The 106,367-nt window shown below is 41.3% G+C and overlaps 7 protein-coding genes across 10 annotated transcripts; 3 read left to right on the top strand and 4 right to left on the bottom strand.

Annotated features, from left to right (window-relative positions):
• Window positions 1-7,289: 7,289 nt before the first annotated feature.
• Window positions 7,290-15,166, bottom strand: ubac2 (UBA domain containing 2). The gene is made up of 10 exons (XM_079560459.1): window positions 15,029-15,166; window positions 12,615-12,739; window positions 12,398-12,517; window positions 12,216-12,322; window positions 11,148-11,271; window positions 11,029-11,076; window positions 10,850-10,958; window positions 9,008-9,150; window positions 8,744-8,896; window positions 7,290-8,403 (listed from the first exon to the last, which is right to left on the bottom strand). The coding sequence occupies exons 1-10, from the start codon at window positions 15,057-15,059 to the stop codon at window positions 8,296-8,298; spliced, it is 1,068 nt and encodes a 355-aa protein (XP_079416585.1). The 5' UTR covers window positions 15,060-15,166; the 3' UTR covers window positions 7,290-8,295.
• A 3,068-nt stretch (window positions 15,167-18,234) lies between these two features.
• dachc (dachshund c) lies at window positions 18,235-43,608 on the bottom strand. 4 transcript variants are annotated; one of them, XM_079559553.1, is made up of 11 exons: window positions 42,803-43,602; window positions 32,926-33,092; window positions 30,756-30,866; window positions 26,376-26,554; window positions 25,641-25,761; window positions 25,437-25,565; window positions 22,489-22,685; window positions 21,546-21,696; window positions 20,111-20,239; window positions 19,824-19,928; window positions 18,238-18,661 (listed from the first exon to the last, which is right to left on the bottom strand). In XM_079559553.1, the coding sequence occupies exons 1-11, from the start codon at window positions 43,384-43,386 to the stop codon at window positions 18,624-18,626; spliced, it is 1,911 nt and encodes a 636-aa protein (XP_079415679.1). In that variant the 5' UTR covers window positions 43,387-43,602; the 3' UTR covers window positions 18,238-18,623. The 4 variants fall into 4 exon arrangements, with proteins under 4 accessions (XP_079415682.1, XP_079415679.1, XP_079415680.1 ...); XM_079559554.1 differs by having other exon boundaries at window positions 21,546-21,693; XM_079559555.1 differs by having other exon boundaries at window positions 18,241-18,661; window positions 32,983-33,092; window positions 42,803-43,601.
• Window positions 43,609-50,888: 7,280 nt separating this feature from the next.
• On the bottom strand, window positions 50,889-53,000 carry mzt1 (mitotic spindle organizing protein 1). Its single transcript, XM_079559489.1, has 3 exons — window positions 52,743-53,000; window positions 52,487-52,632; window positions 50,889-51,138 (listed from the first exon to the last, which is right to left on the bottom strand). The coding sequence occupies exons 1-3, from the start codon at window positions 52,792-52,794 to the stop codon at window positions 51,115-51,117; spliced, it is 222 nt and encodes a 73-aa protein (XP_079415615.1). The 5' UTR covers window positions 52,795-53,000; the 3' UTR covers window positions 50,889-51,114.
• bora (bora aurora kinase A activator) lies at window positions 52,585-56,035 on the top strand. Its single transcript, XM_079559488.1, has 12 exons — window positions 52,585-52,710; window positions 53,364-53,518; window positions 53,589-53,695; window positions 53,786-53,831; window positions 53,925-54,009; window positions 54,089-54,133; window positions 54,210-54,266; window positions 54,339-54,598; window positions 54,683-54,845; window positions 54,923-55,458; window positions 55,587-55,727; window positions 55,792-56,035. Exons 2-12 carry the CDS (start codon window positions 53,369-53,371, stop codon window positions 55,816-55,818), a joined length of 1,617 nt encoding a protein of 538 aa, XP_079415614.1. The 5' UTR covers window positions 52,585-52,710; window positions 53,364-53,368; the 3' UTR covers window positions 55,819-56,035.
• Window positions 56,036-56,493: 458 nt separating this feature from the next.
• Window positions 56,494-61,413, bottom strand: dis3 (DIS3 exosome endoribonuclease and 3'-5' exoribonuclease). Its single transcript, XM_079560202.1, has 21 exons — window positions 61,105-61,413; window positions 60,726-60,883; window positions 60,437-60,624; window positions 60,287-60,360; window positions 60,031-60,195; window positions 59,774-59,938; window positions 59,594-59,707; window positions 59,329-59,466; window positions 59,095-59,241; window positions 58,896-59,012; window positions 58,650-58,751; window positions 58,494-58,558; window positions 58,347-58,431; window positions 58,119-58,246; window positions 57,938-58,024; window positions 57,693-57,849; window positions 57,406-57,620; window positions 57,160-57,328; window positions 56,933-57,091; window positions 56,741-56,863; window positions 56,494-56,663 (listed from the first exon to the last, which is right to left on the bottom strand). Exons 1-21 carry the CDS (start codon window positions 61,321-61,323, stop codon window positions 56,595-56,597), a joined length of 2,844 nt encoding a protein of 947 aa, XP_079416328.1. The 5' UTR covers window positions 61,324-61,413; the 3' UTR covers window positions 56,494-56,594.
• Window positions 61,414-61,954: 541 nt separating this feature from the next.
• pibf1 (progesterone immunomodulatory binding factor 1) lies at window positions 61,955-79,497 on the top strand. Its single transcript, XM_079559551.1, has 18 exons — window positions 61,955-62,493; window positions 62,581-62,681; window positions 63,814-64,012; window positions 64,094-64,213; window positions 64,313-64,446; window positions 64,521-64,629; window positions 64,697-64,816; window positions 64,898-64,959; window positions 66,153-66,278; window positions 66,358-66,456; window positions 71,224-71,389; window positions 72,107-72,257; window positions 73,120-73,210; window positions 73,600-73,702; window positions 76,575-76,705; window positions 78,181-78,265; window positions 78,976-79,131; window positions 79,382-79,497. The coding sequence occupies exons 1-18, from the start codon at window positions 62,227-62,229 to the stop codon at window positions 79,433-79,435; spliced, it is 2,274 nt and encodes a 757-aa protein (XP_079415677.1). The 5' UTR covers window positions 61,955-62,226; the 3' UTR covers window positions 79,436-79,497.
• A 1,024-nt stretch (window positions 79,498-80,521) lies between these two features.
• klf5a (Kruppel like factor 5a) lies at window positions 80,522-88,040 on the top strand. Its single transcript, XM_079559560.1, has 4 exons — window positions 80,522-81,000; window positions 81,925-82,945; window positions 84,119-84,178; window positions 86,029-88,040. The coding sequence occupies exons 1-4, from the start codon at window positions 80,836-80,838 to the stop codon at window positions 86,205-86,207; spliced, it is 1,425 nt and encodes a 474-aa protein (XP_079415686.1). The 5' UTR covers window positions 80,522-80,835; the 3' UTR covers window positions 86,208-88,040.
• The last annotated feature ends 18,327 nt before the right edge of the window (window positions 88,041-106,367 follow it).

Below are 106,367 nucleotides of genomic sequence, written 5' to 3'. Positions count from 1 at the left end.
ACTGACAGATCCTGAAGTTACCACCATCAGGCTCAAAGATATCTTGGATGGTAAGCTGGACAACCACGTTTGCACTCTTTGTTGAGACATTCTAATGTCAGTGTCGCCTGCTGTAAATCCCCTCACACATGCCCTATCACATGCAGACAGGAGCACATGGCTGGTTCTGGACTGCTGTTCTGCCAGCAACATCATCACTCTCCTTCCAGCCTTGTCTCCATGGAGACAGGCTTCCAGAGCCGCGGCTTCAAACCGTTGTGAATCAGCACAGACTGAGGAGGGGAGGGGCGCTCTTTGTGTTTAAACATGACTAAAGGAACAAGATGAGCCCAGTGCTCCAACACAGAGGTGATCACAGCATATATGCAGAAGGCAACATACAGTGTCTAATGCTGTTCTTAACATTAAAATTATGTGATATCCTCCAAAGAAAGCAGTAACACATCAATCACCACAAGCCACTTAATACAGCTGCTCTATTGGCATTGGGCCTGTCTGCTTATGCTTAATTATCATGTAATAATACCCTATATGGTAAACATATTTCACTTAAACACCACTTAAATAGAGAAAGAGGGAGTTTCTTCATAATATGGGCTGTGTCTGTGTGCACAATCAATAATTTATTAATTCATTTAATAATTAATACTCTTATTTTAGTCCTGGTATGACAAGATAACTGATGTGACTTGATGTACTAAAATAGCATCTAAAGTTTCTTCACCTTTAAAAACTGTGTAATTTAGATTAGATTGGAATATAATCGAATAAACTCTTTGTAATAATGAAATAATAATAATGCCAGCCTGTTACGCATGTTTGCCTCTGAAGGTGCGTCTCACAACAATGAAGAGATAACAAAAAGACGGAGAGAAGAGAGACTGCAATAACTTGAGCCGAGGAGTGAAATTCATTTGACGGTCTCCAATTAGTGCCATTCAGAAAGAGCAGTGGACCAAAACCCAGCTTACTAAAGGAGGGCAGAAGTAGGTACTGGGTCGGATAAAGGCAAGAGTGGAACAGGAGCCAACAGAAGCCAAGTGCTGATGCAATGATTGCTTTGCTGAAGAAGGCTGCTTTCGTGTTTGTTGAGTCAAATCAACTTCTCAGTGCTGTGTGTCAGTGCTGCAGAAAGACAGAAGCAGTATCAGCTCTAATCCTCCATGATAAATGCTCTAACAGCTGGACACTTCTCCACTCAGGACAATGTCAGAAGTGTTTAGTGGAGACTGTTTTCGAGCCTAGGCAATGGATCTGCTAGAGCCTCTGTGTGTTTAGTAGAGGCTTTAAGAAGCAGCGGAAGGGAAGGCTTTCATGGGTTTAGCACCTTCACCTTAACTAGGAGCAACACAGTCTTCATCACATTTATAGACACCCACATACACCCCGGCATAAAAATAAACGAGGGTGTCCACGGAGCTCACATTCACACCATACCGTTTGTGTGTACGATTACAGAGGAAGTGGCCTTTCAGAAAGGTCAAAGTTTTTGAAAGAAAATCATAAGTCAGTCATATTTTAAGTACCATAAATAAAACAAGCTAAAACGTTGGCTGCCATAGCACTAACTGGGAAGTTTACCACCCAAGTGTAGGGTACCTTGCACAGAGCAATGCTGGGGACAACGGATTACAAAAGTAACAAGTTACAAAAAAATGTATTTCTTTTTTCAGTAACTAAGGAATATAACATATTACTTACACAGATTACCAGTATATATTAGTCATTACAATTCAAGTAAGTCGAGTTACAAGTGCATTTAAATGTATGAACAAAACTTCCCCCAAATAACGGGCACTGGTGTATAAGATGTGCAGTTGCGTGTAGCTAATGTTGTCAAAACAAAGCAGAGAGAATGGGGGAAAGAGAAGGAAAAGGAAATCTTTGCACTTTTACTCAGTGGAATTATTACTATTTTCAGTTTATATTTTGCCAAAAGTAACTCAGAAGTAATTCAAAGTACATTACTATATATTACACAGCTACATATTTGAAACAGTAATATGTAATACGAACATAATACATTTTTATAGCTGTAACTACTAATACAGAATATATTACAGTTTTAAAGTAACTTGCCCATCATTGACACAGAGTACCATTAATTAAGTACATGCTTTCAAACATTTTAATCATTTGATTTTGACATATAGCCCAGTATAGAATCTGCAGTCAATATATTGCCTTTTTTGTGAAAAGTATGCAAAGCCTGGTATAGGTGCCACTGATGGCACTCAATTTAATTATGATGATCGGCAATAGGAGCTGATCATCATTATTATATCATCATTGTTTTTCAATATCTAATTTTGCTTTATTTTTTAAAGAATAAACTAAAAGTGTCATGGGTTTTGACAGACTGATAAGACAGCAAGAAAATAGGCTATATTATGTCTGTAATGTACTAGAAAACAGGAATTTACAGATAATTAGTTAAAACTTTGTCGCAAAAATGTTGTACTATTAAGTGAAGCGACACCTTTACAAACCTTATGCACTGTAAAATAATATAGAAAAACTTCACTGTGCTGCAAACAAACTAACAAAAAACTAAATATAATTTTGAGTTTTGTGCCGGTGTATAGGCGGGATGATCTTTCCGATGTAGTGTCTATGTGGTACAAAAGCTGTCATAGCAGCTGAAATATATATATTTTAAAGAATGCCAAAAGCAACTCTGCTAGTGTTTATAGGTGTGTGGCTTCTATTCCTGGCTTGCAAATAGCTGTGTATGGGCAAGTCAAGGCATAGCTTTTTTTTTTTTTCACTTTTGGAAATCAATTAACAGGAACATGAACAGAGTGCAAGAAAAACAACACGTCAATCTGCAAACTGCCATGGCTGTGTGAAGGATGAAAAACAGGTTGAGTGAATCCTAAAGTGAACCTTGCCAAGCCCTAATGATTATAGAAGATTGCTGGGCCTTTGACGTAAACGAAGCAAGCACAGACTAAACAGACCGCAAGTGCCATACAAGAGCTGACGAATAAAGGCAGCCAAATGCCAAAACTCTCAATGGCCCCAAGGAACATTGTTGTGTGTCATTAAAGCTGCTGTTTAAACATCAGCTAAAACATCAATGGTGTTCACCGCCTGTTGTGAGCCTGGTGCACACAAAGATTTTCCATGTGGTTCTTGTAGCCCATAGACAGATTAACACATTGCGCTTGGAGGACTGATAATGAGAAATTGGCACTTACAGATTGTTTGTAAGAAATGAACGGCATTATGTACTAGCGTGAATATAATTATCATATTGGAGGGGAGTGTGGCATCTTTGACTTCCATAGCAATGAGGGTCACACTAATTACAGAAAAAGAGGCAACATAGTGTGCATTTTTTCCATAGTAAACATAGTTAAGCTTCTGCCCTAACAGGATCAAGTTAGCCAGGTGTTTCTCCAGAAGCTAGTTCTTTCTTGCACATTTTTTCGCTATTTTTGGTATTAGCTCACAAAAGCTTAGCCAAGGCACACAAATGATCAGGCAGAAAACATGATGAGAGCAGGAGGAAGGCAGTATCACAGGGTTGCCTTGGTAACAACACTAAACCGGCACGCACTCTCCATGGTAACCGAGAGCCGATGAGGGAATACAGTGCAGACAGTATCGAGGCCAGGGGGATACTGTACATATGTTGCTTTGTGTGTAGATTACTTACCACACACATGCATGTTTCTGTTATTGTGTCATCTGAAATATCCAAATACGCTGGTGATGTTCTACTAGGCCAAATGCCATGTCTGAAAACTAACCTCAAAGGATGTTGGCTATATTGGTAAAGTTTGTCACCAAGAGGGACAAACGAGGAGGTATCCGGGAAAGTCTCAAAGGCAAGCCACACATGCCTTCTGTCCCCACTATTGTTACGGCTAATGGAAGTTCACTGGAGAATAAAAAAAAAGACTAAATGCTAAGTTCTGCCCAGAAGATGGTGAGAGACTGTTGTGGAGTGGAAGGAGCCGAGGAAGCTGCACAGGAAGAGGAAGGAGCTGATCAGTGCAGGACACCACGCTCTGAAACAGGGACAAACCCAGGAGGTGCTGCACCGTTTCAGAGGATCAGAGGAGACTGAAGGCAGCCAGCCAGGTTTCCTGAACACCTGAACACAATTTCGTTGTATGGTTGTTCAATGATAAATGACTTACTTACTTACTTAAAAAAGGAAAGGAAAAAGCACATACATCGCACCCCTTCTTTCCACAAGAAACCAAAACAGAAACAAGGCTAAAACAAAAACAGACATAAAATAAACAAAATAATTTCCAGTTTACAGGGTAGGATTTTGATGACATTTCAAATAGGATTGTGTGCCATGTGTGACATGAGCAAGGATGGAAATCAGCAGAAAACTAGACTCATTTTAGATACAGTGTAAGTCCTACAGCATTATCCTTAGTCCAATTAGGCTCTTAAAGTCTTCTGAAAGTAAAGATAAGCTTTTTTGGTGATTGATTTTGGTGCAGTCTTTCTACTTGGGGCAGTGGGATGGCCGCTCCAACTGTATCCCTCTGTCCAATACCCACTAGCCACTAAATGACAAGTAGAACAAGAACAGCTAAAGTCGTCTACTTCAGACCACAGGAAGACGGAGCATTGTATCATAGCATAGAGAGCAACAGGTACCGGCGTGGGATTAGAGAAGCCATCCATACGGAAACACCCTCGTGCGTACCAACTTTTTCACACTTGGAATAGTTCTGAAGTAGAAGTCGGACTGCAGATGGAGCTGTTGTCCTACTGCTTCAAGTAGAAACATGTACATAAAGGTATTAACAAAATCACACAGGTCTGGCTACACAAAATTGATCATCAGAGCATTTAGTCAAGATTCCTTTAGTCAACAAGTAGCTCAGAAGCTACAGTAGTTCTTCAGTCTTTTCCAAGTAGCTCAACATTTATGCATAAGCTTGAAACAGCTTAAACCTGATTTTTCTTGTGTGAAAAAAAAAGAAGTGAAATTTTGGTTTGGGACCAAACTCGTTTCTAGCTCTCACAATCTCTCCTGCACATGCCAATTGTTCAAGCAAATTAATTATATTCACGTTTCACGCCCATGTACAGCTTTGAGCGGTGATAAAGTGAAGCAACAGGGACCACCCCCAAAATAAATTGCACTAATTTACATTCTACGTCTATGTTCTCAGCTTTAAGATCACTGTCCTGGATATTCATTCATTTCTTTTATTCCTTTCATGAAAATGTCATTGTCACATTCTATGATCAGAAATCAAAATCAGAAAACAAAATATATTGATGGATTTTCATGGTGCACCAAATGATCGAGTTATGAACATGTTATAAACACAACATTAGCCTTAAAAACTAAAAACTTAAACTTAAAAAGTGTAGCAGGGTCCTATCTGAAAACATTTGCATTTCTTTTATTTAATCTTTATTTAACCAGGAAAGTCCCAACTGTTTTTAGGGGGGTCCTGGCCCCACACAGGACCCTATTGCACTTTTTAGTGGAAACCTGCTGAACCAAACTCCACAGTTTGGCCACGCCTATTGTGGGAATGAAACCCAGGACCATCGCTAGACTTGCTGCTGCTTCTGTCCGTCTTGGATCTGCCGTCCTCATGTTTAACTGGCACCCAGAGGTGCACGGCCTAAAATTTTAAATTTGGCTAAAGAAAGTAAAACAGAAGAGGAACAAGTGAATCTTACCAAGGATAAAATGGATTTGGTTTGGACTGGGCCATGCAACTGAGAATAACGCTAGCATAACGCTTAATGTGGAAACATTATATAAACAATATCCTTCCATACAAATGCTGATGTCTCCGTTTGCTTACTACTGCTCAATGCTCATACTTACAACATCTAGCAAGGTTTAGATACACAGAGAAAATATAAAAGGGTTGATAGTTTGCTACATTGTTACTTTCTCTTGGCTGTGATTCAGTGTTTCACACTGAGTGCTATCTGTAGGTTAGGTTTAACAAAAGTGAACTTTGAAAGATAAATATGCTTAAAGGGAAAGGCAACTTGCATGCTCCTGTTATCTATTGTACAATGTGTGAGAATGGGCCTTGCTTCATTGTGCAGATTGTTTCAAAAATGACATATCACCAGACAACAACTGCTGATGCTACAAGGCCACGGACAACTGTGTGTACACTGTCTCCTATATCAGACAAGGAAATACCACAACACTCAGTCTCTCATCCTGCCTCTGGGTCTCACCACAAACAGACCCATTTGTTGTGCGCTTGCTTTTCCCTCCCTATTGCTAATTGCTTTTTTCCTTTTCCTTCAAACTTACAACTGATTCTTGCCGAGCCTCTGGGTAAATCTTTGATGATCAGCCGCTTTATTGAAAGTAGATGAGCTTGGCTGGTTCTGGAGAGGATGCCACTGTAACTGTGAAATCAGAAGACCGAGGAGTTTTTTGGATTCCCGAGTGTTGGAGCCAGGGGCGGACGGGGACTGAAAAACAGCCCTGGACTCTGACCAGCCTGGCCCCAATTAGTGTAAATGCGACACTTCCACAGACAGGTGTAACGCCTCATTTGAAAGCTAAGACCTACAAAAGTGATGGTAACTTTTTGTCACCGCATTTGTGTCATGTTTCTTGCAGCTTTTTTGTCACTTCTTTTGTTGCGTTTTTGTTGTGTTTGGCGTAGTGTTTTTTTCATTGCTTTGTCGTCAAGTTATCACATTTTTTGTCACTTTTTTGTTGCGTTATTGTTGCTTTTCCGGTACATTTTTGTTCCGCTTTCATCCTTGTTTTTGTCGCTATTTTGACGGTTTTCTTTTAAGCTTTTAGATTTGGGTAAAGCTCGGTTAAGGCGGGGGGTAAGAGGTTTAGGAGAAAACTGAGAGGTCAGACCGGTGGCCCCTCTGTGCTCTTCCAGAATGGACATTGGCCAGTCCGCCCCTGGTTGGAGCTTGTGCAACATGTCAGATAGTTCTGGCATACCTAAAAGAACAACATACCGTGATTCATAGAACTGTCACTGAAGCGCGAGCCTCTGAAATCATCTGACTAAAGAAGATCATATGAATAATTTGTCGAAGCTCAAACGCCGCCCTGGAGCGACAGTGTCTGCCGCTGTCTGCTCCGAGCGCCTCTGAGCAATAAAGGGAGCAGGTGGGTGTGGCAGAGGGCCGAGAAGCGACAACACGCTCACGGGCCTGGCCCACGGGCGCCATCTACTGACGAGAATATGACATCACTATAGGTTGTGGGGAGGGGGGTTACTAAGTAGGTTACAAAGTGTTTGCAAAGTGAGCAAGCATCTGCTGTTTTATTCCACAGATCAAAGATTCTTATCCATCCACATTTTGCTCATGCCGTTTTTTCTTCAGAACCAAGAAGGCAGATAACCACTCATGAAAATATACACACACTATTAACAATCTCAATGTACGTCATAAATTATATTAATACTATGCACACAATAGAAAACTAGCATCTGTCTTTGACTTACTTGCACATTTGAACAGTCTTATTAACACAAAGATCCACTTGTCAGTTTTTGCATAATAAATATTCACAAAAGTCTTTACTGCTTCAGAAATTCTGAACAGCCAACAAGTGGAGACAGAGAAAAATGGTAGAGGCCTGGTGTGTAAAAGACTTTTGACCTTGTCAGCACAACACCCACAAACATGATTTATGTAGGTATAAATGAAACGTCTGGGGAAACCCTGAGATTAATGCATGAGAACCAATGCTGGTCTAATGGTAGCCAGCTTTACAAAACTTGTGAAATATCATATTTCTTGAATTCATGTATGTTTATTGTTAGTTGAAGTGTTGACTGCAGTCTGTGCACAAATAATTCTTCATCCAACACTTTCCAGCAAGTGTCTCTGTAGTTTCAACAGTAACTATTATGAAAAGGAAGAACTAACAAATTATCTTTTTGTTGGTTAATCCTTCTGATATCCTTCTCTACATTTTCATGTGCTTTTGCATCCAGTTCTGAAGACACTCTTTTTATTGTCATGATTTTCAGATCAAAGCGTAACTTTTCTGAAAATTGGCAAACTCTGCACTCCGCTCTTTTCTCCCCCCCATCAGTCTTACTTTGATCCATGGATACACACAAAAAGGTTCTTGGGCTGGTACACACAAGCCTGGGGAGATCAGTCTTTTGGTTTGTGCTTCCATAAGTCAACATGACACAAGACTCTGTCCAGATGAGGTCAGCGTAACACTGCGTTACAAAGCAGCATTATCTGTGCATCCGTGACGACCTTCATCATCGCCTTCGCTTCCTGCTTCCTCCTCTGGATCTCCATCTGTCCTAATCCAGCCATATCTCTTCAGTGCTCGCTGATCCCTCAGTGTTGCAGGAGGAAATTGGTTGCTATGTTGATATCATTGTTTGAGGCTCTGAGGGCTTCAAGGGCATCGATCCTGGAAAAGCCCATTTCCACTAGTCTGGCAACCTGTAAAGTGGCAAAAAGTACATTTTACAAAGAGCTCAAAATGCTATTCTATTCGTTTCATTTTTCAGAAGAGGATGCGTTAGGCCTGTTGCTATTTTGGGCACCGCCACAAAACAGCTAATTAGCCATGGCTTTAGAAGTCTACTATTACACAACACAAGGACATAAATGAGAAATTATATTTGAAAAGTGTAGCAGCATCAGACCACATAATGTTTCTTAAAACTACTGTACGTTTTACTTAAAAATGTCTGTCGTTGGCTATAAAACAAAGGCTCGCACAAAAATATTCACTACTAAACCCAATACTAAAGGCCTCAGTAGATCACAGCACCATCACCTGTTCTTCTGAAGCAGGGGAGTTGTCCAACAATGGTGGCTGTGTAGAAGCATGCGCTTGACCCTGGGGCTGGGGCTGTGGCTGTGCAGTGGGATGATTTTGTCCTCTGCGTCTCAATGATGGAAACAACCTCGTCCACTGTAATAAACCAGCCTGCATATTGAACAAGATGAGAAATTGTGTAGTGTCAGAGAAAACAGTAGTAGATAAACCATCCAAGGATTTACAATGCAAAGCTGTGGGAATGTTGACGGTTTTAATTACCTGAGGCTGAAGTCTCGCATTTCTCCGGGCCTCGTTGTACTGGGCAAACAGCAACTGTTGGTCAAGCATGTCCATCCTCTGTTGCCTCTGGATGTCCAGTGTAGCACCCATTCCAATAGGTGTTTCACTGACAGGCTGTGAACCTTAAACAAAACAAAAAAAAAAGTAGTAGGGTGATAAAAATAATAATCTCAATCAATGTTTTGACCCAAAGATAGGGATGGGTATCAAAACCTGGTATCATAACGACCCCGGGGCCACATGTGCTGGTACTCCTGGACTGATAAGCTCCAGCCTTATCTGTCTTTTTAAAGGGGTCGCTTAAATAGGCACTAAAACGTCTCTCTCCGCTCTCATGGATGCATTCCTTGCATTGGATCTGTTCATCCCCGCTACCCCGCACGAGAGCACACAGTATCAGACCATCCCCGCGTTGTGCCTCCCTCTGCAGCTGTGCGCACAGCGAGACAGGTACATGTGGCAAAGACATGCGATGTTAAACTTTCAAATCTTGCTTATTCTACTCAGAAACCCCCCGAGCTGCTTCCACTAACCAGCAGTAAAACGCAAAACACAACAACTTCATACTGAACAGACAGACGAGCTACACACACTTTACCCAAACACGGGGCCTTTCTGTGTGGAGTTTGCATGTTCTCCACGTGTCTGCGTAGGTTTCTTCCGGGTACTCCGGTTTCCCCTACTGCTAAAAACATGTACAATAAGCCAGGATGAATGCAAGTGTGTTTGAGGGTGTGAGTGGGGCGGGGACGGATCAGCCCAAGGCTACAATCCGGTGTGGCGTGTTTACGTACATGCATGTTGCCACACTTTCCGGACCAATAAAACCGATCAATAAATACAAATAAATAGAGTTTTGGGTCGAGTGTGCTCCCGTATGCACATCAGCACGAGCCGATGTTGACCTACTGGACACAAGCTCAGAGTGGCAGAAAAGTGGGTTGGCCTCGAGTCTTCAGTAGTTCGTTATTAAAGTTTTCATTTGGACTTAGTCCCCAAAGCTACATTCAAATCTAATCAACTGTTTTGTAATCCTTGATTTTATAGATAATAAAAAAAACACACATTGGTCTATATTTGGATTTTACTTCCCATATATTAAGGGGATTTTTCAGGATTTTTGACATAGGGCCTCATTTCCTAGTTATCCAGAGTGTTGCTAATTTCTGGAGATATTTTTTTGTACTTTTTGCAGGTCTTCTGTTTGGAGAGTTACGTGGTGCTAGGCTAGTGCAAGACTAGTGCAAGGCTAGCGCATTTCGCCGATATCAGCTAGCCTGCATTAAAAACAGTCTGACACTCTCCAAAGTGCACCTGAAAAATAAAATGATTCTATCGACACAGACATTTATATGGTTAGTCTGTCGTTATAAGTGATTTGCCTCAGGTGCACTGTGGAGTGCGTAAGACTGTTACGCTCGCTGACACTGTAGAAATGCGCTAGACTTGCACTAGCCTAGCACCACGGAACTCTTCAAATATAAGAACTGCATGAATCACACAAAAAAATACCTCCAGAAATCAGCAACACTGTGGATAACTAGGAAATGAGGCCTGATGTCAAAAATCCTGAAATATCCCTTTCAGTGTATGCGCAAATTGGAACATTTGAACCAAATTGGTCCAAAAAATAAATAAATATAGGCCTAGGATTATTGCCTATACAGTAGCCTCTATCTAACTTTTTTTTTAACTTTTAAAGTACTAATAAGACTACAGTTAAAGCACCGGATCGATAAGGAGTATCAATATGAGCAGTAGTATCAATATATCCATAATGATACCCATCCTTACCCAAAGATGAATTTGTGTGACACTTACTTGAAAAGATGGGCTCTAGGGTGCAGCGGCCCAACCGAGAGACCCATATAGGCACAAAGACAAGTTTTTGGATCTTAAGAAAGTTGCAGTGGTACAAAGCTCCTGATATCTGAAAGAAGAATACATGGCCATTACTATCTTGTAACACTTGACCATGCATGAGAAGATGTCGTTCTTACCAACCCACTGAGAGCCAGAAGCCACATGAAAGGACTTGATGTCAGCAACTGGACAGGACAAAACACGTAAAAAACACCATTGTGGACAAGCAAACAATTCATCAAAGCAATTCACTCACTTGCAAGCCAACAATGTAAACCAGGGACTTATTAGTGATGTGGATTTGACCAAAGATTTGAGTCACTGGCATTCTGGGGATTGCATTGTAGAAAGGCACAAAAAGAGAGAAAACTGGAGCAAGCCTGTCAACAGAAGATGTCATATAAAGTTTTTAAAATATTTCTGACTATGTTAATCTTTATTGTTACTTTCTGTATAATAACAACAAACAGATGGAATAAAAACAATGCATTGTTAGCACACAGCAAGCGTTCCAGTGTTAATTTGACTGTGAATGGACTCTCTTCTGAGTTCCACTTCAGGTCAAACAGACACCAGGAGTGACAGTAACATGACACTAAATACAGTGTGCTCTTTATTTTCAATGAAAAGCCTGAAAGGAGCCAGCTGAGGTGGCTAGGGCATCTGTTCCGGATGCCTCCTGGTCGCCTCCCGCGGGAGGCATGTCCTAGTGGGACAAGACTTCGTGGAAGACCCAGGACACGCTGGTGGGACTATGTCTCCGAGCTGGCCTGGTGTCGCCTCGGGGTCCCCCCAGAACAGCTGGAGGAGGCGTGTGTGGATCGGGAAGTTTGGGCATCTCTGCTGAGACTGCTGCCCCCGCGACCCGGCCCCGGATAAAGCGGAAGAAAATGGATGGATGGATGGATGGATGGAAGCCTGAGGCCACATTGCACTTTAGTCTGTCAGAAGCCAACAAGGAAAAAAAATACATTGAAATTCTGCATTCGAATTTCCTACTTCTTGCTGAATGGAAGAACTAAAGGCTGAAACGAAAGAGTTAATTAATAACAAGTATATGAGTAAAAAGATAAAACTATAATTGCACTTATTGCACAGACTGAAGTGCAATGTGGCCTCAGAGTTCTTTACTGAAAATAAAGAGCACATTGTGTGGTGTCTGAAGAGAGGACACAAGACACAAATTTACTGTCTGAAGAGAGTAAATTCACAGTTGTTTGAAGAACAGAGACAGCGTTGCAACCGGAACATTTGTTGTGCAGAGATGTAGCACTCAAGTCATGTAAAATCCTTTAAAAAAACAAGAAATAACCAAAGTACTCACATTCCAGCAGGCAGTTCTTCCACTGCGTAGTCAAAGAGAAATTCAAAGGCTTGTGCTAGTAGGAAGTCCATTACCGCAGAGAGGAACCATGTGCACAACAGGAAAGACTGTATAATAAATTATGTATAGTCAAACACTAGTTTATCGAATAGTTTTATAAAACTCAAAATGGTTTTACTTACAGCAAACTTGCGAGTGCCGAACCTCCTTTCAAAGATGCGGAAGTTGTAAATAAGTAGACTACTACAAAAAGAGTCTTTGATGTCGAGGCACACGATTCTCCCACACAGCAATCTCCACAACTATCAAAACATGACGACACATAAATAAATCTGAGTAAACAACTTCTACACAAGGACAAAAAAATTATCAGACTTGGCCAAAGCAGTGGTAACAAACCTGATGATGTTGAGAAATAGCCTGTAGATTGTACTCAAACATGTGCTGGTACTGTGGCAGTAGGGTGAGCATCACTGTCAGCCCATTGAGCACCAGCAGCAGGCCTTTGCACAGGGGAGCTTTGTCTGGAGCATACAGAGACAACAATGATTAAGCAACTTGACCTTTACATGTTAGCATTTCATCTTAAAATGCCTCGTCATTGCTTTGACTACACAGGCTGCACCTTTCCGATACATGGACAAAGGACAGACCTATAGCATTATGAATGTTCCTGAACAGCACTATAGCTACCTGAGAGCAATTGAAGGGGTCTGCATTGCTTATGCAGGGCTGCCAACTCTCACCCTTTCACCGTGAGACACACGCATTTGAGTGCCTTCACACGCTCTCACGCCACACTCCTCATATCACACGCAAAAACCAAAAAATATCCCTGACTTTTTGCAGTGAGCGGCTGCAGATGCTTTATTTTGTCTGTGTGCCTGTCCACACAGACAAAAATGAGCCAGAACGGCTCATTTTTTGTATTATTATTTTATTCCTCTTCGGAGGAGGGGCGTCACTTTAGTTGTGGCTGCATATTTTGCAAAACAAAAGTCACTGGAGTTGGGCGGACGGAGGGATTGCAGAGGGAACGACCCGCGGGACGTGAGCGCGGCCTGCGGAGAAAGGGTTTTAGAGCGCGGCTCCGGGGAAACGCGCCCAAACGCTCCCAGCGCCAGCTCTCCCGGGCCATGGGAGAGAAAAAGGCGCGTGGGTTCCGTATGTGACGAGGCGGCTACAGGAGCCCCGACACTCACATCTTCCACCTGTTCACTCACTCCACTCTTGGCCGCCTCCGAAGCGACATCACCGCGCACTGCCTCCTCCTCCGCCGCTGCTGCTGCTCCACGAGGAGCTCAAAGTGAGCACGCAAACGAGTTTGAGAAATAAAAGTCCTAATGAAATAATAAACAATGGTTACAGAGGAGATCGAGTTGAAGCACGACCTCTTTTACTTCAGTTTTTTCCCCTTTTGCGCGAGTGAGAGTTAGGCAGAGAAAAAGCAGTTATTACTATGAATAATCATATTCAAAGTTTAATCGTCAAACATGCTTTAACATACTGCAAAATACAGGGATCAAATGTTCATATTTTCTAGAGCTTGTGCTACTTGCTTTTTGTTGGTAATAATTGGAATGAGTGACATTGTGTCATTGTACCTTTTGGCAGGGCTGTAGTGATGAACGGGCCTCTGGGCATTTGCTGAGAGGCCCCAATTTGAAAGGGGCCCAGAAATATAATTCTTTAACACCAGTAAAGCGACCCGCTACCATTATTATTTATGATCTAAAATGCACCAGATTGCAGGAAATCATGTCTGAATTATAAAAAAAATTTGTGGGGGAGAACCCCCAAACCCCCCCTTAAGAGTGGCCTCCCGCACTTTCAATAGGTTCCGATGGTCATGTGGGGTGGAGCCAAACCCCCTCTGATCCATTATGCAGCTCCTGATGTGCTCAGTCATGTAAAACGTAGACTTGTTTTTGGCTTAGAATTTAATACAATTACGAGACACTATCGCCATGAAAAGGCCACCCAGCTCAGGACCGACCAATGTCTCACTCCTAAGTTTGGTGAAAAGTTGGCAGCCCTGCTTAAGTAAGTATAATATAAGTACAGAGTGTAATGTATTATAGTACAATTACATGCTTTAGTGTGATATGAAAATAATACAATAAAGAACATTAAAGCTGAGGTACCCGATTTTTCCTGCACAACCTGATTTTTTTTTTTCATTTGGCCCAAAGTCGTTTCTAGCTCTCACAATCACTCCTGCATGTTCGAAATGTTGTGCAAAGTCATTAAATGCACATTACAAGCTGGTGCACAGCTTTGAGCGGCGGTAAAGTGAAGCGGATTTGATTCTATTTTCCATCTTCTATTGCTCAATTTAAAAAAATAGGTGACCATGCAAAAAGGTCTGTTTTTTTTTTTTTTTTTGCTGTGTTTACTACATACATATGGTAAAAACAACTTTACTTTGCAATAACAAAAAGTCAGGTACCCCGGCTTTAAAAAGACGTCCAAAAACTTTCTCACCCACTAAATGTCATGTACGACAAAACTCTATTTACCTATGCTGCACATCACTGTTCCTAGAGTTAGCCTGGCTCAACGCACGAAAATAGCCCACTGTGATCATCTGAAGAGGAAAACCAGTCCATTTCTCACAAGAATCGAGATAAAACGTATGATTTTAATACGGAGACAGGGTTTCCGTGATCTGGATGAGGTCAAGTAAATGAATGACAGCGCACTGCTAACGGGGAAGCTAGCACAGCTGCTGCCACTGGACAGGATGGCAGTAGATGCAACAGTAGGCTGCGAACGCAATAACGTTGTATCAAAAAGGTCAAATGAGGACTTACAGAGGCCCCTGGACCCAGTAGTGGTAAACATGGCGAGTAGAAATGCCAAAGAACCAACCGGCGAGAAATATATTTAACAGGGGATAAAAACTGAATACTAAAACATCAACTGGGGAGCCATGCTGACCAGGAAGTGGCAGAGGAACACCCGCTATGGAAGCCCGTAAAGGCCAAAATAAAAGCATTGAAGAAGTACTGTTTTTAAACTCTTGAGGGCGCTATTACACTATTAACCAGAGCTTTTAATATTGTAGGGTGTTTGAATGTATGCCTTTATGTAGTGGTTTTGAAAGGCTTTGCTGTCATTCAAGTTTTTTTTTAAAATAAGGATAATAATGGCTGGATATATTTTGCACTCAACAACTTTGACAAAAAGTAGTGGGTTAAGTCATTCAATTTTCTGACATGGATTCTTCACCAATGGTCACTCCATTCCACCCATCATAAATGGTAAATTGTCTCAACTTATATAGGCTTGAGCTTTTACACCTATATAAGGTATCCAAGGGGGTCATTTACCATTAAGCATTTGCTCATGTGCAAAGAGAGTAGCACGTGCAAATGTGGATCAGCAGCAGAGCCATTTATACATTTACTCACCCATCATTGTCTCAGTTACATACCAGATTTGGGCCCCAATTCTGTGATACAGGCAACCTTAAATGGTAAATCAAGCGCAAAATGCCAACAAAATAGCCTGTTTTATTTTTTCAACTTGCAACCGCCTTGATAAAATGATCCTCTTAAAGCGCTTTACAGCAAGGAACCACTCACCCATTCCTTCACACACACATTCATATGCCAATGTATGCAGACACTGGAGGCAAGGTGGGTGAAGCGACTTGCCCAAGGACACAATGACAGTGTGTACCTGCGGGATAGGATTCAAACCCCAGACTTTCGGATCATGAGCTCTACCCGCTCTACCATCTGCGCCACTGTCACAAATCGATTACACACACATGAGCAGACCACTTCTTGGACTAAGACAATCTCTTCACCACTTAACACCTGAGCTACTGCAGATCTTGAACTACTGATACAGACAGTGCGTTGCGAACAGTGTCAAACCTGTTCATTTATTTTGTAGCAGTCTGATACTAAACATTCTACACTAATACACAATAATACAATAAAAAGAGAAAATGAATGTGTTGAAGCATTATGAAAATATAGGCTATAGCTCAGGTCTGTGGTCAATTCTATTCATGTCCATAATACAGAAAGGCGCAACCCCGTTATAAGTGTGAGTGTAAATATTTAAGAATTGTAATAATAATTTGAAAATAATAACTATAACTAATATAGAGGGGTTGGTATGCTTCCCGAATTCCCTTATATAACAAGCAAAAGCGATAAATACATAGTTTTTTGACGCCAGTTAGTGAGAAGCTCGACCAAACCCCCCAAAGTTTAGATATGGTTCAGTGACTAATGGGATAGGCCTGTATACCAATAATACCAGATTAGAATGGGTATTTCTTTATGCAGTGTTTTGACAGTTTGCCAACGATGTTGATGAATTTGATTCTTTAAGCATTAGTAAACTTTGATGAAACACAATTTGATACGTATGAGGATTATTTTTCCTGTATACATGGATGCTTGATCATTTCACATGAGACCTTGAGCCAGAAAAGACTGCACAAACGCCAGATGAAGGGTTTTTCATGGTTCTTTGATATTATGCATACAGTGTCATATCTCATCTATGTCCAGGCAGACTTCCTTTTTTCAGAGGCCTTGCTTTGTCCTACACTGCAAGATGCCAGCTTTAGTCACATCAAACCATGTGTATACCTTCCCCTCAGTGCGTTATTACTCTAGAGGCAATTGATTCAATGCTTATGTTACGACAAAGTACATGAAAAGATATGGTGAACAGCTGCCTAATAGTTTTGCTTTCCCCCATCATGTACAGATGCAGTGGTGTGTTAGTTCCCATTGGTTAGTTCCCAGCCATTAGGTCTATTTGGCTGCCTGTGGTCAGATGTGACTGCAAAGCAGAACTCAGGAACAGCTTGCTAATTGTGTTTCAGACCTTCTCTGTCACTGATGTAGGAGTAAGGTCTAAAAAGGTTGCTTTGCCCCTGTTCTCAATCAAAGATAATCAGATTAAACAACACAAAGATGTGTGTATGTGAGTGTGCGTCTGTGCTTACCAATAAAGGGACTCCAGATTTGGAGACAGCCTTGACTCCTGCTGTTTGCTTTGTTCATTAAGAGGAGATGAGCAGATGGTTTGCTGGTCTGTTGTGCAGTGCACACATGCGGGTTCACACAAATGCACATACACACATGCATGCTCTGTCCTGTCACCTTAGCTTTATCCTCCATTTATCTTTTCCATTACACATCGCTCGGCAGGACAATGCAACTCTGAATTGAGAGGGAAATGTGTGTGCGTGTCACAAGACAAAAAGAGATACGAGCGAGTGTGAAAGAGTAGCACAGTGCTGAATGAAGTCACAAACCTTTTTAGTCGGGACAGCTCTGAGGTGGTCATCTAAAAAGCTGATGACTCATTCTCACATTCATTTATGTGAATCATTGCTATTCAGGTGTCAGCCGTTCTCAATTCTAGAAGAATTGCTTGCAACAAAGGTATTGTTTTATTCTCGCATCACATCTTATCAGCTTGAGTCCAGGAAATGGCACATTGAATTTTAGACAAGCACGCATTACAATCTGTGTATTCAACTCAAAAGGGACTGAGAGTCAATACTATTTTGGGGATATCATCATAATTTGCTGCACTAATGACATTATGCACTGACATTAACATTTCATGCATGTTGTGTTTAAACTGACCATTAGCATATGGCTGTTTGTGAATCTCTCCTGAGGGCCACACACAGCAGAAGAGGGCCATCAGACGGAGAGATAGTGCATTGTCAACATGTTTTACTAAAGGACATCTAGCATGTGACCCTTGTGGCCTCCTCCCTGTCTGTGTGTCAATACTTACGTGTATGCTTTGGAGATGCAGCTACAATCAATGACACATCTCCCACTACACTCACACATCTGTAGAGCGTGTGCACGAACACTCCCTCTTTGTCTCCTAACATTTTAAATGAAATTGACCTGAAGATGTAATTATGCTCTAAATCTGTTAAAGCTCGAGTGGATAGAAATAAAGCACAGACACGTATTCATAAAAAGGATTTGTATTTTTGTATTGTCAAACTGCACTACTGCATAACATTCACAATACATGTCATTTACTGACTGTACAACATGCTGTTATATTTTTTTGATAATAACGAAAAAAGTGGTGACTATATATGTACACGAGTTGTTACAGATTATTCATCGACTGAGTCCAGATAAACAGCACTGACAGAAAACAACTATGTTCATCTTATCTACCGTAGCATCAGAAAACTTGATTGAAAAGGAACACGTTTCAAACACAGTAGAGTACTGTTCTCACTACGGCGGAGATCCAGTGATAAATGTAATAAATTAAATAAGAAAACAATGCCACCCTTGACGTGTAGAGGATGAATGTTGTCACTAAATGCCTGTCAAAGGAGTGTGTCCAGTTAAAGACAGTCTGCTGGGCTTCGGTTCTCTCAGTTCATAGATCTTTTCAGTACATCCCAGCACTTTGGAGAAAGACTCTACCTTCTGAAACACACAGAAAGCAATGGATTAAAATGTGCATGTAAAAGAGGTGCATATAAAAATGTAAATCTTATGAGCAGGTTAAGTAGTTGAACCATAGATCATTAATATACAATCATGATCAGGGAAGAACTGGGAATTGTGTTTTGGGCTGAGATCCATGTTTTTTTCCGATAAAACTTCCTGGCACAAAGGAATTGCTTCCTGCCCTGCTGTCTGACAGACAATCCCCCTTTAAATGATTTATTACTGGGTGTTAATTATGCAAATGATGTCCAAACAAACTCGTCATGAGGACAATTAAGACAGCCGTTAATTAGTGGCCAGTTCTTTTCTTGCTTCACTGACATTCAATTAAAAATTGCCTTTGAACAAGCGAGCTCTCTGGTACGGTGGGTCCTGTTGTGGCGCGGAGCAGGAGGGGCTGGACTATGCACTCGTTTAATGGAAGCGGGCTAGAGATCATGTGCGTTTCTATTTTGGTCTGTTTAAAACATGTTACTTTTGGGATTTTCTCATTAATCTCTGTGAAGACGACGGTGCTGGCAAAAATAAATATATTAAACGCCCGTCTCCATTAAAGCAGCAGCCTGAGTGAACTCCCTCATGCTTCATTTAATTTTGGTCAATTTCTGAGACGCGGCCTCCCTGAGAAATCTTTGAAAACCCTTCCAGTCCACTGGTCAGTTAAGCATCAGATGCAGAGAGCAGGTGAAATAATGAAATGTGTTGTTAGAGTCCAGTTGATTGGAGCCAAATAAAGGAGCAGTGAAAGATAAAAATCACACTTTATTCTCTGAATCTGGAGGAAACTGAACAACCAAAGCTGGTCCTGGACTCACCAAAGCGGAGTTAATAAGTGAATTATTCCCAAGTTCAGAGGGGAGGGAAAGCTGAAATGCAGTTGCTTCAAGAAATCTGCCAGAACTACAATTTCAGCTAATGCTTAATCTTTTACATACAGTATATTGTGTCCAAGGGCACATTCATAAAAATGTGAAATTGTCTCTTTAACTTTGATTTGTCTTTTGTTTTGCTCTGAGCCAAATTGAAAGTGAAAGTGCTTTTGCTGCAGTAGCTATTCCAGATAACAAATAACACGCTCCATTCACAGTAAGTGTGGTTGCCAGACTGTATGCTTTGTTAGTTGGCCAGACAGCTGTACCTTGTGCTGTTGCCTTAGTGTCCAGCCTGTTGTCATCATGTTTGCTCCCTTCCACGTCCTGGGTCACAGACTCTGAGTGGGGAGGGGCCGCTGATGATTGATGGCCTGTAGTTTGGTCATTAATTCATAAAGACACTTAATTAGAGGCTAATGGACAGTCGAGCCTGTGTTGTACTCAAGGCATGGTGACATTTAATATGAAAATGAGAATAGCGCTAGTGCTCGGTGAGTTACGGCTCGAACAAATAAGTGTTGATGTGTTTACACAGAGCTCCTGATGTGTGTACCTGAGTGTGTGGGGGCGCTGTGGAGCAGGCTGTGCTCCGCCTGGTCCCGCAGTTTCACCTCCTCTTCCAGGGCTTCCTGAAGCCGCCTCTTACTCCGCTTCTCCTTCTTTAGGCGCTTTTGAATCAAGACTAGGAAGATGAAAGAAAGTTTCTTAAATATGCTCTCTTTATAGTGGCAAGGCAAGTTTGTTTGTAGAGCACAATTCAAACACAAGGCAACTTAAAGTGCTTCACAGTTGCATAAAATTACAAGAAAACAGATCAAATCAATAAAACATCAACATAAAAAGGATTAATTACAGTAAAAGGCAAGAGTGCAGATAATACTTTCAGTTGTCATATGCATGTGACTTTTCTTTGAATAATCCTCATATCATTTAATTATCATGTAGTTGGTTGTGCTACATTTTCATTTGATTATATTAAATAACCTGTAATCCAAGGCAAGGCATGAGTTTATAAATGATTTGTACCTCATAGCATAGTTGCTCAAGTCACTTTTGTTTCATTCTACTCTCCAAACACGTCTGCATTCTTTGTGATCATTGGCTCTGTCCTAAACTAATTAGGAAGCTTATCTATGAAGGTTGGAAGTACCTTTTTGAATTCCCCAAAAACATAAATTGTGGCTGTTTGGACTGAGGAGTTCTCGAACAGTATATCTCTTAATTTATAGTCTTATATTTATATCATTAGTATTTTTAAACTCACGTTAATTACTTACATTAATAATTTATGAACTAATTTAGGATGAATTTCGTAAAATACGTTGTTGCGTCGTCTGCGACACACATTGTTTTGCTCAAATGTATGCCTCTAATAAATAAGTCATAGCAGATGAGAGGCTTAAAACATCAGCGCCTCTTTCTAACGCAGAATGCCCTTCACCAAGACCTTGGAGAGTTTCCAAGTATTGATGCAGCTAACTGTGTAAAATCAGCATATTTCTTGAAAAGTAAAACTTGCCACATGCATAGATAACATCTGCATTTTATGCACTCTTTGTATTTAGGGCGGTATCTAACCACCTAATATCACTGTGTAGGAATACACAGCAATGGCTGCAATGCTCATTCTGTACATTATATGACACTTTTTTTTTACAACACAAACTTGATTTACTTGGAAGTACACAGCCAACTTCAGTCTAATTCTCGTCTAAAGCCTTTCAGGGATAATATACAGTAGGTGTCTTCACTTCCTTATCAGATTTTCTTGCTTTTAGAAGTCCTTGCAGCTTGGCGGAGGATTAGGTGAAGCTATACGGCAGAAGTGTCCGAGTTTTTATGTGGAAATCAATACAATGTCAGTGTCTATAGGAGTCCACACCCATGAGGAGAAATTTAACGCCGTGGGTAGCGTCGAGTACAAGAGGGAAAAAAAACAAAAGTAACAAAGCCATAAGGAGTTGAAATGAGTAGTGGTTTACTGGTACCTCTGTTTTTCTGCTCCACGCTCAGCTGCCTCTCCAGCGTCTCCCTGAGCTCGCGCTCCCGGACCAGCTCCATCTTCAGCTCCGTCCGCTCCAACTGGTCCTGCTTCTCCTGCGCCCGGGCGTTCTCTATGGCAACCCTCAACAGACCCTGCTTGGAGACACACAGGCGGGCACACGACAACAGGTCAGACGGCCAACCCGACCAAAGCTGAGATCTGCAGGAGCGGGCCACTGGAGGGAGACTTGTTGGGAGTGAGAATTTAAAGTAAAAGACAGCAGGTACAGACCAATGACATTATAATTGAGAAAATGAATTACATAAATGATGAGTTTATTAGCTGAAACAGATAAGTACCAGTGGGGAGGAAAAAGTCCCACAGGGAAAATATCAGATCATTTCTTCTTGATCAAATCAAAACCCATAAAATATTACTGATCTTATTTAATGAGGAACTTAACAGTATTTGGGAAAACTGCTTAATGTCAAAGTATACTTTCAGACAAAGTACTTAATATCAGTACATTAAATCAAAGTTAATTGTACAAGTACACATAGAATATCAGGTCCTTTTTTTTATTTACTGTGTGTGTGATCTGATATTGTGAACTTATTCTGTGGATAATTGCAGCACAGAGCTTTATAGCAGGATATTGAATTCTCGACTGACCCAAAAAGCTACAAAACAAATAAAATGCTGATAAATTATAGCAGCTCAGACATACAACTCCCTCGATTGATAATAAAGCAACGAACTGGCTCCATTGTAACTCCAAAAAAACAAAGCGCAGATATCACATTTGAGAAGCAGGTCAGCACACACCCAGCCCCATACAGCATATCCAAAACCCTGCCCGGATGAATGTTTACCATTTAGGAAATCCCATAGTGTGGTTTTCTATTCACATGGAGCAATATCCAAATAAAGCCCCGGTAGAGGCTCACCTGGATGTTGGTGAGCAGGGTCTCTATGGAGGACAGGCCTTCGGGGAAGATGAAGGGAGCGTGGTGGAATCCTGCTGAGAGCTTCTGTCCCGCAGTGTAAGACAGGCGCTCACAGATCTCCCTGCCTGATGGGGGTTTCTGGTACGCTTGTCTGTCACAGGCCTCCCTGGTCGTCTGAGCAGCCAAGGAGCTGTTATCTGCAGGGCATAGAAGACGACACGTGGAGTGAAGCCAGTCAATATTCCCAGGGCTAAATCGGTTTTAAAGGTCTACTTCCTCGTGTGTCCTGTCTGTTTTAATAAGCACAGGGACGAGCAAAGATATGGAGCAGCACTAGACACATTTTACCTCATCTTCATACCTCATAGTGCAAAGTGGTTTTGTGGCCAGTGTTGTACAGTGGGTTTATGTGGTAAGTAATAGTACAAGAACAATAAACCCATTTTTGGAATGGAATAGAAAACAAATGACCAACTGCAGTGTAAATATGTTTTTGCTCCATTTATTGAATGGTAGGGTTGACGCAAACCTGTAAATTATTCTGCTAAAAATGCTTAATGAAGCAACACCAAAAGCAATTTTTATTTCTTGATAGTGTACACATTTTTTGCATTGAGGCATTTTTTGTCATACACACCATTGAGCACAAAGCAAATAGATGTTAACACAAATTGTCCTACGTGCCTGTGGGTGTACAAACACCTGACTTCTGGTTTGGGCTTTTGTAAATGTGCTTAGCCTTTATTAGATGGCACTTTGCCGATTGATAATGCATCACAGCTTGACATCTCCCTAAAAAAAAAAAACAGCTAAGAAGCTGCATTATGGATGACCATCTGTTTGTAAACCTGAGAACTGCGAGCTCTTGCTCCGTGCCGGTGAGGCAGATGAAGATTAGCCGTTTTGTGCCTTTTTTTACTTCACCAAGCAGTTGCTCACTTTATGCGCTCACTGTCATCTGAGCCACTGAGGACGAAGATGTCCTGGGAGTCCGGCGGTTATTGGAGCAGAGACAAGCGTGAACGTGCGATGTGATATCTGGCACTTTTCTCTGTCTGTGACAAATGACAGTGTTTTCTCCACTTAGCTGACCACAGCATCTTCTGCTCCAAATCCACCACCTCCTTCCTCTGCCTCGGCCTCATGTCTTGGCAACTGTCACATTCAAGGTGTTTCACAGATGAGAAGCAATGCCCCCCTCTCCTCCACTTTCTCCCTCTTTCTTGCTAAAAGCATTGCTCTGTAGAGAAAGGTAATTAGCAGGTGCTGGCGAGCTCAGCGGAGGGCATCCAACTACACTCCTGTGGCTCACATACAGACACACACACATCCAGAGCCGCTAAAGTGCACAGTCAGCAGCGTGGGCTCCCCAGGCTCCTTGGATGTGACTGATCCTTTATTGAGTTACTGTTTTACGCCTACTTTACCTCACATTCACACACACATTTTGGCATGAGCACACACACACACACGCACACATGGCTGCCAGCTCGTTTGATCATTTACCCATCTCCCTAACCAAGGTCACTGTCTGTTTTTCTCTTTCCTCCCAACTTCATCTCTCTGTTCCCCTTTTCTTCCTCTAGCCCACGTCCCCAGGGCTAATGAACTTCACCATGTGAAGACTGCCAGTCAGCGGAAGAGTGCAGGAGGGAGGGAGAGAAATGGAGAGAGACAGAGAGAGAATAAAATTCTGCTGATGTTTGGTTAATGGGAGTGAGGTGTCAGGGATGGCCTCTGATCTCTGCTGCATGGATACGTTGTTCAAAGACCAGTGAAACAGCACACACAGCCAAAACGGCCCAACACACATCCACAAGCACGCACAGATTATCATACAACAGATTGACAGAATGACAGCGCTCAGTACTCTTTGAAACTCAGGGATGAACCTGAGCGGCCGTGTTCTAGGTCAAACACAAAAGCAAGCAATCCAGCAAATGTACGCATTTCATTTGCATGCAGGGAAATCAATTGAAAATCAATTGCATAAATGCAGTGTGTGATGCATGGCATTCACGTCGTTGATGCCATCACTGCTTTGTCAATATGTTCACAGATACCTGACAGCATCTGGAACTTTACCTGTGCTGCTTTGTGATTTTAGATTCGATTACTGAATAATGCTATTCAGAGCTAGAATACATTTACACACGCGCGTGCATATACATACAAACTCTCTCTTACTCGTTGCCCCTCTCGCACAGTAGATTTCTGCTGACTGTTTGTCCTTGAGCAGTCCTCATTAAGCTAATGCAAACCTCCCTGACAGAGAGAACCAAACAACTGACGTTGCAGCGCCGTGGCAACGCAGGCCCTAACGACAGGGAGGTGGTCGTTATGCAGATGAGGTCCAGCTGAGAGCGCGGGAGGCCGCCTGGCTCGTTAGGCCGCGGCCCGGCAAATGGCTCACTAATGTAACACTGCTTCCTGGTCTAATGGAGCCCCTGTTTTCCAGAATTATTTGTCTTTGCTCGCAGCGGGGAGTCGCGGAGACACCTACCGCGAAGAGGAGTGAAAGAGGAGAGCAGCCCGAGAAGTCGGAATCCTTATCGACCTGTTACTGAATTATTTCTCTCTTGTCAACCTATTAAGAGCCCTTTCTGAACTACTACACTGTTAGACTATTGCTGACCCGAGGACGGCACTTCTCAGAGTGTCTGTAAGGAGGTCCCTTTTGGGTAATAAATATATTGAACATAGGATCACAGACTGGATATGCTGTGTCCTTTTCACAGGAAATTCTTTGTGCAGTATACAGCATCTTAAGTGGGTAAGAACCTCTAGGCAGAACTCTCCAAAGACTGTACAGTGTCCACTGAGACAGATGTAGCTTGGTAAGACAAAATAAATTAAATATATATATCAACATACTTGCATATAATGAGGTATGTGCCGAATTATTAATTAGTTACTGAATCCAAAGTGTGAAGTGCTGGGCGTCTCACCTCTGTCAATGTGGCCCCTCTTGCTCTCTTTGCTGTAATCCAGTGAAGAGTCTGTGTCTCTAGTGCTTTGAACCAGACTGGGCGAATGTCCTCGCACGCCGTGACTTGATAGACCTTCATGAAGAGAGTCTATAAATTGGATAAAAATAGAAATAATGTTAAAAATCTAACTTCACAACAGGAAACTATTTAACAAAAACCTACGTGAGATGTCGAGATTGCGTTCTGTGTGACACGGTGAACTTGATACACTGCTGCTGTGATTCGATGACATTTGACCTTCCTCCAATGAGGGGGACGGGGAGGGGCTGTCCCGCATTCGCTCCTGTGAACCACAAAAACAATAGCGGGAATTCAAAGACTGCGTTACAGCAGGACAGAGTATAAAGTCACTGTTCCAATGTTCCTGGGAAATAAATGTGAATATGTTTTTGTCTGCAGTTAGGTTCCACGCCACGCTTCTGAAAAACAATGGCCTGCCTCGTTAATATTAAAACCAGCGATATCCGGAGAGAACTTCCTTCTATTGGCCAGGCTTTCAAGTGGAAAGAAATCTTTGCTCAATAAATTATTCACAAAATGAGTCAATAAGATAATATTAAGAGTATAATAATAGAACGATCCATTGTTGGTTGTCTTTAATATGGAGTCAACATCATATAAATGTAATGTATAAATAGAAAAGTTAACTTTATTGTCCCTTTGACCCATCCTTCATTACCACTGGTGCATGACACTCTAGACATGGTGGCAATAATTTGAATCGTTACTGACATAAACTGTACAAAGAAAGTTTTAAGACCATCCTTTCAGTACTGAACTAATCATTCTTATCAGTATAGCTGCTGGCCATTTCTGGCTCATTTAAAATGCCAGACTTCCCGCCAGGCCCTGTGGCCAGTGGTCAGCTCCCGTGGGCTGATGGGAGTCGGAGTTCACCTTAATGACGGAGGTGAGAGGCCTGACGGGGGGCTTGGCGTGGAGCTGTGCCACGTTGGCGATGCTAGCCAGAGTGCTCAGTCGGTTCATCTGGCCCATCGCCATGGAAACGGAGGCCGGCGCCAGGCTGGCAGGGATCAGAGGATGTGACATCATCATGAACGGGAGCTGGTCAAGAACTGGAGAGAAACGGCATAAAAGTACAGGTTAGAGTCAACAGCCCTCAGGAGGCAGAGGCCAGAGCAGCCGCAGCACTTTGATGCAGGACAGGGTATTTATCACAGTATCACGGCCCGCGCTCAAATCAAAGGCAATTCTATTTCTCACAAAACAAAACTGATATTGTGCTCTAGCATGGTTTTTCTGTGATGATGCTCATTATCCAAAGCACACGGGAAAACGGCAATGAACATGTGAGTGTGTGTGGAAACAAAACAGAGGCGGGAGACAGAAGAAGAATGGGAGAGTTTGAGGAAGGTGGTGCGAATGAAGACTTTGAAAAGTTGCATCGCAGAAGTGTTACTTTAAAAATGGAGATTCTTTTACCTGGCACACACACCTGAATTACTTTTCAGTGCCCTGGAGTTCTTGACAATAATCCAACACTTTTTCAGTGGAGCTAAACTCTTATTATCTTGGACAATCTGTTGTTCTCGCCCCTGTCTTTAAGACATGCAACCACTATCTTTAAAGAAAATTCTTCCTCTCAACAGCACCCCAGTGGGTTGTTTCGGTCCCTCTATTCATGAAACAAACAATCCTGTCGAGGGGGGAGAAAATGACATAAATATTTATCATTTAATAAAAGGAAAAACAAAAACAAAAGAAACACAGGGAGGAAGTGGAACAAAAGAAGCTGATGGCAGACCTGGTGCTGGGCCAGCAATGCAGACCGGGTAATTATAAACACAAAGGCAAAAATCTTGGACTCTATTCCGCACAATTGTCACAAATAATAGCACGAGTGGATGAAAACAAAAAAGACTATCGAAAGAAGGGAGATTATGAAATATAACAAATAAAAGAGGAGAGAAAAGAAAGAAAGAGACATTAGACAGGAAGAAAAGTGTGAAATAAAGGGGGAGCCGTCGACTTTATGAGTTGGGTTCGCTGGACATATGTGCGGTGCTTTGTGCATTTGGCAGATTAGTCCCTCACTTGCCCAGAGCAGAAACCAATCCAAACAAAAGATCTGTGTGAATAGAGCTAAATAACCAGATGCTCCAACAATCCACTTGGAGCCAACTCCAAATATTAAGCCTTGGTCGGGACCCAGCGCTCCATTTGTCACCGCCCCCACCTACTTTCTCCATAATTTCATTTTCTTCACAATGTTCCTTAACCCCCCCCTCACCCCCACTTCTCACTTTCTCTGCCCTCCCATCACTCTCTCTGATGTTTCATTAAAAACATCAAAAGTCAAAGTGCCTCTCTTATGTTTATCCAAACAAACCATTACTGTAAACAAACAGTTACTGTAAATTTCCCAGAAGATCTTGTTAAATGCAGAAATGGCTGCTGCCCGCTCTTCCCCGGCCCATAAGGTGTCACACTCAGCAGTTGTGAGTGTGTACGTGTGTGTAATCTGAGATTGTCTTTGTAGTGGTTAAAGCGCTGGTAGGCCCTATCCTTCCCATAAGGCTGTGGGTGGCGGTATGGAAAAAACACATTGTGCTCATGTGTGTGTGTACGCAGCTGAGGGATGCTGTGTGTGTGTGTGTATCTGTGTGTTTCCACTTGACTCTATCATTAACAGTGATTAAGCTTTACAGGTTTATAATAGCTGTGGTAACCATGCCACCTAACTGCACACAGATGCAGACAGTTGTAACGGAGTGCACAGGCTGGTAAACAATGCTTTGAGCCATACTTTGGATGTTTTGAAGTGGGATTGTAGCCGGATTAAGCAATAGTCTGCGCCGTAAACACAGTGTCAAGATCCTCTACTTGAGAATAAATGCATGAATATTAAAAATAAATGCATGAATATTTACCAATCCAACAAATTCCTGAGACAACTTTCAACCATGTTTTAATGAACTTATATTGGACTTTATTGTAGTATATTTTTCATTGATTCTTTTAAAAATGGTGGCATGATTTATTAAGATTTTATTTATGCTCGCGAGTAAACCGACACATTACATAGTGACTCACCGGCTCGCCACATAAACCAGAGCGCCCACTGCTTGAGCCTCTTGTCCCTTTGCAACTTTGCTCCTTCCACTTCAAAAAAAAAAAAGAAAAAAAGAAAAGAAAAAAAATTGGCAAGGCAGAGGAGGAGGCCTACACTAAGGACAGTTTCTTCTCATTTCAACCTTGCGGTCCATGTAATGACTGTGTCCCAGGTTGATAGTGTATTCCGCCCAGACCTCCATAAGCCCTGTCATCTGTCTAAACACAGTGATGTCGCTTTAACCTGTCGATAACAGTGGGGGTGGCGGCTCCCGGTTTGTTTGTGTGGGTGTATTGGTGTGTGTGTGTGTGTGTGTGAGTGCGCGCGTGCGTGTGCGTGCATGTGTCCGTTCCGCCATCGATTGTCCAGCGTTTGTCGTTTGCATTCAGGATAGTGAATTAGAGAGAAGACTATTGATTTGGCTTCAGCCTCTCATCTTATTCATCTCTCTATCATCCCTGTACCCTTGCTTTTTTGCCCACCGGTGCGCCACTTTTTTGCTGGCGAGGATCCTTGCAGTAAAAAGGCATCGTTTTTCGTTCCATATTGCAACAAAACATTTCACCAAAAGCCAAAAGTGGATTCGGTTTCCAAATTAGGCGATTCTTTGCTTTCCAGGGACAGCTTTTGGAAAAGTGATAATTGAAAGTTTGACAGCAAGGCATCTTCTCACTCCACTGGCCATTAGTGGCTTTTTACTGACATTGAGAGCACATTAAACTCGACAAAGCCCGGGTTCTCTTCCTGTAAATTCAGATCTCAAGTTACCCAGTATCACTACTTTATGATTTGTTAAGGCTGCGCAATATATCAAAAATATTTGATAACCATCTTCAACACTACACTTACATTATTACTGCTTTTTTTTTTTTTATCATTTCACCACAGAATGTTCCATGAAATTCAAGCAAAAAGGAAAAAGAAAATGTTTGGGGTTTTTTCATAATGTGACCAAAATTAAGTTAAAATGGAAATTAACTTTTGCACATTTTTAAAGGCACACTGTGTAACATTTTGGACTATACTGAACTACCCCATCAGTACAAAACATGCTCTTAATGACCAGCTCGACACAGAAAATGCTATTTTTGCAGCGGGTAATCAAAGAATGGATCCGAAATTAACCTGTTTAAATCTCTTTTATCATCATCTCCATGGAGACGAGCTGGAGACGTAACCACTCCCAGAAAAGCTACAGTCATGTCTTAGCAGAGGTGAACCGCTCACAGCAAAATAATTGTTTGTAAATTTATGAGGTATTTTTCAATGATGAAAGCATCTGTCATAAAATAAATTATTGTGTTTCAATTTTAGTTTTTGGGTAAAATTTTACACAGTGGAGCTTTAAGATAAGATGAGATAAGAATAAACTTTCTTGTCCCCTGAGGGAATTCATCTTGGACTCGGCTGTTTCCACCACACATCATCCTGACAACAGTTCACGTTCTACAAAATTACATAAAAAGATACATTACAAATACAATAGAGGACTGTAGAATGTATAAATAAGAAGGTGCTCGGAGTGTTTTAAGTTACAGTGTGTGTTTTTTTGTTTGGGTTGTGTGGCTTCATGCGATATGAATATTGCATAATTCGATAACTGCAATAATGTGTGCAGCACCACAATGTAGAGCAATCACAAAGAAAAAAAAGAAAAATAATTTCCAAGCACTGTTTGTCAGGCTTGAAAGATCATGATAATATTCTCCTCTGATAAACATTGCATTAGAACCACTAATACTGTACAAGAACAAGATGTGCTTACTTATTACTTGCTTACATGGTCTGTAATTTTGGTGAAATTGCAAATTTATGGCCAAAACAAGAACGGTCCGGTTGTTTTTGAAGTTGGCTGTTAAAGATTTACATGTTCAGTGGGGATCAAAGTGCTTAGGGCTGAGTATTTGTGGCCTTATGACAAAAAGTCATGGGAGTTATTAAAAAGGACAGCTAAAATCACAGTGCACTTTCAGTCAGGCCGGAAGAATGGAGCAGGAGTGACGCCACATCCTGGTTTGAATTGATGTGGTAAAGCCAGGTGCTGGTATTGACTTGGCTCTGAGTAACACTTAAATGTGAGAAAGTACCGTCACGTGAATTGTTTTTTTGGCCTTACAAATGCACGCGCGCACACACACACACACACACACACACACACACACACACATACACACACACACACACACACACTCACACACACTCACCCAGTCCAGGGTTGTGATCCCCGTTCTCCCCGTTTGGCCCGCCGTGCTGCTGGTTACTGTGGAAACTGGCCATCGCTTCCAGCTTGATCTTTTTGGCCAGGGCAGACAGATCTGAGAAGGACGGACACAGGAGTGAGATGGACATAAAAAGAGAAGAGAAAGGAGAGGAAAGGAAAGGAAAAGGAGAAAAAAAGGAGGGATCAATAAGCGGCAGATCAATGGCCCCGGTGGAGGATTAGAGCAGTGGGTAGGCAGGAGGTTGTCATGGGAAGACAGAGGCCGGCCATTCATTCTGACTGCACCGCTGCACCGGCCATTTAGTCTGCCAGCGAATCAGCAGTGATAGGAACAAGCCAAGACATTCATCTCTCCCACACAGGGACATCGGAGCCCACAGCTCAGCATGGCACGCACAGGCCGGCTCCACCTCGCAGTCCGAAACCACTTCTGTATCTCTGCAAATTACAAGCCAAATAGGCTCTAATAGAGGTTCTGCACTTTGGGATAAAATGAAATGGAGAGTGACAAAATGTGGCACGTGGCCGAGACGCTTTTTAATCTGTGCCTTGAACTTCAGAAGGACGTTTGACCTGAGTGCACCCTTAAAGCTCCGCTTTGCCACAGAAAATTAAACTAATACAGACAAACACAGTGAATTATTAAAGTTTGACAAACTGAGCTCTTGAGCAAACGCAGCGCAGGAAAGGCAAACAAACTCTCTTAATTTCCTGACGGTGGATACATCATAAACATTTGTTCTTTCAGAGTTTTCCTTTTTTTCACAAGCTGCCACAATGGCTTTAGGAGCAGAGCGTCATGTCTGTCCAGAGCGTGGACAACCACAACAAATTGTTTCTTTTCTTTCTCATCTTCTCACCTCCTCGCCGCTGCTCAACGCCCATCCCCTCTCCTTACTTTACCTTTTCAAATGTCAGCATCACAGCAGGACATAAGTCACCGCGTTGTGTGTGTGTGCGTGAGCGTGTGTGAGTGAAAAAGCGACTAAGGAGGATCACATCAAAGATTTTCCCTGCCTTTTACGCCCAAATGTCCTCCCTCTGCCTGTCTCTTCCTCTCCTCTCATGTGGCCAGTTCTAATCAGTGGCGCTGACATTGCCGCCGTGCCCTCTCCTTTGGTGGAAAAAGACGCTTTTCCCACTGAGAAAGATGCTCTTGAACGCACAACACACATGCATACGCACGCACTCAAGCACCTTTGAACAGTGAGAGGAAGCGGAGGCTAATAGAAAATGGCTTCTTTTGAGGCGGGGAATGAAAAGATCAGGTTGCAGTGAAGAGCACAAAGCCAAGGGCAACTTTGAGAGCAGTAAGGTGCCAACAATTACTTTTCTCTCTTTCTTTTTTTTGGGGGGGTAACACACCCAAACTCAACGCACACAAAACATGACAGGCACTCTGCTTACACCCAGGTACACTGATGTTTGTGACGAGGAAGAGCAGCCAGGGGGGGAGCGAATGTTACTACAAAGTCAAATTATAAATCTCAAATTACCAAAACAACAGGCAACTTTTTCATGTAACTTCATCTTTAGACTTTATACATCACCCTTAAGGTTTCAAAGGTCTCTCGATTCTGTTATTGATGCAACCAGACCACTTTGCATGACTTCTTCGAGATAAAAAACCCCCTAGGCTTGCAAGTTATGAGTAGTTTTGCGTGTGTCAGCACTATGTATGCTAATTTTATTAATCAGCACGCAGGTTACCTCCCAGAACTACGCCTCCCTGTGCCTCCTTGTATCGATGATGAGTAAAAAGATGCAGTTTCATGGAAATCAGGGTAAAAATGCCCAATCATGTACCCACCGTATTCAGGACAGGTGATCCATTCATTTTCAAAGAAGAATAGCTTGTTTGTGATTAAACTGCTTGGCCGGCGATAAAGTTTTTTGGGCGTCATTCAAATTAAAGACTTATTGGCTTAGAATTATAACTAGTGGGTGAACTTTTTTTTTTTAAATCCACATTTTGTCATTTCATTCACAATCATAAAGCATGTGCACTGCTGTGTTTTCATATCCTTTCTGGCCGTAACACAACTTCCACTGAGCTGTGTAAACTCTTGCAAACTCAAGAGCAAAGAAAAAAGGGCCTTGTTGTGAGTTTTACAAGCGGACACGTATCTTTGTAGCTAAGTGGCTTGGCTTACATTCTTGCATGTTTCGGATACTGTTCGTCTGTGTAGAGTTGAGGAGTGGGTGGTCACCTGCAGGGGGCATGATCCCGGCGTGCATCAGCCCACTGTGGGACAGCATGTGGTGGGTCCCGCCCTCTGTCACACTCTGCAGCCTCTTGGGCGGTCGTCCGGGCCTCGAGCTGCAGAGACAAACACAAACTTTTACAGTCATTAGGACGTTTTTTTTGTTGTTGTTTTTTGTACACCTTGCTCTCACGCTGGGACTCCAATGGGGGGAGCCCTGTATAGTACGAGTAGACCCCACTGTCCTTCACTTTGTAAAAACCTCTGATCTTGCGCTGGCAGAGCAGTGAAACCTGAGCGTCTCCGGGAAGGCTGCTGTAGTGCAAATCTGACCTCCCTGTGGATACGAGCAAGCAGAAAAGGAGTTTCCCTGTGGCATCAATAAAGCACCTCATTACTGTTCAGCTTACTCATTCATTTGTTTGCTTATTAAATGTGTTTGCCTCCCTCCCTTACCGCTCCAACTTCATCTGTTCACTCAATCCCCCCCAATTTCCCGCTGTGTCACAAAATAGGTCGAGGATTTTATGTCGTAAAGCAGGTGGAGGGCAGTGGCCGATGTGATCCTATGGGCGATTCACAGAAAAATCCATAAAAATTAGACCTCATTGTTTTTTGTTCGGGTTGAGATCACACATTTTCTGCTCTTGTTTTTGAATGTCCTTTCAACTAAGAAAAATCCTGCCTATAATGCCATCACTTTTATTTTTTTAATGAAGACAGCAGAGGGTGTAATTTTTATAAAATTTTAAATATGCTATTTTGTTGCCATGTTACACCTAATTTACCGTTTGAATTGCTCAAAATCTGATATGTAAATCACAGAATGCTGCCCGAGTAAAAAATGCACAAATGACTCAACTTTTTACATGTTACTCGTTTTTGTACATTAGCAAGCCCTAATTAATGTCGTTTTAATATAAATCTGAAATTAAAACGATACTGAGCGATAAAACCTCTTTACTCAGCAAACAACATGTTTTGGAGTCTGTGTGGATTCTAAACCACCCATGGTTTTCAGGTCAAGTCATTTCAAACTTTGTTCATTTTAACCAAAGATCATTTCATTTATGCTTTAGTGACGCTTTAAGTTTGTTTTTTATGGTTCAAACATGGTTTACACACAGTTTTGACTCAAAGTTACTATTATTTGGGCTAGTTTTCAGTTGACCCGGTGGTGGCCTGGAGGTCAAATACTCAAATACTAGTTGATAAGTTGTGATCAATACGATTAGTTCTGTCAGTTCTATAAAGAGGGCCTAGCAAAAATCAATTAAAAGGTCCGCAAAATGTTCTTTCGTAACTTTCGACATTATGTCCAGGGTCCGGACATGTGCAGTCATTGCTCTTGAAAATGTTAAAACATGAGCACAGGTTGTCTATTTTACAAACCAGAGTTGATCAATGAATCCATCATTTTGCCATTTTATATCAATGTTATTTAAACTGTTTCGATCATTTTTAATTCAGCCTTAGAAATTAAGTATATTGAGAGGATGAAAAGGCATTGGGGTCCGGACTAAAGCCTCTGGAGGTCCGGATCCTGACCCAGGTCCGCCAGTTGGAGACCCCTGGCCTAGAGTGTCCATGTGAACATACTTCCCTTTTACAGTTAAAGGCAACTACAATTGGGGCCTGTCCTCTGCCTCAATATTAAATAGGCTTTATAGAATGTTATGATGCCACATGAACATAACCTATCCCCCCCCCCCGCCGATAAAGCGTGGGGCGACGACCAGCCAGACTCACATGGTTGATTGAGGCGGGCACGCTCAATCAATCGTGTAGGAAGTATGTGAAAAGCTGTCAGACATCACATGGGCTCTGACTAAACGGTGTGAATGTCCTGACAGGGGGAATGACACGGGCCGCATCAGGCTTAATGACAAGCAGCACAGCTCATCTCTAACTCCTACCACTCTGACATGGGCGATACAAGAGTCGTCCGGGAAGTGCGCGCCGCTCAAGTGTGCCAGATTGGAAAAGAAGTGAAGGAGTGAAGGAGAGAAGTTAAGAGGAGGCAGAAGATAGAGGGGGGGGGGGGAAAGTGTAAAAAAAAAAAAAAAAAGGGGGAGATAGACTAGCAATAGCAGAAGCAGCTTCCTAGCGTGGGGTGTCTTTGAGCAGATTTTAATTAGAATCTAATCCAGCCGTCATTAAGGCCCCATAAACGAAGCTGTCAGTCAGGAGATTAATGGCGCCTCATTTGCATATTGCATATAATTCATCAATTACCCAGCAGAAAGGACCAATCCCCTGTTGACACACCCACCGGCTGAGAGAGGGGGAAGATGGGAAGAGACAAAAAGAGGGAGAGAGAGATTGTGTAGTGACTAACTGCGTGAGAAAAAACAGGTAGCGGCGCGAGTGTGTGTGCGTGTGTAAGCAAACGGTGTGTGTGTGTGTGTGTGTATGAAGTGTTCAAAGGTTAATTTGATGAGCCGATGAGCTCCACAGTTCCTGCCCTCGGTTTTAATGAGTTGTTATTATTGTCTCTTATTATGGGCCCAGACCGACTGGGATGTGACAGCTGACATCAGATATCACGCACACACCGGCACGCGCGCGCAGGTAGGCTCACTCACCGGCGGTGGGGACGTGAGGAGGGATGTGGTAAGGAGATTATGTATGTGATGGAGAACATACTAAACATTTTTGTGGCCCACACACCGAGACAGGTTTGTTTTTCTAAGTACCAGGTGAGAGACGTTACATCACAACTAACTTTAAAAAAAAATATATATATATTTTCGATAGTCTTCTTTTAGAGTGTGATCAGACCTGGGTGACCTGTTGGTTTTTGTTTTGTCCTATTATTTGAGCCTATCTCGGCATCTTTGAGCCTGAGGCGGGGTGTACACTGGCCAGAACAACGGCCCGCTGAAGGGTCAACACAAGATTCACATAACTTTATATTGAATGTGTAAAAAGTCTGTGAAGGGACTACAGACCACATGACTTAACTACAGCCCAGTTAAGTCATGTGGCAGTAAATAAATGATTAAAAAAAAAAAAAAAAAAACCTAAATACTAGTTTTATTGTTTCTTTCAACGCTACGGAAAAGTAACAGTTCCTGGAAGGACCTGGCCATGTATACTTTTTAAATTACTTAATCAATACCTTTTTGGCCAAGATGAATAGATAGTCGACTTAAAACATTAAATAAATAATAATGTAGCCTATTAATTCCACTTCATAAAATAAAAATATGAAGGTAATACAGATCCAACATGAGTGATGGTATTGACAGTATCGTATGGCTAATATCAATACTTTAATCAAAATATAAATATATATATTGATTTTAATCAAATTTACTGAATTAGCCTTTTTGTATTATTATTTTAAATGTTAGATTATTGTTTTGTAAATCAGAATTACTTTTACATCATATCACTTAGGGCTGGGCAATTTATCGAAATTTAATCAAAATCGCAATCTATACTTTGGACAATCTCAATAATCGTCATGGGGCTTTAGAAATCGACAGGTTTACAGCCATGTCTTTTGGACGGGACAATGAAAGACTTTTGTGCGATAAAATGAAACTTGATGTAGCATTTGTTTTTGTCTGAGATGAGGTTTCAATAAATGAAGTATCTAATTTCATTAATTAGCAAGATGTATTTAATTTATTATGAATCGAAAATCAATATGGGGAAAATAATCGTGATAATTTTTCCCCAAAATCGCCCAGCCCTAATATCAATCTGTTTTAAGCCGGTGAGCAACACGTGAGATTATGGCTACTTTTAAAGTAGTTTTAAAGAGTATCCGTATCGGATTGGAGCAAAGTAATACTTGGCAATGGACTTAATCCAAAATCACTGCATTGCTGCAAACACTAATGGGACAAAAACACCGACATTAAAAGAAACGGACAAAAGAAACAAACAAATAAACATGAAACCTTATATCTCCTGTTTCCTGTCTTTGGGCCCTGACCTTATGTTTGGAGAACATTGCCTTATACTGAAGCATACTGCGCTTAACAAAAGCAGGAAATGTATTTTTAGGCCTTGAACTTTGAAGATGAATTCCATTGCAGCTGATTTTGAAAGACATTAACACAAATGGAGGAGCAAATAGCAGCGGGGGAAATAAAACACACAGAGACCAAAGAGCTTGGTCCCATTTTTTTTTTTTTTTTCAAACTACAGGCGCTTCCCTCTTCCTCGCTGCTGTTTATTTGCGCACACTAATTAATGGCCTGTGTGCGCTCGTGTGCCTTAAACGGGTGGTGCGCCTTTGTGTATGTGTTGCATTTTAGGGGGCATAGAGATCTGGAACCTCATTTTGTGTTTAGTCTGCAAGTGCGTTGATACATCAAAGTGACCCGCGGAGGGAGGTCCATGCCTGTGTTTGTGCATGCAAGCGCACTTTTGGTGTATGTGTCTGTGTACGTGTGTGTGTGTGTGAGGTTGGAGAGCACCGGTTCCCTGAGGTAGGATTAATGAAAAAGCCTTTCATGGAAAAGTCATCAAGCTGAGGGGATGGAATGAGAGAGAGGAGGGGGGAGAGAGAAAACAGTGCATTGTGTGTCTGTGTGTAAGGTGTGTAGGAGAGGGGGGTGTATGGCTTATGACCTCTTTGTCTCAAACTTTAATTAAAATCTCACCCAGACGTCCTCCCTCATGCCAACGCTTAGGCCACACAAACACTCACACACACACACACACACACTCAACATTTTTCTTAAGGAGAGGTGCTCCGTACATCGCGTTCTGCCCCTACCACTTTTTTTTTCTCCCCCCCCCCCCTTTTACCACTTTACCTGAAACACGAAACGCTAAACATGGCAGCTGCAGCTTAGCACAGGTGGAGGAGAAACAAAACAGAGCAAAGATGACAGATCTCTCTCTTAGCCGCTAACACGCGCGCAATGGGGGGAACAGAAAAGTCATGAAAGAAGAGGAAGTGTTACAGTCAAAACAGTGGAACAGCTACTGGCTTGGAGGGACTGAGGTGCTGATAGGTAGCAGCTGTGTGTTTGTGTGCATGGAGAAGAGAGGGGGGGGGGGGGGGGGGGGAGAAAAAAAAATGAGAAGGGGGTGTTTGGGAGACTGGCTCAAACAAGATTTTGTTTGGAATATATTAGCAGCGGTTTACAGCTCCCTTGCTCCCATCCTTTCAATCTGTGTTTATCAGGCGGGTTTGTATTCGCCGTCACGGTCCGGTTTGATAAATCATATCGCTGTTGCTTTTGCGCTGGGAAGACTTATACTGCCGGTTACAGAAGTCAGGCAGAGATTGATGTTGTGATCTTCTCCTTAAATTGAGGGCTGAAAAAAAAAAAAAAAAAAAAAAAAGCCTTTATGCGGCGGTTGTTATTAGAAAAAGCTTGCGTGATGATGTCATGACACAGGCAGGCGGGAGAGAGAGAGACCGTTTTTTTTTTACACACTCGCACACACACGCTCAAAGCCCAGACTCTCAGACGGGACGTTTGATCATGGTAAGAATCTGATCTCTTCAACTGATACGGCCGTGCATTCCTCTCCTGCATTCCAGGGTCAAGACGGTGTCAAGAGCGTCTATACGTGCGATAGGTGTGTGTGTGTGTGTGTGTGTGTGTGTGTGTGTGTGCTCCATTAGGGCCTGTCATAAACGAGGAACGAGGAAGCCCCGCTACATCTCATCGTTTTCTCTATAAAACATCAAAAGAGAGCAAAGGTTAAAGTTGAGTTAATGACCCCACCCTTACGAAACACTCCCTCCCTCCTCCCGCCCCTTAATGCTTGACTTTGACAGTGAGTTATGGTGCTAGCTGTGCTGGGACATAGCTTTAGGGGAGTCTACCTTCCCACACAAACAACGCCGAGGGCCCACCGCTGCCCAGCCTCCAAAAAAAAGCCGAAGGTTTGCCACAGAGACAGACAAAGGGCGCGCTTTTGTTGCACTCGGTCTCATTTATCACTGACCAGTTGGAATGGTCAAACTTTTTTAATGTTTATTTTACACCTGCTGGCTTTGAAGTTTCTGAGTAACAAAAAAAACCCGCCTCATGAGATCTGAAGACACGGAAAAAAAGCGTCATGTCTTGATATCATTAACTCGGGCTCCACGAATCATCGCGATACACTTGAAATTGCAAATAACAGTTATACATGATTATAGGTGATACTGTGGAATGTTCTCTGGAAACAACCATCCGCCTCCATTCGGGATTGACTTAGTTTAAAGCCTGCCAACCCTTCAGTTTAGACTTCTACAACCACCTTACTCAAAGTGGAGTCCGCTCGGCCGTGTGTAGGGAGTCCCTGAACAAATCTGAAAACCATTGACGATTTTACACTTTGTTACAGTTTATTCTTAAGCATTTATAAACGACAATGGAAGCAACTATTTCGATACGATGGTTTTAAACATGTCATATTGTTATAACGCCACATGGACTTTGGGGATTTTAGCTGCTCGGTGAGGGGATCCTAAAAACTTTGCGAATCCCCAATGTTTGAAACCGCGATTGTTTCTTTTGTTAGTTCGGCAGTTCATAATTCAATCTTCTCACAAATTAAGGCTTTTAAACTTGTATAAAATGAGCGCATAAAAACTTAATCTTGACTTCAGACTCTAATCGCAACGCTTATCAGGAAAAAACAAAAGAAGGTAGTTTCTTCCCCCAAATAAATTGTCCTACTTATTATTTACACCGCTCATAATGTTTCTAAGACAATGCGCATCCATACAAACTTTGTCGATTTCAATGGTTCATTCAAAGTAATTTGGGTCACCGTTCTGAGAGAGAAACTTTGCACCTGAAATTCACACGGAAAGAAATCTACTCCTTTATAGCAGGGTTTGGACCATTGCAATTGATAATGTACAAGCACAATAAGGGTTTGTCCATTAAAACAAGCGGTGTGCTACTTTTCAGTGCGGTCAATGCAGACCGCTATTCACAAACGCAGACCGCGCTTTTGTTGGGAGGTAATGAGAGATGTTGCCGCTATGCTACATTACACAGGTTTTGAGTAACACCTGGGTTGGCATTTCTTGAACTTGACACAAATAAATAAACAGAGCGGCTCATAATGGGTGGTGTATGCGCGTGCACGTACGCCGTTTGACCCGGGCTGTTTGATGTGCGTCGCCAACATAAAATAAGACTGTTCCTTTTGTGAGGGAGAGAGAAAAGGACAGTGGATCGGGTTGCCTCCTACACGTCATGTTTCTCTTCGTGGAACTAATGTCATTTTGAAGCAAAGGCAGCAAACACACAGGCGTGACCGGGGAGTGTTTCGTCCCTGTTGTCTGTAAGTGTTGAGTGTGAGTCTAAGTGTGAGTGTGTACAGTGGGTTCAGGAAGTGTCCCATAACCCTCTACTTATTGAGATTATGTTATGTCTGAAATCTACACTCATACAGGCTGATCTTGAGGCTGTACCTTAATGTGTCAGGGACAGTGAATGGAATTTAGCACCTGAGCGTTTGTGAAGGCGCAAAAACAGCACAACTAGGATTGGAGCAATACTGTAATGTTGTGATTGTACCTTTTATGTGTTTTTCCACATTTTCTTAAATTACTAATCAGTATAAATGTTTTACCATTAGAAAGAGATTAAGAAAAATATCTTTGTAACTGACTGCTACATAGTAAAATGGAAATCTTTCTGAATCCACTGTATTGGGCCGTCTATGCATTCAACGCTTCTTCGTGGTTTAATGAGCCAGTGATCTGGCAAAAGAGCAACACAAAAGATGACAATATTTTAAACAAAGACCATTTAAAGCTGCTTTTCTAACAAAAGTTGATGCACAATAGAAAATAATGAACAACTTCTGAAGTGTCTTGTTGGTCATGTTAAAATAGTTGACAAGGCTGTTATTTCTCCTCTATCCTGACTGACTGCTCTGGACTGGAAAATAATAAGTGATGGGTGTCTTAATCAGTAACAAAACCCTGAGTGAGCCTGGATGCTGTCAGAGAGTTGTAACATCATATTCTGGACATGTTCTTAAAACTTTTATAGCTTTTGTTGGCAACGGTTCCAAATTTAACCATTGGCTTCTTGCAGTCCCGTGTTTTCCCGCAAGTGCAAGTGTATCAGTGGGCTTTTGAAGCCACAGACTAATAAAAATTGAAGCGGACAGTTGACTACAAAGATCTGGAAATGTTCAGACTAAAAGTGCCAGAGCCACCAGTAAAGTGATGTTTTTGGGTCTCATTAACTAAAGCTGTTTGTGTGTGGTATGGATAATTAGAGACGACAGAGGCTGTGTATTTTCTCTGGTTGTATTACAACATTCCCATTAACACCTGATCACAAGAAATCCCCCACGCTGCCAGAAGATGCATCTGGATTTTCTCTTGGTTAGAGGCTCTCAAGTGCTTGAGTGCAGGTGTTAATCCGTTCAACAACAACTTGATTCTAACAATAGAAATAGTATGCTCTATGCAGCAAAGCAGTGACTTAATGTGACAGCTTTAGAGCCATTACAACAGCTGTCAGGTTTTAAAGTATCTTGGCAAAGCCAAATGTACAGATTTTAGCTTACATAAATTAGGCATGAAGTTATCTGGAGGAAGTTTCTATTGGTTTTTGTCTTAAGTTTTCCGGGTAGACATCTTGACACATCCTATGCGTTAAATGACAGGTGTAAATTGGATTATTCATGCTCTAAGGAGCAGGGATTAACTATCAAACAATAAAAATTCCCCAAACTGGGGCTAATCCACACTTCTTGTGTATTAAAACTCATGCTGTTCCGAGCATGTGGCTTACACATCAGTCGTCTGAAGCAGCAGGAAACCACACATCTCCGCCAATTTAGCTCCTTTATCCAAACATCACTGCTCGCATTGGATTGATGACCCATGTAGTTGGTCACCATCAGAGTTCTGCAAAACTGCTCATTTACATAATCGCATCATAAATACCGAGAATTCATTTAATCATCCTCTCTGTTCTGATGCTCAGGGCTAAAGAGTGTTGATATGATAAGACAGCCAGTTATTAAGGAAGGAGAGAGAGAAGTGAGTGCAAGGATCAGTGAGTGAGTGAGTGAGCTTGTCCTGATTTAAGCTGCCGCTTGGGGCCAAATGAAAATTAATTAATTTCTGTGAAGAATCAATTTCTCAGAATGACAGTGTCAGATTCAATGTGTGCACAAGTGTGTGTGTGTGTGTGTGTGTGACAGAGAGAAAGAGTGTGTGAAGAGATTAGAGCCTATGATAACATGACAAACTTTTAAAAGAGCTTTCTTTTGGGATTACTAAAATTCATTATCATCAACATCATCAGTGCAGTCCCATAATCATCATCAGATGAAATGGTAATTAGTGTCAGGCCAAGAAACAAAAAGGCTAGAGGAAAGTTTCAATCCGTATTCATTCATCACTAATAATCAAACTGTAAAAGTCATATATATTCAGAAAGGGCTGTTGTTTCCGAGTTTGGATTCACAATTAGATGCAATTTCATAGGTTGTCTTTGTATTGCATTCGGAAATAGAGTCACTAACTAAGCCTTCAAAATGAAATCTGGTGCATGAAGGAAAGCAGTAAATCACAAAGCACCTATAGTGTGGCTGACTATTAACCTCATATGGCACTTTAAGATGCACGTAGGCTACAAAAATGACAGTTGTCGTAAAGTAAATTGAAAAAACCAATAAGAAAAGAAGTGGACATTTCAGTTGTCAACAACTTCAGAATCAGGAGAAAGTTAAGTAAATGTACTTTTTGTTTTATCTTAAGGGGCCCGCCTATGCACCGTGTGCTGCAGGTGCGACCAACTTGTAACCGTGCACTTGATGAGCACCAGATCAACTTTTCATCCCTGTCTCGCCACCTTCCCTCTCGCCTGTCCCGCGCCACACTCACCTGGCATTGGTGCAGTCGTTGTAGAGCGTCTCGAAGTCCTGCCTGGAGATGAGCTTGCAGCGGTTCACCCCGGGCTGGATCGCCCCGAGACCCCGCAGCACGCGGACCTGCTCCACGTTGCACACCACGGGCGTAATGTCCAGTCTTTTCAGCTTGGTGTACACGGTGTGAAGCCCGCCAACCAGGTGTTTCAGAAACACATCAAAAGCTTGCGGCAAACAGATGAGCTCCGTGTCTTTCACCGTAAAAGAGGCGATTTTGACCCCCTTCACCTCGACCAGTTTGCACTCGTTGTTCTGAGGCGTGCTCTCCACGGGCGAGGGGGTCGCGTACACCGGTTTGCCGCCGCTGGACAGAGGTAACCCTGCCGTCTTCAGCGGAGACCCATTCGGCAGCAAGAGGTCTGCCCTGAAGGAGTGAAGCAGCGCCGGGTGAGGGACCGGAGGAGCGGGGGATGAGGCGGCTGAAGTGGCGGCAGGTGGCGGAGAGTTGGTGGCCGGAGACACGGAGCTCGGTGTCGGGTGATGACCGAGAGGTGCAGCCGGGAGAAGAGCCGGGCCAGAGGGAGATGCCATGGTAGTCATGATGAGGGGAAAAAGCTTCACAAAAAAAGTAAACTTTAGAGTCAACAGTGTCCAAAGTAAGTTTTTCTAACAAGTGTTGCTGTTGGGAAGGAACGATCCGCGCATCGAGAGTGACGGAGAGGAGAGGGAAGTGGACAGACAAGGAAAAGACAAGATCCGTGAATGTGTGTGTGAAAAACAGATCACATAGTTGAATGTGAATGAGAGAGGCTTGTCTCCGCGCTGGAGATGCTACTGTCACATTATCATAAGGAGGAGGAGCCTGGCTTCTTGGAGAGGGAGAGAGTGTACAGATTAGCCTATATAAAGTTTGGATAAGCTATTTATACGCCCAACAAATGCACAATATTAATGTTTCTTAAGTTATTAGTGTGGGGGCAATCAAGCTGCTTTCTCCTTTTCCTTTTCTTAATAAGAAGGCCACGGTAATCTTTAGCTTGTAACTTTTGCTGCTTTCTAATGAAATCATTATTACAGCTCAAATAACAGTGGTCATTACTTATGAATTATTGGTTATTAATTCATGCATTTTATTTATTTATTTTACTCTATACGCAGCACAATCCCAAATTCCCATTTTGAGTAAAATTTTGGATGAAACTGTCCAATTATGAGGCTATATAGTCTAGATTGTTTTAAACTAGTGGTGTCCAAATGTTTTCATCGGGCGGCATTTTGAAGGTGGTTTGCACTTTGACAAATTCAACTGGATTCATTTAGTGGGAGTTTATTTAGGCTTGGAACCAACGCCAGCACAGTATTACGCGAAAATGTTAGTTATTGCATTTAAATATTACATTTTGGTCAAATGTAGCAAGAAGCCTGAGGGCCAATTAAAGTTGGTCTGATGGCCACATTTGGCCCCGGGACCGCACTTTGGGCACCCCTCCTTTGGAATTGAAAGAACTTGAACATCTGTGGGAGCAAGCAAGCAGGCTACTTTGTCCATTTTGGCTTGAGAGAGTGAATTTCCCTCTTAGATTAAAATGATAAGACTGTTATAACGATCATGGTGGCAGTGAGAAATAATATTGAATTACTATTAATTATTTACAGGCTCCAAAGCCTCGTGACAACAAAGTCACAGTGATGCCATCCTTCATAGTGGTGCGTGGACTATAAAAGGCACTGGGGGCAATAACCTTGGTTTGACAAATTGACCCCTTTACCTGCTCTGTGTAGCGCTCCCGTGGTCCACACAGACACTGCCACTGTCATTTACATATGGCGCTCGCAGTCCTTTCAAAGTGGCTTTCACGGAACATTGTGCTGATAATGATCTCGGTCGTGAGGGAGAGAGACACACAGATCTCCAGAGACCATCTCGCCATAAGACAAGGGGGAAGAGGATAAAACTCCGACTGTACTTCAACTCAAAGGACTTTAACCCTCCTTGTCACCCCACCCCCTCTCCCCAATAAGCCCTCTTGTGTTTTTTAATTGGCAGAAATTAATCTTTAGGATGTAGATGGTAGATTTACATTCATTAAAAGTCAAGAGAGGAAGCCAGGCTTGATGCTAATCAAATCTGCTTAATTATGCTTAACATGAGTATCTCCAGGGGAAGAGAGAGAGAGAGGGGGGGGGAGAGATAGCTAACTCGAACTTTTTACTTTTTGCCTTTGATAACTCCTGCTGAGTATGGCCTTTTCCTTGCCAAAAAGAAATGTCACGACTCTCTTTGTACATCTGTGGAAAACACACCGATAAAGCCATCAATGTTGAGTAAAAGCTATTGTTGTCAGGACAGCGTTAAGTGTTTAGTGAAATGTAGAATATTTGGTGTTTGATCTAATAGATGGGGCTAAGTATAAAAGTGCAGAGGAGCCAGGTTAGAAGTGTAGCAGGATACCCTGGTGGGAAGTGACTTTGTCTCACAACAGGAAGGTCAGTGGTTTAATTCATACTGCCGCCATTGTACCTTTACTCCACTACAGAATGAAACAATGAGCTCCCCTCTGCCATTAAGTGTAAAAACACATTCATGCAGGAGAGAGGAAACAAATCCAACCGTATCATTTCACAACATAATCAGTATTTAAAGTTCTATCACTGAGGCTTATGGTCGTCGCTGCTGGGAATCTCCCTTCGCTCTGCTAATGAGTATTTTATATCTCTTTGATTTCTCTAATTGCCCCAGTACACGGTAATTCTTTTAACCTCAACACGTTTGCTTTGAATCCCGCTATTGTCTCAGGTGGTCCGCATCAGTATGTGCCAGAAGGGATTTTTTGTAAAGATGTGGTGGACTGTGTTTGTCTGAGATGCACAGAGTATGCTTTTTTTTTTTGTAGTTGTTGTTGCAAAAGTCAAACTGGTGCATTTTCAGTAGCAACATTTCTGGTGCAATCTTCCAATTTTAAAAGCTTGTCCTCAATATTAGCTGTTATGAGTCAATGAGACAAAGCTAATATTCATGTTGTGTTGTTGTTTGAACGCCAAGATCTTGGTCCTTTCCACATGTCTCTTTTGGCCGCAGAGCAGCACAAGCATGAGGGGAATGTGTAGGTGGCTAGATCAGCCGATGAAGTGTAAATACCACTCAATCTGTTCTCATTAGAGGAGTAAAAACGCACAAATCACTTCGCCTCTATTAAAAATGCCCCAGGGCCTTAGTGGATTGTCCTTGTGTGTATTTGCATGTGTACAAGTCTGCGTGTGACAGAAAGAGGGGGTGACAGAATGATGTTGTGGCATTTGTGCCTGTGGATGGGATCTGAAATGCCACCACCATCATTGCTGCTTAATTCTCTGATACACACAGTTAATCTGAACAGACGATCCATTCCGACAGCCACTGTTATGATTCAGATCAACTCAGAGTGAAGTGTGTGCTGCACTGAGTGAGGGAAGATGTCATTGTATTTTGGTTTGTGATTAGGTGTCTATGAATGTATGACCAAGATATCACACATCCACTGCACATTCCCCTATGATAATGTGGATTGATTATGGATATGATAATGAGAGGCCGGCGCGGCGTCGCGACCTTCACAAGGTCTAATTGAAACAAGCGTTGGTCCTCCGAAGCACTTATCAAGTCACACAGCACATCATTAATCACTGAGAATACAAGCTGTCAGTGCACACACACACACACACACGCACGGTATTTTCTGTTTTTACAGCATATACACATGTGCTCTTTTTCCTGTCTCTCTCTTTCTCTTACATACACACACACACAATACAAGCTGTCACCGCAATATGCCTGCTATTGTCTTCTTTTAAGGAGAGTGGACAGCTAGTCCACCCTCTATCTCTATTTTCTTCCAGAAAAGTTGAGGAACAAACAGGCAGTTTAAAAGGAAAACAAGAAAGGGTATGTTAAAAGAATTCAACAAACATGAACAGATGTTCACTTCGCACAAACCCATTTGTGATTGAATTAGTGCAAGTTGTTTTACTACCTGCTTTTATTAGAAGACAATTTAACAACCAAATTCGATTTCAGTGTCTGATTAAGGCAACATATGGTCTGTACCTGTTAAACACAACATGTTCAACACTAACTTAACGCCTCAGTGGGCCACTCAAATAAACTAATAAGCTCAATATCATATTAGTCATTACATAGTCCAACACACAAAATTCCAATCTGATATAAGGTGGTTTCATTATCATCCTGGAGAAAACACAAGGGAGTAGGCACACGCTCGGTCGATGCCATCAACAACTTTGTTAATTGTTATTCAATTAACTGCTTTTGTTAATGAAACCAATTAATACTTCAAACAAGCATCCATATATATCATTATTATGCATCTATGCAGAAGACGGCTAATTACAACTGTAAATCAATCAATTCTACATTAATCAGTTTGGAAAATGTCCAAAACCAACAAAGTCACTAAGACTTTGAAAGTTTTTTTTTTGATTGCCACACCATTATCCTGTCTAATGATTGTTAACGATCCTTTAAAGAGTTTACGATCCAATTTCCTTGCTATGAATTTAATTGGTACCTAAATAGTATAATCTTACAGTGTAGAAGTGTGGTCTGTATTTAATCAAGGGTGTGATATTGCAGTAAACTCCAACAAGGTCATATAACTCCTCTCAGGGCGAATAGAGCCAGTGAAGCCCTACATTAGTGGAGCTGATGAGGCCCAGATAACATCAGTATTGGGAATATTAATACAAAAGTATACTTCTTCAAACAGAACCACGGTACATGGTAATACACTGCTGTGCCCATAATTGGGTTACCATCTTGAAGAATACACTGGTGTCCACTAATCAGTCTAATTATTTGAGTAAAGTACATTCCTCACACCTGCAAAACAAGATCCTTTCACTTTTAAATTAGAATGCCCTCATTTATCAGAAAAATAATCCAGCGGCCGAATAATTATCAGACGTACAAACATAAACACCTTTAGAAGTTTGATGTGAGGATGTACTCCTTAACTTGATATGGTCATGTGACCTGACCAGTGCCCTAGTTGAACACTCTTAGATGTTTATGCATATGTGGACGCTAATCTCTCAGTCAGGACTATGGGATTTGGGAATATTTTGTTTAACAGAGATCAAAGTACTGGGCTAAGATCAGGAGAAACCCTTCAAACACATCAAACAGAGAGCAATGCATCCCACGCCCACAGTAGCCAATCAAGCTATGCATAACTCTGTTTTCTTTGTAAAAGAAAAAGACTCTCCATGAGGGTCTCTCTCTCTCTCCATCATCGTGTCAACTCACCCCCCACATAGGTCTCAGAATTGTTTCGGCTTATCGGCTATCAAGAAGAGCTTCTGCTTCGTATCTGTATGCCTCTCATAGTTGGTGAACATGATGCTGGTATCGAGGAACAGAAAGATACCGTGTTAAGAGATCAAAGGAGCAGTGCAGAGATTTAGACTGCGAGTCTGTCAGTCAAGATGTTGAGACAAAGCAAAGGAAGACAGAAGTGCTTACACACACACATACCCTCCTGCTCACTTTGGGCTTTCTCTGTGCCTCTCAGGGGTGAGGCATTGTTAAAGGGCTTAGGGCCTCCTCATTTGTAGACATCTCCACTGCTTTAAACCTACATGCAGTGAGAAACAGGCAGGCACAAAACACTGACAGTCCGCTGTGATACAAGATGAGAGGTCGTTCCAGGCCTGGGCAGAGCCTGTGGAGGAATGTTCTGTGCTCTCAGCATTTTGCCTCGTCTACAAGATGAATAGAGCCATTTTACAGACAGTGGAGAAACAAAACAATGTTCTGTGTGGTTGGATTTGTGATGAACGGTCTCCATTTCTGGTTGATCAAAGGCATACATTTTTGGCAAGTTTGCAATATATTATAAAAAAAATAGCCAATGGTGTTGTAAAAGAAAGTCTACGCAAGTACATCCTGTTGTGTAAATTAAAAATATTCACCCACTTAGTTATCATAGTTATTACATGATAAACCAGACTCATTGTAAGGGGTGAACGATATGCCAAAGAATTCCTATCGCTATTTTTGATTTAATCATAATTCATGTGCACTTAAAGTCATTACATATTGCTTTTAAGAAAGCAGTCGCCAACCAGTAGCTTAAGGAACGACGGCAAGATCTCCCAAGCCTTTCCAAACAGCTCCAAAAGGCTTTCTTCTATCTACATAAGCTCAATTAGTTAAATCTGATGATTGAGTTATGAACACATTGAACACAATCTGCAAGTAAATATATTGAAACAAACAAACAAACAAACCCTAAAATAGATGAGATAGATAGATTTTCCTTCTTTGTGAATGAATAACATCTTGGCAACTGACTGTACTGTTTACATCCCATAGTTAGTCATGTCAGTAAAGCTTTGTATTTGTTGCAGTTCACCTTTAACTTGGAACTGATAACGTAATCTTGACGGGGTGTGCAATGGGTGTGCAATAACAGCCATTTATGTAATAATAGGCCCATAATATAATGATTATTAAGTTATTAGCAGGTTATTACATTATTGGCTCGACAAGATGAAAATCGTTCACAAATGTAATACATTCAGCCGATAATGACTTTATTCTCAAAAACTAACACATTAAACTTTGTTTTTGTGATGAGCTATTATTTTGTGTGCAGAATCAGAATGAATAAATAATGCAATGTAAAACATATTTGAGTGTCCAGAATGAAATACCTCCTGCCAATAATGTAATAGCAACATTAATCTGGTAATATTTGATGTATTAATATTATGTGGTTACATTTTGATATCTTCTTTCAAATTTGTGCAAAATGTGAATTCGAACAAATCATGGTAGAACTGCAAAAAAAAGGTGTTCTACTACTGTGGCCACAGCTGCCCTGGATCAAGCCGACAGAAGTGAAGCTGCCAAAGTGTGCCATTGACCCCTCCGACCATCAACAACCACTCACTAATGAACCATATTCAGTAATTGGTGAGGTGGGTGAAATGCCTTGCCTAAGGACACAGCAATGGCATGCACTTGTGTGAGCAGAGATTCGAACTGGCAACCTTTCAGTCATAAGATGAGGGCCATACTGCCTTTGCTCTTCCTGATCCTGGCATCTCTCAGCTAAGCAGGGAAGGGTCTGGCCGGTACTTAGATGGGAGCCCGCCGGGAACACCAGGAAGCCTGGGTGAAATGTAGTGAGTGAGTGGTTGGTAGTGGTTGGAGGGGCTGATGGTGCATATTGGCAACCTTGCTTCCGTCGGTCTACCCCAGGGCAGCTGTGGCTACAATGGCAGATTACTGCCACGTATTATGGTGTGAATTATGGATCTCTGAGCATCTGGAAAAGCTCTATATTAATCTAATGCATTTGTTGGACGTGCTTTACCATCTGAGCTGCTTTCATAGCAAAATGCACGAGCTGCAACAATTTACCTCAAGTGAAAAAAAAGCCCAATGATTAATATGTGTAAAATGAAGTCAGATTGATGTGACCTATTATTACATTATTGAATAAATGTATTAATTTAGTGCCGTTGTGTTTTCAGAAGGCTTCTTTTTAATGGTCTAAAATGTGCATTAAGCTATACACGGAAAGACCCCACCCAGTGCATCCGGAAATCAAACCCAGAACTTTCTTGAGGAGAGGCAAGTAGCACTCTGACTTTTTTTTTTTATGTAAAAGTAACTCATGCAGAAAAAGATAAAGTTTGAGGACTCTGCTTTAGAAGTGACTAAACGATTTCTGACCATGACAAGGAAGACCAATGGGGCTGTGAGAGGAGAAATGTTGACAGCATATATTTGAGCATAAAGCTGCATTAAACATAAAAGTCCTGAATCACAATATGAATCTCTCCAAATGATCATTTTGTCCCATGGATCAATTTATGATAAGATTTTTACTGTGATGTGGCACTACTAGCACTACTCCACTTGTCTGTGATATCAGATCTACTAACTGTGTGATAGAAAAATATAAAAATGATTCAAGTGTGGAAGAATTAACACAAACAGGTTTTATATCTGCCTAAAGTCCCATCCCAATAGACGTTACAGCGCAGACAAAGACATGAGATAGCACCACCTTGTGGGCATTAACTGCTGTAATGTTTATTCTGTGTGAATAAGTCTTTACAGTTCGTAAAATTAAACATTTTAACTTAAAAGTATAAAAGTGAAACTCAAGAAACAAGGAAAAAACGTGATGAAATACAAACACATTTTTTAATGAAAAATAAACTGTCCTCAAGTCTTAGACTAGACCAAGGATTTGACTTTTGTGGGGCTGAAAACAGTAAAAATGACTGGGTGATTTGGACCCCAAATTCATCTCGTCTTCAACCCGTGCAGTTTTCCGAAGTCTAGAAAATAGAAATAGATTTACAGTGATTAATATAGCATTTCAAGTTTATTTGTAATAGAACATTTTTTTAATAATTATTTCTATTCTGATTAATTTGTTAATTGTTTATTTGGTTTATTTGGGCTGCAAGGTTGTTATTACTAACAACAATGTTCTTAAAGGGAGTTGGCAGAAGATAGCTTATAAATGCCTATTGCCTACCCCCTCAAACATTAACAACTATAGCTGTTGACATTCATTTCATTTCATTGATACAATTCCTTAGTTGATAATGACTACAATAATGTCCATATGCATACGATCACATTGCTAAGATGCAATCAAACAACAATTTATTACTTTACAGCTAATATTACATTAAAACGCACATTTCCCTTAAAGGAATAGGCCACCGTTTTTACATACTAAGATATGTTCTTACCTCACTTTAGACGTGTTAATATATCCCCGTCTGGTCTTTGTCCGTGCGCTCTGCCAGGCAAACGGAGCACATACGCAGCCTCTCCCACATGTCCTATAGCTCCAAAGAAGCTCACAATAGAAGCTACCAAGCTCTTCCACGAGTTCCCTATTTAAATAAAGTTACGTGAAGTGTTTTCATGCGAAGTATATTTACCCAGAAATGTAGCATGTCGATTTTATAAGCAAATAAAAAGGGGGACTATATTGTGAGGCGTAATGATACGAGGAGTAAAACGTCCGCGCAGTAACTCCTAAAGGTTATTGACGGAAGTGAGCGGGGGAAGTCTTTAGGAGTTACTACGCGGACGCTGTGCTCCTCGTATCATTACGCCTCACAATATAGTCCCCCTTTTTATTTGCTTATAAAATCGACATGCTACATTTCTGGGTAAATATACTTCGCATGAAAACACTTCACGTAACTTTATTTAAATAGGGAACACGTGGAAGAGCTTGGTAGCTTCTATCGTGAGCTTTTTCGGAGCTATGTGACATGTGGGAGAGGTTGCGTATGTGCTCCGTTTGCGTGACAGAGCGCGCGGACCAAGACCAGACGGGGATATATTAACTCGACTAAAGTGAGCTAAGAACATATCTTAGTATGTAAAAACGATGGCCTATTCCTTTAAAAATATATAATCTTCAATGCACTTGTTTTGTAAACAAGCTTTGGGGGCCCTCCTGCAGTGCCTCTGAGGCCCCCGAATTGGTCTCCTGTCATCCTTAAAGTGTGTGGTACTACATTTTGTTCTTTGCAATACTTTTTGTTTTTGATTAATCAATTGTTTTGAGGTATGAATACATATTACTATTGTTTAAGTTAATAGATTGTACAAGCAATACATCTTTGGGTGACAGGGTGACAGTGGATATTGTTCATTCACCTTAAGTGACTCTGAGGCTTTTCGTAGTTCTTTGATCACCGAGGACAGTGCTTCTGGGTTAATGCCCTGCTCACACAGTCGAACACAGATGGATAGAGACTCCATGTCCAAACCAGTGTTTAGCAACCTGGATATCTCCAGCAGTACTGTGGCGAATAAGAGTCAATTAAATAAACTGGGAATTTAGAAGCATGGCATTTCCAACAATATTACCACAAATGATTGTAAATATTGTACAAACAGATGAGATGCTTACCATCCATGGTTTCTCGTACTGCATTGAGGTTGGCGTTAGCTGCACTTGCCATTGCAATATTGTTAGCTTAGTCAGTTATGATCGAATAGCAATCATTCATTTAGCTAGCCACGTTCAGAGTTAAGTGTGACATTCGCGTGTGCTTGGCATGTAAAATATACTGTACTAAATAATATTGTTCAGAAAAATCATCAGCTGTGAACGCAAAACTTGTTAGCTGCTACTAACTAGCCATGTATCGATCGGATGTGACGCAAGAGAATCTGTGCGTCTGTTCTGATTGGCTGGCACCGTCTCTTTCGTTCATTTGATTGGCCAATGCTGGCAGTGGGTGAAATTGAAATGAACATTTGCTTTGCTGTAGTCGCTCTTGCTTTTTCGGTTTAGCTCGATGTAAGTATGTATAAACGACAATAATCCTGATTTCTTCTTAAGTTGTTAATGGTAAAGTGAGCAATGTGTGTGATCGCTTAGTTGGGTTGCTGCTTCAACGTAAATTTGTAACCGTAGCCTTTCTGTTGTCGTCAAGCTCGTCTCCAAAACAAGGAAGAAACTACTCTCGTGTATTGATAGCATATTCCTTTTCTACATTATTACTAACTTGAAGTCTGTCGTTGTCAGCTGAGATGGGGGACTTTGTTGAGGTGCATATCACACCTGAGACCCCGGGAAGACCTTCAATAAGAAATCCTTTCGAAAGCCCTAATGATTATCACCACCTACGAGAACCTCTTGTTCCGAGCCCATCTGTATTTAAATCCAAGACATGTAAAGCAGTAAGTGTGAACCCACACGAAAGATTGTCCAAAAACTAAATAATGTTAATGTATTTGCTTTTTTCCCCAGACACCTCCTAAGTTTAACTGGTCTATTGAAGAAATGGCAAGTCTTCTTCCTGTTCATATAGACCAGGAGGAAATTCAGCGACAGTCTTTCTACCTCAGCCAGACAAGGTGAGAAGAAAAATACCGGTTGTCAATTTTACAGATGTATTTTAGAATTTATGTCATTTGTTAAAATGATCTCTTGGCAATTTCTTAAAGGATGGATACAGACATTGAGCAAAAGCGTCAAAATGCCATTGATCATGTATGTTTATCGTCGACTCTTTCTTCATAAGTTAAACATATTTTTTTTTATTTCTTGCATGTATTTCATAGTATTTCTCATGTTTTTCTCAAGTTTTTTACCAAAGGAAACATTGTACCATCCCCATGGGCTGCATCAGAGACACGCAAAGTTAAAGTTGGTCCCTTTAGTAAGAAAAGTAAGTGTATATAGTGTCCGTAATATTACACTGATTCCAATTACTTAATGGGTATTGACATTGTCGTTCGTACTTGAAGGTACTGTATCTCCTTTGATCGCTGTAAGAGAAGAGAAGATAACAGGTTGGTATTCATCAGTTTGCAATTTCAGTGCCCATATTTTTGTACAGGCTTCACTTAATTTTGGTTTGTTTTCCAGTTGGTTGTCAGACAACTCTTTCATTGCCACTGGCCTTTGATTTGGAAAAGGTTCTTGGTGAGTTTTGTGGGGTGGGGGGGGCTGTTTTAGATTTCACTTGGTTAAACTTGCTTTTTGTATATACCATAGGGGAGTACTACCGATATGAAGAACCATGCGATACTGTACCTGAGAGTCTTAGTTCCTCATCTTTGAGACGAAAACTGTTTTTGGACGGCCAAGGAAGTGGCTCAGATAGCTCGACACCTCCTAGCCCTGTAAGAAGCCTTTCAGAGCAACAGCGGCAACATGCTGAGGGCACAGATGGAGCTGGAGAGGGTTTTCACATTCCATCTTCCATTTTCTCTTCTCCTTCGTCTGGTGGCATTTCAGCTGCAACCCCCTCCACGGTAAAAAGCTTAAGTCATATTTGAACATCCTGGTATGTGCATATTCTGTTTTAAAATGGTCTTATTTGCTTTTCTCTCTTTTAGGGACAGTTTTCATCTAGCCCAATTCAGAATGGTAATTTCCGGGACTGCAGTCTTGGTAGCATCAATAGTCCTGTTTTACGAGACAGATCCTCTCCTGCTCGCCACACCTCACCCATATTTTCTCCTATTTTTGCACATGCTTCTTGCACACCCATTGATTCAAGTAATTTATATTTTTATCAATTACTTTTTAAAATTACAGTAAAAAACAACAGTATGTTAACATTTCTTTTCTTGCAGAGAGTAAGCCGCCAACTAGTTTGACACCATTAAATGTCCCTCTGGATGTTGATGTCACTCCGTGCAGTGAGAGCCCATTTGTAGAAGGATGTTCTCCTATTCAAAGCTGCTCTCCACACCAGCCCCACTGCCAGGAGCGCAGAAAATATTCAAGATCCCAACTTAGAAACAGAGTTGGGTTCTGGGCCTCGCCTCCTCCTATATCTCCCATCTTAAACCCAAGGCTCCTGGACAGTCAAGAGCTTGAGGATCAACTCCAACCACTACCCTCAATGGAATTGGATCCATTGTCTCCCCAGACTACAGACTTTAAAGACACTGAAGCTATTAAGAATGATTTCAAACCTTTGGGGATGGAAGAGGCTGCAGGAAAAGACGCTGAAGAGAGATCAAATGCTGAGGAACATGACCTTGAAGGGCCAGGAGCACGGCTGACCAGCTCTCGTATGGGAAACGTGTCAGCAGGAGAGAACTCTCATATGTTTGTTTCCCTTCTGACCGAGGGAAGCAGCATACGCTATGAGTCGAGTATGCAGGTTAGTCATTCTCCCTTGCTTTGTCGCTGTAATATAAATTTTGTGTTTATTAAATGAGAATAATTATGCCAGCCATCCACAAGGCTTGAATGGAGGGCCAGATTTCAGTTGTTCTATACGTTTTGTAGGTGGACAGTGGGTACAACACTACTTCAGCTGGCACTGGCAGTCTTATAGACGGACTCGCTTCAGAGTGTTACAGCAAAGAGTCTTTCACAACAAATATTCCAGAAGAGGTCTTCCAACTTTCAAGGCACTCTAAACCAAAGGTACAGTTCTGTTGGTTTAGATTGTCTAGTTTTTCTTTATTAACATTGTTAAATTTTCTTCCAGATGCTTTACTCTCAACCGTTTTATTAATGTAATTATCAAAGACCCGACTCCTGTGGAAGCACAAGATGACTTTTCTTTTAATCAAAGCGCAATATTACACTTTTTTGTAAACTTGATAAGAACATCAAGTAGTGGCATTTGTCATTTTTGCTGGTTAGTTGTAAAATTATATGAAAAAGTATTTCAAAATGTTTACCCATGTTCAACTCTTATATGTAAAACAGACTTGAATGTGGTGGTTTGCTGTGGCATTCATTTCGAACTGATAATCACACTATTTATATTTTTAGAAATTTTATCATGATTTAATGCGATAAACTTCCTAAATGTTGAAACTGTTGAATATTTTTTCTGAAATGTTTTATTTATTCCAGTGTAACAACTGAATGATGCCACTTAATGCAGATTGAGCCATTGTTATACATTTATACTTGAACTGTGTGGCTGATTGTCAAAATTAAAGTGTCGAAATTGTTAAGAGCTTGAGTCTTGTTACTATTAAAAATAAATACATTAGTTGATGTAACACCTGAAGGGTGTAAGAATGGGCCAATTTGGCGATAAGGTGATCTTTACTGTTTGAATGCAGCTCAATGTTGAAAACTCAACTAAAGCTACTGGGACTACCGGTATATTTTTTGTAATAACGCCCACTCCACATCTGATTCCAGTATAGTAAGACAAAATGTCAGGAGACAGAGTAGCATTATAGTAAATCTTTAAAAAGAAAAAACGTGTAATATAAAACGTCAGCAAATGCATTATGACTTAAAAATCCTTTTTTGGTGGAGTTTCTTCATCATCTAGCGGTCAACTTTAGTTTTCTTGGATGGTGGCTCAAGATCTTCAGCTGGAACACTCACACCAGGAATCTAGCAAAAATGGACAATAACAATAAACAAATACTTCAAGCACTAAAACATGATCCATGCAGGACATTTCAACTTACCACTGGGTCGAGCAGTGCCATTCGAATCTTCTGGTGTTGGATGTTAGAAGCATCCAGACTGATTGTGACCTTGACCTTATCAAAAATGTGAAACGTATGCTGCAGCACGGTGAGAGTGGGGCCCTGAACAGAGGTTTAACATTAATTCAGCAAGATTATGTTGTGTTTAACAGATGCATTAAATGTCCATACCTCTTCATCAAAAACAAGGTTTGGACCCGTCTTGTCTTTATTGTCAAAGAAAACTGTTCCCTCCAATCCAAACTTTGGGATGAGTACAATGATGGCATTCTTTCTCACAAAAAGAACAAAGCCCTCCTCATTTAACACACCTCGTGTTTTGAAGAACAACTGTGAAGGACATTGATGAGTTATCAAGGAAACCGAAAAATAGCCTGATCACTGTTTACTGCTGTTACCTGTGTGTGGAAAGCCACTGAAGCCCGCTGTGCATACTGAGCCATTTTGTGCCTGTAGTTGAGGTTGTTGCACAGAGCTGACTGCTTGTGCTTATCCATCAAATCTGGATATGTGCTGTCAGCTCCAATAGCCACTGCAAGAAGGCGGTGTACTATGATATCAGAGTACCTATGTGGATGATATGACAGATATATTAACCAGCACTGCATTCATATCATACATAGACTTATTTGTGCCTTTGTTACCTTCTAATAGGAGATGTGAAGTGTGTGTAGATTGGAGAAGCAAGGCCATAGTGGTGGAAATCACTGTCCATGCCTGAACAGAAATACACAGCCTGCATCATGCAGCGGGTAGCCAGGATTCGCAACAGTGTGTTGAAATATGGAAAGTTGTCCACTCGGGCTACATCAAGGGAGTCAGCCAAAGCTTTTGCTGAATCTGTGTGGATCTCTACATTCTGGGGAAAGACACAGAAAACATAAAGATATAAATCTGCTCATGTGCTACAGTGGAAACACTGCTAGCTTACCTTTGACTTTGCAGCCTTTAAGAGAACATCATAGTTTGAAGGAGGGGGGGCAGGATGTTTCCTCAGCAAGGCACATTCTGAAAATTCATCATAGATCTTCTGGGCAACAGAAATATTGGCCAGCAACATAAATTCCTCTACCATTGAGTTGGTTTCCCTAATAGGAATATAGAAGGTTTACCCTGTGATGCATAGGTTTAATAAATACTAATTATTCAAAATTATAGTTTGGCAAAGATACAAACATTAGTTCTTTAGTCTGGAGATCAATAGGGTCATGGGTTTCACTGTCTATGTGGAAACGGACCTCCAGTGATGACAGAGTAAGCGCCCTTTTAAAAATAAGGCAAATTTGAAAATAAAGTAAAAACAGTGTTGTGTTTTTTTTTTATGGTGCTATAATGTACTTTTCTTTCTTTCTTTTACCCTTTTTCTATTCTTCTTCTCTTCAGAATTTTAGCAAGTTTGTTGAGACCTCGAAGACTCTTTGTTATGTCGTCATTCATAGTTGTATCATCAATCCTCATCTGGGCCTCTGCGTATGTCAAAGAGGCCTAATTGAGATGAAAACAACAACAAAGACACAATGGTTAGCTCAAGCACATGTATTCACCTGACTGTTGAACAATATTTTTGCTCTGAGCGTGTACATACCTTGGAGTTAATGATACTTTTAGTGAAGCGGGTCTTCAATATTTCAGAATTGTGGTTCATTTCCCATATGCAAGAAAACGCCAACCTTGACAAAATATTAGTTTTTAGATAGGTGCACACTACAGAAAAGGCTGTTCAATGTCCTACCTCTCAACATTGGAGCGCAATGAACAAAGATTTGAACTGAGTAACTCAGGAACCATATCTATTCTCTGTGGGACACAAAAACAAATACAATCACTTTTTACAGTTTTATCATGTTGTAACTGTATTATCATGAAGTTGCACAATGGAAGCCCTTACCTTTCCACACAAGTAAACTGTAGTCCCTCTGTTAGCCGCTTCTTGATCAAGTGCATTGCCAGGTCTGATAAAGTGGCTGACGTCAGCAATATGGACACCAACCTAATTGAACACACAACAGGCAACGTTTTACAATATTAGTGCCTTTATAATAATGCATGTCTACTTTTTGTAAATGCAGTGTCTCTTTAAATAAATAAATACAAATAAAAGACATCAGTACAAATCAAAACTAAGATCTGTGACCTCTAAGTTCCCATTGTCCAGTTCTCTGCAGTGAAGAGCATCATCAATGTCAGTGCATCCAGGCGGATCCACACTGCACACTGTCAGATTTCTCAGGTCATCTCTCTTTGCTACATCCTGAAATGTAAATGTTTATACAAAGTATTAACAATGTTCAGATTTTAGTGACCACTATTGTGCTATGATCTTTTGTGCTTACCTCGGGTGTGATGGACCACGGCATCTTGGGAAGAAAACTGAGCACAGCTTGAGAAAAGGCCTGGTGTGGTACATCGTGCTCTAGGAGCAGCACCTCTTGTTCAGTTTCTTTATCACCAGCCCCTCCCAGGCTACGCACAAAGTGACCCTACCAGCAAAACGTTTATGTGAATAAAATGTAACAATAGTTGCCATACTCTAACAGTATTTTAGAGAAACAGAAAATAAAGCTTACATTTGGATATCTGGAGTCTTTGGGCCAGCCATCAATGGCTACCATAATTCTCTGGCCAGCCAGAGTGGACGACTGACGCGTTTCTATTCGAATACGTGGAACTCGTCTATCTGCTGGGGTGAAAAGGTGTCTCGTTGACTAAGATAAAAATAAAAAAAATGTTACACAAAGAATGCTGTATAAATATTGCTCACAGCAGGTTGTAAAGATGTGTGCGAGTTTTAAAAAGGATTATCTGTTTTTGTTTGTTTGTTTGGTTTTTTACCTCTTTTATCTGAGAAACATTAAGCATGCCACAGAAAGGTCTCCAGTTTCTTTTGATGATCCCCACCACTTTCCCAGTCGGCTTTTTGGCTGCGTCAGCTGCTGAGGTTTTCAACTATTTCACAAAACAAACTTTCAGAGTTAAATCACGGCCTGTCCTAGAATCTATCAGAAAACATACCGCTTTATCTTCATCTTCCTCTTCAGCAGCATCATCCTTAGCTTTGCCTTCATCCTGGAGCACAATCGAAGAAGGAGCCACCCATTTATCCCGTGACAATAGCTGCACGGCAACCACATCTTGGTGCACTGCTCTGTTGAGGTTTGACAGACCCTGAAGGAGAACCTGTAAGAAAGCGAATATTAGATGAACAGGTAGATATTTAAACAATAATATATACACGTGTTAACTGATAGTCATAGAAGTCATATTCTTACTTCTGTACTTTCTTCCCCCTCTCCATGGACAAAGACTGTACCCTCCAGATAGTTGTCTCTGCTGGCACGATAAGTTCCTTGGAGGAAGGTACCAGCCTTGATACCTGCTTGGATTTTGGACAGGGGAAGATGTTCTGGGAATAATACTTTTTTTGAGACCTCATTCTCATTCTGTGAAGAGAAAGAAATATAAATAACTTTACGTTTCCCAAGAAAAAGATCTTCTTGTGAACTTTGACTCAGTAACTGTGTTTACCTTTTCATCGTTAGTCAATGCCAATCGATCTACAAGCTCAGGGTTTGCAATAAGACTTTTAACGTACTCCTCAACTACAAAATAAAACAGTAATACTATTTACATACATCCAGTTTTAAAATAGGAATTGTTTTTGAAATAAGTGCTTACATTTAAACACAAGCAGTCCACTTTCTTCTGCTTTTTGCTTATTCCCTTGATCATTTGTGAGGAGGACCACTTTCAGCCCTTCTGAAGTATTCTTCAGGTGCTCGCAGTACCATTTTGCAGCCACGCGGATCGCCCTGTCATTACGATCATTTGCACTCTCTCCTGGCTCACGCTCAATAAATGTCTCTCTGGAGAAACAGCAAATGTGGAATTAAATGAAAACGTGCAGTTCATGTTTGATTGATTGGAGACCATGTGATAAGAGAAAGAGGTTGACTGTGTGTTGTACCTGTGATGTTCATTAGTAAAAGTGTAGAAAAGCTTCTCCTTCTCATGTATCATGTCCTTAAGCCTTTTGTAGATGGGTGCACTGCGATGACGGACCTCTTGCAGAACAGTCTGTAGTATGATGACATTACGGATAATGGGATCCTCTAAAACATCAATCTGCAAGTAAAGAGATCATGGGTAAGTAAGAGGATACAGAGTCATCCAAGTTTTGAGTTTAAGTCACTGTGAAGACAAACATAAAGCAATACATGTACAGGCTACTGTTTGCATGCCATTATGGCCACAAATATCATAACACATCACTGTACTTTGAATACCAAAGTGCAATTAAATAGCTCATAATTATGATTTGCAGTACTGTCAACACAATCACTTACTTGATGTAGTACCACATTAGTGTCAGGAATCAAATAGTGCGGGTAAGTGCACAGATTGCTCTCAATGCAGGCATCTTTCTGAAGAACTGGAGTCTCCTGTTTGCAGTCAGTACAAATCTCACTCCCACACCATATATCATCTCTCAGATAATGCTCACGCACGATTTTCACAACCCCACCCGACCGCGTTTTCTTTACAAACGTTTTAGACTTCAGCATGTTTACACAAAGTCTTTAAAAAAACGGTATTGTTGAACAATACTGTACATGTGCGAGCAGAACACACACCGAAGCCGTCCATGCGCGAGAACCACAAGGGTCAGGTGGGCCGACAAAAACCTTTCCGGAGTTAAAATAGTCACTATGGATCAAATCTATTTAACGCCCGGAACTAATCTACGCTGGGTAATTTAAATTGAGAAAACATTCATATTATAAAATACATCGATTAAGTGAAGGATTAATTTAATACACAAGAAAAACCGTTAAACAACAACTGTTCGGCCACGGTATAGTTTATGGTTGGCCACCTCATTTTTGCCAGACAACAACATCGAAGAGGAAGCGCCTGCTAATGTTTCACTGCCACGTGTCGACAGGGAGTGTAAACTACACCACTGTCATTCTTTTTTTTAATTATTATTATTGCAAGGAACAGATACAGACAAACAAGGTACGTTATGTGTGCATTATACAAATCTGTAGCAGAAATAAAAACAAAAATAATGACAACAATAATAATAGTTAGGGGCAGTATAAAAAGCATCGTAAAAAAAAAAAATCATTTGTCACTAAATGCAGTACCTCACCATTCCAGCAGGGGCGTCCTAAGTAAAATTGTCATAAAATGCTACTCACTCCACCGCCCACTGGACGCTACAGCGGCGGGCTAGGGACACTTGAAGCGGGACCCTTAAAACCCTCTCACCGGTCTGTTTTTGTCAGCGTAGATGTGTTTAGATGCAGCGATCAGCCTTCTGTACAGCTACCACCAGCCAGCGACTATGTAAACCACCACAATGTAAGCCTTAAGTCATTTTGTTGCTGTGGATTCTTCTCAAAAAGCACAAATAAATAGATCAAGTTTTATCAAGTTGATGCCTCCGGGTTAGACGATTCAGGATGTCGCCCAAGAAGCATCACATGAAGCTCAAGGGGGCGAACGCGTCCAGCTCCCTGGACCTGGAGTCGGAGGACATCAGCCTGGAGACCACCGTGCCCACCGCCGAAGAGGCATCCTCCTCTGACGAGCTCCGAGACGGGTCCCAGAGGGTGACCCGCCAGCTGCTGGAGAGGAAGGAGCTGCTCCACAATCTCCAGCTGCACAAAATAGAGCTGTCCCAGAAGAACCTGCTCATTGACAACATGAAGGCTGACCACATGACCAAGGCACACCGTTAACTTAAAACAGCTTTACAAGTTTGTTCGAGTGTCTTCATTACTTCCTCGCTCATTCTGAATGTGTTTGAATGGCAGGTTGAAGAACTGGAGGAGAGGCTAAATGATGCTCTACATCAGAAACAAGTCTTGGCCCTGAGGCTAGACAGCCAGCTAAAACTTACTCAGGAGGAAAACCGGTAATATTTAGTTTAACCTCTTACCCACCGCCTTAACTGAGTGCATTTTCTCCAGTTCAGCTTTACCCAAATCTAAAGAGAAGAAGAGCCTATAGAGCCTATAGAGCGTAACGCCTCATTTGAAAGCCAAGACCTACAAAAGTGATCGTCACATTTTTGTCACATTTCTGTTGCTTATTTTTTTGTCTTTTTCATCACTTTTTGTTGACGTTATTGACATTGTCGTTTTTTTTTGTTCTATTTTGTTCGTCGGCACGTTCTTGTCCAATTTGAGTTGTTTTCGTTGCTTTTTGGTCATGTTTTTCTTGCGTTTTTGTTTACAGCCTGTAGGCCGGTGCGATGCCTCATTTGAAAGCTAAGACCTACAAAACGAATCTAAATGGATCTTTTTCCTTACGTTGTTGCCATGATGACATCGGATTTAGCCACTTTTTCAATGCTTTTTTTTGTCACTCTTTTGTTGTTGTTTTTTTGTAACTTTTTAATACTCATTTTCCTATAGTTTCTGTTGCAGTTTTAAGACTTTTTTTCAAGAAGCTTTTTGATTTGGGTAATGCCAAATTGGAGAAAATGCGCTTGTACGTATCTAAAGTTGGACGAGTTAAATTACGTATCTAAAGTTGGACGAGTTAAATTTGAATGTTTCAAAAAAAAATTTACGTTATTTTTGAAAGTTAGAGTTTAGTCCAGGGTTACACTAAGTAGGTGAATTCATTAATGTTTTTTTTCTTCTTTTTTTTTGCCATCATTAAAAATATTTGGCATATTTTATGTGTTATTTGTAAGTACGTTGCGACTGTTTTGTCAGTATGTATTGACACTGCCAGTCAGATACTTTTTGCATTAGTTTTGTTGCCAGATCACTTTCATTTTTCCATGAACAAACAGTGCTGTATTGTCTGCGTACATGATAACATTGGCAGTGCAGACAGAGGGGATGTGATGTAAATACTAAAAAGCAAAGGTCCCAAGATGGAACCTTGCGGCACTCCTAGGGCGTAAACAAAAAAACAACTCGATAATAATCAAATCTTGTGCTCATGTCTAGGTTTTTCTGAAGTGATGCATTTAAGTATGTTTTATGGAGTATTAGCTATGTGAAATAAGCACTATGTTTGGCATTGTTATTCAGGAAGCATCAAGTTCTGCGTAAACAGGAGATGGAGACGATAATGCAGAGGCAGAAGCAGCTGGAGGAGACCAGCAGGCAGCTCTGTGACCGGGCTGGAGAGCTACGCCGCTCTCTACGAGATCTGGACATCTCCCAGGACAGATACCAGGAGCTAAAGGATCTCCCGGAGGACAAAATGACCATACAGGAATATGTTTCTGTGAGATCAAGATCTAGCCTCGCAACACAACTCGCAAAAAAATAATAAACGTCCCGACACTTTAACCACACTCTGTTTTAGGTGCGCTTTTATGAAGTGGTGACTCCTTTGCGGACTCAGGTTAAAGAGCTCACTTTAAGAAATGGATGTTTAAATGAAGAGCTTGATATACACCGAACTCAGCTGAAGTCTCTCATGGAGGTAACCAACTTCATTTAATCACTCTGTAAGTTGTTTTCTTAAAACCCGTGCATTGCAGTCGTCCTTATATTGTTTTTGTGTGTGTGGGTGCACTGCTAGAGCTATGAGGAGGAACGACGTCTCCGCGCGGAGCTTGAGCTGAGGTGCCAAAAACTGACACTCGATTTGGCTGACACAAAACAACTCATTCAGGAGGGCGACTACCGCAGGGAAAACTACCCCACCATCAGACGGTATGAAAGTTAACTTCACAATTGCCTTCAGTATATTTTTTTCCTGTTTTCATATTTTTTATGTTTCTATTTAGTGAGCGTGACCACTTGGATACAGAGCTGAAAGAGTTAAAGAGGAGACATGAGACCCTTGACTTAACTCATACTACTTTGAACAGAGAGCGGGACAAACTCGGCAAAGAGGTAACACTTTGCTCTTGTAGTTGGTTCATTTCTTGTGCATGACGTTATTTCCTGATTCCTCCTGCAGGTGGCGACGTTGCAACAGTCTGTGACCCTGCTGCAGAAGGACAAGGAGTACCTCCACCGACAGAACACGGAGTTGAGCGTCCGGTGCGCGCACGGAGAGGACCGCATTGAGAGGCTGCAGGTTCATAACGTCCACTCACACAGCTGACAAAATAATGCTGATGAAGTTTCTCAAATTGTGACACATCATTGTGAACTGCAGGTACAATTAGAAGACTCCAAAAAGGCCAGAGAGGAGTCCTATGAGAAATATGTGGCATCCAGGTTTGACTTCAGGCTCTATTACGATCTCTCAAACAAAAATCAATGCAATGTCTCAGTATTGTTAAGTTATGTGCTTAAGCAGCAAACAGCGTTACTGCCTGTGCAACATTTCTGAGATGTGCAACTGGCAGTCTTTAAATTAACCTCTTACCCCACACATGAACCGAGCACATTTTCTCCGGTTTGGCATTACCCAGATCTAAAAGCAAAAGAGCGAGAAAAAAAAACACATGACTAAAGAGTGATGAAAAAAAGGGACAAAAGTGAGATGGAAAAAACAACAACAACAGAAAACACGACAAAAAAAAAGATGAGGACACAACAAAAACACTTCCAAAATGTGACATGGCAAAAGAGCGATGGAAAAAGCAGCAAAAATCAACAAGAAAGCCACAAAAGAGTGACAAAAAGGTGACAAAAATTATGACAGGGACCAAAACACAGACATAAAAACAGCGACAAGTTACGATTTAGTTTTGTAGGTCGTGGCTTTCAAATGACTGATTGGCCTATAGACTGTAAACTCTCCAGTCGAGAAACTTTTAGAATTGGGTAAAGCTGAACTGGAGAAAATGCACTCGGTTAACCCCTTAACCCCTGCCATTTTCTCCAGTTTTACCCAAATCTAAAACCTTCTTAACTGGAGAGTTCACAGCCTATAGGCCAGTGTGACAGCTGGTTTGAAAGCTACGACCTACAAAACTCATCTAAGCTTCCTTGTTTTTGTTCATGTTTTAGTATTTTTTTTTTCACATTTTCAGTACTTTTGTGAAGCATTTTGGCACCATTTAGTTTTATTTTTGCAGTGTAATGTAACTGTGATCAAGCCTCAAAAATGTAACCAAAACATGTCAAAAAAGCAAGAAAAACGTGATGAAAACAAAACCAAAAAGGACAAAAACATGAAAGAAGCTTAATTAGTTTTGTAGGTCTTAGCTTTCAAATGAGGCGTTACACTGGTTTATAGGCTGTGAGCTCCAGTCGAGAAACTTTTAGGTTTGGGTAAAACTGAACTGGAGAAAATGGACTTGGTTTCTTAAGAGGTTAAGGATGAGAAATGATTTGACATGTTGCTGTTAAGACACAATTACAAAATATTTGTTTCCTTGCGTGCTATTTTCTCAGTATTTTTACATTTACTGTAGTATACTATATACAAAAAAAATCGAGCAGTTGTTTATTCTTCACTATAGAGACCACTACAAGTCTGAATACGAGACCAGGCTGCGAGAGGAGCTGGAGAACATCAGGCTGAAAACTGGACAGGAAATCGAGAACCTGCAGCGAGCCTCCAGAGAGATGTATGAGCGGGAAAACAGGTAAAACATGTACTAAATATTTTCTGTCTTGTACATTTTTTTTTTACAAGTTATTCAATATGTTTTCTGTTTTATGCAGGAACTTGCGTGAAGCCAGGGACATAGCGGTGCTGGAGAAAGACAGAGCGATGGCAGCTGAGAGGGACACCCATTCCAGATATGACCAGCTGCTGGAACAGTAAGTGTTGTTTATTAGGAAAAATAGCACATAAATCTCTCCTATTTAGGTGACATACCACAATGACTGACATGGAAACCTTCAGGGTGTAGTTATGGATACATTTCAAAATTAGTACCTGGCATGACAGAGGCTAAATTGGAAGGTTACATGAATATAAAGTATTTTTGATGAACATTTATTAAAAGGAGAAACGAGAGATTGGCATGTTATGTGGTACATTACATAACAGACCGCTCTTAACTGCTGCTGCGTGCCTAATTTATTAAAAACCCGTTTTATTTTTGTGTGTCTGACAATCATGCCCGCAAGATTTCAGCATCTGTACGACAGCAGATCACACTCGAAGCTTCCAAAGTGTCGACTGAAGCAAATATCTGCCATATTCCACATAACAGTCATGACCGAATAAATATAGAATCTAACACTTGTCAACGCACTGCATAACTCCAGCAGGACTTCCCGATGCCTTTTCTGATGATCAAAAATGAACCATGTTTGCCGTTGAATATTATTCCATGTAAGTTGGTAATCATTATCGATCTCGTGGCAATGAGCCCGGGAGCAACATTACTTAACGGCTTCGCAATTTGATGATTTCCTGCTCATCCTGAACTCACTGTGTAGCTCGCTTTGATGTGTGAAGAAGGACCCACATTCTTGAAATTGACACCTTGTCACATGACGTGCTGCTGATCAATTGCAGCCGTTCAAAAGTCTACTCTTTATTATGACACTTAGATCTTTTATCTATTCAAACTAGTTATTAGCAGTAAACGATTCTACCGTACGAACCACTTTCTGGTAGAGATAGTCATCAGAGAAAGTAATATAAGCCTCTCCTGTCATCTACCCTCTGGCTTTTCCTGTTGTGCTTCTTTTTTTTCCCCCTTTCATTCTAGTCTAGGGCTGCACAAATACAAGACTAAAACTATTACAAGAATTACCTTTAAGCATTCCAGAACATGCTTCTATAGGTCTGAACTGCAGCGTTGGAAGATTTTGTAGGTTTTGTTACTTCAGAGGACATAATCACATAGACAAAGTGCATCCTTTGAGATTTGCTCATTGAGGCCATTAAAACTGCAGTTTTCATTCAATTGCGATTAACTGCGTCCCTCTCCTGACTGTACCCAATTACTATATTGAGTGAATTACATACCAGCGATGCCAAGCTAACATACTCTGCATTCACGGCTATTACGCCGTTACACCTGTTGTGACAGAAACACCATTTTGAAAAGCACTTTATGGTTTAATGTTGTGGTATTGAATCTGTTTTAGGTTGGGTTTTTTGCAGGGAAGCATGAGCGTTACATTAAAGGTGCATTATGCAACTTTTTAAGTGGGAAAAAAAGTTGATATTTGTGCGTATTTAACCATGTAGTGATCAAGTGGCTGTATGATCGGTCAACATGGCGCCTTTTACTTTCATTCACGGTACTCCTTACAACGCTCCAGGATGAATTGTTTTGTAGGTTTTCTGGTGAGAGGGTCCGTCATCAGTGAAAACCTTCCAAACATTTGATCCTGGAGCGTCCTAGAGACCACTGTGATGGAAAGTAAAGACGCCATGCTGACCACTCATACAGCCACTGGGCTACTATAAGGTCACATAAGCACAAATATCCACTCTTTCTTTCCACATAAAAAGTTACATAATGCATCTTTAAAGACGGATGCTTTTGCGTCTGGGACTGGGGTTGTTCAGAGGTCACGTGAAGGGGTTAAAGGTTTGTTTGCAACCTGCTGATGTCAGTGACCCCATTGGCTTCTGGAGTGTAATGAAAGTCCCAGTGGCTGACATAAACAGTTGACATAGATTGATACAAAAGTTTTCAGCTGTCACAGTGTCTTGTCCGTGCTCTAGGCTCATGTGCCCAAACAGAACAATGCCTTAAAACGTGCCTCTGGGTCAAAGAATTGTAACAAGTTTCTCCTCTTGCATAAAAATTGCAACAGAATTCTCATAAGCTAAACTTTCAGTGGATACACCTAATTCAATGTCCTCTATTTTTTTTTTTATCCTTGCTAAAGTTATACAAGTTTTGTTTTTAGTCTAATGGGGTGCACACAACATGAGGAATAAAATGATTTTTGTGATTTCATTTCAACACTGTACGTAGTGAACAATTTATTTAGATATTGCACCATATTTTGTTTTCCTAAATATTTTTCTATTTTTGTATAAGGTAATAGTCCTAGTACTTTGGTATTAGACCGCCACATGATCAATTTGAAATAATCATTTAAAGAGGTCTAAAATCTTCCCGAGTCCACCTGTATAAGCACGGTTTTCAGTCATTTTTGACCCTGCATTCACCAGCAGTATGTTCTTGCCCCGAGTTACTACTACTCACTTGACATGCCGGTCATTTCTCTAGATCCAAACCACCAGCTGTTGCTCTTTCCAGGCTGACACACTCTCCCTTGCACTCTCTCCGCCGCGATCACATTCCCGCTCTGTGTCGCATCACAAGCCAGCAACGACAGATGCTAGCCACAAGCCCATAACCCCTAACCCTATGTAGGTCCCTATTTTGGGGCAAAGAATGAAGGGGACAAGTCTGAAATGGCGTCAGATTATTAGACCAGTGAATGCCAGAGAAAAGGGCTGGGAAAGGGTCTCTGAACGAGCAAAAGATTCAAAGCACACGGTATTTTTGTTAGGCATACCAATTTTAGTGGAGGGACCTGCGGTGTACTAAATGAGTACTGCTAAGTTAATAAAGATATCGTCCTTACATATCAGTAGTGGTTGAAAAAAGGTGTTAACTTTTTGGTCGCCAGTAGCCAGCGTTAATATGGACAGTCCAAAATGTGGACCATGTGTACATGTCCATCACAGTGGGCTCACAGCTTAGGCCTGTGCTCCATGGATGATGAAATCCTATCAGGTCAGCTGTAATCGAGAGTTATTAATATTATCCAGGCAAGCATCAGCTCCATAGAGCGCGTGTATCTGTTTGTTCGCATGTCTGAGATGTGCCCGAGGAAAACCAGGAGGACATGAATAATTCGGCTCGTTAATTTCAGAAATTGTTAAATTATTAATAGATCTTTAAATGGGTGTATGGAGAATTTGGCCAAAGGGAATGAAATCATATCACAATTTTCTCCATAATTTAAAGGGATGTTCCAGGACTTTGTTGATTTCTGGAGATGTTTTAATTTTTATTAATGCAGTACTTATATTTGAAGGGTTTAGTGGTGCTAGGCTAGTGCTAGGCTAGCGCATGTCTAAGGTAACTAGTAGCCTGCATTAAAAACCTCTTTAAAATCCTCGGGTAGTCCTCCAAATGTTGCCATATCTGATTGAGGAAGATGATGCTGCTCAAATATAAGTTCTTTTAAATGCGCAATGGTTATATTTAAAACATAATTCAGTCAACACAGATATTTATATCGGTAGTCTGGTGTTATAAGTGATTTGTCTCAGGTGTACTGTGCTTGGGTCAGACTGTTTTTAATGCTACTAGTTAAGATAAGATAAGATAAGATGGTACTTTACCATAGACATGCGCTAGCCTAGCACTAGCCTAGCACCACTAAACTCTTCAAATAGAAGGACTGCATGAATAAAATAAAAATAAATCAGAAATCAACAACACTCTGGATAACTAGGAAATGAGGCCCTATGTCAAAAATCCTGAAATATCCCTTTAAATCCTCATCTACAATTTATCACAGTTCTTAACATTTAGCAGCTTTGTATCGTCATTATTTCCTGAGAGTTCACATCTCACTGTGATTGGTCAAATCCGCCTGTCACTCGGCGCATGGAGAAAATCAATAGGACGAGCGAGAGGTCGGAGTAGACGGGATGTGTGCCTTTAATCATAGAGCTGTTTTAATTGGAAACGACGAGTCCCAATGTAGTGCGCTCTCATAATCGTGACCCTCGTAGAGAATATTTACGATGCCCTATTGATTTCAAACATGGTGCTGCTGTACTTTGTGTGTCAAATGCTCTGACATGACTTTAATGTTGTATATGTTCTCCATTGTGTTTTTATGATGCTGTCAATGTAAAACCAGATCTACAAACTAGTGTCTGGAGTAAATTCCTCTTCATGACAACATGGCTCCACTATGGGATGTGCAGTACGGTGTCAACTGAGGTTATGTGTTTATTATTTAGACGCCGGTGTTTGGCAATAATGCTTGTTTTGTTTGGACAAAGTATAAAATACCAGTTGAATGAAATCAAACTAATGCAGTTCATCTCAGTTTGTTGACTATTGAAGATAATATTTTTCTTTTAATGTGTTTGCCTCTGTGTATTCTGACGTACTTCTTTCATCTTTAATTACCCAACTCCTGAACATGTTTCTCTTAACTGCCAAATAGGATGGTCTCAGGTTGCACAGGAACAAACAATGCTCTGAGCAACATTTACAGCAATTTAAGACTTGGCTTTCCTGCTCAGTGACACGATGGAGGTTTCAAGCTGTTACGAGCACATAAATCAGGCGTTGCACAATGTACACCGTATTATCACCTCCTGGTTTGTTTTGGCATTCGATTAACCATGCAAAAATCTAATTTCATCTGTTTGAATGAATACATTGCAGCATTTGTCAGGAACCACCAAACATGTCTGAGCCCAACCCGGAGCCTTGAGCTGAATTAAGGTTTTGTGAAGTGCAATGCTGGGATTTCTCAAGAGATAAAATCATCTATAAACGTCATAAGCCCTGGGAGGTAGAACATATTCTGTATCTGCTTAATATTCATTGAGATGTGGCTTTGTTTCGATCTGTCCAGGTTCAGACAGTTGCAGCTGGGAACTGATCACCGTGTGTCAGAACTGTCCAATCAGGCCAAACTCCACGCCTTTGAGGCGGAGCGTGCCGAGATGGTCAAAGAGGAGACAGCGAACGCTCTGGCCCAGTGCCAGGTGGAGTGTGAGAAACTGCAGAAGAAACTGGAGGTACATCAGGACACGCTCATCCTTGTTTAAAGGAGTGTGCTGGAAGATGGAACAAAAACAGCCTCATCACATTAGGACATTGTACCTGCAGAATAATTAATAATGATGATGGACATGGATTTGTATCTCGCTTGAAAACAGTACTCACTCTCCACACTGGTGTTGATTAGCTGCCACAACTGCCCTGGGACAAACCGATAGAATTATATCTGGCAATCTGAGGAGAACATTTTTCTCATTCAAACTTGGCTGTAAAAACTGTTTAAGTGGCTCAAGCCCGCAGTTAGCCTTCATGGTTTTATTATAGTGTATTGGGGCCTTCAACCCGTAGGCAGTGAAGTTGCAAGTGTGGTTTTCTGTCCAGAGACACCGGGGGAGATGAAAGACCCCCAATCCCATTAACACTTGTATTTCGATCAAAGGGACTACAAAAAGGATTTATTAAGTTAAACAAGTTACTTAGTACTGCTTTAAGTGTGTGAGGTGTCATGCCCACTAATGCAACAACGGTGTGCACTGGTCACAGCAGGATTCAAACCTCACCTGAGCCACTGTGGCTCTACAGAGTTAAATACATATCTGCTTGGTAACTGGCATTATGACAGTTCAATACAGTAATTCTCCTTTTTAAGGCAATATCATATAACACTTATAATTCTCAATAATAAACACAAATTTACACCCAAACCTAGGTGACCGTTTTTTCTTTGTGGCCAGGTCCTAACACAGGAGTTTTACCGGCTGCAGACGACCTCAGAGAAGCGTGTGACGGAGCTGCAAGCACAGACCGCAGAGCGGGCTGCACGCCTCGAGACCTACGAGAGGCTGGAGCAAGAGCTGGACCAGGTCACCATGCAGGCGGCCGAGAGTACGCACACACACACACACACACTGCATCACATCACACATGACCACTGCAGGCATTTCCTGTGAGACAAGGAAAGAATCAATCACACAAAACAGTTTTTAAAATGGGTTTTATTTGAATAACAACATATCGGCAACGGAAATCTGCTTGTGAAAAATATATAAAGAAATGCAGGCAGTGTGATCTTTTAAAAGCAATATTTCTCCACTTTTGTTGCTTCTTGTAAAGTAATTTGGAGCAACACAGTAACCCAGACTAAGATGTTTACACGCACATTTTTGCACATTTGACATTTTCACTTATGTTTATATCATCCACCACTGCTTTCAATGCAGAATATGTTAAAGCAGTACTAAGTAACTTGTTCACCTGAATAAATCCTTTCCGTAGTCCCTCTAGGGGTAATACAAGTGTTAATGGGATGATTGGGGGGTCTTTCATCTCCCCTGGTGTCTCTGGCCAGAAAACCACCCTTGCAACTTCACTGCCTACGGGTCGGAGGCCCCAATACACACTAATACAAAAGCATGAAGAAGAAGCAAACAGGCTAACGGGTAGAGCTAACTGCAGGCTAGCGCCACTTAAACAGTATTTACAGCCAAGTTTGAGTGAATAAAATAATCTCCATTGTGTAATTGGATGTACAATATCCCTCTCTCCCTTTGTCTTTTCTGTCAGTGTAGTATTTACTCTCACAGACAATTAATGAGAAAAAAAACGTAACATGCTACGACACCTGCAGTGGCGCTTATGGCCTCTAGAGGCATGAGTTACTTAGAACTGCTTTAAATTCATTGAAAGTGGAAAGGTATTTAATAACACAAATATGGGTTAAGTTTATACAATGTGTCTGTGTGTCCAGTTGAGAACGAAGAGGAGGCTGAGCGAGTGCTGTTTTCCTACGGCTATGGCGCTAATGTCCCCACAACAGCAAAAAGGAGGCTGAAACAAAGGTACATTTCATTTCTGTATATAAACCTGCATGTCTGTACCCCATCCCACCGTACGACATGTTGGAAATTAAGTATAAGCAGTGTAAAAACCTGCCAAATCACTGTGTAACTTATTGTTTGTGGATTCACCAAACACAATAAAACTGAAATCAATGAGGATTGAAAAGTGCTTCTCTAAAACTTACTTTTAAGCATTGTTTTCTCTATAAATATAAACCCAGTGAGACGATTACATAAACTTGCATATGGTGCCAACACACCAAAGTGTTACCTCAGCACCTTGACAGTTGTGGAAACATTGGAGACTTAACTAGTGAGCACTTGTTGACGTTGTGGTGTTTGGAAATTCCATGGCTGTTTTATTCTTTTTATTTGTGGCTGTCATGCAGCGTTCACTTAGCCCGCAGGGTTCTGCAGCTCGAGAGGCAGAACACTGCGCTGAGGAGGGAGCTGGACACACACAAGTCACAGACGGGACAAATGTCTGAAGAGGTAAACACACGCAAACAAATATACAATGGACAGGCCCGCTTCCTTTTTTTGTTTTGTTTTTTACAGCCTTTCCCCTTACAATCACAGTAAGTTGTATATTTCATAGTGTAGAGTGGCTTTCTTTGGCAGAGACTTTCAGCCATATGATTTATAACGCACCACTCATTTCTCTAGGTTTGGAGCTGGCACAAGTACACTCACTGCTCACCCTTCGTGGCTGGTGTACCCTCTTAAACCCCACATGAACCGAGCACATTTTCTCCAGTTCGACTTTAACCAAATCTAAACGCTTCTTGAAAAAACTGTCAAAATAGTGACAAAAACGAGGATGAAAAAGTCACAAAAAAGTAATGCAAATGCAACAGAAACGCAGCAAAAAGTGATGAAAAAGTGACAAAAATGTGTGACAAAAACGCTGTAGGTCTTAGCTTTCAAATGAGGCGTTACTTTGGCCTATAGTGTGTAACCTTTTAGTTTTGGGTAAAGCTGGGGGAACTGGGGAAAAGGCACTTGGTTAAGGTGTTAAGAGGTTAAAATGTAAATAACAATGCCTCACACTTTTCTATCACTGCTACTAATCAGCACCTCTCACCCACACCACCATCATAGGTAAGGTGGGTGAAGAGTCTTGCTCAAGGACCCACCAACAGTATGCACCGACCGGTCAGGGCTGGGACACTGCATCATGACTCACCTGAGCTAGCATGTTTATATACAATTTCAGACATGCAGATTACAGGTATTTTTGAAGCTTCTATCAAAGCTGTAATGATTTATTTCAACTTGCTATTACTGCACTGGTTGTAAACACACACAAAATAACATGATTATCTCCGCCATAAGCCACCCACCTTCTCACACAGCATCTGTCGAGAACAGCCTTCTCATTTACCCTCACACACAATTATCAAAGAGAAAGAAGTTCAGTTTGTTACGTAATCACGCGGCTTACGAACACATCATTAGCGCCGCTTGACGACTCATTTCTACAGAAGTCACAAGCCGTGGTGGGGCTGCTGTGGAAATAATTCAAATGCTTTGTCTGACTAACAAGAACAATCCCGGTTACTGCCTTGCACTGAATAGACAGTTTGTTAGGAGTAGACACAGTGCGGGTTTTGCATGAGACAGAAGACAGGTTGCCTTCATGGTACTTGTCACACTTGTTGACACAGGAGAAACAGTGCCAGAGACCGTGACGGCCATGCTCTTCAATCATCCAATAGCGAAGCTCTGAGCCCTTTTGTTGTGTTAGCATAACATGTGCTCTCAGACTTTAATATTGGGCGTGTGTATGTTTTTTTTTACTAGTCACATGTATGCTACTCGTGTGAAAGTCGGCCAGTGAGCATTCAGAATTGGATGAATGGCAGCCACTTTGTTTGCCTGCCCATGCTGCTACTACGGTGTTTAACTACAGAGATTGTGCAAGGCAAGAGTAGGACAAGCTCGTCAAATATAAGACCGTATAAGCCTCACATTCAACTGTCAGCACCGAGTGACACTTGTCTGAAATTCCTCGTGATTCACAGAGTATGAAAAGAAAGGGGTAAAAATATGTCCCATTCAAAGAGAGGACATGGGTGTTACCTTCTTTGCCACCCACACAGATATTGTGACTAACTAACTATTGTTCTCCAGCTCCCACCCAGCAGTTAGCACCACTTTGGAACTGTAAAATGGGATTAATGTGTAACAGGCTTTTTATACACGATCCACAGATTCTAAAACGACATATTGTGCGGATTTGCAGGCGCATTCCTGTACATTAGCAAGTGAGCTTAAGTTTTTAGTAGTTGTAGATGCCCTATTCATTTGAAGTGAGTAAAAAGGTAAACAATGACAACATTCTCTACAAATCCAGACATGTCCAGCATGAATAAAAAGAAAATATTTATATAAGAATAAATATAAAATGTTTACAGGGCAGCAACTAATGAGTGGTTTAATAATCTGTTGTCTGTTGATTCACCTCTTAACTTCCACCTAAACCAAGCACATTTTCCCCAGTTTGGCTTTAACCCAACTCTAAAAGCTTCTTGAAAAATGTGTCAAAAATTAGATGAAAGTGCAACAAAAAAAAGACAAAAAGGCCACAAACACACAATATGAAAGTGATTAAAATGTGACGAAAAAGTGACAAAAATGTGACAAAAAGAGACAACGATGCAACATCAAAGAAATCCACAAAAGTGAAACAGAACAGTGACAAAAATGTGTGACGAAAATGCAAAAAAGAGCAATGAATAAAAAAAGTTTTAAAAGAATTTGACGACAACACAGCGACCATGTGAGGAAAAAGATTATTTTGGATGAGTTTTGTAGGTCTTAGCTTTCAAATGAGCCGTTACGATAGCTGTTTTAGATGTGGATGAAGCTGAACTGGAGAAAATGCACTCGGTTAAGGCGGGGGGGTAAGATGTTTAAGATGTTAAAATGAAGTTATAATAATCATTCTAAAGCATTGTCTATGAATGTGTTTTTTTCCCCCTTTCATCAAATGTGACTTCCATAAAGCTAAAATGCTTAAAATATTTGCTGACAAAATTGTTTTAAAACCTTAAGCAAACATCTTTTATGCTCACTGTAAAATGACAAAATTCTACCAGCTTCATTCAGTTGCAGCAGAAATATACTGTATATACCATACTGAACTCATAAATGCAAAAGCATACTCTGTTCTAGAGTTTTGTTAAGTTATGCGTTTATACTCTAGTTCAGAGTCTCATCACGTAAGGGCAAGAACAGTGTGTCTGACTCTGAGCTGTTATTAAACCCGTAATGATTGCTCATGTTGTTTTCCTTTGCTGAGATAATGTAATACTGCAGCTGCTGTAATTATTTATGTACTGTATGTACATTTGCGTTTCAGCTACTGGCTGCCAACCAACTCTTGCTGCAGGCGCAGCAGCCCTACAGCTACCTGATCGAGACGGTGAAACAGCGCGAGGCTCAGATCGGCACTCTGAAGGAGCGCGTGGCGTCACTCGAGGACGATGTCAAGTATGAGCACTGGGAGAAAACTGACAAGCAGAGACTGAACTTAAATGACAGAGCTGGTGCTTTTGGTCTGGCAGCTTGTCACGCGTAGCAAAATTACATCTTTTTTAATCACCTTATAATCAGGCAGAGGCTTCCTCATGCGTGTTGGCACTTTATGGGACAGACATTTAAAACATGCGAGGAGATTGAAACATGCACAATAAAGAATTACTTTTCACATAATAAGACCCTCATACTCTTTTGGTTTGCAGACGATATACAGCCTGCATACACACAGTTTACCCCGTCTTTGAGATTTTCTAAATGCGACCATTAAAACTGCGATGCAAATTATTCGTGCCCTAGTATTTACAGTTTGTACATATTCTGGCGACCAAAATAAATTGTTATATTAAAGAGCGGTGTCAACATTTTTGTAGGTGACCAATGAAAATACTGTATTTAATAGAAAACAGATGGTGAGCAAAATTGTGCCAGAGAGCTAAGCCACCAGAATCATTTTTAGGTTATGTTCACTTTGTTAAATTGTGCTTCGGAGGCTATTTTGAGAGCTGATTATCTGACGTCCAAATAAATGTGACCACCACTGTATGTTTCCTATAATAACATAAAGTACTTCATAGGCATCCGTTTGGTTTATCTAACGCTGAACTAAATCCCCCTGATTCTGACTCCTGCTTAACCTGAGAAATATTTGCACTGACACATGGCAGGTTTTCTCTTGCTGCTCAGCATTCACCTGAGGCAAGCAAGACTGCTTTTAAAATGTCATGTCTTTCCTTCTGACTTACTCATTATTTACAGTTAAGATACTTATCGTAGCTATACATAGTTGATCCACACAAAAATATTGACATTATATTATTTTGTCAATTGCACCAAAAGCCATAACAAGGACTTCTATAGAGTAAATAAGAAGTGGTTGCTAGATATTAAACTTTAAAAGCTCTGATGCAATGTTTACTGAATCACAATAAGCACCTGTGTCTTAGGTTACAAGGCTTGTAGGTTTATAGCCATTTCTTGAATGTGGAGTCTTAGGTGACTACACAGCTGTTATTTTAAGATTTGCGAGATCATTTGCTTTTAAGAACCCCACTACATGCTCTTGCTTGTGCTCTCGCCGCCTCGGGGACGGAGGCTATTTCAATACAGTGGGAGGAAGGAGTTACTAATCCAATAGACTTTGCGAAAAGTTGAATAATTGTTTTTATTTTAAAGTTATACAAGCCATTTGTACTTTTAGAGTCCTTAGTGGATGTGGATTATAAACATAGATAAGAAAACCTGTGAGTGCAAAAGTACTGAAGTCTTGCTGACCAACCATTTTTCTTCCACGTAACAGAATCACTGGCGACCAAATGAGTTCTATGTTATATAATTTAAACTAGACCCAGTCGTTTTCCCTCTGTAGTTTTGTTAAATTGAGTGTTTTAGCATGAATCATGTCAGTTTATGCTGTTGTCTTCTTTCAGCTCTCTGAGGAAAGAAAGGTCTGCACTGCAACAGGTGAAAAACAACATGGCTGCTGATCTGGAGAGACTCCTCAACCACCGTGAGGTACATGTGCTTGTGTTGGCAGAGTGCTGCTGTCCTCAGTTTCTGTTCCATTGTTAAGTAGTATAGTTTCTGTTATTAATGCACTCTGACCGACCCAGTCTGTTGGCCTGTATAATGGGGAGAAGCTGGTCAATCCAGCAGAACCAGAATGGAACATTAAAAGATTAATTAGCAAAACTAACATGTCTAAGCATATGTCTACAGTTTAATGGGAATTCTTTCTGTTTACATAACTTGTATGCACAGTCTTTATCGTTAGTCTTTTTACTATGATTTTTATATCCACATTAGGTTATTGCGCATGTGTTGCAGTGTTTCCCTGAAGGTTTTTGTGCACGAGTCCCAAAGCCAGCCGCTTGCTGTATGAAGTATGCGCGCTGTCACAGACAGCTGTTGCTCAGCCTGGCTGGTTGAGATGCCACGCGGTTGTGTGTGTGAGTGTGTGTGACATGCCGGGGCTCATGTCCTCAGGGCTGATAAATAGAACCGTGAAATGGCCCAGAGTCCTCGGCCTGCTGCCACCTCGTCACAGCCTTGTGCTTGTGGAGCTCATCTGGGCTGTCTTGAGCTAAACTTCAGGGGTTTAGCTAGATTTTCTGGCCTTCATGTTAATTTGCTCTTATAATTTCCTAAGTATGTGATCTACTGACTGTCGACTCAGCAGAGTTTATATTGAGTTCATGTGACTTTTCTTCAATGTGTTTCTGTAGGAGTTGGCTGTAATGAAGCAGGTCCTCATTAGAATGCAGTCTGGACAAAAAGAGGAGTTAAAAATGTTGAGAGCGGACATCAGAGGTTCAGGGAAAGGGGTGCAGCGACAGCATGCAGAGGACGAGTCGCCCCACAAACCCAAACCCACTGTGTTTGTAAGTGTCTGTCTCACTACACCCTCATGAGTCACTGCACTTGAACCTGCCTCCACCAAGTTTAGACAAACACCACTTGGCAGGACATTCAATGCACTGATGAATCGCTTTTTATTGTTCACGTTACTGGCTGCATGATATTCGTTTCTATCGGAACCAACATGTTAAACAAAGGAACACTGAACAAAGATGACCTTTTTAAAAATATAAATCATTGTTTTTAATCATTAATTTACTTTTGTGATTTCAGACCAAGAAAGAAGCCCCGGGATGGTATGCAAAAGCAAAGCAAAAACCCAAATGATTTCAGTGTCTTGTTCACATTAGGCTTTTTATATTTGATGTTGCTTTTTAAACTGTAAATGCATTTTGGGATGATAAAATGAATGAAAAATCAAATCAAACACTTTGTGTGTTTATTGTAACTTTTATTACATATTGTCAAGTGGTAATGTTGGTTCAGAAATGGTCACTGTATTTTTCACAAGGTACACAGTCTTCAGTAACAAACTGCCCAAAATTCCTGTTTCTTGGCAGTTCCTCTTTTATTAGGTCTGTCTATCATTAGATCTTCATCTTTTCCAGATTTTCTGTACGCTTATGCCTACGGACAAACTCTCGCAAGCATCAAACTTTTATTTGCACAGGTTAAAACTCCTTCGGAGAGTTGCCTCATCCTATTACTGTATTTCACACCAGATTTTTATTGATTATCACATTAAATTTAAACAGTTTTGGTGAGTCTGTGTAGTGTTGTCGACAATCCTGCAAATATTTTTGATATGAAGAGAAGGAAGAAGATTGAAGATCCTTGTGAAACAGCTTGAATTTTTTCCACTTCTTTTTTTCAATGAAGCCAAAAGCAAACCACTCCAAGTCCATGAAATGAGTCTGGGCCTCTGTGGCAGTGCAATTTAAATAATGGTTTATTGGTTAAAACTCAAAGGCCTCCTTGACTGAGTTGGTCTAAAATGTAAAAGAAAACAAAAAATCTAATAAAACTGATCTAATCTGACAGCTGTGAATTCACCTTTCAATCCAGTGAATCAAAACAAATGGACTTTTTCAGCTGTATGGTAATAAAAAGGAACCTGCTGTGAAATTTTACCCATCACTGAGTTCACAGTGCAAAGAGCTCTGTTAAATGGCTGAATTCACTTTCTTCTTTTTTTGCTGCCAATAGTGTTGCAAGAGCATTAGGAAATGACTGGGAGAAATGCTTCTTTAAAATCCATACATTTGCATGAGCGAGCTATGCTTTCAATAACAAAATAATTGTCTGTTTTATGCTGTAAAATAATAAGAGGAATGGAATATGTGAACAATGATGCCTAAATGACAGACCTGACAGGTTAATACTGTTCTTTTAACCTTCGCTGCGCTTTCCGTGAATGATGCCCACTTTACGGCACCCTTAATGTATTTAGATTGCGCGCAGGGCGGTGCCCGGGTGAATGAATGATCAAAGGATTTTTAAAGATTCAGGAGGCGGTGCATGTGCTGTATTTACACTGGGCCGCCCCGCCCTTCAACATGACATAGAAAACTGAGGAGCCAGTGGAGGATGAAACAAGTGGAAGGAGATGTAGCAGACGGTCACACGCGCACGACTCGTCTTCCAGCATATACACCTCGTGCACCGTAGCATCCACACTCCCCCCCCCTCTTCTCTCTGGGGCTCATTTGTGCTGCGTCGGGAGCTTCATGGCCGCGACACTGACGATGAACGGCGGCGGGCAGGAGGAGCCCTTCTACACGCTGCAAAAGTCTGGTTTCCCTGGGGGGTTTTCCCTGGAGGACTCGGCACTATTCGGCTTGGACGCACGGATCCCGGACGCGAACAAGAGTGGCCAGAACGACTACTCGCAGGTAAAGCCTTGTCGGAAACTATAGTCTCGCATCATCAGCACGAGTGATGATGGTACACTGTGTATTTCATTGAATGGGCGTGGCAGGCGTGTTTGTTTCGGACTAGAAATCCCTCCGTATAGACGCGCGCCGCCTCATTTGTTTTTAATTGCAAAGAACACGGTCTCGGATGTTGCCAGTGGCAGTGCTGGCGGCTCAGACTTAAACGCATTCTTCACCGCGTGTTTGCGCCCTCCAGCTCCAGTTGGTCCCGCAGTTGTTGGGCTCTTCTTGGCGTCCGATCTGACTGTCATACCACGCTGACAGCAACTGACTCCGCAGCCCCGGATTCAAAGCTCCCTCCTAGCTCAGTAGTCCAGGCAGAAATCTTGTCAAGCCTAGGAGGAGGGAGGTCTAAACAGCTGTTAGGATCAGGAGGCTAGAAATAGCAGCCGTCCCCTACTACTACTACTGCTGCTGCTGCTGCTGCTGCTGTTGCTGCTGCAGACGGGATCATGGGTGTTTCCTCAGTGCCTTATGTAGCTGTGCCTCTGCGGACGGATTAGAAAACTTGAGCTTGCTCGTTCCCCTAAATGTATTTCCACAGCTAAAATAATAACATTTTTAAATTGTATGTTTTTTTTTTATTTTGGTCAATTTGGATATAGCACCAGGGTGACACATTAATTGACTCTGTGGCAAAGTTTAGCTGATTAAATCCAATAGGGTCAATGCTATCCCTTGCGTGAAGCTGCTGGGGTTTGAGCTCTTGAGTTTACCTCACAGCCTGAGAGAGAATGTGGCAAGGACTTATCGATGACTACTTGGTACATGTTTGTGCGGTGACGGGGTTATCAAACCTTTGTCTCTAAATGGTCTCAGAGAAAACCTTGCTAATGTACTGAAGGGTGAAAAAATAATAACGCTTTGTTTTTCAATCCACAGACAAAGTGTGAACTGGACAGGTATCTGTCCTCTCTTCAATCCTCAGGAGACGGTCAGCAAAAGACCAATCGAGAGCCAGTGTCTGTGATGGAGCAGTTCTTCAGTGACGATCAGACAGGAGCTCCCTACACCCTCAACATGAACCTATATCTTCAGGACGTGGCCTATTTGAGGATGGGCTTGTGTCAGCAGGTGCGGCTGCCTCAGGACCAAAGCCACTCCACTGTGCCCCAAATCAAAACTGAGCCCTCAGCCCAGTGCTTCTCCCCCCTCCCTCCACACGGCCCCAGTGGCCCCAGTAATTGCAGCCCGGGACATGCTGGCAGTGGGATGACTATGGACCTGTCAGGTTTACCAGACTTTAGTGTTTTTAACAACACTCGAAATGTGTGCTCAGTCCCAGAAGTGTTTGTCAAACAAGAAATGCCCTCTCAGTTTGAACAACACGCGCTCCATGACAGCAGCAGCTCACTGTTTCAGCTCCTAAACTCTGGCCTGGAGCATCACCATGGAAACATTATGGACCACCATCACTCGCAGATGCCCACTGGTCCATCACCCATCCACACCCCGTACCATGACCTGTCAGTGACGTCCTCGCCCCAAGACCAGACAGCGAAGGCTGGTTATTGTGGCCTTAACAACGGCGCATACACACGACCTGGTACCCAGACACATCCCCGTTTCCTCCAACAGCAGCAACCCTACCTGCCCCCCTCACCCCCCAACTCTGAGCCGGGCAGTCCCGACAGGCAGAAGGAGCTGCTCCACAATATGTCTCCCCCTCCATCATACGCTGCCTCGATAGCCTCTAAGATGGCAAGGAGCAGCCCTGGGCTGAGTCACAGCCCGGGTGCTAACCTGCCCCATCACACTCCTGCCCCTGGGCCAGCAGCATCAGGACACCCCCAAGCACCGCAAACAACAGCAGCTCCCTCTCAGACCACAATGCCTGTTAGATACAACCGCAGGAACAACCCTGATCTAGAGAAAAGGCGAATTCACCACTGTGATTACCCAGGTAAATATAAAACTCTCCTGGGTGCTCTCCAGACCAGTTAAATCTGAACGAGATTACTAATACTAAATTAATCTTCCTTGTTTAAGACTATTCACATATACACCATGACCTCACTATTAGTTTATGAAGATGAACTCATCATTCAGCATCAGTGATTAAGTAGGCATAATGCGGAGCATAAATTAGATATGAGACAGCAGACCCTTGTACATCTGTGCTTCTTAGCTACATTGAAATAGTCAACAGTAGAAGTCCCCAGCGGGTACTTTCTTTGGTACTTTTAGTATTAGATATTGTCACTTGGCTGACTCCTTCGTTTTTGGAATATGATGTTCTTCCAAACTCTTTGAGTCATGATGCATGCCACAAGTGTCTAAGAAGGCGGTGCAAGGCACATTAATAAACCACATTTTTTTTGTATTTCTTTTGTATGTACGTCCCTGCCTTATAATTAATTGTCCGCTTCCTGAAACGCACCGACATGCACCTTAGATGACACCAGTACTTTTAGTAGTGAGTGCTTCAATACTGCATTTTATAGGCACACTTTGCGTAAGTGTGTGGGTGGATGTGTTTGTGTTAATTAGATAGACCTGAATGTCAGCCGGAGCTTAAATACTTATTAGATGAATTTAACCTGATTGTGACCACAGCGCCAACTGGCATCGGAGACGCTTTTCGCCTCGAGTCATTTGATCTGTTTTTCCCACACACATTTGCAAACAGGCTTGCTTGAATTTGCATGCTTTGAAGCAAATTAAAGGGTTTATTCTGCAAAGCTCTCCCAAAAGCAACTACTAAATCTACTATTTAGCTATATGATGTGCAGCTACTTGTAGGATATGTAATGTCAACTAGCCCGAAGCAGCGTGTAAAATAGGATTTAGTGGAGCCTATTCTGACATGTCTGCACTTGCCAACATTAAGATGCAGTATGTGACCACTCATTACTTATTATATTTAAAATGTAAGCTTTTACTGTTGCTTTTGTTTTATTTTCTCAAACTACGTGGGAGACAACTTTTCCTCAGAGCAAATGTTATCTCCAAACCACCTCTGGTCCTCATTAGCTCACATTTCTCACATTCCACAACTCAGAGTCTGGGTAAATTCATATCTAGCAAATAGTTTATGAATTACATGCGTTCACACTCTTGTGTTTGTGTGTATCAGGCTGCAAGAAGGTTTACACCAAGTCATCTCATCTGAAAGCCCACCTCAGGACGCACACGGGTAAGACACTTTCCCAACTAACGTCGCTTTTTAAAATGGACTCGTCAAGAAATGTCCGCAGCCCACGAGACTTGTCTTTCCATATCTGCACGGGCGCAGTGTTGCTAGGCAGAGTGTTGTGTTCTTGGCGCGTGTGTGTAAATGTATCCTACCTCATTCCCATCCTCTGCCCAATATACTATTCCATTAAAACAGGTGGAAGTGACACACTTCTGCCAGAGGGATGACTCTCTGAGCATGTGGTCAGTGCTTAGACTGTGGTGCCATCTCTCTTGGGACAGAAGACAACAGTTTCCACATTGATGTTGAAATATTAATGATTGTTTTCGGACTCCAGTTTCTCGCTTTCTTGTTTGACTTGCCTCTCATTTATATATCAAAATAATGCATGCATTTGCGTTTGATGAATCAACAAATGACTGTGAGGTGTGATGGGTTCCAGCTCAGAACAAATACGACGCTGATGTCTCTGCGTCGTTCTACAAACTTCCACAACTGGGTGTTTTCACGAGTGTGCCGTTGTGGGTGTGCGTGCTTAGAATCTATCTATTGAAAACATGACATGCCAATTACAACTGGCGTCATTCACGCTGCAGGCTGATTGTGGTTCTTGCAGTTATTACAGACCGCACGACAAGAACTCGACATGCTTCGAGATGCTCCCGGCACGGCCTTAAATCTCGATTCGTTTTTGTATTGTTCCTTTCTTATTGTTCTTTGTCATCACCTCGAGTATCGGCCCCACGTTCTGCTCTTACTATCTCTGTCTGCTTCTTTCTGATGCACACACAGACACATCCACACACACCTGTCAGTAATCTGTGTGAGATGATTCCTAATGCATTTGCGCCCCAGTGGGAGTTCCCACTCTAATCTCCATCAACATCCATTACCCTGATTATTTGTGTGTGTCTCTGCGAGCGCGTGCCCGCACCACTTTGAGAGTGTTGTAAAATTCAAGCGCTCCTCCTTCTCACTCCTCACTGTTGGTCATTTCTCTATGTGGTTTTGTTTTGATTGGAAATACATTGTAACAACTGAGAAAATATGTCTTTGTCTTGACCTCAGTGTTTTACAAAGCCCCTTGACACCTATGAGTCAAGTATTGTATTATTTTACAGTACACTTTAACATGCTTGCATAGATCAATTATGACACAATATTTTCCAAGACTTTCAAATTGTTTTTGCTCTATATACTTTGCACAGAGGCAGAAATAGATAATAAATCTAACTTTGACAGCAGATGTTGTGACAATATTTACAGCTACTCCCATTCTTCACTGTTTTTATCCATCTAAAGGGCTCAAAGAGCATTTGGGGTAATTGAAATGTTGTTCTGTGTGTTTTTTTTTAACGCACTTGATATTGTTGCTGTGCAATGGCTGACAAAGCCATGTGATGAGTTGAGGCGGGTAGCTGACCCGTCTCACAGGTTAGAAGCACCTTTAGCTGGAGCTGCAAATTACTAAAATGACAGAGAAACATTTCCATCAAAAGAAACTCGGGGAAGCTAAGACAGACACGATTGACGAGTTGTCCGTGGGAACCTTGCGGCTGTGCGGCTTTATGTGCACAGGTTGAATGCCTATGACTGCCTTATGACAGTGTTGTTAGAAGACTGGATGTTTCAGATAAGCCTGTTTTCCCAGTCCCTCCACCCAAATGCATGAATCATTGTTAACTCTGGGAGTTTATGAGGGTTTTAATCATAATCTGCTGCTCATCTGCAGCACAAGTATGTTTCTTATCATTACTCCTGTCATTAGACACTTGAGAGATTAACCCGAGCAGAATGCTGCTGTTATTCAAGACACCGCTCTCATTGTGTTTGTGTTTTCTGTGTTGCAGGTGAGAAGCCGTACAGGTGCACGTGGGACAGCTGTGACTGGCGTTTTGCTCGCTCTGATGAATTGACACGCCATTACAGAAAACACACGGGTGCCAAACCGTTCCAGTGTGCTGTGTGCTCCCGCTCCTTCTCCCGGTCGGACCATCTCGCTCTCCACATGAAGAGGCACCAGAACTAGTGCTGTTCAGAGTGCACACACTAAGTTACTCACAACACTGCCCCGGTGCTGCTATCACGCCCTGAGTACGAGAACTGTGCTGATCTTAATCCAAAAGGAAGTGTAGAAACTTTGATAATTGGCCAGATTAACTAGTCTCTTAATTCTGAGATATTTGTTTTTCGCAACACTTGCAGAAATCAAAACAAACCGTACGGCCAAATGTCCACAGACTTTTTTATGACTGGAATGAAAGCACTTATTTTGTACATTCTAATTTTGATCAGGCTTTTTATTTTTATATAAAAAGGAAAACTTTACTTTATGAGACTAGCCAAACCAAATCTTTGTTTACATTCAGGTTGGTTTGTTTTGTTCGTTATTTTTTTTAATGACTGGAAAATTCTGATATTTTATCATATTTTTTTTTCTTTGGTTTGCACTAAAAATCTGTAATTGCTTAAACTTTCATGGATGTTTCTCCTTCGCCACTGAAAAACCAGTACCATGACCAGACTGAATTTCTCCAGAGCACTTAAAGCACCCATTGTACAAATAAATCGCAGTAGTCTGGTATTAAAAATTGAAGGCATTGGTACTCCGGAGAGGGGGAGAGACGAGGAGAGGGAACCAGAGCAGGGAGAGGACGGAGTGGGGAAAGATTTTTTTGATTTTAGATGGATCTGAGGACGGGCGAGAAGCAAGAGGAAGAGAGATGGTTACTAAAGAGTAGCAATTAGAGATTAATTATTTAGTTTGTCTTTCCATGGATGTCCAGGCAGGGAAAATGTCAGCAGAAACCTTTAGACGTCAGCAGTGTAGGCTATGGTTGCAATTGATACCAAGTGATCTGTCCCCAAATCCACTCGTTTGGCCTGACTAAATGGTATATTCCTCCAGGTATATTACGCAGAGTAAGGCCGTCTGGTTTGGTGGGAAATCCTGTCTCTATGAAGGAGTACGGACTTACACTGGAGTAGGTTAGACAATATCTTTTATCTGGTATATCGATAAATGCAAACTCGACGTAAGACATAATTGCTGTTCAAGCTGGAAGTGTTACATGTAGCAAGATGGTGGTGAACAAGTTTAAAGTGAAAGCTGCTCCCCAGTTTCGATCCGGAGCAGATGTACGCGAGAAAAAGGAAAAAGGACAAAGAAAAACAAAAGCACTTAATGTAGGTCTGAATTATTTTTGTTTTAAACCAAAGTTTAATCTCCTGAATCAAGGACTTTGAAGTGCCTCCTGTGTTTCTGTTGAGTGGTAGCAAAGAGGAAGGGACTCTGAACATGAGGTGCTAAAGGGGTGGCTTTAAGTTGTTTTTGTTTGTACTAGTACAATGTTTTGACATTTCATTTCTCAAAAGGATTAAACTGGCAGTTGTGTCTGTGTCTACTTGTACTGGGTTCCCGTGTAGGCCAATAAGAACTGGATAACTGTGTATTTGAGTCCCCATTTTAAAACTGTAAACTGTACTTGTTTCTTCACTGCAGGTAGTATAAGACAATATCGCACTGTAATGTATCATGTAAAATCTGATTATTTATTTGATAGTGTAGAAGTGGGGTTGCATCAGATACACTGTCTTTCTCCCCAGCAAAAAATAATGCCTTAATGTAAATATATGCACTGTAAATAATATTAATTTTGTTCTCGCTCTTTTGTTATTTGATTTTGTAAACAAAAGGGCATAAGTGAAAGCTGCCCTGCATCCAAAAATTTGAGCCCTATTTTTGTCTTTGTCAAAATATTTTGATGCTGTTGTTTTATATTGTCCTTTAGAGCAAGTTATTTTGTAGATTCTTCTCTTCTTCCATGGTAAACGTTCCAAAGACAAAAGTTGTTTTTCATCAACTGAGTGAATTCAATCCTAATAAAGTCAACTGACACTTTTTACATGTGTTTTGTATCTATTTTACATCAAAATGACACGAAAAAGCTGCACAACACAAACAATGTAGAAGACTTGAGCTGAATATTGAGTTGATAGTAACTATAAAGGTTAAATTAATTCACTGTATCTAAATTATAGCTGTGTCATACTTATAAATCATAGCTCCATTGTTTTTCAGTAGTCATTTTAGTAGTTTGGCAGATTTTTAATCTGGATGCCTTTCAATCCTGTCCCGATCTGCTCCATCACGGTGTATAAAGAGGGGAATGTTTATCCCTGAGGAGGAACATGACAGTATCTGCTCAAGCATCTGGTTTCGGCCCATTAGCAAAATAATTTATCTTTAGTTATCCATCAATGTATTACAACCATTGTGGGCAAGTAATGAGTTATCATATAAACTGTAATTTTGACAATCCCGTTCATTCAACTGATCTGTGCACTAAGAGGACAAGAACGTGGAGTGATGTTTAAAGAATATGAAGATAAACAGCACAGTACTGCTTGTTAAGGCTTCAGTTTATTCACCTGTGAGTGTCCCGTCAAGTTCAAGTCCTGCATCACATTAATTCCAGATGTCAGGTAATGTTGAGTGAAGGTATCAGCTCTGACAGCAGCTGGAAAGAGGGAGATCGATTCATTTCAGACAATCGAATTAAACTATCAAAGTAATTCTCAAAAGAAATAGGCCTTACTTTTGTTATAAATTTGAATAAATGATTTTATAGACATCTCAAAGAGAAATAGCTTTCATTCGTGGTTCTCAGGACATTTAGGTGATTAGATGAATCAGTGTGGAGAGTTGAAGAGATGCTAGGGGGGCTAAGAGCTCCCATCCGGGACCTGCAAATAACCTGCAGCCCCCTCGCTGGTCAACAAACACTGTTCCTTTGATATATTGGTGAGAGACAATGAACAAGAAAATAAATCTGACCGTCACAGTGGGACCAGCGGGGAATCCCAGAGCGCAGTGGACAGTCAAACGCGCACGCACACACACCATATGGTCCTGGTTTAAGTCATAAGTGTGACCCATGCTCCCGGCTGTAATCCACCTCAGATGTCAGAACAAGAAGGAGGTAGAGAGTGAAATGCAGAACAATCTAAACAAGAGAATCTCCAGAGAGCCTTAATCAACCACTTCCGCCCTCCTACAACTCTCCTCGCGTTGTCCTCCTCCGCTTTTCTGATTTAGTTTAACTTTCTCCTACTTCGTCTTTGTCTTTCGGTGGACCGTATCCCCCTCTTTTTCTTCTGTTGGAGTGGATTGTATGAATGTCCAGGGGCGCTGCTGCTCCAAAGGTCAGAGTGGACACTGTTCTCATAACCTGGCTCAATCTCCAATGTTCTATTTCTTTCATCTGCATCGTCGATCATTAAGCCCTGTCCCTAAACCAACAAATTTATGTATCTTGTTTCTCAAACTGTGGTGCTGGTTGGTACCACTGGTGGCACATAGGCCACTTCAGAAGGAACTCTAGCTTCTTAGCAGTAGGGCTGCACAACTGAATGCAATTCACACAACTCTTTTCTCACAACATCCTTTACAAACCACAAAGTACACTCTCAATAGATACATGTTCTCAAGTGTATGTGATTCATGTGGTAGCTAAACAGTTTATATTTCAGCCTTCTCTCAAATGTTGCTGCTCCTGGATTAATGCAGCAGATAAAGTCATACTTTAGTTGGTGAAACAAGCATGAAATTTGGCATATACGTATCTTCTCCATAAACCCCTTTTGTGAACATTTCTGGGTGTCCACTTAAAATTTCAAGTTTTTTTTTCCTTCAGTTTTGATCATGGTTTTTATCAGGTTTCACATGTCTCCAATCATTAATTTATGCATTTGCTTTGGCTTTACATACTTAAGGTAGAGTCAACAAGCAAAGGTGAAAGGATTTGTGTTTAATATTTCATAGAGCAGACTATAAACAAAGATAGAGTCCAATGTGGTCCCCACTGACCTTAATAATGTGCTTCAGGATTCAGTAGGCACAGTTTATTGAATTTAATCGTTTTTCTTGGACAGACTGAAAACTATCACGCTACAAATGTCTATGCACAATTCAGGTGGTGGTTAGCCCCATATCAATGAGTTGGTAGATAATAGTTCTAAGATCTAGTTCGAGGCCTGAGTTGACATGGTGTGCCACTGCGGAAAAGCCGAGCCAATGTACCTGGATGATTCACAGATCACACAGGACTTACACAGAACCAGATTTTTTTTTTAACAGAAAGGGTTTTAGTGAACACTTGGATCAAATTGAAGTATTTTTCTATTGACTGAGTGGTATGCAAAAGTTTGGGCACCCCTGTAAATTTTCATGATTTTCCTTTATAAATCATTGGTTGTCTGGATAAGAAATTTCAGTTAAATATATCATATAACATGATATTTGAGAAGAGAAATAAAGTTTATATGATTTACGGACAGTGTGCAAGAATTATTTAAACTTTCTTTACAAAACATCTCCAGTTCAGTCAGGTTTGATGGTTTCCGAGCATGGACAGCCCGTTTTAAATCACACCACTCAATAATATTCAGGTCTGGGGACTGAGATGGCCATTCCAGAGCATTGTACTTGTTCCTCTGCAGGAATGCCTTAGTAGAATCCAACCCTCAACTTTAACAAGATTCCCAGTCCCTGCACTGGCCACACAGCCCCACAGCATGATGGAACCACCACCACATTTTACTGAAGGTAGAAAGTATTTTTCTTGGGAGGTTGTGTTCTTTTTCTGCCTCTTGTTTTGCCCAAATAACTCTATTTTAGTTTCATCAGTCCACAGCACCTTATTCCAAAATAAGGCTAGCTTATCCAAATGTGCTTCAGCAAACCTCAAGCCACACAGTTTGTGGAGAGAAAAGGCTTTTTCTGCATTACTCGTCCATACAGCATCAACTTGTGTGAAGTGCGCTGAATAGTTGACCGTGACACCATCTGCAGCAGGATGATGTTGTAGGTCTTTGGAGCTGGTCTGTAGGTTGTTGGTGAGATGATGTTGTAGGTCTTTGGAGCTGGTCTGTGGGTTGTTGGTGAGATGATGTTGTAGGTCTTTGGAGCTGGTCTGTGGGTTGTTGGTGAGATGATGTTGTAGGTCTTTGGAGCTGGTCTGTGGGTTGATGGTGAGATGATGTTGTAGGTCTTTGGAGCTGGTCTGTGGGTTGATGGTGAGATGATGTTGTAGGTCTTTGGAGCTGGTCTGAGGGTTGTTGGTGAGATGATGTTCTAGGTCTTTGGAGCTGGTCTGTGGGTTGTTGGTGAGATGATGTTGTAGGTCTTTGGAGCTGGTCTGTGGGTTGTTGGTGAGATGATGTTGTAGGTCTTTGGAGCTGGTCTGTGGGTTGATGGTGAGATGATGTTGTAGGTCTTTGGAGCTGGTCTGAGGGTTGTTGGTGAGATGATGTTCTAGGTCTTTGGAGCTGGTCTGTGGGTTGTTGGTGAGATGATGTTGTAGGTCTTTGGAGCTGGTCTGTGGGTTGTTGGTGAGATGATGTTGTAGGTCTTTGGAGCTGGTCTGAGGATTGATTGTGACTGTTCTCACCATCCTGCGCCTCTGCTTATCTGAGAGTTTTCTTGGTCTGCCACTTCAGGCCTTAACTAGAACTGTGCCTCTGGTCTTCCAATTCCTCACAATGTTCCTCGCAGTTCAAACTAAGAGCTTAAATCTCTGAGACAGCTTTCTGCATCCTTTCCCTAAACCATGATGTCGAACAATCATTGTGTTCAGGTCATCTGAGAGTTGTTTTGAGGCCCCCATGTTGCCACTCTTCAGACAAGATGCAAAGAGGGGAAACACTTACAATTGGCCTCTTTAAATACCCTTTCTCATGTTTGTATTCACCAGTGTATGGAGGTCAAGGGTCACTGAAGTTACCAAGCCAATTCTGAGATCTAATAATTTGTCCTAAAGGTATTAAAATCAATGAAATGACAAGGGTGCCTAAATCTATGCACATGCCTAATTTTGTTTAAATAATTTCTGCACACTTTCCATAAATCATATTGACTTTCTTTCATTTCTCAAATATCACTTAATGTACATACATATTTAACTGAAATGTCTTATCCAGACCAAATGATTAATTTATTCAATTTATGAAGGAAAATCATGAAGATTTACAGGGGTGCCCAGACTTTTGCATACCACTGCATCTGTTGCTCTAAATGTGTTGAAAATGTGCACAGTGAACTGAATCTTGATTGTAAAACATAAACTTCAAGTCTAATCAGTTATATGGGCTTAGAAAAAACTATTTGTGATTACGATTTGGCCAGGTTTAGACCAGATTGTGTCCAAGATTTGACCTAGAATAGTCATGTTAAAGGTATTCAGAGACAATATTTTTCTTGAAAACATGGAGAACCACTGTTCTTGTGGTACTTTGATTTTTACAAGAGATTTACATACTGTACCCACCTGAGTCCCTTAAAGCACACAACGTTTGCTAGAGAAGGGTTAATCTTCATTATTCTACATTCATCAAACAACATCAGCCTGTAATAGCAGCAGAACGTGGCCAAACACCTATACTTACATTTACCATATGTTAAACAAAGGTCTTTCATACTAAACTTACTTTTTGTAGGAAACAGAATGTAGAGAAAGTTTAAGCTAACATCTATCATCCAACCTCAGTTTTTTCTTGAATGTGCCTTTTTTTTGCTTCCTTATCTCTATCCAAACACACTGATTTCTTGGAAAGGACCTCGTGTGTGTAGTAGGTCTGTTGCGCTCAGAGTTGCAATGAGTGAGTGGGAGCTACTGGTTCATGTTTTGGATCGACTAATTTAATGTCACACATCTGGATAGAGACTGCTCCTGCTTAACCCTGTGCGGCTCTGCGTTGGTGTGATTCCCAGTTTTGCCTTTGTCTCTCCTTCTCCTTGGTTCTGTATATGCATGTGTGTAGGTGTATAATGTTTCCAGATCTCTCTCTCCCTCTCTCTCTTGGAAAAGACCACCCACTCAGAAGACCAATAGAAAGACCGCGGGGAGCCCAGAGACACATACACACACTCATGTCCAAGTGCGGCTTCCAAAGTCAACCTGATCTCCTCCGTCTTCTCAGAATAGAACATGTTGTTATCAAAGACCCAATAGATAGGACAATGGTTGACAATAAGAGCGGATCAAATGTAGAAGGCTCTGGACAGTAATTCAAATGGTAAGATATGCTGTTTATTATCTCCGTGTGGGGAAATATAATCCTCTGCATTTTACCCAACATTCAATGCTGTTCAGGTGAGGGACTACAGTGCCATCCTCAGTGGCCTATCTGCAGATCATGAGCTAGTTTTAGAATGACCTCAGTGATTGGACGTCAGGTTGGCTCACACCTGACTCTAAATGTCTGCATCTTTACCCAGGGGGTGTACTCACTTATTCCATGCTGTCCTGTGAATGTTTACATGTTATGGCCAAACAGAATATGATAAAATGTAAATGTTTGGGTGGTGTTAGTTCAAGCAGACGCTGTTTTCTCATTTTTGCGATTTTAATAAAGATCAAACCACATTTTATGAGCAATTTTGTCAGAAATGTAAGAAATTCCAAATGGTGTACTCACTTTTTCCTCCCACTGTAGCCTTTTGTTATGTTTTGGCCTGATAGCAAAAATACTTGAATACCACACAAAAGAAACCTTCTCTCGACTCAGGAAGAACTTGATCCTTTCCATATCTCACATTCATAAGTGCTTATTCAACATTTATAAATACATATAATAAGGCATTCATCAACAAGTGCTGGGCGGTTGGTATATGTTGATCGCTGAGCCGTCACATCTGTCACTCTTAAGTGCAGCTTGTCTGCCGTTGTCATTCACCCAGCTCAGCATTAACCTCAGCCCAAGCTGGATCCCAGCCAGAAACACTGACATTTATTGTGTCTGCACGGCTGATTAATGACTAATTTAGGCGAGACTTTACTTTAAAGGGTTGACTTTCACAAACGTTTCTGGACAAGAACAAAATAAGTGACACTACTTCATTGGAGGACAGGTACAAATGGCTGATTAGCGAAGAGGTGTCCTACTGTGACCATTACTCACTGAGTTGGCACAAAATCTTTTTTTACACAGTACTTTGGTGATTTGCAGGAAAGTTGCCCCCGTCACAAGGACTTTATTTCAGTCAATAAATGGCTTAAACTAGAAACAATGTTGTTTGTAAAACTAAATTAGACTTTGAGCTGTTTTATGGGATTATCTGTGACCGATCTGCCCTCGAACTGACAGATCTCATAGAATACAAGAGTAAGTGATATGTGAGGATTCTCCCACATTAACATATACTGCTGCCCTGTAGCACAAAGTAATAAGTACAGAGGACACGCAGAGTAAATACAGGCAGTGAATAGGGGGAAAAATGATTTATGTGGTGTGATTAAAAGCTGCAGAAGCTACTTTTATGGTACAAATGTACAAGAAACTAAATTATATGTAAAAAAAAAAAAACATTTCAACTCAATCTTAACCTCTTACTCCCCGCCTAAACTGAGCACATTTTCTCCAGTTCGGATTTACCCAAACCTAAAAGCTTCACGACTGGAGAGCAGCTGTGTAGTGCCTCATTTGAAAACTAAGGCTTACAAAAGTAAGTTACCTTTTTATGTCACGTTGCCACATTTTTGTCGTGTTTTTGTTGTTTTTTTGTCATGTTTTCACCAGGTTTGTCCCTTTTTTGTGTGTGTTTACGTCGCTATTTTGATGTTGTTGTTTTTTAAGCTTTTAGATTTGAAAAAGCCAAACAGGAGAAAATGAAAAAAAAAAAAAAATGGGAGGTTAAAAAAATCAGTACCAATCTGCAACTGTTCACTTGTCATACAGAAGATATCCATGGTCATATGGCCCAGGCTTAGAAATACAGCATAATATGCTGTATTTCTAAGTATATTATACTAAACTAAACTTTTTTTAATCATCTTTCTAAATTAAATCAGCCTGACCATATATTTTATATTGTTGTTATTTGTCTACCTCATGCAAGACATGAAGAATCTGTGATGAATCATTGGAAAGTTTGGCCTTTGACAAGACATGACACTCAGTGAAACACTTGGTCATCTATAAATGCTGTGGGTGGTTATATGTACATTAACACTATTGAGCTAATACTTCCAGTCACTTCATTGCAATGCGCTATAATCGCTTTATTTATCATCAAGCTGTTTCCACAGAACACAATGACTAATCAGAAAGCGATGGGACATCCTCCAACACAAATACTGAGTTTGATATGAGCCCAGAGTTTCCTTTACAGTCAAATTAAAGGAGAAGGATTGGCGGCCACATTTAGAGAGGGTGGAGTCCTCCTCTGCATGGTCAATGAGTATATAATAATAATAATCCATTAGCTTCATATCAGCTTTACACCTGCTCACAGTGGCTAACACCCAGAGTTGGCCGGGGCCATATAGAGGAGACATTCATCCTTGTCAAGCACAGGAAACGTACACTATAGTCATAGTCTATGCACTTGATCTTAGCACAATGTTGACCTTTTGCATCTTGGATTATTACGAACACCCTCCCTAACCAAACACTCATTTTTTTTACTCCCTCTGTTATGTTTCACATGTTTTATGGTCAGTAAGATCGGAGTGAAAGGCGATTAGTCATGTGTCACCGTCACAGAAACTCATAATCGGCATTAAAACAAGCAATCATTAGCAAAAGTCTGCGATATCAGCCTATACGCAACATGATATAACATACACCCACCTGCGCTGCACTTAAAAAAAATAAATCAGTTTGTTCTGCTTCAGCGTGAGGATTGTAATAGCCTTAACAAAAGACCCACTATCTGCCAGAGACACAAAGAAAATGATTGTGCACTTTTAAATGCCTTGCCAATGCGTTTAAATGGACAAGAGCCGATTTCCCAAGTTAAAAGTCCCGTTGCAACCCATTATCTGACAATCTGGTGTATTTCTAAACTTCAGACGAGGGATAAATCTTCTTTCATTCACTGTTGTCTATTATTTAAAGCTAATCACAGGGAATAAAGGCACGCTGATTGCTTGGGAACCGTAGTTTGAAGTATTCAGCACTTGAGACATGCCTTTTGTGAAGAAGAAAAACACGTTGTCTGCCAGCATATACCCTTGCACCTATGCAAAGCCGGGATTTTGTTTCGTTTGTCTTTGCGCAAGCCTTTCTTAATGACTCTATTTGGTTTCACAGGCGGTTTACACTCAGCTCTAGGCCCTAAATCACCAGCAGAATGCTTTGGGAAAAGTGGCTTTGCGCCAGACTTTAAACACATATATGTACCAGTGCTAACATGACATAATGTGAGGATTCAATCAAAACAAACCCATGTTGCAAGTCGTCTCTTGTTCTATTCCCCCCACTTCAAAAGCAGTTATCCAGTCATAAAACGAACTATCAGTTACACTCAATTCATTTACTTATGTTTTAGGGAGTGTTTTATGTGCCAAGACCAATTATTAATATGTTAACATCTTAATAAAATCACTTTTAAGCTTAAGTATGTGCAAATACGCTGTAGGAAGCATCAGACTCGGCAACGACCAATGACCACATCAGTTAGAATCAAACAGGTGCTATACGCAAACTACATGATCCCTGTCAATTTGAGTACAGTATATAATAAGTTAACATAAACCAGCCACTGCAGTCAAATGTAAGTCGCAATTTAGGCTCTATTTAATCAATATCCTAATCCTACTAACATGCTTGGATTATGAGGGAGTAATATATGAATGTATGGGGCAATCGGTATAGCGGGTCGTCTCGTGAACGGACGGTCGTGGGTTTGAATCCAAGCGCCGGGAAATGCACACTGTCGTTTTGTTCTTGGGCAAGACACTTCACCAATGCCTCCAGTGTCTGCGCACATTGGTGTATGAATGAGAGTGTGAATGGGTCCTTACTGTAAAGCGCTTTGGGCCTGATGAAGGTAGAAAAGCGTTATATAAGTTGAGTCCATTTACCATGAAAACTGTTAAAATATTACAGCAATTCTGCTGTACATGACTCAACACTCAATATCATGGGGGTAAACAGTATACGGGTGTGTATATGATCTGACCATGTGGATTTGAATAACTGTTCTGATCCGGGGTTGCTTCTTTTGGTCAGGACAAGGTTCAGCTATGAGCCCAAAGAATGAGATTAGCTGACGACATGAACATCCTGAATGACCAGGTTATTCCATCAATGGATTTGTTTTTCCTTCCCCGATGGCACGGCATATTCCAAGATGACAAAGCCATGATTAATCTGGCTCACATTGTGAAAGAGCAGTTCATGGAGCATGAGCATGAGACGTCATTTCTGGTGGTCACACTCTCCCATCATCTGAGTTTGTTTTTTTGGTCATACCCTTAACCCTGGGTATTGTCCAGACAGGGAATAGATCATGGTCTGTTGCACTAGCAAGAAATGCTTTGCAGGGATGGTGGTGCATCTGTTAGCGCTCATGCTTCACAGCAAGAAGGTCTTGGGTTCGATTCCCTCCTGGATGGGGCCTTTCTGTGTGGAGTTTGCATGTTCTCTCCATGGCTACATAGGTTTCCACCGGGTACTTTCCCCTACCATGTACAATAGGTTCCCCTCTGGTACCAGGACTCCCCTGAAAAAGAGATTCTTAATCTCAGGGTCTTCCTGGTTAAATAAAGGTAAACATATATATAATAAATAGCATGTGCCAGTGAGGGTCATTTCAGCTCTGGAGAAGGAGACCGATTATCCGGGGTTACTCGAACGTGCATGAATGAAACAAAACATGACTGCAGGTATGTTTTTTAATTTGGGAAAAACATTATAGCAAAATAAAAAAAATAGTTTGATAGAGGATTGTCCCTTTAACTGTTTTTACATTGATGTACCTCCAACATAAATGCAGGAACACTATCCACTCTTAATGTTAACATCTTCCTGAAACAATGTTTTCTTAGTGTGAACATGCAAAATGTATAAAAGGACGTGCAGTTTCTTGTAAGGATAAGCACATAATTCTCCACATGAATAGAAGTCTCGTAATGAAAAGAAGTTTCCTTTGCTTGTTGGAACTTGTCGAACCAGTTGGAGATTTTAAATATGCGTGTGTACTTAAACACAAGACAAACCGGCTGTTAAGAGTTGCGTGGGTGCACTCCAATGCCATATCTTCTTTTGTAAAAAAAAAAGGAAAAGAAAAAATAATCTCCATTTCTTCCGCTTTCTTATTTTACATCCAAGGCCTCTCTCATGCCTAAATTCCCCTGCTACAGCCGAAATATCCCCTAACACCTACACACTCCCCCAACACATGGCTTGGACACACTTTCTTCCCCCTCTCTCTCTTTCTTCTTTGGCAGCTGTGCGTCATTTTAACTGCGTCCTATAAAAAACGTGTATTCATAACCGTTTCCCTCGGGTCCATCTAACATCATAATGGTAATAAGGCGGCCCGTATGGTCGTGACCCTGTCCCGTTGTTTAGAGATGACCTGAGTGGGAGCAGAAATGGCTTACACACATGCACCGAGTACATGCTACAGCTGGGAGTCATTGAGAGAGCAACGGCCACTCATTATCTATCTGCTTTCGTGCTAACGTATAGACCTACAGTTCAGTATAAACTTATGTATATACGACAGTTTGCAAACAAATGGTAGAAAACACACTTAGGGATGCATTTCTGCTCAAGATCATGCTTCATTCAAATTGATGTTTTTATTGGACAACCGCCTGGGCTTGTGCTCTGCTGGAACAGACGGGGGTGAAGCAGTTTAAATGAAGCTAAAAACAATACCTGCTCATAACTCAAGAGGAGCATCACCTCATGGACATCAGCATATAGGGGGGGGGGGCTTTTGAGCTTGTGAGAAGGGCACAGGCTTAATATGTGGAATAACTCAAACCTGCATGAATGTACTGTATGTTTTCGACAATAGCAATGACAGCAAGGGCTATTTCCCACTATTCTTTTATAGACGATGAAAAGTGCTTCAAAATTCAAAATGCAGCTTTGAGCATGGTAACAATACATAACTAAACTTAAACTTAAAATGATTACAAAGATTCATACGCTAATAAAAACTCCAGTAAATGATCAAAAACATTTATCATTTAGGTCCTGCATTCGTCGCAAATCGAGTGAATTAAAAGCTTTCATTGTTCAAGTGTCTAGTGTTTATTTTCTTTTGGATGTCCTTACATGCCTGAACTACGCCCTGAACCTATTAGTTTGGTTTAATTTAGTTTCTTGAGGACATATCTTAGAAGAAACTCCGCCTAAAGACTTGACTGGATTCTACTTAAGTGTTAAATTCTACTATATCTCTCAGTACAGCTTGTTGCGGACATTAAGGTTGTCATTTATTATCTGCTGAAAAAAAATAATTAGAAACGGTCTTCTGTTTGTTATGGCTACACTTTAAATCACAAAATTAGTTAATCGCAATTAATATCTTCTGGCACTCTATGGAGTTGTCTTTGGAGCTCTGAAATACATGATATTCTTGGATTACTATAGCAGCTCATAACTCAATGTTAATGCTCCTGGACATGTTTATATGCACTGTGGGTTGCCTGTAATGTCTTTGAGATTATTTCTGTAATTTCTACATTGACTTCTACATTGAGTCGTCCTGAAATATACTATTTCTTTTCATTTCTTGTAGTATTTACTAGATGCAGAGGGAGGATTGTGAGTCACCGATGAGCAACAAGCAGGAAATCTGTCAGAGACCTGCTAGATCCCCTTCTCTCAGTCTCATTGGCTGGAAAAGCACCACAATTCTTTGCTTCTCTGCACCTCAGTGTGAAGTAGAAACTCATTAATATACCAGCCGGCTAAATTGAGTCCGGCTTGTCAGTGCAGTGCCGAAGGTCGTGCACTGTTATCTGCCATAGAAGGACTGTGTTTATCAAACTATATTTCACGTCTTTAAGAGTGCTTGACATTTCCAAACAAACCCCCTCTTAAGGCACATGTAACAGTGTTGCAAGAGCGCGTGGTTAATCATTGTACATCATCTTAAATCTGTGCGTATCGCCAAAATAAATAAAAAAACACCCAAACAGAAAACAAGGGTTGATGACTATGAGTGCTAGGTTTGTTGGCATCAAACTTCTTCTTGTGACATTAAAAGTGGAATGACAGGGCGGTAATTATTGCAGTTAAGTCAAAGTGTACGTGTGGGTGTACAGGTGTGCAGGGCTTGCACACAGTGACGGGTGGAGACAGCAGACAAAGTGGAGTCAGGGGTTATAAACTTTCTCATCAAACACGTCGCTAACTGTTCTTTTATATTTCCCATGACTAATGTTTGACCATGTCCGTCTGAAATGTCTCTTTTGAGTGTTTAGGCAACACACAATGTACAATACCTGCATTGTGGCGTGTTCGACTTGCATCGAAGATAAGGGACGTGTTGAAGACCTAAAGGGCAACAGACAGACGTCCATTTTTCATTATCTGAATGCAACATATGCTCTGAATTATTATGTATGTTGTATCATTTAAAATGCTATAATTTCAACAACTTCCTGTCTGTTTCTCACAATGTGCCAGAGTTCACCTCAGGTGCTCCAATGCTCCAGTGCAGTAATTGTCTTTTTAAAACCGATATATATATATATATTTATTTTGCCCTATTATAGACCCCTTTTTTTCACTTCTACTTGAGTAATATTGTTTTGAAGCAGCAGCATTCTTACTTAAGTAAAATACTGGGTTGCACTGTGAGTAGATCTGCAAGTGGCAAAAGCTCAATGTCTACATTTGCCACTTAACCAAAATCTAATTAATTTAAAGCAGTACTAAGTAACTCATGCCCCTAGAGGCCATACGTGCCACTGCAGGTGTCGTAGCATGTTACGTTTTTTACTCAGTAATTGTCCGTGAGAGTAAATACTACGCTGATAGGAAAGACAAAGGGAGAGACAAAGTGTAATCTCCATTACACAATGGAGATTATTTTTTTCACTCGAACTTGGCTGTAAATACTGTTAAAGTGACGCTAACCCGCCGTTAGTTTTGCCCGTCAGCCTCTTAGCTTCTTCTTCGATATCCTATTAGTGTGTATTTGGGCCTCCGGCCCGTAGACAGCTAAGTTGCAAGTGTGTTTTCTGGCCAGTGACACCAGCGGGGATGAAAAAAAAAACAATCATCCCATTAATACTTGTATTACCCCCAAAGGGACTACGAAAAGGATTCATTAAGGTGAACAAGTTACTTAGTACTGTTTTAAATTACACACATTTTTTCCTTTTAAATCAGCACTAAACACAAATCAGACTCATCTGGTAGTACTATCACCAAGCACTTTTTTGTTTTTAAACTCTAGCTTCAGTATTTATTTGGGTCACTACTTTTTTCTTTTCTTTTTTTTTTAATAACAACTTGAGCCAATTTGTCTTTAAAATAGTGTTACTTTAATGTAGGCTAACTATAACCCTGCCGAACTGGGGTTAAAATAGTGCTCAGTGTGAAACTTATATGCTGGGGAACTACTGATCTGACTTTGTAAATTGGATACTAGCAAACTGTTCTTTTTTCAGATAATTAAGAAGATAGATAAGAAGGTTGAAATAAATCCGTACTTAAAAGAGCTTGATAAATCATTCTGTGTCAAGCCTAAATCTAAAATGTAGGCTAGGTGTAGGTTGTTTCAAACTTAAGGGATGTTCCTTTTCACTCATATTTAGTCTATCCCGAGGTAAAACATACTTCCTCTTTATATATATATATATATATATATATATATATATATATATATATTCTTGTTTGATGCTGAAGATCAAACAGCATTGACTGGCAGCAGACTCACTGTCCTAAATGAGCCATGGCGGGACGGTTCCTGCCTCAGTCCATCATCAGCATGTTATAGCCCCGCAGTTGAACATGTGGTTTAATAGCTGGATGCAGGCAGCAGGTGGACCACATAGGAACAGCCACACCAGATCTTACCAGAGCCTGTTATGCGATACTTCAGTCCGTGCGTGTTTGTCCACCTCTGGGAGCCGCTGGTGGTCGTGTGAACTCCAAAGAAGAGCTTCTGATCTCCCCTCCGTCCGCTCCCGTTGTTTGTCTTCTCCGCAGGCCTGTTTGGTAGAGAAAATGTTTTGTGTTTTTTGTCTTCAGGCAAAAGAGAGGGGAAATGTTTGGCAGTCTTTCTTTATTCTTCTGTTGAGCCATGTTTCCATCCCTCTCTCCCTCTCACGTGGAGGCTGGCATAATATTTTTACTACAAGCTTCAGTAGCCAATTGCAGAACAAGCTACAACATTTCAACGTGACCGCTCCTTTCTGTGGACCATGTCATGATATGTTTATGATGATGATGTTGATGCTGTTATATGCACTGACCACCAGGCGGCACTGAAAAATAAATAAGCAAGATGGCTGAATTGACTCCGTGCGTGCTGTGACTGACTCTAACAAATACATAACAAAACATGGTGTCAGAAGTAAAAAAGTGATATAAAATCAACAAAATAGCAATGGAGGGACTCCAACCACCATCCGGACTCGAGCTGCAGCATGGTAACCTGTCTGAAAATTGGAGAAGGTTCCGTCAAAGGTTTGAGCTGTACCTAGCAGCGACCGGAGGAGCTAGCAAAGCAGCTAAAGTGCAGTCCTCGCTGTTTCTTCACATTGCCGGTGAAGATGCGGTAGAAGTGTACAATACCTTCACGTTCGCAGAAGAGGATGACAAGCATAAACTTGATAAAGTTATGGAAAAGTTTGACGAATACTGCAACCCAAAGAAGAACATTACGTACGAGAGATACAGATTTTTCACGTGTGTTCAGGGGGACATGACTGTTAGCCAGTACATCACCGAGCTAAAACTGAGAGCTAAGTCGTGTGAATTTGGACAATTACAAGAGTCTCTTATTCGAGATCGAGTTGTCTGTGGGATCACGTCAGACGGGATGAGAGAACGACTTTTGAGAGAAGCTGACCTTAATCTTGAACGAGCTTCCCAACTGTGTTTAGCGGCGGAAACTACAAAAGTGCAAATCAAACAGATGCAAGAGGAAGACGTCAGCGCTCAAGCATCAGCACGGGAAAACAAGCACGTCGATGCAGTTAAATTCAGACAGCCATATAAAAAGATGCAACCAAACAAAACTAAACAAAGTGAAAAAGAAAAAGCAGGCACGTTTTTCTGTAAAAGATGCGGGAGTGAGCATGCAGCAAAGAAATGCCCCGCATATGGCAAGCAATGCAAGAACTGTGATAAATTGAATCACTACGCCAAAATGTGTCGATCAAAGAAAGTGCACACTGTCAACGAGGACGATATGGATCAAGCAAGTCTGTTTGTTGGAAGTGTACAAGCAAAAGCCCAGCAACTAAAAGACCAATGGATTGTCAAGTTGAAAGTGGATCACAAACACATAAAATTTAAACTTGACTCAGGGGCACAGGCCAATGTAATCCCCTACAAGATGATGCAAAGCATGGGCAGAAGAGCAACATTAAGACCCACAAAAGTGAAACTGTTTGCATACACAGGAAACCAAATACAAGTCATGGGTGAATGCAACTGGATGGTCAAATACAAAAAGAAGCCATACACTCTGCAATTCATTGTGGTGAAACCAGATGCAATGCCAATACTGGGACTCAATGCATGCGAGGACATGGGTCTCATCAAAAGAGTTCACACACTGGATAAAAGTACCAAAATTGACATTTTCAAAGAATATGCTGATGTATTTGAGGGCTTAGGTTGCCTTGAGGGAGAACACAGCATTCGGATCGACGCAAGTGTGACTCCAAAGGTACACCCACCAAGAAAAATACCTGTGACTTTAAGAGAAAAACTGAAAACAGAACTGGAAAGAATGGAAAAACTGGAGGTCATAACAAAGATTGAGGAGCCTACCAAGTGGGTCAACCCTATTGTTATCGTGGAGAATAAAGGCAAATTAAGATTATGCCTAGATCCACGAGACCTCAATGCAGCAGTCATGAGAGAACATTATCAGCTTCCAACTGTTGAGGAAATAACTTGCAGATTATCAACAGCCAAGTACTTCACAGTTTTGGATGCAAGCTCAGGTTTCTGGCAACTAAAACTGGATGAAGCCAGCTCTCTCCTTTGTACTTTCAACACTCCTTTTGGCCGTTACCGCTTCCTAAGGCTCGCCTTCGGGATAAACTCTGCTCCAGAGGTGTTTCACAGGACGGTGAAACAAATGTTCGAAGGTATTGAAGGTGTTGAAACGTACATTGACGACATATTGATCTGGGGGGAGACAATCGAGCAACATGACAACAGACTGAGACAAGTGCTAGAAATAGCCAGAACAAAGAACTTTAAGCTGAACAAGGCAAAGTGCAAAGTTGGTCTTGAAGAAATCAAATATCTAGGCCACATCTTCTCAAAAGACGGGTTGAAACCGGACCAGAGTAAGATTGAAGCTGTAGTCAAGATGCCAACTCCAGAATGCAAAAAAGATGTGGAGCGATTTTTGGGTATGGTAACTTACCTTGCAAAGTTTATCCCAAATATGTCGGAACACACTGAACCTCTACGCATTCTGACCAGAGATGATGTTGCATGGCACTGGAATGAAGAGCATCAGAGTACGTTCACCAAGTTGAAAAACATACTGACTGAAGCGCCATTACTCAGGTACTATGATGTGAAACTACCAGTAACGCTGTCGGTAGATGCGTCCAAAAGTGGACTTGGTGCAGTTTTACTGCAAGAAAATAAGCCAGTAGCCTATGCTTCACGTGCATTGACTGAAACGGAACAGCGCTACGCGCAAATAGAAAAAGAAATGTTGGCAATAGTTTTCGGAGCTGAGCGCTTTCACCAGTACATATATGGGAGAGAAGTGGACGTTCAATCTGACCATAAACCGCTGGAAGCTATAATGAAAAAGCCACTGAGCAGCGCACCTGCCAGAATACAACGACTATTATTGAGACTTCAAAAGTACCAAGTGAATGTGCAGTATAAGCCGGGAAAAGAGATGTATATTGCAGATACATTATCGAGAGCTTATCTACCAGTGACAAACTCACCTGACAAAGACATTGAAGCGCAAGTGCACATGGTAATGTCCAACTTACCTGTGTCAAACGAAAAGCTGCAACTGTTCAAAATTGAAACAGCAAAAGATGCTTCCTTAACCAAACTTTCTGAAATAGTACTACAAGGTTGGCCAGTGACAAAAAGCGAAGTAGTGAAAGACATTCAAGCTTATTGGAACTACAGAGAAGAAATATCCTTTGTTGAAGGGATCCTGTTGAAAGGCGAAAGACTGATAGTTCCGGTCTCTTTAAGAGAGGACATGCTAAAACTTATTCACGAGGGACACTTGGGTATTGAAAGCTGCAGGCGCAGAGCGAGAGAAGTACTCTTTTGGCCCGGCATGTCTCAAAGTATTACTGACCTAGTGAGCAGTTGTGATGTGTGCAGTACATATCAGAAACGACTAAGCAAAGAGCCACTACATCCACACAGCGTTCCGGAAAGGCCTTGGCAAAAGATAGGCATCGACCTATTCACATTTGACCAGCAGGAATACTTAATCTTAGTGGACTACTACTCAAAGTTTGTTGAAGTGGAGTGGTTAAAATCAGACACAAGAAGTGCAACTGTAATCACACATCTGAAATCCCAATTCGCTAGATACGGTATCCCTGAAATTGTAATTTCAGATAATGGACCACAGTTTAGCTCAAGGGAATTCCAGACATTTGCACGAGAGTGGGACTTTATTCACAAAACATCGAGCCCCCATCATGCACAGTCTAACGGAATGGCAGAACGAGGAGTGCAGACTGTCAAACTACTGCTTAAAAAGGCTAAAGCAGATGGAAAAGATCCATATTTGGCAATGCTCAATCTGAGGAGTACACCATTTGAGGACATCGGAAGATCCCCAGCACAACTGTTAATGGGACGTCGCGTGAGGACCAAGCTCCCGACACCTTCATGCATGTTGGATCCCAAAACAGTCACTACCGGAGTACAGCAGATGCTACAAGAGAGACAAGTGAAACAAAAGGACTACTTTGACAGAGGGGCAAAACCATTACAACAACTGCAGGTTGGAAACAATGTGAGATTGTGGCAAGATGGTAAATGGTGTCCAGCTCAGGTTTCAGAAAAGTCTGATCACCCGAGATCTTATGTAGTTCAGACACCAGATGGACAAAGGTACAGAAGGAATCGGAAGTTTTTGATGTTGTCAAAGAATCAAAATGATGAGCAAAATGTTACTCAGCAGAATGTAGTTAACAGTGCAGATTCACAGAAAGAACCTGAAATGGATAATCAACCTGTAACTACTGCCGAT

This window comes from Gobius niger (genome assembly GCF_951799975.1).
Source record: "Gobius niger genome assembly, chromosome: 7".
Classification (NCBI taxonomy): Eukaryota; Metazoa; Chordata; class Actinopteri; order Gobiiformes; family Gobiidae; genus Gobius; species Gobius niger.
Note: the sequence above shows the minus strand (reverse complement) of the source record. Positions and strands in the feature narration are given on the sequence as shown.

Excerpts from the sequence above, each read along its gene's own strand:
- ubac2 (XM_079560459.1), bottom strand. The coding sequence starts at position 15,059 with ATGTTTACCACTACTGGGTCCAGGGGCCTCT. Across the intron at positions 12,323-12,397 it reads TCGGCACTCGCAAGTTTGCT|TCTTTCCTGTTGTGCACATG; the intron begins GTAAGTAAAACC and ends TTTATTATACAG. Across the intron at positions 8,404-8,743 it reads CCCCTGCTTCAGAAGAACAG|GTTGCCAGACTAGTGGAAAT; the intron begins GTGATGGTGCTG and ends GCCACTTTACAG.
- dachc (XM_079559553.1), bottom strand. The coding sequence starts at position 43,386 with ATGACTACCATGGCATCTCCCTCTGGCCCGGCTCTTCTCCCGGCTGCA. Across the intron at positions 25,566-25,640 it reads ACGCAATCTCGACATCTCAC|ACTCTCTTCATGAAGGTCTA; the intron begins GTAGGTTTTTGT and ends TCCAATTTATAG. Across the intron at positions 18,662-19,823 it reads CACTAAGGCAACAGCACAAG|AAGGTAGAGTCTTTCTCCAA; the intron begins GTACAGCTGTCT and ends TGTGTGTTTCAG.
- mzt1 (XM_079559489.1), bottom strand. The coding sequence starts at position 52,794 with ATGGCAAGTGCAGCTAACGCCAACCTCAATGCAGTACGAGAAACCATG. Across the intron at positions 52,633-52,742 it reads AGTACGAGAAACCATGGATG|TACTGCTGGAGATATCCAGG; the intron begins GTAAGCATCTCA and ends TATTCGCCACAG. Across the intron at positions 51,139-52,486 it reads AAGCCTCAGAGTCACTTAAG|ACTTCGGAAAACTGCACGGG; the intron begins GTGAATGAACAA and ends TCTATTTTCTAG.
- bora (XM_079559488.1), top strand. The coding sequence starts at position 53,369 with ATGGGGGACTTTGTTGAGGTGCATATCACACCTGAGACCCCGGGAAGA. Across the intron at positions 53,696-53,785 it reads TTCTACCTCAGCCAGACAAG|GATGGATACAGACATTGAGC; the intron begins GTGAGAAGAAAA and ends AATTTCTTAAAG. Across the intron at positions 55,728-55,791 it reads CAAGGCACTCTAAACCAAAG|ATGCTTTACTCTCAACCGTT; the intron begins GTACAGTTCTGT and ends ATTTTCTTCCAG.
- dis3 (XM_079560202.1), bottom strand. The coding sequence starts at position 61,323 with ATGCTGAAGTCTAAAACGTTTGTAAAGAAAACGCGGTCGGGTGGGGTT. Across the intron at positions 58,752-58,895 it reads TGGACAATGGGAACTTAGAG|GTTGGTGTCCATATTGCTGA; the intron begins GTCACAGATCTT and ends GTGTTCAATTAG. Across the intron at positions 57,092-57,159 it reads CAGTGGCTTTCCACACACAG|TTGTTCTTCAAAACACGAGG; the intron begins GTAACAGCAGTA and ends TGTCCTTCACAG.
- pibf1 (XM_079559551.1), top strand. The coding sequence starts at position 62,227 with ATGTCGCCCAAGAAGCATCACATGAAGCTCAAGGGGGCGAACGCGTCC. Across the intron at positions 64,960-66,152 it reads GAGAAATATGTGGCATCCAG|AGACCACTACAAGTCTGAAT; the intron begins GTTTGACTTCAG and ends TCTTCACTATAG. Across the intron at positions 79,132-79,381 it reads AACCCAAACCCACTGTGTTT|ACCAAGAAAGAAGCCCCGGG; the intron begins GTAAGTGTCTGT and ends TTGTGATTTCAG.
- klf5a (XM_079559560.1), top strand. The coding sequence starts at position 80,836 with ATGGCCGCGACACTGACGATGAACGGCGGCGGGCAGGAGGAGCCCTTC. Across the intron at positions 81,001-81,924 it reads GCCAGAACGACTACTCGCAG|ACAAAGTGTGAACTGGACAG; the intron begins GTAAAGCCTTGT and ends TTCAATCCACAG. Across the intron at positions 84,179-86,028 it reads CCACCTCAGGACGCACACGG|GTGAGAAGCCGTACAGGTGC; the intron begins GTAAGACACTTT and ends TCTGTGTTGCAG.